The sequence below is a fragment of the Nicotiana tabacum genome, chromosome 3 (assembly GCF_000715075.1).
Source record: "Nicotiana tabacum cultivar K326 chromosome 3, ASM71507v2, whole genome shotgun sequence".
Classification (NCBI taxonomy): Eukaryota; Viridiplantae; Streptophyta; class Magnoliopsida; order Solanales; family Solanaceae; genus Nicotiana; species Nicotiana tabacum.
The window spans coordinates 69,590,652-69,734,830 of NC_134082.1; the positions used below are offsets into that span (position 1 = coordinate 69,590,652).

The 144,179-nt window shown below is 39.6% G+C and overlaps 1 protein-coding gene across 1 annotated transcript; it reads left to right on the plus strand.

Annotated features, from left to right (window-relative positions):
• Window positions 1-113,572: 113,572 nt before the first annotated feature.
• On the plus strand, window positions 113,573-116,118 carry LOC142161694 (pectin acetylesterase 1-like). The gene is made up of 3 exons (XM_075249524.1): window positions 113,573-114,098; window positions 114,200-114,282; window positions 114,625-116,118. Exons 1-3 carry the CDS (start codon window positions 113,933-113,935, stop codon window positions 114,661-114,663), a joined length of 288 nt encoding a protein of 95 aa, XP_075105625.1. The 5' UTR covers window positions 113,573-113,932; the 3' UTR covers window positions 114,664-116,118.
• Window positions 116,119-144,179: the final 28,061 nt, after the last annotated feature.

Consider the following 144,179-nt stretch of genomic DNA (forward strand, 5'->3'; position numbering starts at 1 on the left):
CACGTGGTGGATTGATATGAGGTCGATGGCCTGTTTGATTATGCCACGAGATGTCTTGTTATTACGCTTGGGCTGTAAGAGCCCCTATAGGAGTCTGTACACCCCTAATGAGCGCGAGTACCTAGTGTGAGATATGATATTGTCCGAAGGGCTATTGTTGTTTCATGTTATTGCCCGAGGGGCTAATACGATTGATTGTGAGGTAGCCCGAAGGGCTGGTTCTATTGGTATTTTGCCCGATGGGCAGTTATGGTACTTGCTTTACCCGAGGGGCTAATTTATGTTTCTATCCTCTTTCCTCATTGTTTTCATCACTCATTTGAACTACTGAAAGATGTTTTAAAAAAAGGGGTTTTCTGCTAAACTGAGACATTTTTACAAGTTTTACTATTTACTGCACTATTCTAGATTTATACTATTTTGTTGTAGCATTATGTTATGTTTTACATATTTTCTTACTTCTCAACTGCCTTTACTTTTATTACTTACTGAGTTGGCGTACTCACATTACTCCCTTCACCCTGTGTGTAGATCTAGGAATCTTGGGTCACGCTAGCGAGTGCTGATTTGCCTTCCAGCAGGCTTGATCAGAGTTAACTAGGTAGCTGCATGGTGTTCACAGCCCAGTGCTTCTCCTTCCTATCTTTATTTTCCTTTGTACTAGCTTTGTTTCAGACTATGTCATTTTTTTTGTAATTCTAGAAGTTGTAGTTGCTCATGACTGGTGACACCCCGATGTCGGGCTGTGTTTTGGTTTTCGCAATATTTTATCCTACTTTATACTATGGGATTTTAGCTTGTTAATGTATTAAAATTACTTATTATAATTGTTCGGTTGGTTTGGGATTTGTGTCGGCTGGCCTAGTTTCACGATAGGCGCCATCACGACCGGGTCCATTTTAGGGCCGTGATAGAAACATGATCTTGCAGCATGGGGAGACTCCTCTAGTGAGTCTGAAGATGAAACTGATGTAGGTGACAACTCCATAATGGCAGTTGAAAGTGAGGAAAATGAATATGATTCAATATTTGCTTTGATGGCCCAATCAGATGATGATGAAGACGATGACAACAGTGAGGTAAATTTTAGGGATGTTCAGAGAAATCTGAAATCCTACTCTCCTAAGAAACTCTTGTCTTTAGCTAGTGTACTCATTGATGCCTGTCATAGTATTGTGGAGGATAAGGATGCCTTGACCTTAGAGCTAGGAGAAGCTGAACAAACTAGAGATGATCTGATAGTATGTGTTGTTAATGTGAAGGAAACCATTTGTGAGTTGGAGAAAGAAAAATTTGTTTTAACCAAAAAAATTGCTAACATAGAACATGAAAGAGATGACTTAGTGGTTGTAGTTGTTGACCATAAGAAAACTATTAAAAATTTCAGAAAAGAAAGAGAAGCCTTGATGAATAGAGTGACTGAGATTGAGGAAGAAAGAGATGATCTCTTGGTAGTGATTACAAATCTAAGGGAAACAATAGAGAGACTAGGGACTGAGTCAAAACCTGAAAATTCTGGAAAAGGAAAAGATGTAGTAAGTGAGGAACACATTAGGCTTGAAAACGAGTTGAAGGTTGTGAGAACTAGTCTGTATGTTGAATCTGAGAAAAACAAGGATCTCTAGACTGAACCGGAAAGAATAAAAAATGATCTTGAAAAGTCCCTAAAGTGGGCTTGGTCCTCAGAAGCTATCATTGCCATGCACGTTAATAATGGTGGAAACAAGTAGGGAATAAGGTTCCAAAGGGAGAAAACTCCTTACAACCCCCATAACAAGTATATTACTGTGCCAGGCTGTGTACCCACTATGGTAACAATGGGCATTTCAAGGAAAATTGTCAATCCAGGGTCCAGTCCTTTCAGAAAAGCAAAGTGTTTGCTGAAAATGTAACTACTAAAAAGGGACCAGGTTCCACCCACAAAAAGCTCATATTACCTGCATGGACTAAGAGAGCTCTTATTCATCCTCTTGCCTTCTAAAAGGGACCCAAACTTGCTTGGGTTGCTAAAACTAACTCTTGATCTACTTGTGCAGGGAATAGTGAAAAAAAGCAGTCAACAATGGTTTATGGATTGTGGATGTACAAAGCACATGACTGGGAACGCCATGGACTTTCTTTCACTAAATCCCTGCAAGGAGGGAGTGTATCCTTTGGCAATGGGAAAAAGGGGTACATTCTTAGAGTTGGAAAAGTCGGGAAATCACTCACTCACTCTATTGAGAATGTGTACTATGTCAATGGTCTTAAGTATAGTCTCTTGAGTGTCTCTCAGATTTGTAATAAAGTAAACAATGTGGAGTTCTTGTCCAAGATATGTACAGTTACTAATCTGGTTACTGGTGAAGTCGTATTTGTGGCCAAGAGATACAAGAACATCTATGTTGCTGATTTCGAATCCATACAAAGTGGTGATCTAAGTTGTCTGAAAGCTGTTGATGATGATGCTGAACTCTTGCACAGAAGACTGGGGCACACAAGCTTTTCTCTTCTAAACAAATTAATTCAAAAGGACCTGGTCTGCCCATGTCAAAGTTCAAAGTACAGAAAATATATGATGCCTGTGCTAGAGGAAAGCATGTGAAGTACTCTTTTAAGTCTAAAAAAGATGTAAGTACCTCAAAACCACTCGATCTTCTGCATATGGATTTATGTGGCCCTATGAGAGTGCAAAGCAGGGGAGGAAAAAGATACATATTTGTTATAGTGGATGACTACTCCAGATTCACATGGACTCTATTTCTTAGAACTAAAGATGAAACCTTTGAGGTATTTGTGGATTTTGTGAAGCAAATCCAGGTGAAGATGGAGTCTAGAGTTGCATGTATTAGATCTGGTCATGGAACAGAATTTGACAATGCCAAATTTGATGAGTTCTACAATGAAAATGACATTACTTACAACTTCTCAGTTCTAAGAACCCCCCAGCAAAATGGAGTAGTGGAAAGAAATAATAGAACTCTTGAAGAAATGGCGAGAATAATTTTGATCAATAGTGGGATTGCAAAGAACTTTTGGGCTGGAGCAGTCAACACTGCCTGCTACTTGGTGAACAGGTGCATGATTAGATCTCTCCTGAACAAAACCCTCTATGAGTTGCTGAATGGAAGGAAACCTAAGGTGACTCACCTAAGAACATTTGGGTACAAATTCTATGTTCTCAGCAATGAAAAGGATCAACTTGGTAAATTTGATGCCAAGAGTGATGAAAGAATATTTTTGGGGTATTCTTCTTAAAGCAAAGCTTATAAGATATACAACAAGCGGACTCAATGTGTTAAGGAAAGTGTTCATGTTATCTTTGATGAGTCATATCCTTCCTGTGAGAAAAGTGCTAAAGATTATCAAGATGAAGAGCCCTTACTGGTTCCTGGTGAAGTCATTGACATGACAAATGGAAAGGCAGATATGATAAGCCAAGTGAAAGAGCCTAGTGGAGACAATGCTGCCTCTTCTTCAATAGAACCAGGTACCTCAATTACAACCACTGAAGCTGAAGAAAGAGTGGTTGATTCAGTACAAGGTACTCCACTAGTACCTGAGAGAAGAACACAAGAGAACCAGTTAGATATACCCACCTCCTCTACAAATGAACCTCAAATGTCTAACTGGAAACACAAAAGTTCTCATCCTCTTGACAACATAATCACTGCTCTAGATTCTGGAGTACAAACCAGGTCAAAAAGCTAGAAATTCACTTGTCTTCTCAACCTTTCTCTCCCAAATAGAACCCAAAAATATCAAGGAAGCCCTGAAAGATGCAGATTGGATTACAACCATGCAAGATGAGCTGCATTAGTTTGAAAGGAACAATGTCCGACACCTGGTACCTAGACCCTCAGATCAAACCATTATAGGAACCAAATGGGTATTCAGGAACAAGCTTGATGAACATGGAAACACCACAAGAAACAAGACCAGGCTAGTGGTTCAAGGCTACAATTAGGAGGAAGGGATTGATTATGATGAAACATTTGCTCCGGTCGCTTGCATGGAATCTTTTAGAATCCTAATTGCTTTTGCATCTCATATGGAATTCACCCTGTTCCAAATAGATGTCAAAAGTGCATTTCTGAATGGACTTCTTAATGAAGAAGTCTATGTGAAGCAACCTCCAGGGTTTGAATGTCATGAACACCCTGAATATGTGCTTAAACTGGACAAAGCATTGTATGGGTTGAAGCAGGCTCCTCGAGCTTGGTATGAAAGGCTGTCAAAGTTCCTCTTAGAAAATAGCTTTATAAGAGGGAAAATTGACAACACCTTGTTCCTAAAGAATTGGGGAAGGAACCTGCTCAATGTTCAGGTCTATGTTGATGATATCATTTTTGGGGCAACAACTGATTCTCTATGTGAATAATTTACAAAACTCATCAGAAGCGAGTTTGAAATGAGGGAGCTGAATTTCTTCTTAGGTATTCAAGTGAAGCAGTCCACAAAGGGTACATTTATTTGTCAGTAGAAATACATCAAGGAGCTCTTGAAGAGGTTTGATATGGAAGCATCAAAGGTGATAGACACTCCTATTGCTACGGCTACTCGACTGGACATGGATGAAACTGGATCTCCTGTGAATCAAACTATGTATAGAGGCATTATTGGGTCTCTTCTTTATCTCACTGCCAGCAGACCTGATATTGTCTTTAGTGTGAGGCTATGTCCAAGGTTTCAATCAAATCCCAAGGAATCTCATTTGAAGGCTGACCTGGTCCTGTATTACCCCTCAGGTGACAGTTTTAATCTCATTGGGTATGCTGATGCTGACTATACAGGTTATCTTGTGGACAGAAAAAGCACTTCTGGAATGGCTCACTTTTTAGGATCATGTCTCATCTCTTGGGGAACAAGGAAGCAAAACTCAGTAGCTCTTTCAATAGCTAAAGCAGAATATGTAGTTGTAGCATCCTGCTGTGCTCAACTCCTATGGATTAAGCAGCAACTGGAGGATTTTGGGGTGTTTACTGAGTCTGTGCCTCTTCCATGTGATAACACCAGTGCACTCAACATGGCCAAGAATCCAGTTCAACACAAAAGAACCAAACATATTGATGTGAGACATCATTTTTTGAGGGATAATGTAGAGAAAGGCTGATTTGTATGAAGTTCTGCAGCACAGAAGACCAAATTGTAGATATCTTCACCAAAGCATTGAGTATGGAACATTTAAAAGAAACAGGGTCAAGCTGGGGCTATAGAAGCCCAATTGAGAACCAGATTCCTCATCAATTGGCAATGAAAATCACCTTCAGGTAAAACTAGCTAAAGTGTTTTCTGGCCAAGTCTAACTTGCAGGTAAACACGTATGATGAATATAGAAGCTGTAGATGCATTGCATGGATGATAAAAGAGGAATGATATTTTCAATAACATGTCAAAAACCTAGTTCTTGTCCCAAAGGTTAGTAGTTCTGTGCATACACATCTTGAAAAGGTACAAATATCAACTGCCACGTCATCTACCTTTTCAAACCCTGCTATCACATCCCTTCACCTCAAATCGTTCCATCTCCCTCTGAAACGTTGCATTTCTCCAAGCACAACCGCCATTTCAGAACCGGTTCTTATCTCTCTTTTCATAATTATCCACTCTTTTTAAAACCCTTTTCCTTTCTTCACAAACCACAGTCCTCCATTAGAACTTCTCCAAAGAACTTTCTCTCTATCTCTTCAATGGCTGACACAAACTCCGAAATCCCTACCTTAGTTGTCTCTAATACTGAAAAACCTATTATTCATTCGTCCCCAATGAGTCTTCTGTAACCACTCCTATTCATATCTCTGAAATCACTCCTAACCAGATTCCCCGTCTCCCTCCAGTTCTAAGTTGACTATCCTAGAAGACCCAAAAATTGTTGACCCTTCTTCCCTCTCTTCTGAGTTTCACATTGATCAAAGAAAAAGTGGAGAACAGGGTAAAAGTCTTGAGGTCGTAGAGGTTTGTGCCATTATTGCTTCAGATTCCGTGGTGGCCATGGAGCCTATTGAGGAAGAAAATGTCGCGACCATCTTTCTGGTATCTGCTAATGGCGTATTACATGAGATAATCTCTCCGAGGAACGAGATACAGGGTAGGGGGGAAGAAGGAGCCATGGTGGCTATTGAGATATCTGTACTAGCAGAAACTACTGGTCCCTTTCGTGAGGAACCCGACTCCTCTCCGAGGAGACAGGTTAGGGCTTTCACTCCCAGGCCAGTTCTGCTCCTGCATTTGCTATTGCGCCCTTGGATATTCAAGTCCCTGAGTTGAGGTCTAGTGATGAGCAGGATCTAGATAACATTGCTCCTGATGCTTTCATAGTCAAGCGAAGGGTAGTGTCCACTCCCGAGTCTTCTACTAAGAGACCTACTACTAGGTTTCAAGCAAAGGTAGCCTATGACTCTGCCCTTCAAAAGAGCAGATGTTAGCCCAAGAATAGGTGAAGTTTTGAAGAATGACAAAAAGAACTCAGTCATGGACCAGGTCCACTTGTGAAGCACAGTCATGATCAACCTATACATGTGAGATGCACGTGAAGAAGATAAGTCCTACTGATCAAGCATCAATATCTCCTGATCTGATCGAAAAGGTTGCATATTGGATAAGGGGAGAAAGTCTCCTTATATGAAGAGAACACAATCTAGGATGAAGATAGTGTTAGAATTTGAGATCATCATGAACTCTTCTATGATAGGAGAGCAGCAATTGAGTTCCAATCAAACTCTGATTACTAACTTATTAAATGTCAGTGTTGTTCTCTTTTACAGGTAAGGCACATACGCAGAAATTAACTTAATTGAGAGCAAAGAGCAAGGCGATTTTGCAAGCAATTTATGTGTGATTTGAGTGTGCACTTCTAAAGCTACTTGAACGAGATAGAAGAACTAGTTCCATTGTCTCTATCTTTTATTCTAGTTCAATTGTAGTAGGTGGTTTAAAGTTGTACCTTTCAGCTTTTATAGAAGCAATCGTATTAGGTACCTAGAGTGTTCAAGTTATAGCTAACTTAAAGTTGTCGCAACAGTTGAGGTTGTGTGCCACAACGAGATTAGAGTTAATCCTTAGGTTTACAAAGAGTTTTTGTAAATGTTGTTTTGGCTCAGTGATTTTAGTAGAAGTTTGGGAAAATCTTACTGAGTAGTAGGTCGTGGTTTTTTCACCTTTTGAGCCAGGTGTTTTCCACGTAAAAATCTCTGTGTTCTTTATTTTCTGTATTTATTATTCTGCAAACAATAGTAGTTGGAACACCTAGAAGAACCAGGTTCTTCTATAGTTCAGTTAAGCAAAAATTGGGTACTACACAAATCACCCCCCCTTTTGTGTAGTATTGACGCTTAAAACATCAATTGTTATCAGAGCGGGTTATCCTTGAAGAGGCTAATACCTTAGGAAAAGATCGAAATAAGTGCACCACCTGGGAACTGGGAAGGGCAATCCACTGCTAGGCCTTCACTCTTTAATGGTCAGTACTATTCTTGGTGGAAGAACAATATGAGAGATCACATCATAGGAGAAGACTATGAACTCTGGGACATAGTCACATATGGTCCTCTGGCAACTACAAAGAAGAATGTTGAATGAGTGGATGTGCCAAAGACAAGAGCTGATTGCATTGCTGAAGACTTGAAGAAATGGGAGAAGAATGCCAAGGCCAAGAAATGGCTTGTGTGTGGACTAGGTCTAGACGAGTACAACAGGATTCAAAGCTGTACTACTACAAAAGAAAAATATGGGTACAAGTAGCTCATGAATGAACTCCTCAAGTAAAGAGATCAAGAGGAACACTACTATATTCTCAATATGTGAATTTCAGTATAAAGGAAGGAGAATCTATCCAGGAGATGTATACAAGGTTCACAATACTAACAAATGAACTTAAATCTCTTGGGAGAACTATCATTGAAGAAAACAAGGTTGAGAATTGACAAGGGTTTTACCAGTGACTTGGGAAAGCAGAATCACTACTATTCAGGAATCAAAGAATATTGCTACCCTCAAGCTAGATGAACTGATTGGAAACCTCACTGCCTATAAATTAAGAAGGCAAACCATGAAAATGGATGCACCCAAGAAGGAAAGAAGTCTGGCTCTCAGAATAGCTGAAGGTTCCGATCTGGAAGATGATGAAATGGCCATGATCACAAGAGATTTCAAAAATTACCTAATGAGAGGAAAGAGTTCTTCAAGAGGTACAACCTTCAACAAACCAAGGGTTCTTGAGAAACAGACCAACGAGGGTTGCTACAAATGTGGTAAGACTGACCACATGATCAAGAACTATCGTCAATGGGAAATTGAGTGGAAGAAGGAAGGGCAAAATGAAGGAACAGGAAGAAGGAACAGGTTCAACCAAAAAGGTACAAAGGATCAACAAAGGCTATGGTTGCTTCTTGGGGAGAAACATCAGATGAGGACTCAGAAGATGAAGCTAAAGATGAACAAGCACTTATGGCCATCGGAGAATCAGATGGTGAACAAAAGGTAAGTATCCTTCATCTCAAAGACAAGATTAAATTCCTGTCTAAAGAAAGGTTGTCTAAGCTATTACTAAACTTCATTGATGAGTCCGAGATAATTAACAATAAGAAGGAAGATCTGTCTAGGGAATGTGTTATCCTAAAAGCCAAGTGCAAAAATCTAGAGTCTAGGGCTAATGAGAGTGATAATAAAAATGCTGAGTTGAAGAACTAGGTTCTTGAACTTGACACTAGTGTCTTAGAACTTAAAACTAAAACTAGGAACAGGTAAGAAGAAAGCTGACCACACACATCTCACCCTAGAAGAAAACTTAGGAAAAATTAAGGATGAGTTGTACAAGAAGGATGAGCAGATAAAATCTTAAAACAAGATCTAGGGAAGGTAAAACATGAACTAGACAGAACTTGCAAATGGAACGAGGCTTCTGATGCTCTTTCCTGGCTACAAGAACATCACAGTAGCAATAAAAGAGGACTTGGATATGGGACTCAAGCACCTAAGTGGGATCCCAAAAACAAGTACCTCACTCTCCCTGAGAACAAAATCTGCACACACTGTGGCAAGACTGGCCATTACAAAAATTAATGTAATGCAAAAGAAAAAGCCAGTCAAAAGAAAAAAGCTTTTGTTCAAGAGAAAAATAGGTTGCTTGGGTAGGCTAAAAGGAATTTGATTCATCCCTTTGCCTATAGAAAGGGACCCAAACTAGTTTGGGTTCCTAAGACTAACCCTTGATTTCTTTTTGCAGGTCCAAGTGAAGGGAAGTTGCCAAATATGGTACATGGATAGTGGCTGCTCAAAACATATGACTGGAAGTAAGAACTAGTTCCTTCCACTTGAGGACTTAAAGGGAGGTAATGTCTCCTTTGGAAATGGGAAGAAAGGTGAGATTATTGGGATTGGAAAGGTAGGTAAGACAGAATCTCACTCCATTGAGAATGTCTACTTGATAGATGGCTTGAAATACAGCTTGATCAGTGTGTCACAACTGTGTGACAGAGGTAACCTTGTAGCATTCACCTCTACTAAATGCTTTGTGATTGACAAGATTGTTTTGCAAGGAAAAAGAGTTAACAATATTTACATTGTAGATTTGTCTACTCTTTCATAAAATGAACTCACCTGCCTAAGTGTGTTGGATAATGATCCCTCCTGTGGCACAAAAGATTTGGTCATGCTAGTCTGAATCAGCTAAACAAATTAGTCTTTAAGGACTTGGTGATAGGGTTGCCTAACATTAAGTTTAAGGAAGACAAAGTTTGTGAGGCCTGTGCAAGGGGGAAGCAGGTAAGATCATCCTTCGAAAGTAAGAAAATGGTAAACACAACCAAGACGTTGGAACTGGTCCATATGGATCTCTGTAGTCCAATAAGAACTATGAGCATAAGTGGAAAGAAATATGTAATGGTACTTGTTTATGATTATTCTAGATTTACCTGGGTACTATTTATAACATCTAAAGATGAAGCATTTGACATGTTTATTATTTTTGTTATAAAAACTCAGAAACAACTAGGTAATCAAATTGCATCCACTAGGTTTGATCATGGAACTGAATTTTAAAATGCTAAGTTTGCTGAATTCTGTGATGAGCATGGTATGGATCATAACTTCTCTGCCCCTAGGACTCCTCAACAAAATGGAGTAGTTGAAAGAAAGAACATGACTCTTGAAAACTTGGCTAGGACTATGCTTCTTTCTAGTAAACTACCCACAGCTTCTGGGCAGAGGCTGTAAACACTGCATGTTACATTATTAATAGATGCATGACTAGACTTCTTGTAGAGAAGACTCCCTATGAGTTACTTAAAAGGGAGAAAACCAAATATATCCCATCTTAGGTCATTTGGATGCAAGTGCTTTGTGCACAATAATGGAAAAGACTCTCTAGGTAAGTTTGATCCCAGAAGTGATGAGGAGTATTCTTGGGATATTCTTCACATAGCAAAGCATATAAAGTGTTCAATAAAAGAACATTGTGTGTAGAAGAAAGTGTGCATGTAGTGTTTGATGAGACTAACATTCTTTTTGAGAGACAGGAACATGAAGATGAAGCCATTGGATTGGTAAAGGATTTGACTGAAGTCTCAGCACAAGTTAAAGTGGCACCAAAAGAAGGAACAGGTGATGGAACATGTCCTTCCATTCTGGGCAACCTGACAGGGGGAATTGATCAAAGAGGAATTGAAACAAATCCTCTAAAAGAACCTATTCATAACCCTGTTCCTCATCAATAGAATATGGGATAAACATCTAGCAGACATCAGTTGGTTGTGAAACCTCACAAGTATCAAAGTTCTCATCCTATTGAGAACATAATCACTGATCCAACATCTGGAGTCAAAACTAGATAACAATTAAAGAATATGTGTGCTTTTGATGCTTTCTTATCTCTTATTGAACCTAAAAATGTTGTTGAGGCTTTGCATGATGCATATTGAGTGAATGCAATGCAAGATGAAGTCAATCAATTCGAGAGAAGTCAAGTTTGGCATCTAGTTCCAAGACCCAAGGACAAATCAGTTATTGGTACAAAATGGGTCTTCAGAAATAAACTTGATGAAGATGGAACAGTTACAAGAAATAAGGCAAGACTTGTGGTCCAAGGTTACATCCAAGAGGAGGTTATGGATTATGATGAGAGTTTTGCTCCAGTTGCAAGACTAGAGGCAATAAGACTCCTCATAGCCTTTGCTGCACACATGGAATTCACTCTCCATCAGATGGATGTCAAAAGTGCATTCCTGAATGGCTACCTGAAAGAAGAAGTGTTTGTGAAACAACCTCCAGGGTTTGAGAGAAAGGAATATCTTGAGCATGTGTACAAATTAGACAAGGCTCTCTATGGACTCAAACAGGCTCCTAGAGCATGGTATGAACGACTGTCCAAATTTCTGCTTGAACATGGCTACAAAAGAGGTAAAATTGACAGTACCCTATTCTTAAGGGAAAAAGGTAAGGATCTCCTTGTGATACAAATATATGTTGATGACATAATCTCTGGGGCAACCACTAATAAACTATGTAAGGATTTTGCCAAATTAATGGGGAGTGAGTTTGAAATGAGTATGATGGGTGATCTTAACTTTTTCTTAGGCTTACAGATCAAACAAAGCCCAAATGGAACCATGATCCATCAGCAAAAGTATGCAAAAGAGCCGATCAAAAAGTTTAAAATGGATGAATCAAAGGAAATAGACACCCTCATTGCAATTGCCACAAAATTAGACATAGATGAACCTGGTTCATCAGTTGATCAGAAGTTGTATAGGGGTATGATTGGTTCACTCTTGTATCTTACTGCTAGCAGACCTGACATAGTTTCAGTATAGGGCTTTGTGCTCGCTTTCAGGCCAATCCAAAAGAGTCTCACTTGACTGATGTCAAGAGGATACTAAGATATTTGAAAGGCACCACTGATCTATGTCTTTGGTATCCTAAAGGTAGTAATTTCAATTTAGTAGGATATGTTGATGTTGATTATGCAGGTTTCTTTGTGGATAGGAAAAGCACCTCAGGTATGGCTCACTTTCTTGGCTCATGTCTTGTATCCTGGGCCATTAAAAAGCAAAATTCAGTGGCATTATCCACTGATGAGGCTAAATATGTTGATGTTTCTTCTTGTTGTGCTCAATTGTTATGGATCAAACAACAGCTGGTAGATTTTGGCATTGAAGTTGGTTTCATTCCTATATTCTGTGATAACACTAGTGCTATAAGTATGACAAAGAACCATGTTCATCATAAGAGGACTAAGCACATAGATGTTAGACACCACTTCTTAAGAGATAACTATGAGAAAGGATTGATCTCCATAGAATTTTGTGCTACTGATAAACAAATTGCTGACATCTTCACTAAAACACTGAGTAGAGAAAACTTTGAGAGGAACATGTTGGAATTAGGGATGATTAAGATCACCTAATAAGTCCAGCTCATAATGCAATGAAAAAAAAATTGAAAAATGAAAAAAAAAATTGGCTAGGAATTCTGAACTTGTGCAATTATCTAGATTAATTCTTACTCAGCTTCATGCTTTAATTAGTAGACTCCTGTGACATGTGCTTATATGACTCACTGATCTCTTACAAAATATTCTCTATTATGGCATTTGAGGCATGTTCAAGAGACTTCTAAATGAAGAACCTGGTTCATCAGTATGTGTTCATATGAAAACTAAGGTATGTTTTCTATACTCTGCACAATTAGAAAGATTAGTAATTCAATTATGAACAGAAGTCCTATACTTGTTAAATTCCTAGAAAATTGTATCTGTTAGCATTGAACTAGTTCCGTTTGCCTAGAACTCTAAACCAAAAATTTTGCCTAAAATCTAGGGAAGATAAACTGATCATTCAAAATCTAGAATTTAGGTTGATTAGACCTCTATTTGACTACTGCAAAAGGCTGTCGTTACCTATTAAATATGTATTTCTCTTTAAATACACATTATTATATTCCAAACCGTCAAACTTTTTCTTCACTTTCACTTGTCTTCTTCTCCAAAACTCTAAATTCTCAAATTCTCTAAAGAAACCAACGATCATGACTAACCCACATGACAATCCTGGAACTCCTCCACCACCATCTCCCTCTAATTCATCCACACCTCCTCCACCCAGTACATCGCCAAAACCTAGACTGTGTAGGGTGAAAATGCTTGCTCGAAAGACTGCAGCGTCTGGGGCTCTGAGGAAGAAATTAAATGAAAAGTTGAAGGCAAACTAGGCCCAAAATTCTAGCTCCAGCTCTGATTCTGAATCATATCAATCCGCTATTGAGGGGGAAGGACCTGGGTCTTCTGACTCTGAAAAGACTCAAGAATCTCCATCTTTGAGAATCTAGAAACTAGGTTTATTCTGATTGGGTCTGTTAAGGATGTAGAAGTACTAGGGTCATAAAGAAGTGGAGGTAAAAAGTATTCTGAAAAAGAAAAAGAGAGAGGGTGCATGTTGTGATGAGAGGAGTAATGGGAAGGGAGCAGTTCTTGCTATCTGTGGGGTTGCACAAGAAAGGGTAGAAGAGAGTGGCATGAAGTCAGGAGGAAGTGGTTCTTGGGAAACTGTTGAGGGGTTGGTTCATCTGAGCACACAGAGAGATGAACTTGTTTCATCTACTAAAGAGACCTTAGTAGACCTACTAAAAAAGGTTGGGGCAAGCTATGACCCAAAGAAACACAGAACTCCCACACCAAAAGCCCCCAATGTTCCTAAGCCTTCTAAGAAAAGAAAAGCTTTATCCCCAACACCTACTGCCACTTCAATGTCAAGGGGTAGAGCAACAAGAAGTAGGGTGAAACAAAGTGAAGCTGATCTACAAAGGGCTTTAAAAGAGAGTAAGAAAAAGAAAATGGATAAAGGAAAGGGGAAGATTGCAGAATCCTCAGAGGCTGTTGAGGAAGAGGAGATGGAACTGGTCCATCAAGAAAGGGGTACATCAGTGGACGTTCCTACCCCAAATCCTAAAAAGCCCAAGACCTCCTCCAAGAAGTCTTCCTCTGTGTTTGAGGCTGTTGAACCTACACTAGCCAAGAGGACAAGATCTGAAGTGAAAAACAAACAATCAAAAATTTCTGATGATGATGACTGGAGTGGAGAAGAAGAAGAAAATGATTCTGAGAAGGAACATGATAAGCTTGCCATGTTTGGCAAAAGAAAGATTTTAAAGGGTAGACTGCTGAAAGACCTGGTGGAACCAGGAATGATAAGATTGGTGGATGTTTTAGCTGCTCAGGTATGGAAGGACATGGTCCTTCAGATGGATGGTAGGCTAGCTAGAAATGAGCTAATTGAATTTATGGCCAATGCTGCGGTTAAGGATGGCATTGTTAGTAGCCTGGTGAAAAGAGTCCAAGTGCAGTTTGATGCAAAGAAACAGGGAGAGATCCCGGACATACCCTTTGAAGGGTTTGATGACTATACAAGGCAAAGGTGGCCCTGCCTGGACTCCCTCCTTATTGCTATTGCAATCACCAGGAGGTTTTGTGATTCAGAAGAGATGAATGAAGCCAGGGCTGTGCAGAAAAGTGAAATGAGGCCTGAGCATAAGGTCTTGTTTGAATTTGTCAACAAGTGTTTATTGCCTAGGCAGGAGAGAAGGCACATTGCTAATTACATGGATCTAGTTCTTATGGAGTGCCTGGAGAGAGGAAAGCAAATCAATTGGCATGCCTTCATTATCAAGCTGCTAGACAGGGTCATAAACGCCTCCAAGGCTCATGCTACTCCCTATGGCTTTATTCTAACCACAGTTCTGGACAGACTCAATGTGCCTCTGAAGAAATGGGAAATGGCCTCGAGCAAGGATCATTTTGGCATCAATACTTTTCTCGCTTGTGACTATGCAGTCACTGCCATCCCAAATGAACCTGGTTCATCTCAGAAGGCACCCATCAACAGCAAAGTTAGGACTCTAGTTCAGGAATGTGCAACCAAGGATGCTGAAATAGCTAGGCTCAAGGCTTGTCTGATTGAAGTGGAAACTGAGAGGGATGGTCTTAGAACTGAGCTTGCCAAAGAAAAGGAGAAGAATGATGGAATTCTTCATAACATGCTGAGTCTTCTCCAAATACAAACCCAACCCTCTAGTTCCTCCAAGCCTTAGGACTCCTGAAATTGTTTAGTACCTCACTGACCCAGATTAGGGATGTTTCTATCTTTTGTTTTTTGCTCATGGTTTGAATGTTTTTCTTTCTTTTTGTGGATTGTTGGTGGTAACATATCTTTGTCAATGATAACTACTATTTTGCTCTTGTTCAATGATTAATATGTCCTTGATAGTTTAAATATGTTTGCTTGATTACTGATGATTGCACCATTATTGCACTTGTAGTTGCCCCAGTGACCATGAGTACTTATTAAAATCTGGGTATCACACTTTGTATGCAAATTTTCGATGATGCCAAAAGGGGGAAGAGACATTGTGCTTTACACATTCTGAACATAAGTGATATTTATAACCTAATTAACCTGGTCCTTGATGATAAGTGAATTTTCTAAGTTTAGTATTGATGGTTAAACTGAGTTCTTATAGGTTCAAATTAATAAAAAGCACAGAGTTTGTCATCATCAAAAAGGGGGAATTTGTTGGCCCAAGAACAGGTGAAGTTTTGAAGAATGACAAAAAGAACTCAGTCATGGACCAGGTCCATCTTGTGAAGCACAGTCATGATCAACCTATACATGTGAAATGCACGCGAAAGAGATAAGTCCTATTGATCAAGCAGCAATATCTCCTGATCTGATCGAAAAGGTTGCATATTGGATAAGGGGAGAAAGTCTCCTTATATGAAGAGAACACAATCTTGGATGAAGATAGTGTTAGAATTTGAGATCATCATGAACTCTTCTACGATAGGAGAGCAGCAATTGAGTTCCAATCAAACTCTGATTACTAACCTATTAAATGTTAGTGTTGTTCTCTTTTATAGGTAAGGCGCATACGCAGAAGTTAACTAAATTGAGAGCAAAGAGCAAGGTGATTTTTCAAGAAATTTATGTGTGATTTGAGTGTGCACTCCTGAAGCTACTTGAACGAGATAGAAGAACCAGTTCCATTGTGTCTATATTTTATTCTAGTTCAATTGTAGTAGGTGGTTTAAAGTTGTACCTTTCAGCTTTCATAGAAGCAATTGTATTAGGTACCTAGAGTGTTCAATTTATAGCTAACTTGAAGTTGTCGCAACAGTTGAGGCTGTGTGCCACAATGAATTAGAGTTAATCCTTAGGTTTACAAAGAGTTTTTGTAAATGCTGTTTTGGCACAGTGATTTTAGTGGAAGTTTGGGAAAATCCTACTGAGTAGTAGGTCATGATTTTTTCACCTTTTGAGCCAGGTGTTTTCCACGTAAAAATCTCTGTGTTCTTTATTTTCTGTATTTATTATTCCGCAAACAGTAGTAGTTGGAACACCTTGAAGAACCAGGTTTTTCTATAGTTCAGTTAAGCGAAAATTTGATACTACACAAATCACCCACCCTTGTGTAGTATTGACGCTTAAAACATTAGCAGAAAAAGCAGTAAGACGAAGAGGATGAGATTAGTGAAAAACATTGTTATAATATGTGTTAAGGTTGTTCCAGTGGTGGAGGTTGAGGAGGAAACAACTGAGGAACTTAGTTCCCTAGTGAGAAGGTCCCAGAAGAAGAAGGAATCTACTTCCATAGAGAATTTTACAACCCCCAGTTCAAAGTTGAAGAATGTTGTGAGTGAGCTCTCCGTTTTTGATGAGGATGTGATAGTCAAGTCTAAGGGAAAAGCAAAATCAAGTGGTGTGAAGTCTGGCAAACGAAAGTCTAAGACCGTTAAGGATCCTGGTTCTATGAAAAATCTAAGGAGTTAAACTAGTTCTACTTCAGAACGATTAAGGCACTAAAAGGTCCTACTGGGTCGCACTTTTGACCCAGCAATTTCTGATATGGGTGGCATGCGTCAAGTTCTTGCAATGGTTGAGTTTCAATGATGGGGGCATATGTTTCAAATGGATGCACCCAAAGTGTTTGAGGATGAGGTTCAAAGCTTTTATGCCAGCCTCTTTCCCGCTGATACCGACCATATTTGTGCCTTGGTGAATGAGGTGGACATTGTGTTTGACGTGAGTTTGCTTGGGGATATTCTAAGGTCCCTACGGATGGTGTGTCTAGTGTGAAAGATGCATGTCAGTATAATTTCTAGAATGTTGTGGTAAAGGATAATGTGAACCAAAAGGGGGACCAGATTCACAAGAAGGCAGTACTCCCCGTTTATCAATTGCTCTTCGAGTTGGTGAACAAAGTTCTGTTGCCTCGTGCTGAGAGGAGGTCCATGACTTCTAAGTCTGACCTGTTTCTAATGGACCAACTGGATGGCTTTAACCCTATCAATCTGCCTGTTATCATGATCGAACACATGCAATAGCAACTTTCAAGGATGGCAATCATGGTCTTCAATATGGGTTTCTGCTTACGCAAGTGTTTAAGTTTTTCAAAGTGCCACTGGGGCAAGGCAAGGTAGGAACCAAGAAGTAGACCTTCTCACAAACAACATTGGAAGAATGTGAGTGCATAGAGAAAAATAGGGGGGTTAGGTAGTACATCAACTATTTCACAACTCATTAATGCTCAAAATAGTGCAACTGAGGAGATGCGAAGTTTGAAGGCTAGTAATGTTATCCTGGAAGGTTAGGAGGCCCAAGGGGCTCCAGAGTCAAATGTGGAAGTGGATCGTTTGACATAAGAGAATGTTGATCTCAGGGCACAAGTGGAGAACCTAAAAGAAGAACTGCTCAATGAGAAAAAGTCGGACAATGCCTGAATAGACCTAGTTCTCCAAACTCTTGCTGCAGCTTCCAAGCCCTCTAGTCCTAGTGCCCCCTAAGTACCCCTTTCAGGGACCAGTTTCTGGATTGTCTTTTTATAGTTTTTATGACTTGGCAGATGTTTTTTTTGTTTCTTTTGTTTTGATGTGGTTGGGATGTATCAATACTGCTCCCATTTTCAATAGTTCAATTCTACCTTTGCTTTTTAGGCAAAGGCATATGTTTTATATGTAAAATCTATCCTCTTTTATTATCTCATTGCTTGTATTCTCTGTTTCTCTTCTCTATCATGTTGTGTGCACATATGTGGCATGAGTTAGCTAGGTTAGACTTCTTTATATTGTTTGCCTGCTTGTGTATTTTTAATGATGCAAAAAGGGGGAAGTATAATTGAAAACAGGGATCTGATTAAGAGGGAAACATAAAATTAGGGGGAACTTGTGAAGTTCTTGTTACTTCATCTGGTTATCTTTGCTCTAAATATATGTTATCAATGTCTAAGTTTGTCATCATCAAAAAGGGGGAAATTGATGGGTTTTCAATATCTTTGCCTTATGTTTTGATGATCTAACAAACTTACTGTCAAGAACCAGATAGGGAACCTGCCACACTTGGTACACATTACAAATGAACGAATTCCATCCGGGACTCCAGCTAATGTGAACTGCTGCTAGTGTAGAAAATGGAGAAACAAGACAAGGACCTGATCCCTTGTGTTTCCCGAACAACAGTACGAAAGTCAACAGTGCATAGCTGGAAAGTGACAGCCACAGAAACAGTGCACACAATGCAACAGTTTTGCAGTCACTTGCCTTTGACCTACCAAGTGCTTACATCATTCAAGTGATGTCATCAAGTGTATATTAACAAAAGCATTATAACAAAACATCACTTGAACACTTGAGAATTCACTTCAAGAATTCAATCCTTCTATAAACAGTGAACTCAATTCTCAAGAGCTTGAAGAACAAAGTTAAATGCTACTACGGACCAGTTCCTAAATCTAGTATTTTGTTGTCCTTAGTTGAGTTGTAAATTTGTGATTGTTCTTATTGTAATTCCTAAATTTTTTAGCTAGAAGCGTTGCTTAGGAACCCCTTTGTAAAACCATAAACTTGTTGAGTTTGTGTTGTGACTAGAGTTAGTCATAAGTTAAAGTCTTTGTAACTAGTGAGTGACAAAGTGGCTTGTGATAAGTGTATCACAAGTTAGTTGAGTTGAAGTCTTTGTAATAGAGTCATTACAAAGTGGCTTGTAATATAGTGTTTACAAGTTAGTGAAGTTTAAAACCTACAAGTATCGGTCGTGGTTTTTGTCCCCATGAGTGGGACTTTTCCTCGTAAAAATCCCATGTCTCATTTACTTACTATTTCATTAGTATTCCCAGTGGAAACTCATACAGGATCAGGTACTCTATAGTTTGGTGGACTCATATAAACTAACATAGTCTATGTATTTGTTCCTCCAATCCCAAGTTAAACTTGTTGAGTTTATTTAGGCATGGTGTCGCGCCCCCTTTTCTCACGAAAGTTCGGTTTTCGACACTTTGGGACAACTACTTTCCCTTTGGGAATTGGGTATGAGATTTGAACAGTCGCCACCTAACGGATTAAGGTGCATTAGGGAACCTAGAACAAATAACTTGTGTACTAGTTTATGTTACCAAAGATTGGGTAATGGCTCAAAATTACCTTGAGGGGAAGGTGTTAGGCACCCCTCGAGGTCCATAACGGTGGGTCTCAACCAAACTCAATTTAAGCGAATTAGTCTTATAAGCAGATAAACAAACAGACATTACTTTAAAAACAGGGAGTAAAGGGATCCTAAGTTTTTCTGCCTATAGGATCACTTCTGTGCAATACTCGGTAAACTTTCCTCAAATAGAAGTGTTACGGGTAACATTAGTGCATAGGTCATCATATCCATTACTATCCGATTACCCTCCCCTTAATAATTGTTACCTAAGCGTTCTAATAGCATCCAATACATGCCTTATGTTTGCATTACCCGTCCATTACCTGTGGCCCTGGAGGTGTTTAGGACCTCTATTTAAGGTGGTTCTAGATTCACCTATGGTATTTAAAAGGATAAAACTAAAGTCAAACAAAACAGGTAGGACTATCACATATGAAGCAGTTAAAGGGACTCACATTTTCCTCCACAAATAAGCAAACAATTGCACGCCTCAAACAAATAGTTTTAAACGATTTAAGTCCTATAGCAGGATATCTAGATGAGCATAAAATATGCAGCAGTTTCACTAAGGCTGGGCAATAAATACCTCATTGGTTTGCCTACTGATTTTATTACTTCCTAAATCTAGGCAGTTTATAAGCAGTCAAACAAACATAGTTTTTGGAAACTTTAGGGTTTTAATTATCCTACAGGCTTGCCTAGGCGATAACCGGCAGGATCCTATATGTATGATATCTAAACGTATTATAAACTGGTGACTAATTTAAACAGGCATATGTTATCCGTTTAGACCCTATAGACATGCTGCCTACGTGCTAAAAATGATCACAATCATTACAAAAATGATTTTACATTTTTATCTCTATGAGCATGATATCTAAGTGTTGGAACTGATTTTAAATCATGATTTCATATGGACAAGATATCTAAGTGAGCAGAATGTTATACTAGTTGTAGTTCCAAAAAAAAAGATCCTATATGCATAGGTTCTATTGCACATTGAGACTTGAGGATATGCATGAACATGAATTTTGTCGCAAATTTCATAAACGTCTTATAACAGAATTTCTAAGATGCAAAGTGGAAATTCAGGACAGATATAGAGACAATGCCTATAGGCATGGTATCTAATGCAAATAATCACAACAATCCAATAGGCATGATTTCTAATGCGTATAAATGATCACAACAGTCCTATAGGCATGATCTCTACGCGATCCCAACGAAGATATATGAGAATCCCTCCCATCTTTCACAAATACCCCAATATCTGTTTTTACAAAGATTGTTATTACAGACCAATGTAACAAATTACACAATGAAATAACCATTACACTATAAGGAGCCTTCATAGTCCCAATATCAACCTGGAACTAGGCCTTCAACATAGCACCCTTGAGCATAGTGGTAGCCCATCCACAACACGTAAAACTAGTTCCTGGTGTGTCAAAGTTCCCAAGGGCCTCATAGACCCCGGACAATGCTCACACCAGAATCAGATATTCAACACACAGTTCATAAAGGATTGGAAATCAACCCTAATGTGTCAGAGTTCAGAGGAGTCTCATGGACCCTAAACAGTGCTCACATTGGGGTGGCAAGACCCTAGTTAACTAAGAGTAGGAATTGAAAATAATATATGAAGATATGAGATAGTTTTTTTTATAGAAATATAGTTTGGAATTCAGAAGTGCATAGAAATAGATTACATGAACCACAAGCAACACACTTACCAAAATGAGTTCAGCCATGAGCTCCAATAATAAAACAACAGACATAACATAGTGACAATTAATTTTAACAAGGTTTCACATGGCCTTAATCCATTAGCTATTACTAGGTGAACATATAGGCATATATTAATCAGAGAACAACATGCTGGGATCAAGTTACTGATCAGACAATCATACAGAAAGGTAGCAAAGGTTGAGAGCAGAGAAATCATGAATTAATCAGGAGTTTGTTAAGGTGAAACACTTAAAACAGGACATGAAGCATGTTAGTTGAGAAACAAGTAGACAAGTGTCCTGGATCAACATGAACATGCTAAAGTGGAGTAACCATACTAACTTATTGGTCAGGACAAATTCACAGGAGTTTAAGCATGCAAGTTAACAGAAACATAGGGGCAAACAGAGGCATGTTGATACCTACAGCATATTGACTACATAGCACATTGAGTCGGACATGATAACAGAGATAGACATGTTGTTTAAAGGCAGTAAATAAGAAGCACATATGTCCTATTACATAGAAGTAGACATGCTGATTAAGATCATGAAGCGCATAGGTGTAATTACATAGCATGTTGAATGATAGCAGAAGTGGAGACATACCAGTTAAGAGATAGCAACAAGAAAGTTAAGCAAAAAGGATCCAAAGGTCTAACCATGGCTTTCAGTCGGCTGGACAGTGCCACAAACACAAGTAACAGGAAGATTTGCAATGGAGAGTGTGTATGAATAAGAGCAAGGATTTGTATGTGTTTCTGTGTTTCTTTATGTATGTGTTCATAGGTGTAAATTTCTGGGTGTGTTCATGTTCTAAAAGAAAATCGGAATGGGGTTTATATAGCACTTAGCAATGTAAACAAATAAGGTAAGAGAATTATAGTTCATAAATAAGATAAGCAAATATAATTAATCAGTGAATTGGGGCTAAACCCAAGCTAATTGATACAAACAGAATCCAGAAAAGTCACCTTAAAATAAAGAGAATCAGTTACCAGACCGGATTGAGATTCAGACAAGGTAAATAAATCAATTATTGACCATAATTTAGACCAATTAATCTAAATAAGGCAAGAAATACCAATTAAAAGTAATAAATAAGGAAAATAGGTAAAATCATCGGGAAGTAATGATTTTAACAGGAAAATATAATTCGAACCCTAAATAAAATCAGTCAATCTATTTTGATTGACAGAAATAAAAAATAATAGGAAGAAATTGAAGTAATCAGTGTAATAAGCAGAGAAACCTAGGGTTTAAAGCATATACACAAAAATTAATCAAACTAGTAAATATAATTAGATTCAAACACTTAGGAGTTTTAAAACCTTTTCGGAGAGAGCTTAAAACGAAACCCTAATTTCAGAAGACATTGGAATTGACTAGTAATAAGGAAAAATAGAAGGTTTTTCAAAGAGAAATACCAAATAACACTTAAAACGTTTCAGATCTACAAGGATCTGAATAGACCCAAGTAGCATAAGATTAAGGTTCTTGAAATATGGAACGAGGTGATGAAAAATCTAGTCTAGAGTCAGAGTTTCAAACCATAAGCACAAAGATAACAACACTCACAACCATAGTGATGAACACGAAGCAGGTTCATCGAGAAAGTGAAGAGTCTAGGTCGACTCTGAGTTGGATATCCTTGAGATCCCTTCAAAATACGAAATCGAACAACCAATAGAGGTAGGAGGCTAGATAAGGCAATAAATCACTAGACGACCCCATATCTGGTCAAGAATCGAAGGGGTTTGGGGGAATTTTTGAGTGACGGTGCTCTAGGGTTTGAGGATGTCTGAGAGAGAAGAGAGGAGGAGAGGATTCAGAGGCAGAACAAATAAGAGAGTGAGTAGGGTTTGGGGGGGTCGTTGGGTTAAAAAAGGAAAGGGGTAACGTGGACCGTTGATCTCAGAGATCAACGGCCACGATTAGAGAAGGTTCTGGGTTGGGTTAAAATATTTGGGTTATTGGGTTTGGGTTAGATTAGGGTATTGGACTGAGGTTTAATTGGGTTGAAGTCCGAAATTGATTAAGAAAAAGGGCTATTATTTAAATACCCAATCAACTTAATAAAACATTTTTATAAAATAATTTATAAATGATGAAAATATCATTTGTGCCTAAAAATAATTTAAAATAATTACATAGTATTATAAAAGTATAAAAGATTATTTTCTTGTGAAATAAGGTAATTATACACACATGGGGCCATTATTGCAAAGTTATTACAATTATAACCCTAACATGTACATATGGCCATTCCTAAAATAATTAAAACTCAGTATAAATATAAAATGATAAATTAAGCAATAAAATTATCATCAAACCTATTTGTGATGCAATTAGTAATTATTTATATAATAAAATACTAGAATAAACTAATTAAAAACCTTTTAAAATTACATAAAATTATGGAAAAATGTTGGTTGATGCTCATGCACTATTTTGAAAGTATATATGCATTTTAAAATATATGATGAAAAAATTGGGCATCAACTGCTGCCCCTCTTTACCCGGGAAGGATGAAAGAGTTTTCGGATAAAGGAATGATGACCGATTTTAACCGAATGGGATGTTTTGAAAAATATAGGCCGCAACCCAGTCTTTGAGCTGCCTACATAATCATGGTTTTACAAGAATCAGGCCATATGTAGTTCTGGACCCAACAATGAATGAAGCCGATGGAGTTGTTATAAGAATGATAGTAAGTTTCGGAAAGACTCCTTCTTTGGGGAGGATAGTATCAAATGGGTTTATGCTGAGTTATGAGTACGAGTCTAAAGTGTAACAGATGCATCATAGGGCAGATTTCTGAACGACCATTGAGTAAAGATGGGTAATTGATGGGGGTCAATTACGTTTGGAATAATGGTAAGGCACAAATGGAAATCGGAAGGGTATGAATGGAAATCGGAGCGAAGGTTGCTCCTGTTTGAAGAACGGTTACTTCTTCAATTACCAGCAAAACTTAAAACACAATGCATGCGAGTATATAGAGTATTGTGAGAATTTAAACATGATGCAAGTTCCCTTTGGACCATGAAAGGTTGTCTTTGGACAGTGAAGATGACGTCCTTAGACCATGATGTCCGGGGCCATGAATCATGAGATAAGAAATTCACATGCCATGAAATTATGTTCTTGGGCCATGAGAATGGTGCCTCTGAACCATGACGCCTTTGAATAATGATGCGAAGTATTGAGAGATCCTTAGGCCATGACATGGTGTCTTCAGGCTATGAGTATGATGCCTTCGGACTATGACGCCTTTGGACAAATTGGCTATACATCAGCCCATGAAATGTGGAGACGTGATACCAAAGGTGACAACAAGACAAAGCTTAGTCTTGTGCGGAGTTTTGGGGTAGAGCTTTTAGCTCCGAGGAAAGAAGATAATGTAAAGTTTAGAATAAAGCAACAATTATGTGGAGGGTGGCCAAGCTTAATCCACGAGAAAGCAGTGCTTAGCCTTATGCAAATAGGGAGGCAGAGCTTAGCCTCATGCGAGCTTTAAGACAGGGCTTAGTCTCATGTAGAGGAAAGGCAGTACTTAGCCTTATGCAAATAGGGAGGCAGAGCTTAGCCTCATGCAAGGTTTGAGATAGCCTAGTCTCATGCAAAGAGAAGGCAAGTCTAATATTTGAGACATGGCTTAGTCTCATGCAAAAATAAGGCAATGCTTAGCCTTATGCAGATGCGGAGGCATGGCTTAGCCTCATGCAAGATTGGAGACAGGGTTTAGTCTCATGCAAAGAGAAGACAATGCTTACCCTTATGCAAATAAGGGACGCACGACTTAGCCTCATGCAAGATTTGAGACAGGGCTTAGTCTCATGCAAATAGAAGGCAATTCTTAGCCTTATGCAAATATGGAGCCAGGTCTTAGCCTCATGCAAGGTCTGAGACATGTCTTAGTCTCATGCAAAGAGAAGGCAATGCTTAGCCTTATGCAAATGTGGAGGCAAGTCTTAGCCTCATGCAAGGTTTGAGGCAGGGCTTAGTCTCATGCAAAGAGAAGGCAATGCTTAGCCTTATGCAAATAGCCTCAAGCAGGGTTTGAGATAGGGCTTAGTCTCATGCAAAGAGAAGGCAATGTTTAGCCTTATGCAAATATAGAGGTAGGGCTTAGCCTCATGCAAGGTTTGAGACAAGGGTTAGTCTCATGCAAAGAGAAGGCAATGCTTAGCCTTACGCAAATGCGGAGGCAGGGCTTAGCCTCATGCAAGATTTGAGACAGGGCTTAGGCTCATGCAAAGAGAAAGCAATGCTTAGCCTTACGCAAATGCGGAGGCAGGGCTTAGCCTCATGCAAGATTTGAGACAGGGCTTAGTCTCATGCAAAGAGAAAGCAATGCTTAGCCTTATGCAAAAAAGGGAGGCAGGGCTTAGCCTCATGCAAGATTTGAGACAAGGCTTAGTCTCATGCAAAGAGAAGGCAATGCTTAACCATATATAGATGTGGAGGCAGGGCTTAACCTCATGGAAGATTGGAGACAGGGTTTAGTCTCATGCAAAGAGAAGGCAATGCTTAGCCTTATGCAGTAAACAAGTAACAAATAGGAGTAGAATATTTCTTAGATGGAGGTATATTTACATCTCGTGGCCTGATTGTTATGAGGATAGTTGATATGTATATTTGTGAATACTCTTGTTATGTTCACTGCGCCTGCATCCAAAGAAAAATCATAAGTTTTGTAAGGGGAGGTTGGTTCGTGCTTTTATCTGCTTGCTTTGCTTTGCTCTATTCTGAAGGCCCTGTTCGAGTTACCCTGAGTAACACCTGGCGGCCATAGAAATAAAGTTTTCGAAAATATGCACTTGTTGATGAAATAGAGTTATTTTAGAAGACATAGTTATATGTAATATCAAGTAAATTAGATGAACTAATGACTGTAATACTTTTTAGAGACATTGCAGCTTCCTTGCGATAGAATTTTGAGGGTCCTCCTCAAAATTCTGCCCTAGTTTGATCTTTTGGTCGTTCTGCGTGCAGCAAAGTTTGTTGGATCTGCTCCAAAATTTTGAGAATCCTTCTCATAATTCTGCCCTAGTTACTTAACTGATTTCTGACTTTCCGGCATATGATGGTGTCGGCTGGACTTGCTTCAGAATTTTGTGGGTCCTCCTCAAAATTCTACCTTAGTTTCTGGATCTGAGGGAAAATGAAGATTTTATTATGATATGATCGAACCCGAAGGGCTGCCTACATATCCCCTCTTAAACAAGAATCAGGTCAAGCGTAGTTCAGTTACATCATATGAAGGAATGTAAACCATCTAAATGTAGTATCTCTTGACTGCATCTGAATGGATAGGTTTTGGCCAAACTTCTCCGTCCATTTCTGCAAGTATGAGTGCTCCTTCTATTAGCACCTGGTGAACCATATAAGGGCCTTGCCAGTTGGGTGAAAATTTCCCTTTGGCTTCATCCTGATGCGAGAAGATCCGTTTCAACACCAGCTGCCCCGGTGCGAATTGTCTTGGTCTGACCCTTTTGTTAAAAGTTCTGGACATTCTGTTTTGAAAAGGCTGACCATGACATACTGCGTTCATTCTTTTTCCATATATGAGGGCCAGTTTCTCATATCGGCTCCTTATCTATTCTACATCACTGAGTTCGGCTTCATGTATGATCCTTAAAGAAGGAATTTCTACTTTGGCTGGAATGACAACTTTGGTACCATAAACCAGTAAATAGGGGGTTGCCTCAGTTGATGTGCGGACCATAGTGCGGTATCCCAATAGGGCAAAGGGTAACTTCTCGTGCCATTGTTTGTGATTTTCTACCATCATCCTTAGTATCTTCTTGATGTTCTTGTTGGCAGCTTCCATAGCTCCATTCATTTGAGGCATATATGCTGTAGAGTTCTTGTGCTTAATTTTGAAGGTTTCACACATGGCTTTTCTCAAATCATTGTTGAGGTTGGCGGCATTATCAGTGATAATGGACTCAGGAACCCCAAATAGGCAAATAATACGATCTTTGACAAAATCTATGATGACTTTCTCGGTTACAGCTTTGTAAGACGCAGATTTTACCCATTTTGTGAAATAGTCGATAGCCACTAAAATGAACCGGTTCCAATTAGAAGCGGTGGGCTCGATTGGACCGATGACATCCATCCCCCAAGCAGCAAAAGGCCAAGGTGCACTTGTTGCATTAAGCTCATTCGGTGGTACCTTTATCATATCTTCATGTACCTGGCATTGGTGGCATATCTGGATGTATCAGATGCAATCCGTTTCGATGGTCATCCAAAAATATCCAGCTCTGAGTATCTTCTTGGCTAGAACAAAACCGTTCATATGCAGTCCGCAAGTTCTGGCATGTATCTCCTCAAGCAATTTGGAAGCCTCTTTTGCATCAACACACCTTAACAACCCCAGATCAGGAGTTCTTCTATACAGGGTCCTCCCACTTTGAAAGAAGTGATTGGATAGCCTCCGTAGTGTGCGTTTTTTAGTATGGTTCGCCTGTTTCGGGTATTCATCTTTTGCCAAATGTTTCTTGATGTCGTGGAACCAAGGCTTTCCATCCATTTCTTCTTCAACATGAGCACAGTAAGCCGGTTGATTATGGATCCTCACTAGGATGGGATCGATGAAATTCTTATCTGGATGTTGTATCATTGATGACAGGGTGGCCAGTGCATCTGGGAACTCATTTTGAATTCTGGGTACATGTTTAAATTCTATATTTGTGAATCTTTTCATCAATTCCTGAATATGATACAAGTATGAAAGTATCTTGGTGTTCTTCGTAGCCCACTCTCCTTGAACCTGATGTACCAGAAGATCCGAATCACCAATTACCAACAACTCTTATATATTCATATCGATGGCCAAATTGAGCCCCATGATGCAAGCCTCATATTCTGCCATATTGTTGGTGCACGAAAACTTAAGCTTCGCAGATACTGGGTAATGTTGACCTATTTCTGATACCAAAACTACACAATGCCCACTCCTTTGAAGTTTGCAACCCCATCGAAGAACATTCCCCAACTGTTGTAGGCTTCAACAATGTCCTCTCCTACGAATGATACTTCTTCATTAGGAAAATATGTTTTCAATGGCTCGTATTCTCCTCCCACAGGATTTTTGGCGAGATGGTCTACCAATGCCAGTCCTTTGACTGCCTTCTAAGTTATATAGATGATGTCGAACTTTCTTAGCAATATCTACCATTTAGCTAACTTCCTAGTTGGCATGGGCTTCTGAAAGATGTACTTCAGAGGGTCCATCCTGGATATGAGGTGCATGGTATAAGCAAAGAAGTAATGCCTCAATTTCTGAGTTGTCCATGTCAAAGCACTTCAAGTGCATTCTAGTAGAGAGTATCGTGCTTCATAAGGCGTGAACTTCTTACTCAAGTAGTATATGGCTTGCTACTTTCTCCCAGTTGTGTCATGTTGTCCCAAAACACATCTGAAAGCTCCATCTAATTCGGATAGATAGAGTAGCATATGTCTCCCAGGTTCTGGCGGGACTAGGACTGGTGGTGTAGACAGGTAGTCCTTGATTTTGTCAAAAGCCTTCTGACAATCTTCGGTCCAATTGGTTTCAGCATCTTTCCTCAACATTTTGAAGATGGGTTCACATATTACCCTAGATTGTGCTATGAAGCAGCTAATGTAGTTGAGGCATCCTAGGAAGCTCATCATGTCTTTTTTGCTCTTTCTTGGATTTGATGATGACGTCGTCAACATACATCTCCATTTCCTTGTGTATCATATCATGGAAGATGGTTGTCATAGCTCTAATTTAAGTAGCCCTAGTATTCTTTAGACTGAATGACATCATTTTTATCAGTACACTCCCCACGGGGTAATGAAGGCTATTTTCTCTGCGTCTTCTTCATCCATCCAAATCTGGTGATAACCCGCGAAGAAATCTACAAAGGATTGTATTTCATGCTTGGCATAATTGTCGATCAGGATGTGTATATTTGGCAGTGAGAAATCATCTTTGGGACTTGCTCTATTTAAACCTCGATAGTCAACATATACCCTGACCTTCCCATCTTTCTTCGGAACCGGTACAATGTTGGCTAACTAGGTTGGATACTCATCTACCCTGAAGACTTTGGCTTTGATCTGCTTAGTGACTTCCTCCTTGATTTTCAAACTCATGTCTAGTTTGAACTTTCTGAATTTCTGCTTCACCGGCGGAACATTGGATTGCTAGGGAACTTATGAGCCACTATGGATGTGCTCAGACCAGTCATGTCATCATATGACCATGCAAATATATCCCCATATTCCTTCAAGAAATGAATGTACTCTTCCTTCTCTGATGGTGATAAGTGAATACTTATGCGGGTCTCCATGACGATTTCGGCATCTCCCGAATTGATTGCTTCGGTTTCATCCAGGTTGGACTTAGGTTTGTTCTCAAAGTTCTCAACCTCTCTGACAATTTCCTCAGGTATTTCATCTTCTTCTTCTGAGTCACTATCCTTATGTTGTGTTGTCTCATTACATGTCACAACCATCGATTTATCAAGAAAAGTAATAATAATGTTGTAGAAAGAAAATGTGAAAGAAAATAATTAATAATAAATAGCAATGCATTGATTAAATTTTGAAAATATCCAAAACAAGTACGGCTCAATGAATCGAGCAATTATTTCGAAACAAAATTCTTCTTTAAAACAAATTTACTGGAAATATCTTAAGTGCCTAGCATGGCAATAAAAACAAATCAAGCTAATTGCCAAGCTACCCAGGAACTTGGCGGGCTCGGGATGGTGTGGCGGTCCAATTCGTAATAACAACTCCCTTCTCCATAGTCTGAATGGCGAGGCCTTCTTCCTCCTCCTCAATTGTCACATTGCAATCCATATTTTTATCTTCCAGGAACAAGTTTCTCAACCCAGCCAAAGCTTCTTCCTCTGCAGATCCCCATATCGTATAGGCCTGGTGAAAAGTCTGACTTAGGTGTGGTACTGGCTGCTCAAGAGGGTAATAAGGACCACGCCATGGAGGCAACCAATCATCATACTCTTTCCAGGTGTATTGATATCCCAGCTCGAAAGTTGTGCCATGACATTTCAACTGTATCGGTTTGGTAATGCCCTGTAGATCTTTCCCAAGCCCTTTATCGTGTTCATACTCAGACCATGCCAGTATGCTTTCTATTTTGTTACTCCACCACTTGTCCTTCTCAATTGCATTGACATGTTCAATATGGTGATAAGTTTCTCCACCCAGCCTTCTTCTATTCTCGACAATCGGGATAGTTTGACTGGTGTAAATGGGGTTACTTCCATTTCCGTGAATGATTACTTCTTGATGGTTCCATTCGAAATTTACGACCTGGTGTAGCGTGGAAACCACGGCCCCAGCGGCATATATCCAAGATCGACCCAATAGAAGATTGTACGTAGTTGATATGTCTAGTACTTGGAACTCAACATCGAACAAATTTGGCCCCCTCTGCAAGCAAAGGTTAATCTCCCCAATCATGGTCCTTTGAGACCAATCAAAGGCTTTCACGTTCATACTACCTGCCTATATCTCGTGGAAATCTTTGCCTAATCTTTTTAGAGTAGTCAATGGACAAATGTTGAGGCTTGAACCCCCATCTATTAGGACCCTGGCAATAAATTTGTCTTCAAATTGTACCGTGATATGTAGTGCCCTGTTGTGTCTTAACCCTTCAAGCGGCAGTTCATCCTCATGGAAGGTGATCTTGTGACTCTCCAGTACTTGCCCTACCATGTTGGCCATTTCTCCACTGGTGATATTTTTGGGCATGTAATCTTCATTCATCACCTTCATCAAAGCATTCTTATGCGCTTCTAAATTCTGCAATGTGACAGGATGGATATCTGGGAGGGGGTTTTGTTTAAATGATAGATGACAGAATATTCCCTCGCCTGTACTTTCCTCCGAAGATAATCCAGTCTAGTTTCAATGACAGGTTTCTTGGTAGAAACCTCCTTTCTTGATCCTCCCAAATTTTCCGGTGTATAGATCCTTCCAGTTTTGGTCATTCCCTGTGCGGCGTCAGATTCTTCCATCTTTGCTTTTCCCTTTCGCCTAGCTTCGGCAATGTAATCCCAAGGTATGGCATTAGACTTGAAAGGAGGTGTGGTTTCTACTCTCACTATGAAAGGTGTGGCCACTTCTACCTCAAATGGAGCAGGTGTGGCTGCAGGTGGTACTACCTCTACCTCAAATGGAACCGATAAAGTTACCTCAACTTCAACTGATGGCTGTATTTGTACCACAATAGGACTGTGTGTGACTGCAGGTTTAAACTCATCACCTTCCCAAATAAGCCCAATTGACCCCTCATGATCCCATTCTCCATCCGTCTCTATCACACGTACCCCATCACCCCTGTGATCTAGAAGAGGATTGTTGCGGACGTTGGGTACAGCTTCCTTCGTATCTTATCTTTCAATGTCCGGAACTCATCAATGGTGTGCCCCTTCATACCGGAATGATATGCACATATTTTTGTTGGATTGACCCATTGAGTTGAATTCTCCATTGCCACAGCAGGAATAGGGGCGACACAACCAGCAACCTTCAATCTTTCATATAGCTAGTCGATGGGTTCAGCAATGGCGGTGTATTTTCTGAGTGGTTTGCAATCAAAGTTAAGTTGGGGTTTCTGGTAGTTTGGACAAGTTAGAGGTGAATGATAGTAGGCTGGCTGGGTGTTATAAGTGTGATAGGTAGTGGCGGGTTGGGAATATCTAGGAGGTGAGGGTTGGTATGTAAGTGGAGGTGTTTGGTATGTGAGTGAAGATTTTGGACCTTGGGCCACCATTACTGCCCCTACTTCTTTCTTCTTTGATATGCCCCCTGATTGTAATGCTTTGTTCGTGGCCTGCAGTGCCTCGAAATTTGTCACCATCCCACTTTTGATACCCTCTACAATCCTTTCTTCGAGTTTGATGATATCGGAGAACTTGTGATTCTCAATAACCATCAACCTTTTATAATATTGAGGGTCTTGTGCCCTAACAAAGAACTTGTTCATCTGTTCCTCGTCTAATGTTGGTCTGACCTAGGCTGCTTCCGACCTCCACCGAGTAGCATAATCGCGGAAAGTCTCAGTTGGCTTCTTCTTTAAATTATGGATATAGAATACATCCAGTGCATTTTCCATATTAAACCTGAACCGATCCATAAAGTATGATGCCATGCTTACCCAATTGGCCCATTTCTTAGGATTTTGGCTTATGTACCAGGACAGGGCATCTCTGATAAGACTTTTCATGAAGAGCTTCATTCAGATCCGTTCATCTTTTTCGACCCCTATGAGCTTGTCACAATAAGTCATCAAATGAACCTTGGGATCACTCGTTCCATCAAACATCTCAAACTTGGGAGGTTTGTAACCCTCCGGCAGTTCCACATCTGGTTGTATGCATAAATCCTTGTAGTTCAGACCTTCTATCCATTTACCTCCTTCAACACCCTGAACTCGACTTGTCAACTTCTTGAGCTCCTCGGCCATGTTCTTGATAAGCAGGTCTTTCTCAGCGGATTCGGGTGTATAGGAGATCGATTGAGTGGAATGAGGTACGGTTTCCACATATATGGGGTTGTTTTGGTGGTTGCTAGGGATTTGGGTGTAGTGGTGATCGTTAGTCGAGTTTTGAGGATCGAAAATAGGTTGTGGTGTGTTCTGAGGAGTGTGCTAGGTAGTGGTTTGTAGGTACTAGGTTGGTTGATGATGGTGTTGTGGATGAGTTGGTATCGGTAAAGGAATGGGGTTTTGAGGTGGTGTGGTGTACTGATGGGGTGCGGGAGGATTTGTGGACATTGGTTTGGCGTATTTTGAGGAGGTGCCGGGTTTTGAGCATTTTGTTGGGTAACATCTGGGACATTCAGAGTGAGGGAGAGGTTTGCCAAGTTACGGACCTGCTCAAGTTCTCCTTGTAACTCCAGTATCTTTTGTTCCAATTGCAAAACCAAGACATTTTGTGCCGGAGTACTCCGACCGTCTGATGTTTCTGCATTCTCAACATTTTCCTTTCGTATACCACTCAAGTCATCCATCTTAGCTTTTCTTTTGCTTTTCGGATTACTTAGAGGAGGAGGAGGTGGAGGGCCTCTAGATCTGGTGTGATATGCTGATGATGCCAGTATACGCAAACCAACCTTAGAGGATGGGAATAATAGAAATAAAGAAAAACAAAAGGTAAACAAGTTAGTAATGATTCTGAAATGTTTGTAGTATTTAAACACATATTGCGGGAATGTAAATTCGAATCCTAATTTGGGAGCCTTGTTGTGCCCGAGGTAAGCCTAGCGACATGTTGGTTTGGAGAATTTGAGTTCCAATAATTGCCTCATTTCATTAATGTAAAAATAGATGAACCCAAAATGACACTAAATAAGATAAGTCACTAATGGCACTTGGTCTTATTACATTTGAAAAAGCAAATAAACCTAATCTACTTGGTCCTAGAAGGACGTTCTCCAAGCTGGATGCTCTTGTCGTTCAGATCCCCCAGTTTGCGTAGGTTCAGCAGTAAGTATGCCCTTGCTAAATGTCCTCCTTCGCTTCCTTCAGCGTTCTGGAAATCGATGACTCTCTTCCTCATTTTTCCCTCCAATTCCATCAGATTGTACTCCTGATATTCCAACCGTTCGCTGGATTTAGCAGCCCTCTCTCTCTATTCATTGATTAGTTCCATATCGGTCTTGTGTCGCTCCAAGTTCTTGGCCTCGAACTCGTGAACTCTTTTGTGCAGTTTGTTATATTTCACCTATGCTTATGCAACTTCGTCTATGACCCTGCCTGTTTCCTGGACCAACCCTTGGCTCGAATATTCCCCCTAAGTTATCATCCAACCATGAGGGGTAGAAGTACACGTGACCGGCATGATACCGATCTAGATCGATGATATCCTTTTCCACAATATCTTCAAGTGCCACATCTGTTGTGCTTCACTTTTGTATGGAACGATGTCACCCTAAAAATCGGCTATGAAATGACTCATTTTAGCAACTCGCGGTATAACTTGCTTCCTGCCTGCCTATCTCATAACTTTGATGAGAGCATAAGGGTATATGCCCCTCAACTCGATCAGTACCAAGTATGGAACGTCCCTGGATCTGATGATGAACTCGTCAGTAGGGAACCACTCGAACATCCATTGAACCTGATCCTCGGTCAAATTGCTGAAAAATTGCGCCCATCCTATAGCATTTTCAGGTTGAGCAAACCTGTCTGGGATATAAGTCATCCTCTTAGGATGATGGAAGGCTATGTGGTCATTCTATAGGTTTTGTGGAAGCTCTTGACGGTATTTTCCCTTTTGGAGATGCTCTAACAACCAAACTTGTAACAGCAGATTGCAACCTTCAAAGTATTTGTACCCCTTCTGGCAACGCTCTAAGGCCTGGTATATATCTGCTATGATCATAGGGACAATGGTATATGTTTTCCCCTCGATTTTATCCATCATGGTTTTGGCCACCATGGCCAGTCTGGTGTGGATTCTATCCCCTTGGATCGGGAATACTAACAACAACATACCTAGTAAAATCCCACTAGTGGGTCTGGGGAGAGTAGAGTGTACGCAGACCTTACCCCTACCCCGAAAAGGGTAGAGAGGCTATTTCCAGGAGACTCTCAGCTCAACAAGAGAGACAATAATATCAGAAAAGAAACAAAAAAATGCATGTAACAACAAAAGATGCCAGAAAGAAAATAACAACAACGAATAAGGGAAAGGACAATAACAAAACACTATGCAACCAACCATGTGAACACAGCATAGACTGCTAACAAACCTAAACAAAACTCTATCAGTCTACCCGGTACAAATAAGGAAGAACTCTCGACTACCCCCTAGCCCACCACCCAAATGCTCGACCTCCACATGTTCCTATCAAGAGCCATGTCCTTGGAAATCTAAAGTCGCGCCATGTCCTGCCTGATCACATCGCTCCAATACATCTTTGGCCGCCCTCTTCCTCTTCCTATACCTGCCAAAATCAACGGCTCACACCTCCTAAACGGTGCATCTAGGCTTCTCCTCCGCACATGTCCGAACCATCTAAGTCACACTTCCCGCATCTTGTCGTCCATTGGATCCACGCCCACCCTCTCCCGAATATCTTAATTCCTAATCTTATTCATCCTAGTGCGCCCACATATCCATCTCAACATCCTCATTTCTCCTACTTTCATCTTCTGGATATGTGAATTCTTGACGGGCCAAAACTCAGCCCCATATGACATGTCTGGTCTAATCACCAATCTATAGAATTTACCTTTGAGTTTCGGTGGCACATTCTTGTCACATATGACTCCAGACGCTAACCTCCATTTCATCCACCCCACCCCAATATGGTGCGTAACATCCCCGTCGATCTCCCCATCTCTCTGGATAATTGACCCTAAGTACTTAAAACTTTCTCTCTTAACGATGACATGTGAGTCAAGCCTGACTTCCACATCCGCTTCCCCCCTCACGTCGCTGAACTTACATTCCACATATTCCGTCTTAGTCCTACTTAACTTGAAACCTTTAGACTCCAGGGCCTGCCTCCATACCCCCAGTCTCCCATTAACGCCACCTCAGGTCTCATCAATCAGAACTATATCATCAGTGAACAACATACACCATGGAACCTATCCTTGGATATGGTGTGTCAGTGCGTCCATCGCTAGAGCAAATAATAACGGGCTGAGCGTCGATCCTTGGTGTAACCCTATAACAATCGGGAAAGGCTCTAAGTCACCTCCCACTATCCTAACCCGAGTCATAACTCCATCATACATATCCTTTATCATCCTAGTGTAAGCCACCGACACATCTTTTACCTCCAGACACCTCCAAAGGACGTCTCTAGGGACCTTGTCATACACCTTCTTTAGATCAAGAAACACCATATGTAAATCCCTCTTCCTATCCCTATATAGTTCCACCAACCTCCTGATAAGGTGGATAGCTTCCGTGGTAGAATGACCCAGCATGAACCCAAACTGGTTTTCTGATATAGACACTGCCCTTCTTATCCTCCCTTCCACCACCCTCTCCCAAACTTTCATGGTTTGACTTAGTAACTTGATACCCCTATAGTTGTTACAATTCTGGATATCACTTTGGTTTTTGTACACCGAAACCATTGTACTCCACCGCCACTCATCAGACATCCTTTTTGTCCTGAAGATAACATTAAACAACCCAGTCAGCCACTCCAAGCCATCTCTACCTATATATCTCCAAAACTCTATAGGAATCTCATCTGGTCTGGTTGCTTTGCGCCGACTCATCTTACCCATCGCACCCACGACCTCCTCAACCTTAATGCGCCTACAATACCTAAAGTCTCGGTGACTCTCGAAATGCCCCAAATGCCCTAACATGATGTTTCCATTCCTCTCTTCGTTCATAAGTTTATGAAAATACGATTGCCATCTTTGCCTAATCTGGGTCTCTTCCATCAATACTCGATCGTCTTCATCTTTGATGCACCTCACTTGATCCAGGTCGCGATCCTTCTTCTCCCTCGCTTTGGCCAATCGAAATAATTTCTTTTCCCCACCTTTGCCCCCAAGTTTCTTATAAAGCCGACCAAAAGCACCAGTCTTAGCCTCTGTGACCACTAATTTTGCCTCCTTCCTAGCCTCCTTGTATCTTTCTCTGTTTGCTCTCCTCTGATCCTCGTCGGTGCTCTCTACTAACTTAATGTAAGTTGCTTTCTTGGCTTCCACTTTACCTTGGACCACGTCATTCCACCACCAGTCGCCTCGGTGCCCGCCAGAGTAACCTTTCAAAACTCCCAACACCTCTCTTGCTGCCTCCCTTATACAGTTTGCTGTCACCATCCACATAGTGCTAGCGTTCAGATTGGGAACATTAACATACCCAGAAAACAGACAATGAACAAAAAAACCCTGCAGTGAATCCAACCCAAAGAAGTGATGGAGAATTCGTCATCAAAGATATGATAAGATTTGTTGTGACTGTATCGTTCATAGAGGAAGTCGAATGGTATATAGGAATTTTTCAGGCACTCCAAGTCATCATTCTTCTTTAATACCATCATCTTCAGAAACCCCATAGTAGAGTAATTTTCCGGCACCAATAAACCAGGACTATCCCAAGGTAGCCTAGATCCTCCTATTTCTTCCAAGAGAGGGGTCATTTCTATGTTCCCAAAGCAAAACACAACTCTTTCTTTGTCCCAAAACATTGTGGTGGCTTCGATCAACATGTTGTTCGGCTGGAGGCCTAATAGAGAAGGCAAATTTCCCAAGACCCTTTTCACATGATTTTTATCACTTGGTGGAAGATCTTCCCACCAATATAGCAACAATAGTGATATGTACCATGCCAAACCTAGGGACGTCGTGCCTCATTTTCTGCAAAACAAATATGGTTTGGCCCTCTCCCCCTCTAGATCCGACTATTTATACAACAATGATTAGCATATTGGCACTTATTTCTCCAAAATTAATGCACAAAATTGTGGCTGCGTCCGTTGGGATTATGGAAAATCCGATGGACTTTTGGATGAGGCTTGTCTTAAAGGGTTATTATGTGGACAACATATTAACCCAACTAGGTTTGACCATGATGCATGTACAATTAATCAGAGTAAGGTTTCTAGAGAGGTCTAGACTTGTACCCTCAAGTGGACAACTTGAGGGGAAAGGCACGGAACCGTCGACTGCACCGCTGATCGACTAGTTTTACCACAAATATGCCTTTCCAAATTTAAAGGGTGATATATTGGAAAGGCGCAACACTCACCAAGTGTTGCTATAAGATTGATTATGCACGAGCGGAATATGATGTTGAGCATGATTTATGCAATAATAAATAGCATGTTGTCACGTATTTGCACGTTAAAAATGATAAATGCAGTATTTAATAATTGAAAGACGTTAAGAAAGAAAACAAGAAGACAAGTCAGTTTGTGTAGTAAAGAAAATGCTTGAGAATAGGCAATTAAATCCATATAAAGGGGGAAGGGAAAGGGTGCACATGTATTAACAGAATAAAACATGATTAAGACTAATTTACAAAAACAAGTTCGTTATGGTAAAAGCCTAAAATGTATCCCCAGCAGAGTTGCCATGCAATCGCACCTCCTTTTCTCGCGAAAGCCCGTGTTTCGACACTTTGGGACAACTCCTTTACTTTTGGGAATTGGGTATGAGATTTGAAAAGTTGCCACCTAACGGATTAAGGTGTGTTAGGGAACCTAGAACAAATAACTCATGTATTAGTTTACGTTACCAGAGATTAGGTAAGGGCTCAAAATTACCTTGAGGGGAAGGTGTTAGGCATCCCTCGAGGTCCACAACGGTGGGTCCCGGCCAAACTCAATTTAAGTGAATTAGTCTTATAAGCAAATAAACAAACAGGCATTACTATAAAAATAGGGAGTAAAGGGGTCCTAGGTTTTTAGCCTATAGGATCACTTCTGTACAATACTCGGTAAACTTTCCTCAAATAGAGGTGTTACGCGTAGCATTAGCGCACATGTCATCATATTCTTTATTACCAGATTATCCTCCCCTTAATTACTGTTACCTAAGCGTTCTAATAGCATCCAGTACGTGCCTTATGCGTGCATTACCCGTCCCTTACCTGTGGCCTTGGAGGTGTTTAGGACCTCTATTTAAGGTGGTTTTAGACTCACCTATTAAAAGGATTAAACTAGGCGTCAAACAAAATAGGTAGGACTATCATATAAGGAGAAGTTAAAGGGACTCACATTTTCCTCCACAAATAAGCAAACAATTGCATGCCTCAAACATACAGTTTTAAAAGATTTAAAGTCCTATAGCAGGATATCTAGATGCACACAAAATATGCAGTAGTTTCATTAAGGCGGGGCAGTAAATACCTCATCAGTTTGCCTACTGATTTTTTTACTTCCTGAATCTGGGCAGTTTATAAGCAGTCATACAAACACAGTTTTTGGCAATTTCAGGGTTTTAATTGTCCTACAGGCTTGCCTAGGTGATAACCGGCAGGATCCTATAGGTATGATATCTAAACGTAGTATAAACTAGTGACCAATTTAAACAGGCGGATTTTATCTGTTTAGACTCTATAAGCATGTTGTCTACGTGTTAAAAATGATCACAAGCATTACAGAACTGATTTTACATGTTTATCTCCATGATCATGATATCTAAGTGTTGGAACTGATTTTAAATCATGATTTCCTATGGACAGGATATCTAAGTGAGCAGAATGTTATACTAGTTGATAGTTCCCAAAAAAAGATCATATATGCATGGTTTCTATTGCACATTGAGACTTGAAGATATGCATGAACATGAATTTTGTCGCAAAAATGATAAACGTCTTATAACAGGATTTCTAAGATACAAAGTGGAAATTCAGGACAGATATAGAGACAAGGCCTATATGCATGGTTTCTAATAATCACAACAATCCTATAGGCATGATTTCTAACGCGTATAAATGATCACAATAGTCCTATAGGCATGATCTCTACCCGATCCCAACAAAGATATATGATAATCCCTCCCAGCTTTCACTAATACCCTAATATCTATTTTTACAAAGATTGTTATTATAGACCAATGTAACAAATTGCACAATGAAAGAACCATTATATTATAGGGAGCCTTCATAGGCCCAATATCAACCTGGAACCACGCCTTCAACATAGCACCTCTGAGCATAGTGGTAGCCCATCTACAACACGTAAAATTGGTTCCGGGTGTGTAAAAGTTCCCAAGGGCCTCAGGGACCCCGGGCAGTACTCACACCAGAATCAGATGTTCAACACACAGTTCTTAAAGGATTGAAAACCAGCCCCAATGTGTCAGAGTTCAGAGGAGTCTCATGGAACCTAAACAGTGTTCACATTGGGGTAGCAGGACCCTAGTTAACTAAGAGTAGGAGTTGAAAATAATATATGAAAATAGGAGATACTTTTTTTTAGAAAAATAGTTTGGATTTCAGAAGTGCATAGAATAGATTACAAGAACCACAAGCAGCACACAATTACCAGAAGGAGTTCAGCCATGAGCTCCAGCAATCAAACAACAGACATAATAGAGTGACAATTAATTTGAACAAGGTTTAACATAGCCTTAATCCATTAGATATTACTAGGTGAACATATAGGCATATATTAATCAAAGAACAACATGTTAGGATCAAGTTACTGATCAGATAATCATTCAGAAAGGTAGCAAAAGTTGAGAGCATAGAAATCATGAATTAATCAAGAGTTTGTTAAGGTAAAACACTTAAAACAGGACAGGAAGCATGCTAGTTGAGAAACAAGTAGACAAGTGTCCTAGATCAACAGGAACATGCTAAAGTGGAGTAACCATACTAACTTATTGGTCAGGACAAATTCACAGGAGTTTAAGCATGCTAGTTAACAGAAACATAGGGGCAAACAAAGGCATGTTGATACTTACAGTAGATTGACTACATAGCACATTGAGTAGGACATGATAACAGAAATAGACATGTTGTTTAAAGGAAGTAAATATGAAGCACATAAGTCCCATTACATAGAAACAGACATGCTGATTAAGATCATGAAGCACATAGGTCTAATTACATAGCATGTTGAATGATAGTAGAAGCAGAGATATACCAGTTAAGAGATAGTAACAAGAAAGTGAAGCAAATAGGATCCAAAGGTTTAGCCTTGGCTTTCAGCCTGATGGACAGCGCAAAACACACAAGTAGGAAGATTTGCAATAGAGAGTGTGTAAGAATAAGAGCAAGGATTTGTGTGTGTTTATGTGTTTCTTTATGTATGTGTTCGTAGGTGTAATTTTCTGAGTGCGTTCGTGTTCTAAAAGAAAATAAGAATGGGGTTTATATTACACTTAGCAAGGTAAACAAATAAGGCAAGAGAATTACAGTTCATAAGTAAGGTAAGCAAATATAATTAATCAGTGAATTAGGGCTAAACCCAAGCTAATTGATACAAACAGAATCCGAAAAAAGTCACCTTAAAATAAGGAGAATCAGTTACCAGCCCGGATTGAGATTCATACAAGGTAAATAAATCAATTATTGACCATAAATTAGACCAATTAATCTAAATAAGGCAAGTAATACCAATTAAATTTCATAAATAAGGAAAATACGTAAAATAACGAGGAAGTACTAATTTTAACAGGAAAATATAATCCAAACCCTATATAAAATAAGTCATTCTATTTTGATTGACAGAGATAAATAATAACATGAAGAAATTGAAGTAATCAGTGCAATAACTAGAGAAACCTAGGGTTTAAAGCATACACACAAAAAATAGTCAAACTACTAAAGATAATCAGATTCAAACACTTAGGAGTTTTAAAACCTTTTTGGAGAGAGATTAAAACAAAACCCTAATTTCATAAGACAGGAATCGACTAGTAATAAGGAAAAACAAAAGGTTTTTCAAAGAGAAATACCAAATAACACTTAAAGCGTTTCAGATCTACAAGGATCTGAACAGACCCAAGTAGCATAAGATTAGGGTTTTTGAAAAATGGAATGAGGTGATGAAAAATCTAGTCCAGAATAGGAGTTTCGAACCATAAGCACAAAGATAACAATACTCACAACCATAGTGATGAACACGAAGCAGGTTCATCGAGAAAGCGAAGAGTCTAGGTCGACTCTGAGTTAGATCTCCTTGAGATCCCTTCAAAATACAAAAATATCGAACAACCAGTAGAGGTAGGAGGATAGATAAGGCAATAAATCACCAGATGACCCCATATCTGGTCAAGAATCGAAGGGGTTTGGGGGAATTTTAGAGTGACGATGCTCTAGTGTTTGAGGGTGTCTGAGAGAGAAGAGAGGAGGAGAGGATTCAGAGGTGGCGCAAATGAGAGAGTGAGTAGGGTTTGGGGGAGTCGTTGGGTTAAAAAAAGGAAAGGGGTAATGTGGACCGTTGATCTCAGAGATCATCGACCAAAATTAGAGGAGGTTCTGGGTCGGGTTAAAATAATTGGGTTATTAGATTTGGGTTAGATTAGGGTATTGGGCTGATGTTTAATTGGGTTGGAGTCCAAAATTGATTAAGAAAATGGGCTATTATTTGAATACCCAATTAACTTAACAAAACAATTTTATAAAATAATTTATAAATGATGAAAATATCATTTGTTCCTAAAAATGATTTAAAATAATTACTTGGTATTATAAAAATATAAAAGGTTATTTTTTTGTGAAATAAGGTAATTATACACACATGGGGCTATTATTGCAAAGTTATTGCAATTATAACCCTAACATGTACATATGGTCATTCCTGAAATAATTAAAGCTCAGTATAAATATAAAATGATAAATTAAGCAATAAAAATATCATAAAACCTATTTGTGATGCAATTAGTAATTATTATATAAAATGCTACAATAAACTAATTAAAATCCTTTTAAAATTACAGAAAATTATGAAAAAATACTGGTTGATGCTCATGCACTATTTTGAAAGTATATTTTCATTTTAAAATATATGAGGGAAAAATTGGGTATCAACACATGGCCTTCTTCTACTACCGATTTCATGAGTTGTACGATTGTTCCTGAGCCGAATTCATCGTCATTAACCGATGACCCCAAGTTAGCTAGAGCATCAGCCTCGCTATTTGTCGCGCCCTGTTTTCTCGCAAAAGCGGGTTTCAACGTCGTGACAACTCCTTTTGGAATGGGAGATAGAATACTAAAAGAAGAAGAGTCGCCACCTAACGATTTTAAGGTGCGTTAGAGCACCTATTATGCGGATAACTCTGTTTGCCTAGTCAACGTCTCCAAAGATCGGGTAAGGGCTCAAATTACTTCAAAGAGAAGGTGTTAGGCACTCTTCGAGGTCCACAACTGTGGGTCCCAGGCGAGCTTAAGATTATGTGGATTACAATTAAGCTAGGTGATCAAATAAATAAAGGGAATTAAGAAGTCAAAGAATTTTATTACAATATGATTAGTACAGATGGGGGTACAACTATTTAGATCTAATAACAACATATAAAGAGAAGGGGGGTCCTTAGTTTTTTAACCTAAAGCATCACCCGTGCAACATAAATAATACTTCACAACTCCCTTAAGGTAGGGAGTTACTCATATTATTCAGCTAGCACAGACTATCATCTCCTGCTACCCGATTATTATGTTAAAGTTGTTTGCTTAAAGCAAGCTAATACAATTCTAAGTCGTGCTTTATGCGCGCACTACCCGTCCCATACCTATGGTCCAAGAGGTATTGGACCTCTATTTGGATGGTTCTAGATCTCACTTAGGCTGATCACAAAAGTCAAAACTAGGCGACATACAAAACACATTGGACGTCAAATACGGGCAGTTAAAGGCTCAAGTTTGCCTCCACACTTAGGCAACAAATGCGCGCAAGACAAGTTTTCATGTTTAGGCAATCAGAATTAAATATCTTAAGCCTTATAGATATGATTTCTACGTGACAAAGCATCAAAGCATACAAGCAATTTCAAAGGCCAATCGTTGTTTTTCTCTAAATTATTATACGATTTGCATGCTGATTTGAAATTGCAGATTTCCAGTATTTTAACCTACAGACATTGCGTTTAAGTGATTTACGCTCCAGGTGATAGTGAAATCCATTAGGAGAAACTCATAAACTCATGTATTTTTTTATAGTGGCCTAAGTGAATGATAAACAAAGTTGTGAGGTGTAGTATTAATAGTTATTAAGGCGAACAATGATATCCTATAGACAGGACTCTAACGATTAATACTTGGGACCTATTTTATTGTTATACTTAGTCCTATAGGTATGATTTCTAGTGAACAGTGCGATAGCAAGTGAAGTGATCAAAATCCCATAAGCATGATTTCTAGTAATCAGTACGATACAATAACAAATGAAGTGATCAAAATCCTATAGACATGATTTCTAATGAACATGTTGAGGCAAATTGAAAGATAATTCATTGACATTTGTTCCTGTAGGCAGGTTTTGTAGTAACACATAGCAGTAAGAACAATTGCAACATTTGAATTCATGTTTGCTAGCAAACAATGTGTATGTGTATGCTTCCCCTAATGAAATAATTTTTACAGTGCACATATAGATCAACGACACATATAGTAAGTGACTCAATGAGTCCTATAGGCATATTATCTATCCCTTTTCATGCAAATGTTAAGAATCTACACATTCTCCATTTTTTACTAACACACATTTTTCATTACAAATTATTACAGACCCAATAATAAAGGAACTACAAACGTGGTACAAATAATGATAGTAGACCCACATCAGGCCCAAAAGAAATACCTAGCACTATCTGGGCCTTCAATAATTCTCATGCAGCATACCCAGACTTCCAAAAAGGAGCCATATTCACCAACACAACCCATAATCCATAGAAGAGATCAAAGCCAAATCACACAACCATATTGCCAAGCATTGAAACACATAAACCCACCAGCGTATAATTGGAAGAAAAGGGTTGAGTGGGATAGTTCAAGTTTCAGGGAGTGACTAAAGACCTAAATCCAAGTGTGTCAGAGTTCACAAATGGACCCCGAACAGTGCTCACACTAGGGAGGTCAGTAGTAAGAGCCTTAGTAGCCTTGGCTTTCAGCCGGCCAAGAATGAGAAGTTCAGAATAGCATAAGTAATAGATGAGGGAGAGTGGACAACGGTTGAGGGACAGAAGTTGGGGGGATACACTTATAACCTAAAGTATACATAGCCAAATTGAGCATATAGAGCAGCTAATCAAGCAGGTTACATGACTTAGAAGCAGGTTCAACAGGATTTCAACACTTAGCAAAGTAACACATAACAACTACATATTAAAAGAGTTAGGGGAAAACAAGTTTGCAAGATTGACATAAGTTATCATGCACAGACACACAATACTAAAATAGTTGAAACCTAAGTGGTCCGAATTATGCTAAGTATACATCCTAGTGTCGTAAGATAGACATGTTAACTCTTATCAGGAAGCAAGACTGTATTAAGACATGATAGGGAGCACACATTATGACAAACCAAGTAATCACTAAAGGAACAAGGATTAGGTTAGCCAAAGACATACTGAGGGACATATTAGTAGGGAGACAAGATCATAATTGATAGAAAAGGTCTTAACACAAACTAAAACACATTACATATGCAAGACAAACATTGCAGAGACTCAGAGTAGTGTGAAATACTACGCTCATGCAAAATAGCACAAGTGGGTGTTCTGGCATTGACACGGTAGACTAATTAACTAGAGAAGATTCAAGTTATGTTAGAGATTAACCCTAGTATCATGAAGCAAAATAGTTCAGACATGGTAGGGAAAACAAGTTAAAGCAATTGTTAAGGTCTCAGTCAATCACTAATGAGGTATGTGATCAAGTGAGCATGCTGAGTGGCATGATAGTAGGGGAACAAGTCATAGTTAATAGTGAAGGTCTAACACATGTCATTACAAGTGTGAATCATTCATTATAGAGTTTCAGGACAAAGCAAGATTAATAGAGTCGTGCATAAAGGTAACCTAGAAACACATTAAGCCATGGAATTTAGAGGTGAGAACGTATGTAAATCAGAAACCCATAAGGATGAAATTGCAAAAGTCAAGTGACTTACCAGTTAAAAGAACAAAAATAATGAACAAAAGATCCACAAGAAACCAGAACCTCAATGCGTCAAAGTTCCCAAGAGCTTCAAAAGAACTCCGGGCAATGCTCGCACTAAGAGAAAGTTCAAACAATAAATCTCAGTGGCCTTGGCTTTCAGCCAGCCAAATAAAAATACAAAACAAGATAATGAAGGAACAACAGAACAAAACTCAAATTTTTAGTGAGATTATAGCGATTAAAGTCTGTTTCAAAGGGGAATGGGGAGGGGTTTATATAGTGATAGAAATCGAACAAGTAAACAAGGAAAACTATAAAATTAAACATAAATAATGAAGTATTAACATGCAGAATCAATTAAAATCGGATTAGGAAAAAATATTTAAACCCTAGTTGACAGAAATCGAAAATTAATCGGCAATCCTGGTTAATCGGACCCATATAGCCTTGATATAAATGTATCTAGAAAAAATATTGTCTAAACCCCAAAGATTAGAACCGATTCCCTTTGATGAGGAGATTTGTACTTGCAAAACATAGAGCAAGTACTATGTAATACTACAAAGAGGTAACCAGTGGAAAAGGAACATGGATATGGTAAGTAAATAACAGGTGAATCCCATGGCTAATGAGATTAGAAAGGGGGATTGGTGAAGGGGGGAGATTAGGGTTCTTTAGAGAGAGGTGAGATAGAGAGAGTTGAGAGGCAACGGGTAATGGGATAATGAGGTTAGGGTTTAGGTTGAATGGATTTAAAAGGGGAGGTGGCTTGTGAGCCGTTGATCTCTGAGATCAACAGCCAAGATTGAAGGAAGATGGGGCGGGTTATACAAAATAGGTCCCGATCGGGTCGTTTTAAAAATGGTGGTTTGGTTTTGGGCTTGGGGTAATTGGGCTAATTTTTGTCCGAAAATTGATTTAAAATTAGGCCAACCTTTAAACATACATAATTTAGCAAAAATAATTAGTAAATGAGTAAAAAATATTTTTTTGCACTACAATGATTAAAAATAATTATTTAACATTATAAAAATATAAAATACTATTTTGACACCAATAATGTAATAAAAAAGCGTTTGTATATGAATATAGGCTATTTCTTGTAAAATTGTGCAAATAGCTTAAAAATGCTAATGTAATTATATGAAATGAAGTAATATATTTAAAACATATATTATAGGTGCAAATAATAATTTTAGGTGACTAAGTCATCACAAAAATAATTTGAAGGAGTAATTAATAATTATTCAAGTAATTTAAATATAGGAAATCAATTTTAAAGCTCCACAATTATGAATAATTATAGAGAATGCTTGTATAGATTTGTAAACTAAATAATGATGCAAAAATGATGTTTTTAAAGTATATTTTTTTTTTGAGAAAAACATGAGGGCAAAATTGGGTATCAACAGCTGCCCCTCTTTACCCGGGAATGATGAAAGAGTTGTCGGGTAAAGAAAATAATGACCAATTTTGGCCGAATTGAGTGAGGAACGAGGTGATTTTTCTAAAAAAATGGAGGTCGAACCCTGGTTCTTGAGTTTCCTAAAAATCCCTAGTGTTACGAGAATCAGGTCGTGTGTAGTTCTAGATCCAACGGTGAACGAAATTAATGGAGTTGTTATAAGAATGGTCGTATGTTTTAGAAAGGGTTCTTTTGGGTAGGACAATATCAGATGAATTTTGGCAGGTCCATGAATGTGAATGTGAAACGTCACGGATGTATCACATGGCGAATATCTGAATGGTCATACAGTAAGAGGCAAGTACTTGATGATGGTCGGTTATATTTGAAACAATTGATGGATGTGAGCATTATGAACGGAAACTAGAGCGAAGATTGCTCCCGTTTGAAGAACGGTTACTTCCTGGATTAACTGAAAAACTTAAAACATGATCCATGCAAATATATATATATTATTGCGAGAATTTAAACATGATGCACATTCCCTATGGACCACGAAGGTTGTCTTTGGACGGTGAGGATGACATCCTTAGACCATGACGTCCTGGGCCATGAACCATGTGATAGGGGATTCGCATGCCATGAAATGATGTCCTCGGCCATGAGGATGGTTCCTCTGAACTATGACGCCTTTGAATAATGAAGTGAAATTTTGAGAGATCCTCAGACCATGGAATAGTGTCTTCCGGCTATGAGGATGATGCCTTCGGACTATGACACCTTTGGACAAAATTGCGATGTTTCTGCCCATGAAATGCAAAGATATGATACTTGGTCATGTGTGAAATGAAACAAGACAAGGCTTAGTCTTGTGTAAGATGAGGGCAGTGCTTAGCCCAGGTGAATAGAGAATAGTGCTAAGTCTTAGATAGTGTAATAGAGATAGTATTTAATCTAGAGGAAAAGGAAATGCTTAGCCTTATGCAATTCGGGAGGCATGCTTAGCCTCATGCAAAGAAGCGGAGACAATGATTGGTCTCGATGCAAGGAAAGGCAGTGCTTAGCCTTATGCAATTAGGGAGGCAATGCTTAGCCTCATGTAAAGAGGAGACATGCTTAGTCTTATGCAGGGAAATGCAGAGCATAGCCTTATGCAATTAGGGAGTCAATGCTTAGCCTCATGCAAAGAGGAGATAATGCTTAGTCTCATGCAATTAGGGAGGCAATACTTAGCCTCATGCAAAGAATAGGAGACAATGCTCAGTCTCTATACGAAGAAAGGCATTGCTTAGCCTTATGCAATTAGGGAGGCAATGCTTAGTCTCATGCAAAGAGGAGAAAATGTTTAGTCTCATGCAATTATGGAGGCAATATTTAGCCTCATGCAAAGAGGAGATAGTGCTTAGTCTAATGAAATTAGGGAGGCAGTGCTTAACCTCATGCAAGAAGAGGAGACAGTGCTTAGTCTTATGCAATTAGGGAGGCAATGATTAGCCTCATGCAAAGAGTAGGAGATAATGCTTAGTCCCATATGGGGACTGCTTAGCCTTATGTAATTAGGGAGGCAAAACTTAGCCTCATGCAAGGAAGGAGACAATAGGAAAGTAAAGTATTTCTTAGCTGAAGATATTTGCGCTAGATAATTTGTTGTCTTGAAGGTGTGACTTAATATATCTGCAGGTATCATTGTCTTATTCTGCCTCCATCCATAGAAAAATTGTGAGTTATGTGAGGGAAGGTTGGTTCGTGCTTTTGTCTTCTGTTTTGCACGTGCTCCTGCCTTGATATCTTGTTTGAGTTATCCTGGGTAACATTTGGCTGCCATAGAAATAAAGTTTTCGGCTAACAGGATTAGAAAGGGGATTGGTGAAGGGCGGCTATTAGGTTCTCAGAGAGAGGCGATACAGAGAGAGTTTAGAGGCAGCAGGTAATGGGATAATGGGGTTAGGATTTAGGTTTAATGGATTTAAAAGGGGAGGTGGCTTGTGAGACATTAATCTTTGAGATCGACGACCAAGATTGAAGGACGATGGGGCGGGTTATACAAAACGGGTCCCGACCGGGTCGTTTTAAAAAAGGTGGTTTGGTTTTGGGCTTGGGGTAATTGGGTTAATTTTGGTCCGAAAATTGATTTAAAGTTGGGCCAGCCTTTAAACATACATAATCTAGCAAAATAATTTATGAAAAATAATTAGTAAATGAGTAAAAAATATTTTTATGCATTAAATGATTAAAAATAATGATTTAGCACTATAAAAATTTAAATGCTATTTTTGACACCAATAATGTAAATAAAAAGCGTTTGTGTATGAATATAGGTTATTTCTTGCAAAATTGTGCAAATAGCTTAAGAAATGCTAATGTAATTATATGAAATGAAGTAAAATATTTGAAACATATGTTATAGGTACAAATAATAATTTTTGGTAACTAAGTCATCAAAAAAATAATTTGAATTAATAATTATTCAAGCAATTTAAATACAGGAAAATTAATTTTAAAGCTCTAAAATTATGGAAAATTATTGAGAATGCTTGTATAGATTTGTAAACTAAATAATGATGCAAAAATGATGTTTTGAAAGTATTTATATTTTTTGAGAAAAACACGATGGCAAAATTGGGTATCAACAACTGCAAAAGATAAGGCAAGTCAAAAGAACAAAGAATTTGTTTAAGGGAAGAATAGGCTACCAAGTTGGGCTAAAAAGAATTTGATACATCTTTTTGCCTATAGAAAGGGACCCAAACTAATTTGGGTTCCTAAGACTAACCGCTGCTTTCCTTTTGCTGGTCCAAGTGAAAGGGAGCAGCCAAATATGGTATATGGATAGTGGCTGCTCAAAGCACATGACAGGAAGCAAGAACCAGTTCCTTTCACTTGAGGCTCTTAAAGGAGGTAATGTCTCCTTTGGAAATGGAAAGAAAGGTGAGATCATTGGGGTTGAAAAGGTAGGTAAGACTGATTCTCACTCTAATGAGAACGTCTACTTGATAGATGGACTAAAGTACAATCTAATAAGTGTATCACAATTGCGCAATTGAGGTAACATGGTAGCCTTCACCTCTATAAAATGCTTTGTGATTAATCTTACCACTGACGTTTAAGCAATATCACGAACCTTCCGATCGGTCTAACACTTCTGTCTAGATTGTACTGTGCGAAGCCAATCCTAAATCAACTTAACCTTTTCCAAAGAATCCTGAACCAACTCAGTACCCAATAGTCCAGCCTCACCCGGCTCAAACCAACCAACCGGAGACCAGCACCGCTTCCCATACAAGGCCTCATATGGAAACATTTGAATACTCGACTGGTAGCTGTTGTTGTAGGCAAACTCTTCAAAGCAACAGAAATTGATCCCAAGCAACCCTAGAAATCTATGACACAAGCGCGTAGCATATCCTCCAATATATGAATGGTGCGCTCGGACTGTTCGTTCGTCTAAGGGTGGAATGATGTACTCAACTCAACCCATGTGCCTAACTCTCGCTGCACTGCTCTCCAAAATTGCGATGTGAAGTGCGTGCCCCAATTTGAAATAATGGACACTGGCACATCGTGAAGGCGAACAATCTCGCAGATATAGATCTCAGCCAACCGCTCCGAAGAATAGGTAGTCCCAATTGGAATGAAGTGCACGGACTTAGTCAACCGGTCCACACTCATCCAAATAACATCAAACTTCTTCAAAGTCCGTGGGAGCCCAACTATGAAGTCCATGGTGATATACTCCCATTTTCACTCAGGAATCTCAAGCCTTTAAAGAAGCCGCCCGACCTCTGATGCTCGTACTTCAACTGCTGACAATTCAAGCACTGAGCTACAAACTCCACTATGTCTTTCTTCATCCTCCTCCACCATAGGCCACAAGTCCTGGTACTTCTTTGCGGCATCCGGATGAATGGAATACCGCAAACTGTAGGCCTCTTCAAGAATCAACTCACGTAGCCCATCCACATTGGGCACACAAATCTAACCCTACATCCACAACACCCTATCATCCCCAATAGAAAACCGCCTTGGTATCACCGTGCTGAACCATGTCCTTAAGGACAAGCAAATGGGGATCTTCATGCTGACATTCTCTGATGTGATCATATAAGAAAGACCGAGAAACCATGCAAGCTAGAACCCGATTAGGATCCAAAATATCTAATCTTATAAACTGATTGGCCAAGTCCTGAACATCTGATGCAAGTGTCTCTCACCAATAGGAATGAATGCAAGGCAACGTTACTCATCGTCTTTCCACTCAAGGCATTGGCGACCACATTGGCCTTCACGAGATGATACAAAATGGTAATATCATAGCCTTATAGTAGCTCTAACCATATTCGCTGCCAAACATTTAGATCCTTTTATTTGAAAAAGTGCTAAAGACTTCGATGATCTGTAAATACCTCACAAGACACGCCATAGAGATAATGCCTCCAAATCTTCAATGCATGGATGGTGGTTGAACAGGGTAGTTCTTCTCATGAGGCTTCAACTTGCGTGAAACATAAACAATCACTCTACCCTCCTACATCAAGACACACCTAATACCAATCCGAGAAACATCACAATACATAGGATAAGAACCCAATACTGAAAGCAAAAATAGAACTGGAGTTGTGGTCAAGGCAATCTTGAGCTTCTGAAAGCTCTCTTCACACTCATCTGACCACCTGAATGGCGCACCTTTCTGGGTCAACCTTTTCAAAGGTGCCGTAATGGACGAGAAACCCTTCATGAAGCGACGATAATATCCGACTAAGACGAGAAAAATCCAAATCTCAGTAGTTGAGGTAGAAGGTCTGGGCCAACTCTAAACTGCCTCAATCTTCTTCGGATCCACCTTGATCCCCTCACCAAACATCATGTGCCCCAAGAATTCCACCAAACTAAGCTAAAACTCACACTTGGAGGACTTGGTATAAAGCTTCTCCTCCCTCAACATTTGTAGTGCAATCCTCAAATGTTGTGCATGCTCCTCTTGGCTACGTGAGTACACCAAAATATCATCAATTAATACTATGAAAAACTTCAAGATATGGTTGGGATACACTATTTATCAGATGCATGAATGTTTCTAGGGCATTTCTCAGCCTGAAAGACATCACAAGGAACTTATAGTGACCATAGCGGGTCCTGAATGGTCTCTTCAGAATATCCGAGTTCCGAATCTTCAACTGGTGGTACCTTGAACTCAAATCAACTTAGAGAACACTCTCACTCCCTGAAGCTGGTCAAATAAGTCATCAACGCACGACAAAGGAGACTTGTTCTTAATTGTAACTTTGTTCAACTATCTATAGTCAATGCACGTCCGCATAGTATCATCCTTCTTCCTCACAAATAGAATCGATCACCCCAAGGCAGCACACTAGGCCTAATGAACCCCTTATCAAGAAGCTCTTGAAGTTGCTCTTTCAAATCCTTCAAATCTACTGGTGCCATACGATATAGAAGTATAGAGATGGGCTGAGTTCCTGACACCAAATAAATATCAAAATCCTTGTCGGGTGGCATGCCTGACAGGTTTTCTGGAAACACATCCAGAAAGTCTCACACTACCAGGATAGAATCAATGGTAGAAGTTTTAGCACCAACATTCCTCACAAAGGCCAAATATGATAAACACCCCTTCCAACCCATCTGTTGGGACTTCATATATGAAATCACCCTACTCAGAACATAGTCTAGAGAACCTCTCCACTCGATCCTAGTTAACATCGGCATCGCCAACATCACTGTCTTAGCATGACAATCTAGAATAGCATGACATGGGGACAATCAATCTATGCCTTGAATCACGTCAAAATCAACCATTATAAGCAATAAGAGATCAACTCTAGACTCCAATCCCCCAATGGTCACCACACATGACTGATACACACGGTCCACAATTATATAATCGTCTACCGGCGCAGATATAAAATAGGCAAAACTAAGGACTCACGGAGCATATCCAAGTAACGAGCAAAATATTATAATACATATGAATAAGTGGAACCAGGGTAAAATAATATGGAAGCAGGGAAAGCATAGTATCGAGCCTGACCGCCACCTGATCAGCCTCCCCATCTAGGGCGACCTCTAGTTGCTTGAGACACATCCCGAGCTGGTTGAGCAGGTGGTGAAGTAATTGGTATGGAAATTGTAACTTGACCCCTCTACTGAACTGGACCTCCAAAACGACGGGGAAACTTTCTCCACACATGTCCAAACTACACGCAGTCGAAGCAACTCCGATCGCAGATGGTGGTGGAGACTAAATCGAACCTTGAGAACTAGAATAACTACTAGAAGAACTTGGCACAGATGAACCCTAAATTGATGGAGCACGAGAACTCTAAGCTGGGAGGGCACTAAGAGATGACTGACTCGGACGACCACTATATGAACCATGGCTAGCGGATGCACCACAATAAACCGGATGAGCTATGTGATCGAGCCTATAAGGATGACCCCTACTGTGGTGTAACTGCCCTCCAGAAGAAACACCGTTGAAACCACCTAAACCACGAGGCCTCTTGGTCTCCCTCTCGTAACGCTCCTGACTACGAACCTACTCTACCGCTTAATTCTCAGTCACCTAAACTTGGTCCTTGGTATTCAAAAACGTCCTCGATGTTTAGAGGCAATAACTATAGAGAAACATACACTTTGTACTCATTGGGATGACCGTCCGAGGAAATACAATTAGTACTAGATTTTCCCGAATCAGCATTTCAACTATTACTAGAACAGACATAAAAAATGAGAATGAATGTCCTTATTTTATTTTATTTGCGAGAGTCCTTAATGAATATAAAAAATAAACTGTAGATAAAATTATCAATAAAATGGTCACATCCAATAAAGTAAAATTTAAAAAGCCTTTAAGTGAAGACATCATCTTTTTTAAGCATCCAATAAATAAGGCATGCAAGTTTGATAATAGCCCACTCTAGTAAGAACATTTGTTCTATTTTCTAGCACTTTTTTCTTGCACTATGCTTCCTTGTTTATAAGCTAAACCATATATTTAATGTCTTATCTTGTTAGCAGTTAATCTTTATTTGGCTAAATGAGCTCAGTTTCTTCCTCCTACTAATAAAGTTAACCATTATTAACCAAATTAATGTTTCCACCAAATACCCAAAAATGATTAATACCTCCTTCAGAAATTAAGTGGAGGAACACAAATGAATCAGAAGTCTTAAAAATATCATTTTCCCTTCGATTTCGAGTAGAGAAAAATAAATGAAATAAAATGTAGCATGAGCATTTCCTTTCAAAGTATCACGACCCAAATCTCAACATGTTGTGATGGCACCTATCACAGTACTAGGCAAGCCAACAATCACAAAATAACTACTCATTTTAATTTAAAATCATGACATATTGAGTTTAATAGTAAAAATCTCATAAATAACCAAAAGTCATAACTACGACTCAAATAGAAAATCTCCAAAAATTCGGGTGTCATCGAGTACTTGAGCTACTAAATATCAACATAGTCAACACTTCTAGTACAACTGTCCGGAATGATAAAATAGTGTTAAATACACTGAAAAGGAGAGCCGAGGTCTACGAATACTAAAGTAGCTACCTAACAAAACTCCAAGCAGGAAATGCTCCAAGTCTAGCAACCACCATGCCTAGAAGAAGTTGGATGTACAAATGAAGCGTAGAGTGTAGTATGAGTACAACCTACTGATGTACTCAATAAGTAATAGGATTAACCTTGGGCTAAAAGTAGTGACGAGCTCAGATAGGTACAGTCCAAATCCAGATAATAATGGTACATATATGACAGGAAAATTGGCACAGAGAAAAATCTCATAATCAGTTGTACACAGTACAGAAAAGTAGACATGCTTTCAAGTTCAACAGTTTCGATTTAATACTGATAAAATATGTCAAGTATAGCTAACATGAGGAATATTATATCTCTATGTCTACATATGTTACATGCAATGCAACACAATGATAAACTTATATACTCTTGCTCTCGAAGTATTCAACCTCATTCAGCACTCTCAGTCACTTTGCACTCCCAATCACTAAACACTCTCAATCACTCGACACTCCCACTCGAAACTCGCACTCAACACCCAATGGCACCTGCGCTCACTGCTGGTATGTCAGAATACGGAGGGGAGGATCCTGCCCAAGCGCTAATATAAGCCAATATAGCATGCTACAATGTGAGACCCAATCCTATCATGAATCTGTAAAGCCTATTGCACCGTGCAGCCTGATCCCATAAATATCACTCACAATCATGCCTTCGGCCTCACTCAGTCATCAACCTCTACAGTCTCTCGGGCTCACAAATCTTATGCCAATCAGCCCAAACAATGATGCATGATGTAACAATAAATGATAACTGAGACTGAGATATGATATGCAAATAATGAATGTGACTGAGTACCTAACTACAATTTAAGCAAATAATACAGCAGAAACGACCTCTGTGGGTCCCAACACTATCAACATATAACCTAAACATGATATCTAATATGGATCACAACTCAATTCCTCTAACACATGGAGATTACATGAATAACAACAAGATTGGGTAACTACACAATTCCACAGAATCAACCGAGTCACAATTACTACGGTGCACGCCCACACGCTCGTCACCTAGCATGTGCATCACCTCAACACTAACCACATAATATGTAGTTCAGGGATTCATACCCTTAGTATCAAGTTAGAAGTGTTACTTACCTCAAACCATATAAACCTCTACTCCAACGAGCCCTTGCCTCGAGAGTTGGCCTCCGAACGACTTGAATCTAACCACAAACAACTTAATACAATCAATACAAGCTATAGGAATCGATTACATACAATAAATCTAAGTTTTCTTAACCAAAGTCAAAAATTCAACCTAAAAGGTCGACCTCGGGCCCGCATATCAAAATCCAACAAAAGTAACAAAATTCGATAATCATTCAACAATGATTCCAACCATACAATAATTACTCAAATCCGATCTCAACTCGACCTTTAAATCCTAAAATTATAGTCTATGAAGTTTCATAATGTTTTTCTAATTTTTCCAACCAAAATATTAATTAAATGATAAAAATAATGATAGATTCATGTATAACAACCAAAATCGAGTTAGCATCACTTACCCCAATCAACTCCTTGAAAATTCTTTTAAGAATCGCCTAAATTCGAGGTCTGTAGCTCAAAATATGAAAAGTGCGTTCAAACCCTTGATTTTGAAATTAATAGTTGCTGCCCAGGTGCCCTTCTTCGCGAACGCGGAAAGTGCCTCGCGTCCACGAAGCACAAATCCTATACTTCCAAAAGTTCCTCTTACACGAAAGTGACTGCCCAGTCGCAAATGCAATGACCAAACGACCCCAAGCTCAGCGAACACAATCCTCTAGCATGAATACGCAGGCTAATTCACGAAGTCCCCCCAGCATGCCTCTCTTCTTCGCGAATGCGGCTCCTTGCTCGCGATCGCGATGGATAACCTCACCAAGCCTTCGTGAACACATCCCCCTCTACACGAACGTGAAAGGCAAAAACCTTCTGCCACATACTCTCACTACGCGAATGTGACCCCTACGTCACGAACGCGAATAAGCCCACCAAATATCATATCAGCTACTCAAACATGAAGAACATTGCCCGAATCTCATCTGAAACACCCCCTGGGCCCCCCGAGACGCCATCCAAAAATACCGACACATCCTAAAACATTATACGAACATATTCAAACTCTTAAATCACATTAAATAACATTAAAAATACAAATCGCTCCCCGATTCAAGTCTAATGAACTATTGAATTTTCAAGTTCTAAAACCAATGCCGATACACACAAAATCAACTCCAATTGACTTGAAATTTTGCACACAAGTCACAAATGATACAACTGACCTATTCAAACTTTTAGAACAAAAATCTGATCCCACTAACAACAAAGTCAACTCTCAGTCAAACTTTTCAACTCTCCAAACTTCAACTTTTCAAACTTTCACCAATTCAAGCCGAATTCATCTACAAACCTCAAAATTAATATTCGGACACACTCGTAAGTCCAAAATTACCATACGGAGCTATTAGAACCATTAAAACTCTATTCTGGAGCCATTTACATATAAGTTAAAATGTGATGACCCAAAAGGTCATCACTGGTATTGCAAGTAAATTCTGTGTTCTAAGGCCTTAAAAATCTCTTTTTCTCTCATCTCAATTTGCGTGCATAGTCCAGACACATTTCCGGAAAGCTTTGATGTGAAAACTAAGTGAAATAAGGAAATTGGCTTTTAAAATTGAATAAGGTTGACTTTGGTCAACATTTTTGGTAAACCGACCTGTACCCGTGATCTGACGGTCTCGTAGGGTCCGTAGTAAAATATGGAACTTGGGCGTATGCTCGGAATCGAATTCCAAGGTCCCAAGCCCGAGAAATGAATTTTTAAAGAAAAATATTTAGAAGTGAATTGATGCGTTTTCTTGATGGTATCCGGCCCGTATCTTGGTTATGGAGCCCGGTACAAGTTTGAAATAATAATTAAGAGAATCTATAAAATTTGATAAAGATCAAAGTTGGTTTGGTATAAAAGGGACCTGTAGTTGAGAAGATAGTAATTTTGATGTTCTTGAGTGATTTCATGAATTTGAGGTTTAATTCATAGTTGTTGATGCTATTTTGATGATTTGATTGCACGAGCAAGCCTGTATGATGTTTTTGGACTTGCGTGCATATTTGGTTTGGAACCCCGAGGGATCGGGTGCGTTTTGGATAGGCCACAGAGTGAAATAGGACTTAAGAAAACTGTTGGTGTGTTGCAGGTTTGCAGGCTTCGCAATTGCGAGCTTGCTTTTGCGACTAACCATCGCATTTGCGATGACTGGGCAGGGGGGATGAACTTCACAATTGCGAAGCTGCAGTCGCAAAAGCGACTCCAACAATGTTCGCATTTGCGAATAGTCGTTCGCATTTGCGAGGGTAGCAGGGCATGCCTTCCTTCGCAATTGCGAAGCCTTGGCCGCAATTGCAAGTTCGCATTTGCGAACATATCTTCGCAAACGCGATATCTGCGCCTGTGTAAATCATAACTTAGCCGAAAATTCTTCATTTTTCAAACTCCCTCAAACCCTAAGCTCTCTTGGACGATTTTCCAAAGAAAAGTTCTTCTCCAAATCGATTGTAAGTCATTTCTTACTCATTTTCTTTAATCTATAACATCTTTTCACATGATTTCAACTCAAAATCAAGGGTTTTCATGGGAAAATTGGGTGTTTTGGGTAGAACTTAGGATTTTCAATTTTTTGGGATTTGGACCTCGATTTGAGGTCCGATTTCAAAATAAATTATATATTTGAGTTCTTGGGTGAATGGGTAATCGGGTTTCGGTTCGAACCTCGGGTTTTGACCATGTGGGCCTTGGGTCGATTTTTTTGACTTTTTGGGGAAATATTGGAAAACCTATTTTCATGCATTAGAATTGATTCATTTAGCATTTATTGATATCGCTAAGTATATTATGGCTAGATACAAGCAAATTGGTGGTGGAAACAAGAGGTAAACCGATAGTTGAGGCTTGAATTGTGTTCGTGTCATTAAGGTAAGTGTTTAGTCTAACCTTAGCTTGAGGGATTAGGAGTTGAGTCTTATTTGCTATGTGTTAATTGTTGAATATGACGTATAGGCGTGGTGACGAGTATCTATATGTCGGTGTCAAGCATGCACATAAGTCTTATACTATGATTAATGTGACTCCATTTCGTATTGTCCGTGCTTTATATGAGGATTTCTATTGTTGAACAAGGCTTGTAAAAGTATTATTGGTAATTGAATATTGTAGAGTGTTGGCTCAAGTTGAGAATTGAGTTGTGAAGTAAATGTGGATAAGAGAAGAGGTTTATGATATTGTCTCCCTTGACGGGATGTTATTACTTTTGATATTATCTCCCTTGTCGGGATGTCATTACTCATGATATTGTTTCTCTTACCGGGATATTGTTGTTATCCTATTGTTCCCTTGCCGGGATTTTATTGTGATATTATTGATTCCCTTGCCCAAATTACTTTGTGATTGTTGCTTGGGTGAGGAAGAGTGTAAAGCACGAAGGGTGATGTCGTGTATGATTTTGAGAGTGTTAATGCATGAAGGATGATGTCGTGCCAATATTGTAAGGTAAAAGCACGAAGGGTGATGCCGTGCCACACGATGTACAATGTCATGCCATGATATGAGTGATAACGCACGAAGGATAATTTTGTGCCATGATTATGTGATGTAAAAGCACGAATGGTGATGCCGTGCCGATTATATTGATTTTTATGGTGAGGACGAGAGTAAAAGCACAAAGGGTGATGTCCTGCACCTATCTTCGATTTTCGATTCTTGTTGATAATTGAATGATGGTGTTCTTTACATTTATCTATTGGTTTTTTGTTGTTACTTATTGTTCCCCACAGCATGTTTCCCCCTCCTATCCTTAACTGTAAATTTCTGCCTTTATTTCTCTGTTGTATATGATTTAACTACACAAGTTTATTTGGTACTCTTGTCCTAGCCTCGTCACTACTTCACTGAGGTTAGGCTCGACACTTACCAACACATGAGTTCGGTTGTGCTGATACTACACTCTGCATTGTGTGCAGATCCCGATGTTGGAGCTTTTGGACCACAGTGAATTTGCTGCCTTCAGTCCATCAGGAGACCCGAGATAGTCCTGTAGGCGTCCGCAGGCTTTGGCGTCCCCTTCCTAGCTAGTTTTTCTTCTGTTCTTTACTATTTCAGAGACAGACATGTATCTATTTTGTTCGGACCCTATTTGTAGTATTCTTAGATAGTATGTGAAATTGTGACATCAGTTCTGGGTAGTTTATGTTATGAATTGGTATCGATATTATTATTAAATTGTTACATTTCATTCTTCCGCTTCATTATTTCCGCTGTTTATATACTGTTAATTCACAACTGTTAAAGGATTAAAAATGGAAAATGTAAAATATTTTGAATGACTAGCTTGCCTAGCTTTCACTAGTAGGCGCCATCACGACTCCTGAGGGTGGGAAATCAGGGTCATGACAAGTTGGTATTAGAGCTCTAGGTTACTTAAGTCTCACAACTCATGGACAAGCTTAGTAGAGTCTGAGGGATCAGCACGAAGACGTCTATATTTATCCCCAGAGGCTACAGAGTTTTGAAAAAATTCACCTCTATTCTTCTCTATCATGCGATTTTGTTATTTCATTGCTAAATTGAACCATCTACTCTTGTTCTTTCACGAATGGCGATGTCACGTACCGCTTCTTCAGCCAAGCGGTAGCTCATACTGGTGATGGATCAACTACATCTTCAGATGCCTTGAGGAGGTTGGATGGGTTCACCAAGCTCTTCACTAATACTTTTGGTGGTACATCTTCTGGGGATCCCTAGGATTATTTGGACAGCTGTCATGAGGTTTTTCAGAACATGGGGATAGTAGAGACCAATGGGGTCGACTTTGCTGCTTTTCGTTTGTCTGGATCCGCCAAGACTTGGTGGAGAGATTATTGGTTGGCTAGACCAGTTGGGTCACAAGCTTTGACTTAGGATTAGTTTTCTCAGCTATTTCTGGAGATGTTTCTTCCTATCACTCATAGGTAGAACTATCGGAGGCAGTTTGAGCATCTCCAGTAGGGTTCTAACTGTCACTCAGTACGAGACCAGATTTATTGACTTGGCCCGTCATGCTCTTTTTATACTTTCCACATAGAGAGAGAGAGAGAGTGAGGAGGTTCATTGAGGGACTCGTTCAACCTATTCGATTGCAGATGGCTAAGGATACGGGGAGCGAGATTTCTGTTTAGGATGCGGCCAATGTGGCCAGAAGAGTTGACATGGTTCTATCACAGGGGAGTGGTCAGGGGTTTGACAAGAGGCCTCATCTTTCGGGCACGTTCAATGGTGCCTCATCTGCAGGCAGGGATTCTTTTGGTAGGGGCCATTTTCCAGGACGTTTCATTCAGCACTTCAGGCTTCTCACGGTGCTCCAGGTGGTCGTGGTTCGCATATGCAATATTCAGATCAGTTGCCCTATAGTTCACCTCCAGCACTTATCAGTACACCTCTGCTCCGAAGTTTTCAGAGTGGTCATTCTGGCCGTCAGGGTTAGTAGTCTCAACAGCCGAGGGCTTGTTATACTTGTGGCGATACGAGGCATATTGCTAGATTTTACCCTCGAGCACCGAGCATCTCTCAACACCAGGGTTCCCGTGCCATGGTTCAGGCACCGAGTGTTCCACCGCCCACTTAGCTAGCTAGAGGTGGAGGTAGAGGTATTAGAGATGGAGGTCAGGCCGCTAGAGGTGGAGACTAGCCAGCTAGAGGCCGTCCCAAAGATGTAGTTCAGAGTGGTGGGGCCTAGCCCCGATGTTATGCTCTTCCAGCCAGGCCTGAGGCTGAGACTTTCGATGCAGTTATCACAGGTACTGTTCTGGTTTGTAGTAGAGATGCTTCAGTTCTATTTGATCTAGGATCTACATACTCCTATGTGTCATCTTATTTTGTACCGTATCTGGTCATGCCTAGTGATTCTTTGAGTTCTCCTGTATATGTGTCTACACCGGTGGGTGATTCTATTGTGGTAGATCGTGTCCATCGTTCATGTATAGTTGTGATTGGGGGTCAACTCGAGTAGATTTGTTACTTTTGGATATGGTTGATTTTGATGTCATATTGGGGATGGACTGGTTATCACCTTACCATGCTATCTTGGACTATCATGCGAAGACTATAACCTTAGCCTTCCCGGGTATACCTCGTTTAGAGTGGAGAGGGACTCATGGTCATTCTACCCGTAGTGTTATCTCATATATGAAGGTTCGGCGTGTGGTCGAGAAGGGGTGTTTGGCCTATTTGGCATATGTTCGTTATTCTAGTGTTGAGGTCCCTTCTATGGATTATGTGCCTATTGTTCGTGAGTTTCCTGAGGTATTTCCTTCAGACCTGTCGTGTATGCCACCCGATAGGGATATTAACTTCTGCATTGATTTGACTCCAGGCACTCAGCCCATTTCTATTCCGCCATATCGTATGGCCCCGACTGAGTTGAAAGAATTGAAGGAACAGTTGCAGGACTTGCTTCATAAGGGCTTTATTAGACCTAGTGTCTCGCCCTGGGGTGCGCTAGTGTTGTTTGTTAAGAAGAAGGACGGATCGATGAGGATGTGTATAGATTATCGGCAGTTGAACAAGGTTAAAATCAAGAATAAGTATCCATTGCCGAGGATTGATGATTTGTTTGATCAACTTCAAGGTGCCAAAGTGTTTTTGAATATTGACTTTATATCTGGCTACCATCCGTTGAGGATTAGGGCATCTGATGTCCCTAAGACAGCTTTCCGCACTCGGAAGGGGCATTATGAGTTCTTGGTGATGTCATTTGGGTTGACAAATGCCCCAACAACTTTTATGGATTTGATGAACCGAGTGTTCAAGCCTTACTTGGATTCGTTCGTGATAGTCTTCATTGATGATATTTTGATTTATTCCCGCAGTTGGGAGGAGCATGAGAAGCATTTGAGAGTTGTTCTTCATACTTTGAGAGATAGTCAGTTATATGCTATGTTTTTGAAGTGTGAGTTCTGATTGAGTTCGGTTGCATTCTTGGGTCACGTTGTTTCAGTAGAGGGTATTCAGCTGGATCCGAAGAAGATAGAGGCAGTCAAGAATTTCCTAGACCCGCATTAGCTACAGAGATCCAGAGTTTTTTGGGTTTGGCAGGCTATTACCGTCGGTTTGTGGAGGGGTTTTCATCTATTGCAGCCCCGATGACCAGGTTGACCCAGAAGGGGACCTAGTTTAGGTGGTCGGACGAGTATGAGGCGAGCTTTCAGAAGCTCAAGACAACTTTGACTACGGCACCGGTGTTGGTTTTGCCCACAGGTTCAGAGCCATATACAGTTTATTGTGACGCATCTCATATTGGACTTGGTGCGATGCTGATGCAGGATGGCAAGGTCATTGGTTATGCTTCACGACAATTGAAGATTCATGAGAAGAATTATCCAGTTCATGATTTGGAGATAGCAGCCATTGTTCATGGGTTGAAGATTTGGAGGCAATATCCATGTGGCGTGTCATGTGAGGTGTTCACGGATCACAAGAGTCTACAGTATTTCTTCAAGCATAAGGAGCTAAATTTGAGGCAGAGAAAGTGGTTGGAGCTATTGAAAGACTATGATATCACTATCTTATATCATCCAAGAAAGGCCAATGTGGTGGCTGATACTTTGAGTAGAAAGTCAGCCAGTATGGGCAGTCTTGCGTATATTCCGGTTGGTGAGAGACCGCTTGCTTTGGATGTTCAGGCTTTGGCCAATCAGTTCGTGAGGTTGGATGTTTCTGAGCCCAGCCGTGTGTTAGCTTGCACAGTCACTCGTTCTTCATTATTTGAGAGTATTCGAGATCGGTAGTATGATGATCCTCATTGCTAGTCCTTAGAGATACAGTGCGGCACGGAGGTGCCAAGTAGGTTACAGTTGGAGATGATGGAGTTTTGAGGATACAGGGTCGTATTTGTGTGCCTAATGTGTATGGACTTCGAGAGTTGATTTTAGAAGAGGCCCATAGTTCCCAGTACTCTATTCATCGGGGCGCCACTAAGATGTATCAGGATTTGCGACAGCATTATTGGTGGTGGAGGATGAATAAGGATATTGTTGCATATGTGGCTCGGTATTTGAATTGTCAGCAGGTAAAGTACGAGCATCAAAGACCTGGTGGTTTGTTCCAGAAGATTGAGATTTCTGAGTGGAAGTGGGAGTGTATCACTATGGACTTTGTTGTTTGACTCCCACGGACTCAGGGGAAGTTCGATGTAGTTTGGGTTATTGTTGATAGGCTGACCAAATCAGCACATTTCATTCTGGTGGCAGTTTCCTATTCTTTCGAGAGGTTAGCAGAGATCTATATCCGGGAGATTGTTCGTCTTCATAAGGTTCCCGTGTCTATCATTTCAGACCGAGGTATGCAGTTTACCTCACATTTCTGGAGGGCAGTTCAGCGTGAGTTGGGCACACAGGTTGAGTTGAGCACAACGTTTCATCCTCAGACGGATGGGCAGTCCGAGCGTACTATTCAAATTTTGGAGGATATGCTCCAAGCTAGTGTAATTGACTTTGGAAGCTCGTGGGATCAGTTCTTGCCTTTAGCGGAGTTTTCCTACAGCAATAGCTACTAGTCAAGCATCCATATGGCTCCTTATGAGGCTTTATATGGTAGGCGGTGTCAGTCGTCGGTTGGATGGTTTGAGCTGGGACAGACTCGGTGGTTGGGTACGGATCTAGTACAAGATGCCTTGGACAAGGTCAGGATCATTCAGGACAGGCTTCGTACAGCTCAGTCCAGGTAAAAGACTTATGTCGACCGTAAGGTTTGTGATGCGGAATTCATGGTCGGCGAGCGGGTGTTGCTTCGGGTGTCGCCTATGAAGGGCATGATGAGATTCGGGAAGAGGGGAAAGCTAAGCCCTAGATTCATTGGCCTGTTTGAGATTCTTGATCGAGTGGGAGAGGTGGCTTACATACTTGCATTGCCGCTGTGTTTATCAGCAGTTCATCCAGTGTTTCATGTGTCCATGCTTCAGAAGTATCACGTCGATCCATCCCACGTGTTAGACTTCAGCACTGTCCAGTTGGACAAGGATTTGTCCTATGAGGAGGAGTCGGTAGCTATTCTAGACCGACAAGTTTGTCAGTTGAGATCGAAGAGTTTTCCCTTCTGTTCGTGTTCAGTGGAGAGGTCAGCCTATTGAGTCAGTGACCTGGGAGTCTGAGTCCGAAATGCGGAGCCGATATCCCCATCTTTTCTCCGACTCAGGTACTTTTCTTATGTTCGTTCAAAGACGAATGCTTGTTTTAGAGGTGGAGAATGTGATGACGTTGCAAGTAAATTCTGTGTTCTAAGGTCTAAAAAACCTCTTTTTGTCTCACCTCAATTTACGTGCGTAGTCCAGGCGCATTTCTGGAAAGCTTTGATGTGAAATAAGGAAATTTCCTTTTAAAATTGAACAAAGTTGACTTTGATCAACATTTTTTGTAAACGGACCCAGACCCATGATCCGACGGTCTCGTAGGGTCCGTAGTAAAATATGGGACTTGGGCATATGCCCGGAATCGAATTTCGAGGTCCCAAGCCCGAGAAATAAATTTTTAAAGAAAAGTGCTTTCTGGAAAATATAAAGGTCTTTAGAAGTGAATTGATGCATTTTCTTGATTGTATCGGGCCCGCATCTTGGTTCCGGAGCCCGATACAAGTTTGAAATAATAAGATGATTCTGTAATATTTGGTAAAGATCGGAGTTGGTTTGGTATAAAATGGACCTATAGTTGAGAAAATAGTAATTTTGATGTTTTTGAGTGATTTCATGAATTTGACGTTTAATTCATAGTTGTTGATGCTATTTTGATGATCTGATCGCACGAGCAAGCTCGTATGATATTTTTGGACTTGCGTGCATGTTTGGATTGGAGCCCCGAGGGCTCGGGTGAGTTTTGGATAGGCCACGGAGTGAAATTAAACTTAGGAAAACTGCTGGTGTGTTGCAGGTCTGCAGGCTTCGCAATTGCAAGCTCGCATTTGCGACTAACAATCGCAGTTGCGATGACTGGGCAAGGGGGATGACCTTCGCATTTGCGAAGCTCCAGTCGCAAAAGCGACTCCAATAGTGTTCGCATTTGCGAACAGTCATTCGCATTTGCGAGGGTAGCACGGCATGCCTTCCTTCGCAATTGCGAAACCTTGGCCACAATTGCGAGTTCGCATTTTCGAACATATCATCGCAAATGTGATATCTATGCCTATGTAAATCATAACTTAGCCAAAAATTCTTCATTTTTAAAACTCACTCAAACCCTAAGCTCTCTTGGGAGATTTTCCAAAGAAAATTTCTTCTCCAAATTGATTGTAATTCATTTCTAACTCATTTTCTTTAATCTATAATATCTTTTCACATGATTTCAACTCAAAATCAAGGGTTTTCATGGGGGAAATTGAGTGTTTTGGGTAGAACATAGGATTTTTAATTTTTAGGGATTTGGACCTAGATTTGAGGTCCGATTTAAAAAAAAATTATATATTTGAGTTCTTGGGTGAAAGGGTAATCGGGTTTTGGTTCGAATCTTCTTTTTCTTTTCTGAACTTGTTTGATTGACAAGCTTTGCCTAAATGTATTCCCTGTGATTCAAACTTGTTGTTCTCTCTGTTTGTTTCTCATAAGTCTCTGAAAGAGACTACTGAGCCTGTTCTATTTGTTGTTTTCTCATCTATGCATCTGATTCGAGTCAGAAACCCTAGTATTTGGGGTTTTTTGGCAAGCTTGACTTTGTGTTTGGATTAGGGTTCCATTCAGAACCCTGACTCTCTTTCAGACTCATTCTGAGTCTGTGAACCTAACCTTCTTGGGTACTCTGATTTCTTGCTAGTTTTACACCGACTCTCTCTTGTCTCACATATCTGTATGCTTTTTATATGACAAATTATCTTCTTTCAAAAGTCCTTTTGCCAGCTTGTGATTGATTCCGAGTTCCTTTTTTAAAAGGTTTGATTGTATGTTGTTGATTTTCTTTAAATTAAACCCTTCTCACCTTTTTCTGGTTGGATTCATTCACACTAAGATTCGAATCCTAATTTTACTGGCTGGTTGATTGATTGTCTTTCCTTGTTTGACCTAAACCGTGTACTACTAAATTATTTCCTTAAATAGGTTTCTGTGTATTTTCCCCTGTTATATTGCCTCAGAAAAGATTGTTTAAAACAAATCCTTTCCTTATTTATTTTGCCCGTTTGAATCAAATCCCTTAACCAAAGGGAAACAGCTTGTGATTGATTTCAAAACTATTCTTTTACCTTTTTTTTACTCACCTTCTGCACTATAAAAGGGACTGCTCTTTTGCACTAAAGCAAGGGTTTTCACATGCTTTCATAGAATTTTCTGCTCAAAAACACAGGCTTTTACACATTCGAATTCTGAGTTCTTTCACAAAAAAAAATTCTACTCTCTTCTTCTACTTTGTGCTTTCTGAAACAATTTTGAGCTCTCTCTCTAAAACTCTCAAGTGTTCTGCTGAACTTAAGTATGCTCTTGTTGTGTTTGCTTGCCGTGATTTCTCTATTGTTCTGCTTGTTCTTACTTTGCAACTGGTACGTCATTCTTAGTTGAATAATGCTTCTTCATTATGTGTTTACTTCCTAGTCTGTTATGTTCTTCTTTACTATGTTTCTGCAACTGTGTTGTGCTTTTCTTATCTGAACTCCCTTTCCCTTTTCCCCTTTGTATGTGAGTATAGTTCAAGCCATAACAGCACTTTGATATTGCTATCTATGACTCTAAACTGGGTTCTTTGAACCTCCTAAGTCAATCAATTCCCACTCCCTTCTCCCCTTTATGTGCTTGAGCCTGGACCTGAGTCTGGTGGTGTCCTAATCACCATCCAGACCTAGGTTTGACCCTCAAGGGTCTGCTCCTAACTTGTTTGACCAAACAAATGGTCAGGGGTGTGCCAGTCTGCACCTGTGGCTGGGTATGACCACCATTTGTTATGGCTCCCCAATTCCTTTTCACTTTGCACTTACTCCTAGCTCTAAGTTCTGCCCTCTCTTGCAAGCCATGCTTTGGGACCCTTGAGCTCCCACTGAACTTGGATGCCTGAGGGCTCCTGAGTGCAAGTAATGCCGGGAATCCTTGAGATTCCTTGGAACTTTGAAACACTTTGGATAAAGAGAAGTCTTTGGAAATCCGGAATTGGTTAATCACTTGTTATTGTACATTAAGATTGAATTAGGCTGCTCGGATCTAGCTATTAGTTTTTAATGTATTTATTTTCTTTCTTTTGGTCTGATTTGTATAAAGAATTTGGGGAATATAGTATAAAGAATTTTTGTTTCTACCCTTACTGATTTGTATAAAGAATTTGGGGAATATAGTAAAAGGGTGTGGGAGGGGTTTTACATTCTTGCATCAGTAAGGGTAGAAACCATGCTTTAGGATTTTAATTTTTTTAGAAATCCTGCCTATAGGATTGTTCAATGTTTCTGATTCCACATCACTTAGAGACCATGCCTATAGGGTCAACGCTTCATTGTGCTACAAATCACATAGAAATCATGCCTATAGGACTTAACGTTCATGTAATCAATGCATATAGAGATCATGCCTATAAGGAATGCATATGCATTAGGCAAACTGTAGGGTTAATTAACACATTCATCTTTTACAAGTTCAATAATAGGTTTTAAAAATCAAAATAGATATCATGCCTATAGGATTTGCAGAAAACTCGTCTGATTCGCTTAAAGTAATAATGATCTATTAACTGGTCCTTAACGTCTTAATACAACAACGATTTCAGAAGTTTTAATTTTTTGACAAAAACTCTCTTGACTCAGTATGTTTTTAAATCCCTCAAATCGGCATCTTTTTCTGAAATAGTTTCTTTCTAAACATTCTTCCTAAACGTTTTACTCAGACCCTGTAATTGTCTTTTAAAACAATTGCAACTTACCCTTTCCTTAGATATTTCTATCTCTGAAACTCTTTCACAACCATTTCTGTGTTTTATTTTTACTGCAATCTATACTTTCTTTTCAAAATTCCTCTGCATTAGACTACTTTTTCCTGAAACCAGTACCTTTTAAATCACTCGCTCAAAATACCTTAATTTCTAACAGTTGGATCCAAGTTTCCTAATGCAGACTTTCTATCTAAACATATGGGTTGAACCAGTCCGTTCGCTATTTAAGTTTAATTTAAAGACCAAATCAGTATGTACCAAGACATGCTAAATTAAGTGTTTGTTTGATTAAGGGGTTTACTTGAGCCTTACCTATTTGTTTTGTTCATCCTTATATTTGTTACTTGTTTTGTATGTCGCAATTAGAATTTTAACCTCTGAACTCCATATATGCCTATATCCCTTTCCTTTCCCTTTAGGATTAGAAGTCCTGATACCCCGGGACTGATAGGTTGGGACGGGTACTAGCATGCAATAAGTAAACGAGACTGATCACGTATAAATAGGTTTAGGAAAATAGTAGATGAAACATGCTTAGGGTTCAAACAAAGTCCAGTAAAGGTAAGCAAGGAGCAAAAGCTCAGTAAAAATACAGTAGAGGAACATACGAGATAGATATGTAAAGCATGCTTATAGAACCCAGTAGAGGGAAGAACAGAACACAAAAATAGAAGAACATGCATCGTATGGCAAACATAATAACACAAGAGAAAAACTCATAAGAACGTGGTACAAATAGATTCACGCAAAGAAAAGAAGAAGAAGAAGAGTCAGAAGTTATTTTGAGATTTTTTTGAAAATCCTAAATTGAAAGCGAACTAATTTTGAAAAGAAAATTGGGGAAAAGCTTTAAAACGTTGAATATAGCACGGATTCACCACAGACCTAAGTAAATAAAAGAGGAAGGAACCTCGAATAGCTTTAGGGTTTCTCTGAAACCCTAGAAATGAGAAGGCTTGGAAAAGGTCCGGTCTTGAGTTAGAGATGGCCATGGCTAGGCTTCTAAAGCTCGAATACGTCGGAGCAAGGCCAGAGAGGCCATAGAACCACAGATCTGAGAAGATCTGAACGAACGCCGTTGAGGTCAAACCTCGAAATCTCGAACACCCATGGCTTAGGTGTGAAGGAAGGTGAGCACAGGTCGTCCACGGCCTGAAAAGCCATGGACTCCGGCGAGATAATGGTCGGAGAAGACGAGGGAGGCGATTAGGGTTTCGAGTGCTTGAGAGCATTTTGAGAGAGAAAAGGTTTCAGAGGCGGCTCTCTAAGAGAAATGAGGGTTAGGGTTTGGGGGTTGGTAGAATTAAAAAGGAAAGGGTCGTTTGTGGTCGTTGATCAAAATGATCAACGACCTAGATTAAAAGGATTTCCGGGCGGGTTGGATTAAACGGGTCAAGGGGCTAGGTTTAAATGAATTGGGTTGGTCCAATTGAGTTCGAAATTGGGCTGATTTCAGGCTGAAATTGAAATGGAATTTGGGTTATAATTGAAATGAATTGAGGCTACAATTGAAATAGCCAATTTTTCCTTTTATTATTTTATAAAAATAGTAAAAATGTTTTAAAAGTAAATTAAAGGCACTGAGTCAACTAATAATATATAAATATTAATTCAAAAATATTGGGATCAATTTTGTAATTATAAAATGCTATTAAATCTTAAAGAGGCTAGTATTGCAATTATATGCAATTTGGCTTTAAAAATACCAAACGAATTTGTAAAGAATATGCAAAAATCATGCTGGATATGTTTTGGTGTAAATATGAGAATAAAATAAATGTTTCTCCAAAATGGCAAGCTTTGGGAACAATTATTAGATTTTATGGTGTAAAAATAGGCCATAAATTGGTTTAAAAATCATTAAAATGCCAAAACCTTTTGGTGTGCTTATATATGCACATATATGTTATTTTGGAAGTTTTTTGGGTATAAAAATATATAGGAAAAAATTGGATATCAACAGTTGGTCTATCTCATAATTCAGAGAGGAAGTCAAGAATCAAGCCTCCTCTGGTTGTACTTTTTAACTTTTTCTGATGTGATTTTGTTCATTTTGGCTTGTAATAATTTGTAATAAATACTTGGGGCTGGTTATGATTGCTATATTTCCGCATATTCAAATACAAGTAGAATTTATGCCTATAGGACTGCTATATTTCTGCATATTCAAATACATGTAGAAATTATGCCTATAGGACTGCTATATTTCTGCATATTCAAATACATATAGAAATCATGCCTATAGGATGTTCTAAATTCTGCATATTCAAATACATATAGAAATCATGCCTATAGGTCTAGTCTAATTCTGCATATTCAAACTTCATATAGAAATCATGCCTATAGGGTACTTTCAACTTCTGCATATTCAAACTACATATAGATACCATGTCTATAAGGCTTCTGCATTTCGACACCACGTCTATGAGGTTTTAAAATCAACAATGTATAGAAAGCATGCCTATAGGAGTTTCTAATTGAATCTGATCTGCTTCACTCAATGTCAGATCTAAAAATCAGTAATTATCAGTTGCAAAACTTGTAATCAATTCATTTAAATTCGGCCTCTCTTTTAATAATCTAAGTCCTTAACTAGTTTAACAAGTATGCATATAGGATTGCAAACAGTTCATTTTTGAGTTTCTACTGTCTCATCACCGTCTGAATTCAGTAGATATCATGCCTATAGGATCCCGTCTAAACACTTAGACAAGCCTTAGGGTAATAACTATAAACTAAATCTGCTTCTGTTAATTATTACAACCAACAGGCAGGCCTGATTCAGACTTCTTATCTGAGTTATGCAATAGACTAAAACTGCCTCAACAATCTCACCTCCCTCGTCTTTAATGCTTTAAAATCAGACCTAAGCAGTATGTGTAAGACATGCTACTTTATGTGTTTGTTTGAGGAGGTATAATTGAGCCTATATGCTTATGTGTTTTCCCTTTTTATATGCAATATGTGTTTTTGTATGTCGCCTTTGAATTTTTACCTTTGAAACTACAAATAAGCCTAATATTCCTCCTTTTAGGATTAGTAGTCCTAAGTGCCTCCGGGACTGATAGGCTTGGGATGGGTAATAGCATGTAATAAGTAATCGAGACCATTCCGCAGTTTAAATACCTTAACAGGGTGGGAAGGGTAGATATGGATATGATGACCACGCGATAATGTCACGTGTAGCCCCTTACTGACGAGTGATTACCGGATATTGTGTGGAGTGATCCATATTTTTAATAAACCTAGGAAGGACACCCCCTCCTCCATTTATTCTTTATTTCTTTCTTTTAGCATTTCAACTCCTTCTTTTGAAAATCAACTTTTCTAACCATTCTTTTTTGTTCATTTTCAAACCCTTATGTGAAACCCCCTCCTATTTGAGCATTATTTGTCTATATGTTAATTGCACCTCAATTCACAATAATTGTCTGGCCTGGAACACACTAGTGGATTTTGAGGGGTGCCTAACACCTTCCCCTTAGAATAATTTCAAGCCCTTACCCTATCTCTAGTTATTCAAATCGAACTCTTTTGGTGTCCTAATGCACCTTAAATCATTAGGTGGCGACTCTTCAAATGCAAACCCAGTTCTCAAAAGGAACGAGTTGTCCCTCCAAATGTCATAAACCCGATTCCGCGAGGAAAAAGGGGGCGCGACAGCATGGCAGCTCTGCTGGGGATCTTTAGGCTTTTACCATTTCAGACTACTATTGTAAATTTATGCTTCTTTACGCACAACTATTTGTTTATTTCTTTTAAGCATTCAATTTCCTCTTCGATTACAAAACTGACTTGTCTTTTTATTTCTTTCCTTTACTGCTTTCCTTCATTACCATTTTAAATTATGAAATTGTTATATTTACTGCTTTCTTAAACGTGCAAATATGTGACTACATGCCTTTAATTGTTGCATAATCATGCTCAACATCATATTCCACTCGTGCCAAACAAATACCATAGCAACGCTTATAATGAGTGGTTGCGCTCTTCCGATATTATCACCCCTAAATCCGAAAAAGGCATATTTGCGGTAAAACGAGTCGATTAACGGTGTAGTCAACGGTTCCGCGCCTTTCCCCTTTGCGTTGTCCGCTCAAGGGTACCAGTCTAAAACCCCATAGAAACCTTACTATGTTTAAAACTGTGCATACATCACGGTCAAACCTAGCCGAGTCAGTTATGTTGTTCGCATAATGACTTTTTAAGATAGGCTTGTCCAAAGTCCACTGGGTTTCCCTAAACCCAAACGGACATCACTACGTTCTGTGCATTTATTTGGAGAACTAAATGCTTTTTGCCGATTGTTGTTATTAAATAGTCGAGTCTGCTGGGGGTAATGGTCTTAACCCTTTTGTTTTGCAGAAAATGAAGAACGATGTCCCCAGCTTCGGTATGGTTAACACACCCTCACTCTTGCTAGACTGGTGGAAGAGTCTTCCATTGAATGACCAAATCAATGAGTGGAAGGAGAGGGCCGCCAAAGCCAGCGAAAAGTTGGAATATCTGGAATACAGTATGCTGGAGTTGGAAGGAAAAGTGAGGAAGAGAGTCACCGACTACCAAAACACTGAGGGAAACGAAGGAGAACACCTGGCAAAGGCATTTTTACTGGTGAACCTACGAAAACTGGAGGATTTGATTAACGAGAGCATTCAACCTGAGGAAGGTCCTTCTAGGACCAAATAAATAGAAGTTTTCTTTTGATTTATGAAATGTAATAAGGCCGATGGCCACTACTGACATTTTATTTCCTGTTATTTAGTGTCAATTTGGGATTCATCTACTTTTTATCAATAAAATGAGGTATTTAGCATTTTAAGTTCTCCAAATCAATTTGTCTCTAGGCCTACCTCGGGTACAAAGAGGTCCCCAAATTAGGACACAATTTACATTCTTGCACTATGTGTTTAAATATCGCAACATTTTCTTATAATCCACATTAACTTGTTACCTTTTTGTTTTTTCTTTTGTTTTATTATTCCCCTCCCCAAAGGTTAGTTCGTGCACTCTGGCAAAATCATCTTATTCCACGAGATCCAGGGTCCCTCCACCCACTCCTCCTCTTACTCCTGTCAAAAACAAGAACAAAAGGAAGATGGAAGATTCGAACAATGCCAGAAAGGAGAACTCAAATGAACGGGTAGAAGTCACTCATGGTCATGGTACTCAGGTTTCCAAAGAAAATGCATCCCAACTCAAACAAAAACTGCTGAAATTTCAAGAAGAACTTGGTCAGGTTCGGAATCTGACAAACCTGTCATTTTCCCTCACCGCTCTAGATGTCAATTTCCCCAATGCTCAGAACCCTACACTTCCACAAAATATCCCGAAGCCACAGAACCATTCCGCTCCTCACCACCACTGCAACACCTGTCATACTTCCAACAATACCTCACTATTCATCCCCGAACCCCAAAACTCTACAAATGACCACTTCCACACCCATCATAACACCCCCATCTATGTGGAGTCCATGCCACACTCCACCCAACCCATTTCAAGCACACCTGAGTCTGATGATAAAGACTTGCTCATCAGGAACCTGGCTGAAGAACATAAGAAATTGACTAAATGGATTCAAGGTGTTAAAGGAAGCAAGGGAATTGAGGGGTTGAACTATGAGAATCTTTGCATACAACCCAATGTCGAACTGCCCGAGGGGTACAAACCTCCTAAATTCGAGATGTTAGATGGTACAGGGGATCCAAGAGTACATTTGAGAACATACTGTGACAAACTGGTTAGAGTAGGGAAAGACGAGAGAATCCGCATAAAGCTTTTCATGAGGAGTCTGAAAGGAGATGCTCTATCTTGGTACATTAGACAAGATCCGAAGAAGTGGCCAAGTTGGGTAGGCATGGCGTCCGATTTTATGGATAGGTTCAGGTTCAACACGGAGAATGCGTCGGATGTGTTCTACCTTCAGAATCTAAAGAAGAAACCTACAGAAACATTCCGCGAGTATTATACTTGCTAGAGGTTTAAAGCTACTAAGGTCAGACCTGCCATAGAAGAGGAACAGATGAACAAATTCTTTGTCCAGGCTCAGGACCCGCAATATTATGAAAGGCTGATGATGATTGAGAGCCACAAATTTCTTACATTATCAAGCTAGGTGAAAGGATTGAAGAAGGTATCAAAAGTAGTATGGTTACGAACCTCGAGGCCTTGCAAGCAACAAATAAGGCCTTATAGTCCGACGGTGTGTCCAATAAAAAGGACGTAGGAGCCGTAATGGTGGGACAGAGAACCAAATCTCCCATCAAATACCAGACCTAACCAATGCCTCCACTCACATATCAGCCTACTCCAAACTACCAAACACCCTCACCCTCTTACCAAACTCCACCACCCACTTATCAATCATCTCCACCACCCATATATCAACCTACTTCACCCAGATATTCCCAACCCGCACATGTTTACCAAGCCTACAATGCTCAACCATCCTACCATCAATCACCTCCTACACGCCAAAACTTTCTTAGACCTCGACCAAATTTTGACCGCAGGCCTCCTAAACAGTATACATCCATTGCCGAACCCATTGACCAGCTGTACGAGAGACTAAAAGCTGCTGGTTATATCACCCCCATCCCTACTATAACTCCTGAGAACCCTTCGTAGTGGGTTAATCCAAACAAATCCTGTGCATACCAATCCGACATGAAAGGACACACCATCAACGAATGTCGTTCTCTGAAGGATAAGATCCAGGCTCTGATTGACAACAAAATTATTGTGGCAAAGAAACCTTCTTCGAATGTCCGCAACAACCCTCTGCCAGACCATAAGGGTGGGGGCGTTCACATGATTGAAATTGAGGATGATTGGGATCCCGAGGGGTCTATCGGGTTGATCGTAGAAGGTGATGACCCAAAGAAGCCAGTAGTTACTCTTAATCCAATCATGGTCCAGATTCAGACCTCGGGGAACACCGAGGTAAATATGTCTGTGCCACTTAAGTTTGAAACAACGTCATCTGCAAAGACACAAGCGCCAATTGAGGTCGAATTCGTATCTCTAACAAATGCACCTACACCATTCGAAGTTGCAGTTTTACCACCCAAGGGACATGCTTCGTTCGGGGTAAAGATATCCACGCCAATCCTAGTGGCGATGTCGACCGTGGCACCATTCCACACAAAGGCTATATCATGGGACTATACAGCTGAGGCAAGGAGGAAAGGCAAGGTTAGGTTCGAGGAAACTATTGCTGCACAAGGTATGACAAGAACTGGTACGGTCTATACCCCGGAACACCTAGACGAGTCAAGCAAGCAGGCCTCCAATCGATCGCCCATCATTGAGATGGGTCCAGACGATCTTTGGAGAAAGATACAGGCCAAGGAATACTCGGTCATCAATCAATTGAACAAAACACCGGCGTAGATCTCCATACTTGCTTTGCTACAAAATTTTGAGGCGCACAAGAATGCTCTGTTGAGGGTTCTAAGTGAAGAATACGTGCCAAGCAACATTACTGGTGGAGAAATGGCTAACATGGTCGGACAAATATTGGAAAGTTACAAAATTACTTTTCATGAGGATGAGCTACCACCTGAAGGGTTGGGTCACGACAAGGCACTGTACATCACTGTGCAATGCGAGGACTACTTTATCACCAGGATCTTGGTCGACGGGGGTTCTAGTCTCAACATTTGTCCACTGGTAACACTCAAAAAGTTGGGTAAGGGACTGCACGAGATAAAGGACAGAGCTATCAACGTGAAAGCTTTCGATGGTTCCCAAAGGTCCACCACTGGGGAGAGTAGTCTATGTTTGCAAATGGGGCCAACTTGGTTCGATGTTGATTTCCAAGTGATAGACGTACTAGCATCTTACAATCTACTATTGGGACGACCATGGATTCATGCTGCTGGGGCCTTAGCATCAACACTGCATCAGGCGGTAAAGTTTGAATGGAATCACCAGGAGGTGATCATTCATGGCTATGGTAGCAACCCTATATACAGTCGCCAGACCATTCCATCAATCAAAGGGAGAAAGAAGCTAGGTGGAGAGACTTACCATCACATTGAATGGGTGAATGTTGTTGACAAAGACAAATGGTGGGATAACAAGAGTGAGAGTATATTGAATTGGAGTGGGTACGAACCTGGCAAGGGGCTTGGCAAGAACCTCCAAGGAATCACTAAGCCCATAAAACTAAAGAAACATGGCACCACTTCCCGTCTGGGATATGAGTACACTTGGGAAGAATTTAACAACTGGACGCCACCATGGCATGGTCCTTACTATGTTGGAGCAGCCAATACCACATTTTGAGCAGACTTTCCAATTGGCCGATGTTATCTATGGGTCAGAAGAAGAGGAAGCACTGGCAGCTGTGAAAAACTTGTTCTTAGAGGATAATGACATGGATTGTTATGTTGTTCTTGAGGAGGAGGGGGAGAAAGGCCCTTCTATACAGGCCGTAAGAAGAGGAGCACACCTTAATAACTTGACCATCAGGACAACCAGGGCTCGACGAGCCTCGGGGTAGCAAGGCTAAAACAAGCACCGTTTTGATTTACTAAAAGATTTTTTATTTTTCGCATGTTTTCAATTCCTGCAATAAGATCTCCAATGTTCAAAACAATTATTATGCAATTTATCAAAGCATTTTGACTTTTCTTATAAATCGACACTTATTACTATTATTTTCTCTCATTACTTTACTTGTACAATATTACTATTACTTATCTTGATGAACCAATGACTGTGACATGCAACGAGACAACGCAACAAACGGACATAGATTCAGAGGAAGATGACACACTAGAAAAGATTGTTAAGGAAGTTGAGAATTTTGAGAACAGGTCTAAGTCCAACCTGGATGAAACAGAAGTTGTTAACATGGGAGATGTAGAAAACATCAAAGAAACACGAATCAACGTCTACTTATCACCGTCAGAAAAGAAGGAATACACGGAATTTCCAAGGGAATATGAGGACATATTCGCTTGGTCGTATGATGACATGACTGGCCTGAGTACGTCTATTGTAGCTCATAAGCTTCCAACTGATCCAACATGCCCATCGGTAAAGTAAAAGTTCAGGAAATTTAAGCCTGATATAAGTCTGAAAATCAAGGAAGAAGTCACCAAGCAGGTCAAAGTTAAGGTTCTCAGGGTAGTGGAATATCCAACATGGTTAGCCAATGTCGTGCCAGTACCAAAGAAGGACGGGAAGGTTAGAGTCTGTGTCGACTACCGGGATCTCAACTGGGCCAGTCCGAAAGATGACTTCCCCTTGCTAAACATACACATCCTAATTGACAATTGCGCCAAGCATGAGTTGCAATCATTTGAATTTTTTTTTGTTGGGTATCATTAGATCTGGATGGATGAAGAAGATGCTGAGAGAACAACGTTAATTACGCTGTGGGGAATGTACTGTTACAAGATGATGCCATTTGGGTTAAAGAATGCGGGGGCCACCTACATGAGGGCCATGACTACCATTTTCCATGATATGATACACAAGCATATAAAGGTGTACGTAGATGATGTTATTGTCAAGTCCAAGAAATCCACTGATCACATGGAAGATTTGAGGAAAATTTTCAACAGACTGCAAAGGTACAACCTGAAACTGAATCCCACAAAATGTACATTCGGCGTTCCTACCGGAAAACTACTTGGGTTTATTGTGAGTCGCCGAGGAAGAAAACTAGATCCATCAAAGGTCAAAGCTATTCAAGAATAGCCACCGCCAAAGAACAAGAAGGGCGTGATGAGTTTCTTGGGGAGACTCAATTACATCAATCGGTTCATAGCACAATCTATAGTTATCTGTGAGCCGATCTTTAAGATGTTGAAGAAGGACGCTGCTACCAAATGGACTAATGACTGCCAAAAATCTTTCGACCGAATCAAGGAGTACCTATTAACACCACCGGTTTTGGTCCCGCCCAAGCCAGGTAGACCTCTATTACTCTACCTTGCAGTATTGGATGAAGCGTTTGGTTGTGTTCTGGGACAGCATGATGAAACAGGGAGGAAAGAGTAGGCCATTTAATACCTTAGTAAGAAGTTCACCCCGTACGAGGCCCTATATTCTCTATTAGAGCGCACCTATTGTGCTTTGACTGGGGTAGCTTAGAAGCTGAGGCACTACTTCTGTGCTTACACTACATATCTCATATCAAGGATGGATCCTTTGAAGTATATCTTTTAGAAGCCCATGCCCACTGGCAAGCTAGCCAAGTGGCAAATCCTATTGTGTGAATTTGTCATTGTCTACATGACTCAGAAGGCAATCAAGGGATAGGCACTAGCAGATCACCTTGCTGAAAATCCCGTGGATGGAGAGTACGAACCCCTAAAAACGTACTTTCCCAATGAAGAGGTATCGTTCATAAGAGAAGACATTGCAAAATCCTATGATGGTTGGAGAATGTTTTTCGATGGAGCAGCAAATTTCAAAGGAGTTGGCATAGGAGCAGTCCTAGTATCGGAAATCGGTCAGCATTACCCGGTGTCTGCCAAACTCAGATTCTCGTGCACCAACAACATGGCCGAATACGAAGCTTGCATCTTAGGGCTCAAGATGGCCATCGACATGAACATTCATGAATTGTTAGTGATTGGAGATTCAGACTTGCTTATACATCAGCTCCGAGAAGAGTGGGCAACCAAGAACTCCAAGATACTCCCATATTTGCAACATGTACAGGAATTGAGAAAGAGGTTCACAAAGACGGAATTCCAACATGTTCCTAGAGTCTATAATGAATTCGCTGATGCATTGGCTACCCTATCATCCATGATACAACATCCAGACAAGAACTTCATTGATCCCATTCAAGTAAATATCCATGATCAACCAGCTTATTGTTCCCATGTTGAAGAAGAAGCAGACGGGAAGCCTTGGTTTCATGATATCAAGGAATATTTGGCAAAAGGTGAATACCCAGAACTTGTAAATCCTACTCAGAAACGCACACTTCGGAGGTTGTCCAATAATTTCTTTCATAGTGGAGGAATCCTATATAGGAGGACTCTTGATTTGGGATTACTAAGGTGTGTCAACGCAAAGGAAGCATCGAAGCTACTAGAGGAAATTCACGCTGGGACCTGCGGTCCACATATGAATGGCTTTGTCATAGCAAAGAAGATACTCCGAGCTGGTCACTTTTGGATGACTATGGAGACGGACTGCATCCAGTATGTCCGGAAATGCCACCGCTGCCAGATACATGCAGACATGATAAAGGTACCTCCGAATGAGCTTAATGCAACAAGCTCGCCATGGTCGTTCACCGCCTGGGGAATGGATATTATTGGACCAATGGAGCCTGCCGCTTCCAATGGGCACAAATTCATCCTGGTAGCGATCGACTATTTCACCAAATGGGTCGAAGCGGCATCTTACAGAGCAGTAACTAAGAAAGTCATAGCAGACTTTGTCCGTGACCGCATTGTTTGTCGATTTTGAATTCCAGAGTCAATCATCACTGATAGTGGCTCCAACCTCAATAGTGACTTGATGAAAGCTATGTGTGAAACCTTCAAAATCAGACACAAGAATTCCACAACCTATAGGCCACAGATGAATGGAGATATAGAGGCCACCATCAAGAATATCAAGAAGATACTAAGGAAAATGATATAGAAGCATAAGCAGTGGCACGAAAAGTTATCATTTGCTCTACTGGGGTATCACACCACAATCCGCATATCAATTGGGGCAACCCTCTATATGCTGGTTTATGGTACAGAAGCCGTCATTCCCACCGAGGTGGAAATTCCTTCATTAAGAATCATACAGGAAGCAGAGCTAGACGATGTAGAATGGGTGAAGAATTGTTACGAGCAGCTAGCTCTTATAAATATAAAGAGAATGAATGCAGTTTGCCTTGGTCAGCTTTATCAGAACAGGATGTCCAGAGCCTTCAACAAAAGAGTCAAGCCGAGACAGTTCACATCGGGGCAGTTGGTGTTAAAGAAAATTCTCTCGTATCAAGATGAAGCCAAAGGGAAGTTCTCTCCCAACTGGCAAGGTCCGTACATGGTTCACCGGGTTCTAACAGGAGGAGCCCTCATACTAGTAGAAATGGATGGAGATGTCTGGCCAAAGCCAATCAACTCAGATACGGTCAAGCGTTACTCTATATAGTCTTTATGCTCTCCTATATGATGTATTTGTACTACGCCTGACTTGATTCCCATTTAATAGGGGATACGTAGGCAGCCCTGGGTTCAGTCATAATTCAATAAAATTTTCATTCCCCCCCCCCAATTGGAAACTGGGGCAGAATTTTGAGGAGGACCCTCAAAATTCCGGAGTAATTTCAGCCAATCGTCGCGAACAACAATCAGAAACATCAACCCATTAAACTGGGGCAAAATTTTAAGGAGGACCCTCAAAATTCTGTAGCAAGAAAGATTGCAATGTCTTGAACTACGTCACAGTCGTCGGTTCATCTAAAAACTATCTTAATTATATACCTATGTCATATCTTTTACAAATTCGTGCATGTTTATTACTAAAATTGCTTTATGTAGCAACCTACCCCAATAATACATACAGTATCACCAGATCAAAGCCGAGCAAGTCAAGTAGAGCCAGCGAGAATACGAACTAACCTTCTCCCCTTTGCAAAATTCATGATTTATCTTTGGATGCAGACACTTGGATTACGAAAGCATCAGCCATGCTATACACTCCCGAGACAAACACTATTCAGGAATACAATTCTCAGAACTATTGTACTTACCAACATTTGCTATCCACGCACGCTGGCGATGTTCCGTGTGGCACAATGTCCCCAACAGTCACAATAACGCAATCTGCTATCAGCTAAGAAAGCTTTATTACCATTTGCTATTTTTACTTTTGCATAAGGCTACCATTCTGCCTTTCGAGACTAAGCGCTGTCTCCATCTGCATTTTCTGCATTGCATAAGGCTACCATTCTTCCTTCCGAGACTAAGCTCTGTCTCCATCTACATTCTTGCATTGCATGAGGCTACTATTCTGCCTTTTGAGACTAAGCTCTGTCTCCATCTGCATTCTTGCATTGCATAACGCTACCATTCTACCTTCCGAGATTAAGCTCTACCTCTATCTGCACTTTTGCATTGCATGAGGCTACCATTCTGCCTTCCGAAACTAAGCTCTGTCTCCATCTGCATTTCTATATTGCATAAGGATACCATTCTGCATTCCGAGACTAAGCTCTGTCTCCATCTGCATTCTTTCATTGCATAAGGCTACCATTCTGCCTTCCGAGGTTAAGCTCTACCTCCATATGCATTCTTGCATTGCATAAGGCTACCATTCTGCCTTCCGAGGTTAAGCTCTACCTCCATCTGCACTCTTGCATTTCATAATGCTACCATTATGCCTTCCGAGGTTAAGCTCTACCTCCATACCGCATTTGCATGGCTGAAAGACCACCACCTCTACATTTGCATGGCCGAAAGATCGCCGCCTTATTTACATTTGCATGGCTGAAAGATCGCCGCCTTATTTACACTTGCATGGCTGATAGATCGCCGACTAATGCATTTCATGGGCTGAATGATAGCCACCTACTACTCCAGTTCAACAGCCCCATCAAATTTCAACCATTCACTCCGTCCTAAATACTACATCCGTGCTTGAAAGTCTCCATCGGCATGCTCCGCCGATGGATCTTGAACTACATATGGCCTGATTCCTGTAAAACCAGGGATATGTAGGCAGCTCGAAAGCCAGAGCACGGCCTAAGCCTCCTCGAAACATTTTGTTCGGTCAAAATTGGCCATCATATCTTTACCCGACAACTCTTTCATCCTTCCCGGGTAAAGAGGGGCAGCTGTTGACACCCCATTTTTTCTTGTATATTTTAATATGCAAAATACTTTCAAAATAGAACATGTATGCATATATAAGTATGTCCAAACATTTTATTATTATTCCTTAATTTTTAAATCAATTTATTGCCCTATTTTATCAAGAAAAACCCAATAATTATCTCTAAAATTATCATTTTTGATGATTCATTGGATTCTCATATTTATACTAAAATATAGCTACCATAATTTTTGCATATTTTTACAAATTTATTTAGTATTTTTAAAACTAAATTGCATATAATTGCAATATTGGCCTCTTTTAAGATTTAATTGTAATTATATCTATAAATTTGACTCCATTATTTTTCATTTGATAATTATGTATTTTCAATCATTTTAGTACTTTTAATTTATTTCCAGAAATTATTTTACTATTTGTTATAAAATAAATAAGGAAAAATGACTATTTAAATGTTAGCCCATTTGCATTTCAATTTTAGCCAGATATGAACCTCTAATTAGACCCAACTAAGGCCCAATTACCCTGACCCAAGTCCTAATCTACCCTACCCACGACCTTTTTAAATAACCTGCCCGGATCCCCTTTTTGTCCCAGCCGTTGATCGCTTAGATCAACGGCTCACATTTGCCCCTTCCTTTTTTAACCCGAACTAACCCCTAAACCTAATCATTTCTCATCTATGGCCACCCTTGAATTACCCCTTCTCCCAATTCTCTCTCAAACTCCTCTCAGACCCTAGCCACCTCCCTCCGCTTCCACCCTAAAATCGCCAGAATCCATGGCTTCCAAAGCCATTAAAGGCCCGTACCTTCCTCCTACAACTCCTACATGCTCGACTATTATGGTCTCAAGACCAGACCTTGAAGAAATTTGGTCCAGACCTTGGTTTATTTCAGTGCCATACTATCTCCGGTCATCTTCAACCTTGCTCCGGCCAGCCATGGTTATTCAAGCCTGATCTTGACTTCTCCTGCTTAGATCAATGACTTTCCAAGCCTTTCTCACCTTCTGGGTTCTTCTGGAACCCTAACCTTCGAGGTTAGATCCGTTGTAGATCTGTGTAGATCTGTGTTTTCTATAAGCTTTTAAACGTTTCTCAAAGTTTCTTTTAAAACTCTACTTTTGAAACCTCTTTACCTTTTCCGATTTAGGGTTTTTGTTAAATTATTTTGAAGCATTTCTGATTTTTAACATTTTCTACTGTGTTCTTTATGTTGTTATTCTACTATAGTGCACATGTTAAAAGTCTTAGTGCCATTTAAGGTTTCTGAATATATTTTCATGTTAGTATTTGTTCGATTGCTTGTTTTTCATCTCTATGACTCGATTGATGGTAAAACCCTACAACTTTGGGTTCATTCGAGTCCGGAGACTATTTGCTATGTGATTTGCTGGTTCCTCATCTCTGAACTTGTTTGGTTTCAAAACCCTAATTTTTGGACCTATTCGAGTTTCTGAAGTTGTTTCATCTATTACTCGACTGTGTTTCGAAATCTTTGTTTCAACTTGTATTGCTTTATGTGATCATTGGAACTGGACTACAGTTTTCAGAAAGGCTTTCTACTTGACCTTTTGCATGCTTAAGATACTCTCCCCTTTCTCTATTACTAATGTTGGTGAAATTGACCTATGTGACTGTTATGCGATTATTCTTTTTGCCATGAGTTCAGCCTCGCATGCCTAATGTTTATGCACTCTTTTATATGTTAAATTTCCCTCTCAAAATAACCATTAATTGTGGACTGATTTCAAACCTCTTTGTGTAATTCTGATTGCACTCTTGTAATTGATACTTTCCTTGTTGTATTGATTTCCCTGTCACTTGGCCCTATTTGAATACTTTACTTTGAACTTTCGACCCCTACCTTTTCTACTCAATTTGAGTAATCCCCTTACCTTGATTACATTTGCATTGGATTCTTACAAACCTTTCCTTGATTAGAGTCTAACGAACCTAGCCTCTATTACCTACTGTGTACTTGAGATACTTCCTTATTGGTCATATTCAGCCTTATGTGATTTCTTTCCTTATTTAGCAATTGCATGTTACCGTTTGATTTTAACTCCTTAATTAAAGGAAATCCTTCATACTGATTTAATTTTTAATTGGTACATAGTTCCATAATTACTGCTAAACAATGATTCTTGCCTTATTTTCTACCTATTTTCAAACTATAAATACCTTGCTCTTTCATTAACACAGACACACGGACACTAAGTTTTCTGAACTCACACTCACACTCAAAAAACATTCTCTCTTGTTACTAGTATTATGGCCTGCCTTCAAAGTTCTGCTACCTGCTTTTACTGTATTTTGCTTCTTTGAACTGGTATGTTCTGGTTAAATTTTCAGTCTCACAACAATGTGTTTACTTAATGCTTTTACCCTCTTGTCTGCCTATTGATGGTGTTCAGTTCAATACTTATTTTAGCTTGCTATAGTTTCCTTTATGCCTGTTCTAAATTTATTATGAATCACAAACCCCCAACCCCAATGTGTTTGATGATATGGTTTGTTTGAGGCATGACAGTACTGAATATTATTGTCCATGACTCAAGCTTGATCCCTGGGATCCTAACCTCTATGATTCTCTGCTGCTATATGTTCTGGTAGGCTTGTAGGCATGCCAGCATCTCCATTGCTGTGCATGCCCAAAGCTGACCCCCCTTTGCAACTTCCCAACCCCCTGAACCCTTTTGTGTAAATTTATCAACTTGCTTGTGGCTGTTTCCCTCTCCTTTATCCCCTTAGAACTCTGTTTCTGCACTTTCACACTCTCTTAGACTTTAAGTTTTTCCCCCCTTTTGTGAGCCTTGCTTTGGGACCCATTGAGCTCCCTATAAACTTGGACACTTGAGGGCTGGCCCTTCCACACCGCACTTGTCCCCATTCTGATGATACAATTTGGGTGTGAGCACTGCCCGGAGTCCCATTGAGGCTCTTAGGGAACTCTGACACACTCAAATTGAGAAAGGCTTTGGATCAATGGTCTTTTGAGCTGGTCTAGCTCATAACTCAGAGAGGAAGTCAAGAATCAGGCCTCCTCTGGTTGTGCTTTTTTTACTTTTTCTAATGTGATTTTGTTCATTTTGGCTTGTAATAATTTGTAATAAATACTTGGGGCTGGTTAGTGAAAAGGGTGGGTAACTATGTATGCAAAAGGGGTAGAAATTATGCCTATAGGACCGCTATATGTCTACATATTCAAATACATGTAGAAATTATGCCTATAGGATTGCTATATTTCAGCATATTCAAATACATATAGAAATCTTGCCTATAAGAATGTTCAAAATTCTACATATTCAAATACATATAGAAATCATGCCTATAGGTCTAGTCTAATTCTGCATATTCAAACTTCATATAGAAATCATACCTATAGGGTACTTTTAACTTCTGCATATTCAAATTACATATAGATACCATGTCTATAAGGCTTCTGCATTTCGGCACCACGTCTATGAGGTTTTAAAATCAATAATGTGTAGAAAGCATGCCTATAGGAGTTTCTAATTGAATCTGATCTGCTTCACTTAATGTCAAATCTAAAAATCAGTAATCATCAGTTGCAGAACTTGTAATCAATTCGTTTAAATTTTGCCTCTCTTTTAATAATCTGAGTCCTTAACTAGTTTAACAAGTATGCATATAAGATTGCAAACAGTTCATTTTTGAGTTTCTACTATCTCATCACCTTCTGAATTCAGTAGATATCATGCCTATAGGACCCCGTCTAAACACTTAGGCAAGCCTTAGGGTAATAACTAAAAACTGAATCTGCCTCTGTTAATTATTACAACCAGCAGGAAGGTCTGATTCAGACTTCTTATCTGAGTTATGCAATAGACTAAAACTGCCTCAACAATCTCATCTCCCTCGTCTTTAATGCTTTAAAATCAAACCTAAGCAGTATGTGTAAGACATGCTACTTTATGTGTTTGTTTGAGGAGGTATAATTGAGCCTATATGCTTATGTATTTTCCCTTTTTATATGCAATATGTGTTTTTGTATGTCGCCTTAGAATTTTTACCTTTGAAACTACAAATAAGCCTAATATCCCACTTTTTAGGATTATTAGTCCTAAGTGCCTCCGGGACTGATATGATTGGGACGGGTAATTGTATGCAATAAGTAATCAAGACCATTCTGCACCTTAAATACCTTAACGGGGTGGGAAGGGTAGATATGGATACGATGACCACGCGATAATGTCATGTGTAGCCCCTCACTGAGGAGTGATTACCGGACATTGTGTGGGGTGATCCATATTTTTAATAAACCTAGGACCCCCCTCCATTTATTCTTTATTTCTTTCTTTTAGCATTTCAACTCCTTCTTTTAAAAATCAACTTTTCTAACCGTTCTTTTTTGTTCATTTTTAGACCCTTCTATGAAACCCCTCATATTTGAGCCTTATTTGTCTATATGTTAATTGCACCTCAATTCACAATAATTGTCTGGCCGGGAACCACACAAGTGGATTCTGAGGGGTGCCTAACACCTTCCCCTTAGAATAATTTCAAGCCCTTACCCTATCTCTGGTTATTCAAATCGAACTCTTTTGGTGTCCTAATGCACCTTAAATCATTAGGTGGCGACTTTTCAAATGCAAACCCAGTTCCCAAAAGGAACGAGTTGTCCCTTCAAATGTCATAAACCCAATTCCGCAAGGAAAAAGGGGGCGCGACACCAGGGGCTTTGACCTTTGGAAGAGGTGAAGTAGGCAAAGGCAGACGAACATGATGCTTGGTCCCTTCTGTCCGATGCCGAGGATAGAGAGAAAGAGGTCGACGGGCCATAGTCCCCGAGGGGGACATAGATTAGGCTTTCCCTTTCTGTATAGTGCTTTCAGAGAACTTTGTAAATAAAGCTTGTATTCTCTCGCATACATGTATAAAACGAAGCCTCGTGGTTTTGTTTTTCATGCATTTCCTTTTTCCTTGATATTTGTTAGTCATTAGCCGGATACATTAGTCTTTGGCTTAAAAGGAATCCTTAGATTCGTAGCATGGCCCCGGGGCTCATTGGGCTGGCCCGTAGGCTCTTACATGCTTTGGTCGGTACGACCTTTTAGTATAAGCCGGCGTTTGAGCTCTTACGCTTTTGCCCTTAGGCATATTTAGTTAACTGTTTTGGGTTCAATCTCCGAGTCGGGTTTCGACTCGAGCTCATTTGCCCCTCAAGTTTTTGAATTTAAAACTGGTCCTTAGGCTCTTACGCGTTTTGGTCGGTATGACCTTTTATATGGGCTGGCGGCAGTGGCTCTGACGCATTGGGTCGGTACGACCTTTTATTAGGGTTGGTGACAGTGGCTCTTACGCATTGAGTCGGTATGACCTCTAGCAGGTTTTATTTTTCCCTCGTTAAGGACTTTTGAAGTTGTGTTTGCCCAACTCTTCGAAGGTTTGATAAAAACCTCGATTGTGAGCCGTTATATGGCAATGATTGAGCACTTTGGGAGGTTTGGCTCAGTGGCTGAGTATCTCGAAGGCAATAGTTTGAGCTAACATGGTCGAAGCTCTTTATCCTGATGTCGAGGGTGGCCTGTTTAACCGGTTCTTCTCAAAGTATATTCAAAGTAATTGAAGGCCTGTGATTTTATAGCGACGGTCGGGCATCCTTGAGTCGTATTAGTTTAGCTAGTATAGCCTTGTGACTGTAGTCATTATGTTTGGATGGAGCATTTAAGTTCCCGAGTGAGGTAGTTTCGGCATCTATATCGAGGGTATGCCTTTTTAGGGGTCTTACAAGTTCGATATATAGCCTTAACTTTAAGATCGGGATTATGCCTTTCGTAATGTCTTACAAAATTTACATGCCTTTGAGGTCTTACAGTTTTTTTAACTTGGTACAAGTATGGTTCATGCCTTGCTCGAGGTCTTACAGATATTGTTCACTTGGTAGAAGTGTGGTTCATGCGTTGCTTGAGGTCTTACAGTTATTGTTGTTACCTTAGGTAGGTCTTACGAGACCGAGGCTGCCCACATGTGGTCTTATGGCCTTGGGTTTTGATAAGCCGATGGGGGTGGCGATTGGCGGCAGTCCCCGAGTAATCGAAAGCTTCTTGGCTCGGAAGCCGTTATTTGTAAACTTGGTACTGCCTCACTAAGGCTTACGATTTCAGAGTTTTCGAACCAAAGGTCATGTGGTCTTGAGTTCTTGACGCCAGTCCCCGAGTGTTCGGGACATTTTTGGCTTTAGGCTCGTTTTGTGATCTTTCTGTTACCTCATCGGGGGCTTACGAGTTTGAAGCTCCGACACTGGGGTCACACGGCTTCGAGTTTTGATAAGTCGATGGAGGTGACTATTAGCGGCAGTCCCCGAGTCATCAAAAATTCCCTAGCTCGGGAGCCGTTTCTTGTAAACTTGGTGTTGCCTCATCAAGGGCTTATAAGGTTGGAGTTTCCGACCCGGAGATTATATTAGCGCTAGTCCCGGAGTGTTCTGGACGTTTTTGGCTCTGGAGCCATTTTTGCAAAAATAGCAGACTCTTTTGAAGTGTAAAATGCTTTGATGGAAAGTATTCTTCGATTACTTGGTACAAGTATACATGTTTTCACTGTAAGGGGCCCGGTTGTTCTATACGGGCATAGTTCATTCGACCGTTTGGCTCGGTACATCATTTTCCTATCGAGACCCCATTTAGCGCATCTTGGCTTCTCCGAGTAAGTGACCTTCCAGGGGGATGCCCCCTATTATTGGAGGTTGATTGCAAAAGAAACCTTGAATACTTGTTGAGTCTCCCTTAGGTAGCATATAGATGTTTCCTCGTTAAAAACCTTGCCGGTAAAACGCTTCTTGGGATAAAAACCCGGTCGAAGGAAAAGAGTGCAACATATGCTTTTGGGACCTAAGGCCTTCGAGTTGGAAAGAGCTTCGACTGTTTCGATCGGATACTTGCGTTCAGGTTAGTATAAAATGTAACTGAAAAAGGGGGATGACCATACCCTAGCGCTGACGGCACTTCGGACCTCGATGTGATTCAACCGTTTGTTACGAAGGCTCGATACAGTCCTTCATTTTATTTAGTCGGGCGTAGCCGAGAATGTATCTTGTTATCGCTATCTTACTATTTTCTTATACTTTGGCTCCTTCAATAGTGGAGGTATTGGTATTGGTGCCACATCGTGCACCGCGAACATTTCTCTTACTGCGTGTTGTTCCCCGTAGATGATTTTTATCCCATCCTTTGTCGAGAATTTCATCATTTTATGGAGGGTGGATGGTAATGCTCTCATGTAGTGTATCCATGGACTTCCAAGCAAGGCATTGTATCTCATGTCTTTTTCGATGACATGGAATTTGGCATTTTGGGTTGTGCCGGCCACGTTGACTAGGACGGTGATTTCCCCTTTTGTTGTTTTGCTCGCCATGTTGAATCCATTGAGGAATCGAGAGGCATGCGTGATTTGGTTAAGCAATTCGAGCTGCTCTACCACCCTTGACCTGATAATATTGTCCGAGCTACCTGGATCCACAAGTACACCTTTAATTTAAAATGTAATTAAAAGGAAAGAGATTACCAGTGCGTCGTTGTGTGTCTGCGACAGGGTCTCGATGTCCTCATCTCTGAATGTGAGAGCATCCTTGGGTATGTAACCCCGATTTCACTTTTCTATGGTGATGGATATTTTTGTTCTTCTAATCATGGGTTCTAGTGGAGCATCGATGCCTCCCAAGATCATATGGATGATATGTTGCAGCTCATTTGTTTCATTCTTCTTGGTCGTCTCTCTTTCCCAGAACTGATTTTTGGCTTAGTTGCTGATGAATTCTCGGAGGTGACCTTTGCTGAGTAGTCGTGCTACTTCTTCCCGGAGTTGATGGCAATCCTCGGTCCTATGGCCATGTGTGTTGTGAAATTCACACACCAAGTTATGGTTCCTTTGTGAAGGATCTGATTGTACAGTCCTTGGCCACCTGGTGTCTCTCATTTTACTGACGGCGAATACGATGTCCGAAACATCAACATTGAAGTTGTATTCCAATAAGAGGGGTGCCTCCGTCGGACCTATATGCCTATCGAATCCAGCTCTGTTAGCAAGTCCCTGAGGATTCTAGCCTCGGTCCATCTTTCGGTCATTGCGGGGTATGTTGCGACTTGGGGAGTTTCTTCTATCTTCAATGTATGGTTGGTATATTTCCTTGTTTGTCTTTGGCTACTTTGCTGGAAGCCTTCTAGGATATACCGAGCCCGAGGGGGCTCTTAGTTGGTCGTCTTCGACCCTGATCTTTGACTGGTATCAGTTGTGGACGTCCGACTAGGTCATGATGGGGTACACGACTAGGTTCTGCTTCAGTTGCTTTGAAGCTACCGAGCTTTGCTCGTTCAAACCTTGGGTGAAGGCCTACACCGCCTAGTCGTTGGAGACTGGTGGTAGTTCCATTCATTCCATTTGTAATCGAGATACAAACTCTCACAGTATCTTGTTCTCCCTTTGCTTGATTTTGAAGACGTCGGATTTCTTTATAGCTACCTTGATGGAACCGGCATGTGCCTTTATGAAAGAATCTGCTAGCATGGCAAATGAATCTATAGAGTTAGGAGCTAGGTTGTGATACCATATCATGTCCCCTTTCGATAGTGTTTCCCGGAACTTCTTTAGCAGGACGGACTCGATCTCGTCTTCCCTTAGGTCGTTGCCCTTCACAACACAAGTGTAGGCAGTGACGTGATCGTTAGGGTCTGAAGTTCCGTTGTGCTTCGGAAGCTCAGGCATTCTGAACTTCTTTGGAATGGGTTTTGGGGCCGCTTCCTGCGGGAACGACTTTTGCACAAACTTCTTCTAGTCTATACCTTTTAGAATCGGGGGTGCATTCGGAATTTGATCGACCCTGGAGTTGTTGGTCTCTACCTTCTTGTTGTTGGCTTCTATCTTCTTCTCGCCCGACTCAATCCTCTTTGTGAGGTCCTCGAGCATCTTTACGATGGCGGGGTTGGCTACTGACCCGTTGTTGCTTGATCTCTCTAGTACCTGCTCAGCTAGGGGAGTCGTCCCTGGTGCTACCGTGCTAGGAGTTTTCTAGTGACTTTGCATCTGAGCAATCGCAAGTTGTTGTGCCTGTAACATTTCAAAAATAACATGATGGCTAACCTCCCATTCTTCCCTAGTAGGGGTTTTCTGAGCTTCTTATTGGTCTCCTTGGTGCATGCTCCTATTAGTGCGAGAAGCTTATATCAATGTGCTGGGCATCAGCTAAGACTGCATCCATGGGGATCGGCTCTAGCGCACCTTCAGGTTTAGTGGTGGTGCGACAATACCTAGAACGGCTACACCATTCTCTCCGTGGTTCTCAAGACCTTTCTTTTCACATCCATTTACTGAGTTAGACATTTTGACCTGAAATCGAAGATCTTGGACAAGAAAAAGTGTTAAATATAACTTGCATTATGTAGTAAAACCAACAAGAAAATAATCAGTATTATTTTTAGCCCCATGGTGGGCACCAAACTGTTTACCTTGAAAATGGTAATTACAATTAAATTTATTTGTGGTTCTAAAAATACGTGATCTATTTTATGCTAGTTGTTTTGCAATTGATGCTATGTGAAAGACTTAGAAACAAGATAAGAGCTTGAGAGCAAGGTGATAATCAAACCGAGTGGTTAATAATCGGGGTCTCGGGGTCGGGTCTGATGCTCGGCTTGGAGCTATTGAGGGAGGATTAACAGTTAGGATAGAATCAATGGCGGCTCTTTATGGCCAATAATAAGCGATAAATGAAGAACAATAAATGAACACAATGAATATAAGCAGTAAATGCAAGTAATGAGATCAGGAGAATATGTTAGAGAGCAGAGAGAATGTTCTTGAGTATTTAATATTGAGCAATATATGTCTACAAAATGATAAGGAACCTCTTTATATATGAGGGGAATCCTAGTATGGTACAAATGCATTTATTACAAAGATATGGGGCTGGTACAACTGTTGAATGCTTTGATTCGGGTCTGAACTAGCCCTCTAGACTTTGACAGCTCTAGCTACGCTCCTTGGGAACTTCCCACTTTTCCACCGTAACCATCGATCTATGCCACCCCAAAGTCGGATGTCAATGGCCCCTCGGGTTTGAATCTCGACCAAAACCTCGAGCCTTTGGAGACGTGCTTACGAGTCATCGTAATGATCGAATATTGGACCCTCCAATTTTACCGGATACAGAATTCTTGCTCTTTCGATATTTCCATCACGATGGTAGTCATGCCTTATCAAGCGGTTGACATGACAAAATAAGGTGTCTAAAGGTCGCGTCCACATAGACCTTAAAAGCCTTTGAATTAATTATAGCGGTTGGCTGTCCTTTGGTCCGCCCCAATGTGCATGTTAGACCTCTATAAATACTTCTTCTTTCGCTCCTTATTTTCCACTGCACCACCAAGCCTTCAAAAGAGTTATTCTCACATCTCTCTAGTGCTCTCTTCTGAAACGCAATTTTCATTTCTCCTCTGAAATCTTTTAAGAATGGCAAAAACTTCCACCTCTATCCCTCAGAAAGATGTGGCCTCCTCTTCCTCTCACTCATCTAAAGGCAAAGCAACAATGCCCTCTCGCATTGCAGAATGCATTCCAGGGGCCTTTGAAATGTACTCCGATTTCAAGACCGAAAAACCATATTCAAAGTCCGGACGATGCGATCTTATGTCCCAATATATTAGATCAATAACAGACGTCAAAGGGTGAAGACTGACTGCCGCTGGGGAGAGGCGGTGCTTGTGGAGATTCCTTCTCGGGAGGAGGATATAACAACATACAAGGCCAACTTTCTCAGTGTATATACTTATCCAATTACCCTTGGTCCGGTGGAGCCATCCTTGCCTTCGATGGACCCCGTGATCCTCAACTTCTGCAAACGATATCAAGTAACCCTTGGACAAATTCACCCTTCATTTTGGTGCATTGTTTACATGACCAGGTATTATGTGAACATGATTAAGGGGATGCCCTTCACCCTCGATCACCTAGTCAGAATGTATAGTCCCCGACTCTTCCATGGGGGCCCGATTAAGCTCCACTGTTGGGACTCGAGAGCCCTATTTGCTTGCACCGATAAAGTTAGGAATAAAGGGTGGATGAGCCGTTTTGTCCGAGTTGGGACTTCGGACCTGATTCAAGTGGAGAGGATGCCGTTCCATGAAATGTGGAACATGAAACATAAGTAGATATGTTAATTAAATGTTCCCTTGCTTCTTTTTGGATACATCTCCCTATGCACTGACTTCCTCTACTGATGCAGCCATTGCAGATTACCCCAGTGTGGTTAAGGACCTCTCGGGCTGGGTCAACCAACTGGATTCGATTTGCCCATACGTTGAGCGCGCGTGGCGTGATATGTCCCAGACTTGATGGGAAGCCAAGGACCATGGAGAGCCTTCACTTCTGTTGTAATTGCATTTCACAAAAGAACTATTACTGATAGCACCCTCATTCCCTGCGCGTATATTTTGCATTTGTGTAGGTCTAGCGAAGGTCCCCTTGATAAGGGAAGCACTGCTTGGTGAAGCAGATACCCCGAAACCCGAAGAAGAGAGGAAAAGGCGAAGGGGGTCGCCAACTCATTCTCTGAAACCCAAAAAAGCCAAAGTGGACGAACCTAAGGCTGACTCAGCAACCTTAATTCTAGAAGTTCCAGGGAGTCGCCGAGCTGAAGGAGAGAAGGAAAATGATTCCTCGAAGCACCCGCGGGGGGAGAAAGCCTGACCTCCCCGCATACTATAGATTCGATGGCTTTTAAATCGGAACTTGATTCCGTTGTTGTCCTACCTCGGATTGAAGAGGCCTTCGAGGGTGCATTGGGTGATATCCCCGAGTTACTTGTTGGCAAAAGCTCTCCTCGAGTTGAGGTGCATTCTTTAGGTGGTCCGGGGGAGCTTGGTTCCGAATCTCTCCTGAAACAAGAGACGACCTCGATTGATTCAGTCGTGATCATTGGAGTGAGCGATTCCCCTTCGAGATCGGCTTTTCCCCCAAGGGAGATGCAGGACGCCCAAAATAAAGAGTCTTCCAATACGGGGGCACCTCTTGGAGATAATAATGTGCTTGAAAGGCTTTTTGTTGTGTCCGAGGAAAAGCCTGAGCTTGACGTCTTGCTTATTTTCAATGAGATCGACAAGCTCTGTGAGCAGGTAATCTTTACCTAAAATTCTGCTTGGTGTCCTGAATTTTGTCTTGCTAACCTCGTTTCCTTCATGGTTTCAGGCCAAGGTGCTTTACAATCAGACCTTCGCCAGGTTTCAAACGGAGCTGACTCGCTACGAGGGTGAGCACAAAAAGCTCACTTTGGAAGCTGATGAGCGCAGAGAACTTTCTACTAAGAGGGAGGAGGAGCTCTATAGCCTTCGGGATTGTTTGGAGGTGGCGTACCAAGACAAGACTCATATCACTGAGCAGGTTATATAGTTCTTGCTTGTTTTTTGTCTACACGTTTACCCGACTTCAGTCCTTTAACATCTTTAGGTCGATCTTTGCAGCTTGAGAAGAAAGATGCCCTAATGAAGGAGGAACTCCGAACCAGGGACTCTGAAATTCTTGAACTCAAACGACACGTGAGTGAGATAGTCTCTAAGAGAGATACCCTTCAGAGGGAGGTGGCCTCAGTCGGGCATCAACTTGATGATGCAAGGGCGGAGAGTAACAAGTACAAGGATCTTCATACTAGGTTGATTGTTGTGTTATCCAAGGTTAGAGCTGAAGCCAAGGAGTTCGTATCCTCGTACAAAGATGATGATGCTACTGCAAATGCTCAGGCCAGGAAAGTGTCCGAAAAGGCCGAGCTGCGATTGACCCGAGCTGTAAAACATGCCTGTTTAGAATCTCGGAGACAGGCTCTCAAGGATGTATATGCGGGGGGCATCAATTTGTATGCCGATATAGAGAGGGTGAAGATCCTAGAAGAGGAGGCCTTAGCTCTGTTTTCCTCTGAAGACAAGTCGAGCAAGGACTCGGGAAGCGATGAAGATGGAGGCGAGATCCCCGTAGGGGAAGAGGCCACTGAAAACCAGGGATTTATGGCCAGCACTGTTGTGAGAACAATTTTCAAGGGAGCCGTCGAAGTCATAGCCCCAGTGATAGATTAGGGTTTTACTTGCCTTTTTTGCCCTTGCAAGGGTTTCAGACATAGGCCTTGTAGATGCACCTTTGTGAACCTTCCAACATATATGTAAAGGCTTTTTCATCCTTTTTCGCTTTTCCTTTGCTTTAAATTTTGACGTTCATCAATGATTAGCCAAATGAATTGGGCTTCGAGGAAAAACCCTTAGGTTTAGGACCTGGCCCTGAGGCTTGTTGGTTAACTATTTTGGGCTTAGTCTTCGAGTCGGTTTTTGACTCAAGCTCATTGACCCTTAAGTTTTCAAAATATAAGCGGGCTCTTAGGCTCTTACGCATTAGGTCGGTATGACCTTTAGTTTTAAGCTGGCGACAGTGGCTCTTATGCATTGGGTCGGCACGACCTTTAATTTTCAGTTGGCGGCAGTGGCTCTTACGCATTTGCCCTTAGGCGTTTTTCAGTTAACTGTTTCAGGCTCAGTCTCCGAGTCAGATTTCGACTCGGCCTCATTGACCCTTAAGGTTTTAAGCTGGATCTTAGGCTCTTACGCGTCGGGTCTGTACGACCTCTTAATATAGGCTGGCGACAGTGGGTCTTACGCGTTGGGTTGGTACGACTACTTAATATTGGCTTTATTTTTTCCTCGCTAAAGACTTTTTGAAGTTTTGTGTTCGCCCACCTCTTCGACAGCTCGATAAGAACCTCGATTATGAGCCGTTATGTAGCGATGAATGGGCACCTCAGGAGGTTTTGCTCGATGGCTGAAATTGTTTTGAAGCCTGTTGTTTGGAGTTGATATGATCGAAGCTCTTTTGCTTATGCCTAGGGTAGCCTGATTAACCGGTTCTTTTCGAAGTATTTTCGAAGTAATTTGAAGGCCTGTGATTTTATAGCGATGATCAGGAATCCCCGAGTCGCGTGAGTTTGGCCGGAGCCTTGTGACCGTAGTCATTGCGTTTGGTCGTAGCCTTCTAGTCCCCGAGTGAAGTAGTTTCGGTGTTTATATCGAGGGTATTCCTTTTTAGGGGTCTTACAAGTTCGAATCTATAGACTTAACTTTAAGATCGAGTTTTATGCCTTTTGTAAGGTCTTATAATTTTTAACATGCCTTACTTGAGGTCTTATAGTTTTGGTTACTTGGTACAAGCTTAACTATGCCTTTCTTGAGGTCTTACAGTTTTGGTGTTGCCTTATAAAGGTCTTACACTATTGGTAATGCCTCATGGAGGTCTTACACTTTTTAGTATTGCCACGTGGAGGGATTTCAGGCTCGAGGTTGCCCGCTTAGGGTCTTATAGCCTTGATACTGATTGGTCGATGGGATGACAGTCAATGACAATCCCCGAGACGTCGAAAGTTTTTTTTTGTGCTTTGGAGCCGTTCTTTGTACTCTTGGTGTTGCCTCATAGCGAGCTTACGAGTTAGAAATTTCCGATCTGGAGGTCATGTGACTTCGAGTTTCTGATGTCAGTCCCCGAGTGTTCGGGAGATTTTTTGGCTCTAGAGCCGTCTCTCATAAAGGTAGCATACTTCTTTGATTACTTGCTATAAATATACATGTTTTTTCCATCAAGGGCTCAATTATTCTATGCGGACATGGTTCCTTCAAGCGTTTGTCCCTATACATCATTTTCCTATCGAGACCTCTTTTGGCTTATCTCGACTTCTTCGAGACGGTGATCTTCCAGAGGGATGCTCCCCACTGTTTGAGGTTGATTGAAGAGAAGCCTTGAATACTTGTTAAGTTCTCCTTTGGTCGCATATAGATGTTGCCTCATTAAAAACCTTACCGATAAAACCCTTCCTTGGGATAAAATCCAATCGAAGGAAAAGAGTGCAACGTTTGCTTTAAAACCCGAGGTCTTTGAGCCGGGAGATGTCTCGGTGACTTCCATCAGACATCTTAGCAGTAGTAATGTTTGAGCGTTGATATGTTACAATTGCTTGGAAACTGTTCACCTTTCATGGTACCGAGCTTCTAGGACCCTTTGCCGATTACTCTGAGGACACGGTACGGTCCTTCCTAGTTTTGGCCTAGCTTTCCTTCATTAGGATTTTGAGTGTTTAGGGTGACTTTCCTCAAGACTAAGTCCCCGACTACGAAATGTTGGAGATTTGTTCTCCTGTTATAGTACCTTTCGATCCTTTGTTTTTGGGAAGCAATTCGGACCAGCGAAGCTTCTCGCTTTTCATCCAATAGTTGCCGCAGTCGTGGCCTCGTTGTTTGAGCTCTCGATGGTGTGTCTGAATCTAGCGCTTGGTTCTCCAACCTCCACCGGTATCAAAGCCTCGGTACCATATACCAGAGAGAAAGTTGTTTCTCCTGTGCTTGATTTTGGAGTTGTTCGGTATGCCCATAGCACCTCGGGTAATATTTCTCTCCACTTTCCCTTACCACTTTCCATCTTCTTTTGTAAGTTTTGAATGGTGGCTTGTTTGTAGATTCGGTCTGACCATTTGCACATGGGTGGTAGGGTGTCGACAGGATTCTCTTGATTTTGTGATCCTCGAGGAACTATGTTAATTTGCTTCCGATGAACTACTTCCTGTTATCGCATGTTATCTCGGAAGGAATCCCGAATCGGCACATGATGTGGTCCAAAATGAAGTTAATGACTTCTTTTACTCTTATCTTTTCGAAGGCCTGCGCTTCCACCCATTTTGAGAAGTAGTCAGTCATAAATAAAATAAATCTAGCTTTACCTAGTGTCGTTGGTAGAGATTCGACGTCCATCCCCCACTTCATGAACGGCTATGATGACAAGACTGAATGTAGCTATTTACCGGTTTGGTGAATCATTGGTGCAAATATGTGGAATTTGTTGCATTTATTTACAAACTCTTTGGAGTCCTTTTTCCATGTTGTCCCAATAGTAACTTGTTCTGATCAACTTTCGGACTAAGGAATCGGCACCGGAGTGATTTCCGTAGGTGCCTCCATGGATTTCTCGGAGCACATAATCTGTATCCCCCGGTTCCAGACATACTTCTAAGGGCCCATCAAAGGTTCTTTTGTACAGAGTTCTGTTTTCGTCGAGCGAGAATCGGGCTGCTTTGGTTCGCAGGGCCCTCGACTCTTTTGGGTTCGCGGGTAGTTTCCCACTTTCCAAATAATCGATATATTTAATTCTCCAATCCTATGTTAGGCTAGTGTAGTTGATCTTGGCATGACCTTCCTCGATGATTGATTTGGATAGCTGAACAACAGCCCTGAGGAGTAAGTTATCTTCTTCGGCAGATGACCCAGGTTTACAAGGGCATCGGCCTCTGCTCTCGAGGTACATGGACCAGAGTCCATTCCTTGAAGTGGTGCAATGTGACTTGAATTTTGTCTAAGTATCTTTGCATCCTGTCTTCTAGAACCTCGAAGCTCCTATTTACCTGATTTACCACCAGGAGGGAATCACATATTGCTTCGATGACTTTAGCTCCTAGACCTTTGGCCAATTCCAGACCTGCAATCATAGCCTTATATTCGGCTTCGTTGTTAGTCAACCTAGCAGTTTTTATAGATTTCCTAATTATGCCGCCCGTAGGTGGCCTCAGAACTATGCCGAGCCTGGATCCTCTCACGTTCGAGGCACCGTCAGTAGACAGGGTCCACACCCCGAAAGATGTGCCTGTTTAGGACTTAATAGTCGTTCGAGGTTGATACTCGATATCATATCCCCCGAGTTCGATGGCCCATTCGGCCAATCGGCCTGATAATTCAGGCTTATGCAATATGCTTCGAAGAGGATATGTTGTTAAAACACAAATACAATGGCATTTAAAGTAAGGTTTCAGTTTTCGTGATGCGCTTATTAATGCAAGAGCTAATTTTTCTAGGTGCTGATACCTAGTTTTGGCATCTCCTACGGTCCGACTTACATAATAAACAGGGAATTGTGTACCTTGTTCTTCTCGAACTAGCACACCACTTACCGCTATCTCGGATACGGCCAGGTATAAATATAGTGTCTCATCCTTCTTTGGAGTGTGGAGTAAAGGTGGGTTGTTCAGATATCGCTTCACCTCTTCTAAGGCACATTGGCATTCCAGAGTCCATTTGAAGTTATTTTTCTTTTTGAGCAAGGAGAAGAAATGATGACTCCTGTCTGATGACCTCGATATGAATCGGCCCAAGGCTGCTATCCGCCCGATCATTAGTTGCATGACCTTCACATTGTTCACCACCGTGATTTCTTCGATGGCCTTAATTTTGTCGGGGTTGATCTCGATTCTCCTGTTTGACACCATGAAGCCTAAGAATTTTCCTGAACCTACTCCGAAGGCACATTTCTCAGAATTGAGTTTCATGTTGTAGCTTCTGAGGATGTCGAATGTCTCTTGTAAATGAGTCAAATGGTCCTCTATGCGTAGAGATTTAACTAGCATGTCATCAATATAAACTTCAATGGATTTGCCTATTTGATGTTCGAACATTTTATTAACTAGGCGCTGGTACGTGGCTCTTGTATTTTTCAACCTGAAGGGCATTACATTGTAACAATATACCATACTTCGTGATGAACGAATTCTTTTCCCTATCTCTAGGGTTCATCTGGATTTGATTATACCCCGAGTAGGTGTCGATAAAGGTGAGGGTCTCGTGACTGGTCGTGGCATCGATCAAGCAGTCGATGTTAGGCAATGGGAATGAATCCTTGGGGCATGCTTTATTTAAGTTTTTGTAATCTACGCACATTCTTAACTTATTTCCCTTTTTGGGAATCACCACCACCACATTGGCTAGCCATTAGAGATATTTTACTTCCCTAATAGACCCTATTTTTAGGAGTTTTGTTACCTCGTCCTTGATGAATGCGTGTTTTATTTCGGACTGGGGTCTCCTTTTTTTGTTTCACCGGTTTGAATCTAGGGTCGACACTTAGCCGATGGGTGGTTATTTTTGGTGGGATTCATATCATATCTAAATGGGTCCAGGCAAAGCAACTGATGTTATTAATAAGAAATTGAATGAGTTTTTTCCTGAGTTCGGGGGTTAGTCACGTTCCCAGGTATACCTTCCAATCTATGAGATGGTCGATCAAAACAGATTGCTCTAGTTCTTCAATAGTCGACTTTGTTGCATCCGAATCTTTGGGGGCAACAAAGGTTCGGGCAGCAAGGAAATCGTCTTCATCATCCTCGGGGCTCTGTTTGCCTCGTGGCTCTTCCGAGGTAGAGTGTACAGAATTTGATGCCTCCCAGTGGACCGCAAACATTTCCTTGTTGCATGTTGTTCTCCATATACTATCTTTTTGCCATCCTTTGTCGGAAACTTCATCATCTGATACAGAGTTGACGGTACTTCTCTCATGTTGTGTATCCACAACGTACCAAGCAATGCATTGTACCTCATGTCACCTCCAATGATATGGAATTTGGTGTCCTGAACTGCACAGGACATGTTGACCAGGAGGGTGATCTCCCTCTTTGTTGCTTTGCCTGCCATGTTGAAGCCGTTGAGGACTCAGGAGGTAGGTACGATCTGATCGAGCAACCCAAGTTGTTCTACCACCTTCGATCTGATTACATTGGCCGAGCTACCTGGATCCACGAGTACACGTTTAATTTGAATGTTATTCAAGAGAAATGAAATTATCAATGCGTCGTTTTGTGGTTAATTCAAGGTTTAAAATCTTCATCACTGAATGCAAGGATGTCTTCAGAAATGCAGCTCCGAATTAACCCTTCCATTGCAGCGGACACTTTTACCCGTTTGATCACGGGTCCTTGGGGAATGTCGCCCCCCCCCATGATCATATGAATGATGTGCTGAGGTTTTCCTGCTCCGTTTCTCCTGTCTACCTCTCTTTCTTCCTAGGTGGGATTTTTCTGAGTTTCTTGTTGATTTTCTTGGCGTGTACTCCCATTAATGTGGGAGCTGACATCAATGCATTGGGAGTTACGTAAGACATACCCATAGAGATCGGTTCTGGTGTGCTTTTAGGGTTTTGTGATGGTACACAAATACCTGGAACAGATACACTATTCTCCCCATGGTCCTTAAGACCATTGTTTTCATGTGCGTTTGTTGAGTTAGACATTTTGACCTGAAATCAAAGATTCTTGGACAAGAAAAAGTATGAAGAGTAACTTGCGTTATGCAGTAAACCAGCAAGAAAACAACTACTATTATTTTTAGCCCCATGGTGGGCGCCAAACTGTTTACCTTGAAAATGATAATTACAATTAAATTTGATTTTGTGGTTCTAAATATACGTGATTTATTTTTATGCTAGTTGTTAGGAAATAGATGCTAAGTGTGAGACTAGAAAATGAGATAAGAACTTGAAAGCAGTATGTTTAAGCAAACCGAGTGATCGAGAATCGGGGCCTCGAGCCAGACTATACGTGGCCTCGAGGTCGAGCTAGGTACCAAGCTGTGGATAGCCGATGAAGGGCTAACAGTTTTAAGAGCTTTGATAAAGGCTCTTTATGATCAATAATGAGCAATTAATGAAGAGCAATTAATGAAATACAATAAATGTAAGCAATAGAATAGAAGGAGAATGTGTTTAAGTTAGAGAGCAGAGAATGTTCTCGTATTTGTATTGAATGTTGTATGTGGTGTTGTGTATGTCCGTGCAAAAAATAACAAATGTCCCCTTTATATAGGAGGAAAATCCCAACATAGTACATGTGCATTTATTACAAAGAAATGTAGCTGGTACAACTACCTAGCAATCTAGTACAGACTGGTACTATTCTTGTAGGTGTTGTCAGGTTTGACCACGTCCCTAGGAAACTTCCCATTTATCCATGATGACCATCGATTTATGCTGCCCCGAGGTCGAGCATAAAGAACCCTTGAGGTCGAAACCTCGAACTGTGCCCCTGGGCCTTTGAGCTGAAGCTATGGAGAGAAGTAATGATCGTAAAATCGGGATCTCCAATTTTATCCGTGTACATAGACATACCAACCCAGACTCTCGCTGACTTGTAAAACCCTATGGTAAGTGCATATAAACTTCATCATGTAAGTCACCTTGCAGATATGCATTTATTCATCTAGCTAGTGGACTGACCAATTGTGCATTGCTACCAATAAAAGTACAGTTCTCACAGTGGTGATCTTCACTATAGGGGAGAAGGTCTCATTATAATCAAGACCCTCTCTTTTATTGTAGCCTTTGGCTACCAACCGAGCTTTGAATCCCTCCGCATCACTATTGGCCTTGAGTTTGACTTTGTATACCCATTTGCAACCTATTGATGTCTTCCCTTGTGGAAAGGAACCCGTTCCCAAGTCTTGTTGTCTTGCAAAGCTTGACTTTCTGTGTTCATAGCCTCAACCCATCTTGCATCCTTAGAATCTTCCTGAAAGATTATGGGTTCAACAACAGAAGAGAAAACACCCAAGTATGCCTGGTAAGAAGGAGATAGATTATCATAGGAGACATAATTGTGGATGGAATATAAAACAATGTTAACTAATTTCCTTATAGTGACATAATCTTTCAGCCAGATAGGTTCCTTAGATTCCCTATGTGATCTTCTTAGGGAATTAGGATATGTCTCTACAATATAAGGAGCAGGGAAGAATGTGATAGCCTCTGAATCACTTATTATAGGAGAGGTGCTTCCAGTGGTAGTATAAGGCTGGTTTCAGCAGGTGAATCATTTGCAATGTTGTCCGAATCATGTAAGTGCTCAATACCAGGAATAATGTCATCTGCATTTTCATCTGCCACATACAGCTGCTCAGTTGCAGCAATAGGGACATCTATATATGCACCTTCAAAACCAAAATAATCATCAGTAGTATTGGGAAAATAAGGATTGATTTGTTTCCTAAGTCATCATTTATAGTTTGAAAGGGAAACACAGATTTCCTCAACACTACATCTCTGTTGACAAAGAACTTGTGTCTATCTAAATCATAGAGGATGTATCCCTTAGTGATACCAGAATATCCCATAAAAACTAACCTGGTAGCTTTACTGGCAAACTTATCAATCATGGATAGGGCACTTGCAAAACATAAGCATCCTAGTGTTTTCAGATGAGAAATGGAAGACTTCCTGCTAAAGAACAATTCATATGGTGACTTACCATCAAGAGCCTGCGATGGTAGCCTGTTAATAACATATGTTGCATCCAGGACACAGTGTCCCCAGAATTCCATTCGGATATGGCCTTGAAACTTGAAAGCTCTTACAACTTCAAGTAGGTATTTGTATTTTCTCTCAGCTACACCATTTTGCTATAGTGTATAAACACAAGTTTTTTGAAGAACTATTCCCATAGACTTACATAGGTCTTTCATTGTTGAATTTACAAACTCTCCACCATTGTCAGACCTAATTGTCTGTACTATTCCATTGAATTGTGTTTGGATCACCTTAAGAAATGACTTAAAAATAATCATAACATCACTTTTAAATTGCAAGAGAATGATCCAGGTCACACGAGAGTAATCATCTACAATTTTGTAAGGAGGAATTTATTACCATCAAATGTTGGTGTACTGCAAGGTCCTCATACATCTAAGTGAAACAATTAAAAAATTCTAGTGGTTTTAGTACTGCTTAATGAAAAAGGCTATCTCACATGTCTAGCCATTGGACATACATCATAACTATCTATTACAGATTTGCAATCCTCCAATTTATATCCCAGAAGTTCCTTCAGAGATCCTCTAGATGCGTGTCCTAACCTTTTGTGCCACAGAAATATGTCGTCCTTTGTTTTTTGTACACTTAGTCTTTTGACTATTGGTGGTGTATTATTTCCATCCTTAAGAGAAGCCTTTGGGACTAGCAAGTAATGTCCATCTTTCTCTATACCAATCCCCCTCACCTTCCCATTTGAGAGGTCCTGGAATAGGCAAAATCAGGGTAAAAGGAGATAAAGCAATGTAAATCTCTTGTTATCTTTGATACTAAAAGTAGGTTGTATGCAAACTCAGGAACATACAATACATCTTTTATTTCCCCTGTTTCTATGATTTTTCAATTACCAACATGTGACACAATTGTACAATCTCCATTAGGATAGTGAACTCTTTTGTCTCTAGTAGGGCTAATGTCCTTAACATCTGTTAACATTCCTAAATCAGCTACCATATGGTTGGTTGCTATCGACTATCCAATTTCCCTTTGCTATCTTAGCCATAAAGGAACAAGTTGTACCTGCCATGTTAGCCATTGATTCCTTTGGAGGATCTTTGTTGAGTAGCTTCATGAACTGATCATAATGATCTGCTATGAGTTAAGGTACTCTTTGCCAGTTTCCTTCCTTTATTGCCTATGATATTTCTCCTTTTTTATCATTAACACCTGCAAAATTTGTGTTAAGATTCTCAACCTGAACATTATATGTTGTGTTTGTGTTTCGTTTCTTCTTGTTCTTGAAGTCCTGAGGGTAACAAATTATCTTGTAGCATCCCTCTTTTGCATGGCCTTTCGTGTGACAGAAATCACATTGTACATTCCAGTTTCTCTTTGATTTCTGATAGGTCTGGTAATTTCCTACTTTACCTTTTAGCAAAGCAGCCAAGTCAATCCCTTCACCAACAACAGAGGCATTAGTTATTGACCTCTGACCTTCCCTTTCAATAAGCATTGCATATTCTTTGTTGATGCTTGGTGTTGGATTGGTCATAAGAATTTGGCTACGAAAATGCTCATAGTTGTCATTTAAGCCCATTAGAAACTTTGATACCTTTTGCATTACAGTGTTTTGATGAAGTTCTTTGATCTAGCAAAGTCACATGGAGGAGGAACTATGATGTCAAACTCATCCCACAAATTTTTGAGTTTAGAGAAGTAAACTGAAACACTGTCTATTCCCTGAGTTATTGTTGCTATAGCTTTTTGTAGTTGATACGCTTGTGATGTATTCACTTTATCAAATCGTTCTCTCAGATCCTCCCACACTTTTCTCGCATATCCTGCATATAATATTCTAGCAATCAATTCCTTCGATACTGAGCTCATAATCTACCCTAAGACAATAGCATTGCATCTACCCATTGATGACCTGGTTCCGTATCAAAATCCCCCTTTTTTAGATTATCGTCGACTAACCCTAGCTTGTTCTTTCCTAATAGCTGGATCTCTATCGCACGACTCTAGGTGGAATAGTTTTCTGAACCAATCAATTGAATTGAGATGATCGGAGCTATGGTGGTGTCCGATGGATGAAGAAATAGTGGGTGATTATGGTCAAGATCAGTTTTCTCTACCATTATTAATCCTTATACACAGACTGCAATTCGAAGGTTGACATTGATATGAATTGAACAGGATCAACGAATTCAACTCACAATCGCAATTCTACCGCTCTGATACCATGAAGAAGTTCGAGTGAGTCAACAATGGAATCCCTAATCTGATAATACCATAATAGAGTTGATAGAGAAGAGAAGAAGCAGAGTGCTGTATTGAAATGAAAAAATGAAAAACTAAACTATTACATTGAGCTAACTACCTATATATAGAAAAATCATTTCCACTAACTTCCTAACAAAATCCCACGTGTATACATACATACTACTAACAAGCTGAAGTAATAATATCCTACTGTTGTACACTAATACTTCATGTAATTCCTAATTCATTAGTTTCAACTGATGGATCAAAAGCTGAACCTCATTTTTGAACTATTCTCGACCACCTCGCCACCACCACCGGCGATCAACATGAACCGTATGTCACTTCTCCGCCATAGAAATGCCGCCAACGAGTTCTGTTGTGGTATTATTGCCTACCCATTTAGCTTCTCTGCGTGTTTTTCAATTTCTCAAATAACAATGCACCTATGTGTGTAGATAGAAGGAGATGAAGATATTAGATCAGCAATAGTTGAATTTTACAAGAGCCTTTTTTCTCAAGATATTAACACCATTGATTTAAGCATTTTAGATCCGATTCCTAAACTAATTGATAATGTTGATAATAAGGCTCTTATGGTTGTCCCTACTATTCAGAAAGTTAAAGATGTTGCTTTGGCTCAAGAAATAATCTATGATATCAAAAAACCAAATAGAGAAGGGAATGTGATCATGAAAATTGACATGAATAAAGAATATGATAGAATGTCTTCGCATTTCATGTGTTCTATCATGAAAAAGATGAGATTTAGTGAAGAATGGATTTATATTGTATGGAATTTGATTTCTAACATGTGTTATACTACCACTTTATTTTGAACATGGATGATGAAAAGTCTCACGTTGCCAACCAATGTACTTGGTCATATTCAGGGCTGAATCTACGTGTCGCTGGGGGTAATGGACTTAGCACCATGATTTTATAAATAAAATGATATTTTACCTCAGACAAAAACCCAAAAACAATTTAAACCTTCACCAGAAATATTTGTACTCTTTGTAGTGTCAACTATGTAAGAGCTGCATTTCTCCTAGTATTTGCTGTTTGGTTTGTCTTTTAGGGCATGAGGCAAGCTGACTATTGAACCATTCTTGGCCTCTATCATGTATTTAGCTAAATTCTTCTATTCTTTCTATTAACTTGGCAGTGTTGATAACTTTGGTGCTGTTATATTGCTCGAGTTGACATTATATCAATGTTCCACAAAATTCTAATAGATTTTACAACTTGAAAAGTACAAGAGAATTTAAATGGAATTTCAAAGGACTATTCTACTTCCAATTTCTAACTAGTATCCTAGTTATCTTGATATTGGATCTTGCTCATCCAACTGCCGAGGTCAAACTTAAGAAATTTCCATCCCCAAGCTGAACAAAAAGATAAAATAGATAGTACATGGTCCCTGCCCAGTAGTTTACATCTTACTTTGCTTCATTATTTCATACTAGATGCACGCCAGGTGTATATTTGGAGAGCATCTGCATCACTGCATGTATTCTAATGTCCAGCTATTTGTTTGATTGGCCGATAGCATAATCCTCTACATGTTGCTATAACCTCCATTTTACTCATTTCTAGCATGTTTCTTTCAGCTTAAAACTTGGTGACCAAATTGTCCTGTTTTTTGTGCTCTATCTATTTGTCTCCCTCCATTAGTCTCTTTGCTGATTATTAAACTGTCACCAGAGAAATGATTTAGTATTACCCTCTGAGGAATTGAAGATAGGAAAGTGGAATGTGTACAGGTTAGAACAGTTAGTTAAATCTCTTCTATGTACTCTGACTAAGCTTTAATTCTTTTAACTGCAGATCTGCTCGCTCTTCATTGAAGCTTGTTAGTAGATTTGCAGATCATCCTGAAATTGATACCTTACATGACAATTTTGTGTGAGCAACCAACCTTGACTGATTGACTCCTCATTTTCCTTTTTATCAGTTATTATCAAGAAAATTTCACCAAGTTTTTTATTTTGTTTTGATTTGTTTGCCTGGTTAGGCGCTCGGCTGACATTGGTTCCGCACTAGTTTGTCGTCAGATATATACCATAGGAAGCCTACTTTATCAGCTTTTAAAATCATTTTGGGACTCTTTTAGTTTACTTTTTTGAAGGAAATGAAATTTTTCTGCTCTTATACTGATCATTTAACTTGTTAATTTGCTTTGCTCCTCGACAGGGATCCTGTGTTGGTTTATATTTCATCAACCGACTTGATAAGGTATGTTCACTGAGTTTGACAATGTCAAGTTTGATGAATTCTGTGCTAAAAATGGTATACGTCATGCTGTTTCTGCTCCTAGAACACCTTAACAAAATGGTGTTATAGAAAAGAAAAATATGACTCTTAAAGATATAGCTAGGATAATGTTGATTGATAGTGGTGTACCAAAGAGCTTCTGAGATGAAGTAGTAAACACAACCTGTTATTTGGTTAACAAATGCATGATTAGGTCCCCTGCTTGACAAGACTACTTATGAACTGCTAGATGGGAGAAAACCAAAGCTGACTTATCTAAGAGCGTTTAGATGCAAATTTTTTGTTCTCAATAATCATAAGGACATTGGGAAAATTTGATACTAAAAGAGATGAAGGAATCTTTCTTGGTTACTCTTCTCAAAGCAAAGCATACACCGTCTATAACAAAAGGACTCAATGTCTAGAGGAAAGTATATATGTGATCTTTGATGAATCTCACCACTAAAGTGGGAAAGATTCACATGACAATAATGATCAAAATAGAGACTTCTCAAAGGTCCTTGGAGAGGCTATAGATATGGTAAATAGGAAAGCAGATCTAATAAGTCAAGTCAAGGTGATTAGTGAAGAAGATATATCATAACTTCTAGCTGATTTGTAGGAACCTAGTCCCTGCATCATAGCAACTGAAGCTGGCAATAGAGTTGTTGATGTTGTACTAGGTACTCTTGATGCAGAGCAAGAAAGTGTCATTCATACTTCCATTGATGCCAACGATGGGCCACACATGGAGGAACCTGGTACCTCACGTCCTAAAATCCAGGTGTCTAACTGGAAGCACAAGAGATCACATCCTCTTTAAAATGTGATCACGCCTTTGGACTCCTGTATTCAGACTAGATCCAAGGCAAGAAACATGTTTGCTTTCTCATACTTCTTGTCACAAATTGAGCCAAACAATATCAAGGAAGCATTGAAAGATGTTGATTAGATTGATGCTATGCAAGAAGAGCTCCTTCAATTTGAAAGGAGAAAAGTGTGGCATGTGGTTCCTCAGCCCTCAGATAGAACAATGATTGTAACTAGATGGGTGTTTAGAATCAAGCTTGATTAGTTTGGCAATACAACAAGAAATAAAGTTAGGCTGGTGGTCTAAGGTCATAATCAAGAAGAAGGAATTGACTACGATTAAACTTTCGCTCCTGTTGCCAGAATAGAAGCCATTAGAATTCTTATTGCTTTTGCATCTCATATGAAATTGAAATTGTTCCAAATGGATATTAATAGTGCATTTCTGAATGAATACTTGAAGGAGGAAGTTTTTGTTAAGCAACAACTTGAATTTAAATGTCATGAACATTCTGAACATGTCTTTAAGCTTGACAAAGATTTATATGGATTTAAACAGCCCCCTCGTGCATGGTACTAGAGATTGTCCAGGTTCTTTATGGGGAATGGCTTCACTAGAGGGAAAATTGACAACACCTTGTTTCTGAAGAAACGAGGGAGGCACTTGTTAATTATGCAAGTCTATATTGATTACATCATTTTTGGTGCAACAAATGATTCCCTTTGTGAGGAGTTTGCAAAGCTCATGGGAAGTGAATTTGAGATGAGCATGATGTGGGAACTATACTTCTTCCTTGGGTTACAAGTAAAGCAAATCTCTAAAGGAACTATGATAAGTTAGCAGAAGTACATCAAGGAGCTGCTGAAAATATTTGAAATGGAAAGCTCAAAACCATCGCTACTCCTATTGCTACTACCACTCGTCTAGACATGGACGAACCTAGTTTTCTGGTAAAAGAAACTATGTATAGGGGTATTACTAGATTACTTCTGTACCTGACCGCCAGCAGACCTAACATTGTGTTTAATGTTGGGTTATGTACTAGATTTCAATCAAGTCCAAAAGAATCTCATTAGAAGGCTGCCAAGAGAATTTTGAGATATCTCAAGGGAATGCAGGACCTGGTCCTCTATTATCCCTCAGGAGAAAATTTTGATTTAATTTGGTATGCTGATGTTGATTATGCTGGATATCTAGTCGATAGAAATAGTACATCTGGAATGACACACTTTATGGGGTCATGCTTGATTTCATGGGGTACAAAAAATAAAACTCTATGGCCTCTTTACTGCAGAAGCTGAATATGTGGCAGCTGCTTCCTGTTGTGCCCAACTGCTATGGAACAAGCAACAACTAGAGGATTTTGGTATGTTTTCTTAATCTATGCCATTATTGTGTGATAACAAAAGTTCTCTATGTTAGGTTTTAGTTTTAATGATGAAAAATAATATAAGTGTTTTTAGTGTAGGGACTCAAGGTAATCAACCAAGATCGAAGTGCAACAATCAAAATCAAAGGGAGAAATCAATCAAAGATTGATTGAAGTACTCAAAAGGAAAAGAAGCACTGAGAATCTGGCAAGAAAATCATATCAGAGATTGCTTGAAGAGTTAAAAAGGAAAAGAAGCATTGAAGATGGAAGGACCTAGGTTTAAGGAGAAAATCCAGCGCTACCAAGACTCAAAGATGAAAAGCTGTCAAAGTCCACACATCAAGGAAGAGTAACGGGAATTACCCTTATTCTTGGAAAGAATTAATTTCTTTATAAGGATCAATCTATTAGGTTGGCAAATCTATTCAGTAACGGTCTCCTACAAAGTATTTATATGCAACCTTAGGTCTTAGAGAAATATACTTTGATCGAACCAATTACCCTTTCTTTGTTCTACTGCAAACAAACATTGTAGGTCTTCTAGATCTGTTGTGTAACAAGTTAGAGAAAAAAGAGAGAAAAATGTCAGTGAGGCATTGTATCAAGAAAAAAGAAGTGACATAGAAACTGAGTTATTGGTGTAAACTTCACCATTCACTTTGTACTTAAGAAACTCAATCATTGAAACAGAACTCCCTTGCAACCCAAGGGGACTGGACAGGGATTCACATTGAATTCGAACCAGTATAAAAACTCCGTTGACTTTAATTCCTACACTTTACTTTTGCATTTTAATTATGCGCTTCTTAGTATCTCGCTATTACATCTTGTCGACTATGAAAAACTATTCAACTTATAATAATTAATTTTAAAATAAGCAATTCACCCCCCCTCTTTTGTACTTTCACTATCAACATGGAAAAGAAACCGGTTCAGCATTCGAGGACAAAGTACATTAATGTGCGACATTATTTCTTGAGGGACAATGTTGAAAAAGGACTCATATGTATAATGTTTTGTAAAACAAAGGACCAGGTAATAGATATCTTTACCAAAGCACTGAGCAGAGAGCATTCTGAAAGAAATCGCCTGGAGTTAGGGTTGAACAAGTTGAACTGGGAACCCAGTCCCTCAATGATTGGCTATGAAAGGATGGTAAGGTGAATTGCTAAAAAGTGTTTTCTGACAACTTTTAACTCAATTCTATACCGTTAGAAATAGACACGCATGGAAAATTCAGAACAAAAAAGTGCCAAATGACATTGCAGTTAATTGAAAGTTGATGCTCATAGTTTCAAAAATTATAAAGCAACCTGGTTCTTATGATTGAGGTTAGGAGTTCCTCTTACACTTATATGCATTTTAAACAGCTAGAGTACAACGTCATTTATTACTTCCGCCTCTTTTGATGACTTTTGAAATAAAACGTTGCACTCGTAACAAACCGATCCGACTAGCCATCTCTTCTCTCACACCCAATAGTGACCAATCCCTCTTTTTACTCTAAATATCCCTAAAAATTTATTACTTCTCCCTTTTTTTTTTGCTAAAAGAGAGAAGGTCAAACCAGAACAGACTTCCTCCACTTCTCGCTTTCTTCAAACTACAGAAGAAATCATGGAAAGAGACAAAGGGGTAGAAGTATCTAGTCAGCGTGTTGAGGAAGAGCGACTGGATAGAATGTCTGTTCCTGGTGTGGTTGAGCGTGTCCATGCATCTGGCATTTCTGATACTCCAAGTGTTGAAGGGGTTGATCTGAACATCTCATCAAAATCAGGTAATATTCCATCCTCTCCTACTACAATATCTTTGGGTAATGAGGGTGATACAGACGAAAGTGATGGACTTAAAAAAGGCTCTACTTCTCTTTAAAAGAAGCTTGTTGTTGTTGTGGAGAAGTTGGCTGGGGATTCTTTGGCTGATGGTGTAGGTGTATAGACTTAGGAACCATATTTTAAGCCTAAGACATCCTGGAACCTACCCGAAGCTCACCCGAGCCCTCGGAACTCCAAACCAAGTGTGCATACTAACTCAAAGACATCATATGGACCTACTCATGCGATCACATCATCAAAATAACATGTAAAATCATGAATTAAACCTCAAAACTCAACATTTTCATCAATAACTCTCAAAGTTCATAACTCTTCAACCGGAAGTCCAACCCACGTCAAATAAACTCCATTTTTCGCCAAATTTCACAGTTATCTTTCAAATACTATAACAAGTTTGTATCGGGTTTCGGAACCAAAATACGAGCCCGATAACAATGGTTTCAACATTAATTCTTTTCTTTATTTCTTAGATAATTCAGTAAAATAATTTCTTTCAAAAATTGATTTCTAAGGCTTGGGACCTCGAAATTCATTTCCGGACATACGCCTAAGTCCCATATTTTACTGTGGACCTCCCGGGATGGTCGGGACACAGATCCGGGTCCGTTTGCTCAAAATATTGGCCAAAGTCAACCATAATCAAATTTTAACTCTAGAATTTCTATTTCTCATATTTTCACATAGAAGGCTTTCTGAATATAGGTCCGGACCATGCACGCAAATCAAGGTGAGGTAAAAGGAAGATTTTTAGGCCTCGAAACACTGAATTTACTTGCAACACAAGTGGACCTTTTGGGTCATCACAACGCAAGATTGAATAAATAAATTAATATTAGAAAATAATAAGAATACTTTAAGTTTCAAACTACAACGTTCATGTAACACCTCACAACTGTAGAACTAATAAACTTTTAGATTAAAGGAAGAGAAGAGAAGAAAACTAGTTGGAAGCCTCCTCCAAGTGTGGTCTCCATTCCTTCACGTGAATTCTCCTTTGAAGTGTGTTCGATTTACTCCAAAGGTTTAGGACCCCTTTTATATGAATTGAGACCGTGTAAGACCGAAATAACCTTGTCCCAAAAGGTTAAACCATCGACAACTTTGAATGCCCTAGTCTTAAGTTCCTATCAACCATTTCCTAACAAGGCGAAATAGAAAAAAAAAATCCCGCAATGCAGGGTCGAGGACAGCGCCTCGCGCTGAAACCAGAAACGTTAACTACCTAACTTTGCATTCATCTAGTTGCAGGCCTTTTTATCTGAATTGTATATCTTTTTTTTTATTGTCTTCCAACCCAAGGGTGTCCCCCTTTCTCTCCTTTTTTATTCGTTTGTTTTTCTTCTTTTTTTCTTTTGCGTTTTATTTTAAAAAAAAAAAAAACTCAAATCTCTTTATCTTTACACTGCTTTATTCCTACACAATATAATATTAAACATAAAGTAATATAATTAAAACTCAAAAAATATTAAAAATATTAAAATATGAAATAACAATGGTTAAATATATAATTTTTGGCCAAATATCAATGGTGCAAAGGTTCAAGTTGTGAATAACCCCCCTACAAAAATCAACTTGTGTCAGCACATGCTCTTTCCACATGATTTATCCATGCTGCACGACACACTCCTCGCTCCCACGTTCTCTCTTCTATGGATGTAACTAAAATGAATAAACAAAAAAAAATTATCACTCAATATATTCACATTTAGTTTCACACTTGCACAGCCATTTCAAGACTCACGGATATTTGCAAGCAGAGAAGCTCCAATCACAAGTCCTTCACTGGAGAAGCTTCAGTGAAAATATATTCTTATTAATATTGATTTCTTATCCTTAGTCGTTGTGTTTCTACAGGATATTGATGGCAACAAGATCTGTTCAACTTGTCTGCTTACTTATTTGCTCTCTGGCTATCATCAAAATTGCATCTGCAAAAGTAAATGAATCATTTAAACAAGAGAAAGGCATAGATCATGCATACTTTGTTGAGAAAACAATTGTTCAGAATGCTTTGTCAAAAGGAGCAGGTTAATTACACTACTTATTATATGCAGAAATTAATAACTTAAATTAGACAAATAAATGCATGTAGTAGCATAAGAGTTATATTAATCCTTTTCACTTGCAGTGTGCTTGGACGGATCACCTCCAGCATACCATCTTGACCGAGGATTTGGATATGGAGTCAGAAACTGGATTATTCTACTCTCAGTAAGTTCAACATAGCACAAGTTTGATTCTACCGTTTTATATATAGACATATGGCTGTTATTTTTTTCCCAGAAATTACTTATGACATGGATAGTACAAATAATTTATACTATCAGGATAATTTAAAATGTCATAATAGGTTGTTTGCTTTATTTTCAGGTTACTAAATACTCTTGCTATGAGCAGTTAACTTAAGTTATCCTTTAGGACCTAGTATTGCAAATTTTATAGAAGTTAAAACTCTTTTTCTTCACAATATTGAGAAAAGTTTTGATCTCTAATTATTATAAAGACATGATTTTTGAATCTTTTTAAATATTCGAAATATTTTACTTTGTTTAGAGGGAGGAGCGTGGTGCAGAAACATCACAGACTGCCTGAACTGTGGGGTCCAGCCCACATTTTAAGGAAGTTGTTTTCTTCCTTTCTTCTTCATTTTTCGAAGTTGGCAGAAGCAGCCCACGTTTCTCATTTTTCTGTCAAAAATGACAGGCTGCAGAAGTTGAAAGGTCAAGGTTGGTAGGCATATTCTGCCTATAAAATGAGATCTTCGGCTCTCATTCTTTTATCACAATCTCAGAGGAAAATATATCTGAGAGCTAGAAAGAAAGAGTGAGGTTTCACAGACAGGGTATAAAAAAATAGTCTGTGAAGAAAATAGAGAGTGTGAGCAATATTGTAGTGAGGTGAAATATCAAAAGAGGGTTATTTCTTTTGAGTATTGTAGTATTTTACTCGGGCCTACAAAGTGTAAATTCCTTACTATAGTGATATCAGTTGCTCCTCTCGGGGTCGTGGTTTTCCCCTTATTCAGAAGGGTTTTCTACGTAAAAATCTTGGTGTCATTGTTACTCTTTTATTCTTGTTAATTACCGTATCTCGGTGCTACATTATTATTCCGCTTTTATTACCGTGAATATTATTTTGGTAGGGGGTTTATTCCCAACAACTGGTATCAGAGCACAGGTTTTGCTCGTTCACTAAAACACTATTCACTGTCGGTAGTACTATACTTGGTGAAAAATAAAAATGTTCGGAGTAAAGTACGAGGTAGAAAAATTCAACGGAGATAACGATTTCTCAACATGGCAAAAAAGGATGAGAGATCTGCTCATCCAACAAGGATTACACAAGGTTCTAGATGCTGATTCCAAAAAGCCTGATACTATGAAAGCTGAGGATTGGGCTGATTTGGATGAAAGAGCTGCTAGTGCAATCAGGTTGCACTTATCAGATGATGTGGTAAATAACATCATTGATGAAGACACTGCGCGTGGAATTTGGACAAGGTTGGAAAGCCTATACATGTCCAAAACGCTGACAAATAAATTGTACCTGAAGAAGCAGTTATACGCCCTACACATGAGTGAAGGTACGAATTTTTGTCACATTTAAATGTGTTTAATGGACTAATCACACAGCTTGCCAACCTCCGAGTGAAAATCGAGGAAGAAGATAAAGCCATCTTGCTATTGAACTCGTTGCCATCTTCGTACGATAATTTGGCAACAACCATCTTGCACGGTAAGACTACTATTGAGTTGAAAGATGTCACATCGACTCTTCTACTCAATGAGAAGATGAGAAAGAAGCATGAAAATCAAGGACATGCTCTCATCACAGAAGGTAGAGGCAGGAGTTATCAAAGGAGTTCGAACAACTATGGTAGATCCGGAGCTCGTGGGAAGTCAAAGAGCCGATCCAAATCAAGAGCCAGAAATTGCTACAACTGTGATCAACCAGGTCACTTCAAAAGAGATTGCCCAAATCCAAGGAAGGGCAAAGGTGAAACCAGTGGCCAGAAAAATAACGACAACACAGCTGCCATGGTGCAAAATAATGATAATGTTGTCCTTTTTATAAATGAGGAAGAGGAATGCATGCACCTGTTAGGTCCAGAGTCAGAATGGGTGGTTGACACAGCGGCATCTCACCATGCCACACCGGTAAGAGATCTTTTTTGCAGATATGTAGTAGGTGATTTCGGCACAGTGAAAATGGGTAACACAAGTTACTCAAAGATTGCGGGGATTGGTGACATTTGTATCAAGACAAATGTCGGATGCACATTGGTTCTAAAGGATGTGCGGCATGTACCTGATTTGCGGATGAACTTGATCTCGGGAATTGCTTTAGACCGAGATGGATACGAGAGCTATTTTGCAAATCAAAAGTGGAGACTCACTAAGGGATCATTGGTGATTGCAAAGGGAGTTGCTCGTGGCACGTTGTACAGGACAAATGCAGAAATATGCCAAGGTGAATTGAACGCGGCACAAGATGAGATTTCTGCAGATTTGTGGCACAAAAGAATGGGTCATATGAGCGAGAAGGGATTGCAGATTCTTGCCAAGAAATCACTCATTTCTTGTGCCAAAGGTACAACGGTAAAACCTTGTGACTACTGTTTATTTGGTAAGCAGCATAGAGTCGCATTTCAGACATCGTCTGAAAGAAAATTAAATATACTTGATTTAGTATATTCTGATGTTTGCGGCCCAATGGAAATTGAATCAATGGGCGATAACAAATGTATTGTTACTTTCATTGATGATGCTTCACGAAAATTATGGGTTTATATTTTGAAAACCAAAGATCAGGTGTTTCAAGTTTTCTAGAAGTTTCATGCTCTAGTAGAAAGGAAGACGGGTCGAAAGCTAAAGCGTCTCTGAAGTGACAATGGAGGTGAGTACACTTCAAGGGAATTTGAAGAGTATTGTTCAAGTCATGAGATCAGACATGAAAAGACAGTTCCTAGAACCCCACAACACAATGGCGTAGCCGAGAGGATGAACCGCACCATTGTGGAGAAGGTGAGAAGCATTCTCAGAATGGCTAAACTGCCTAAGTCATTCTGGGGTGAAGCAGTTCAGACAGCCTGTTACCTGATCAATAGGAGCCCATCAGTTTCGTTGGCGTTTGACATCCCAGAGAGAGTTTGGACCAACAAGGAGGTGTCCTACTCGCATCTGAAGGTGTTCGGTTGCAGAGCTTTTGCACATGTACCAAAAGAGCAAAGAACAAAGCTGGATGATAAATTTGTTCCCTGCATATTTATCGGATATGGAGATGAAGAGTTCGGGTACAGACTGTGGGATCCTGTAAAGAAGAAGGTCATCAGAAGCAGAGATGTAGTCTTCCAAGAAAGTAAAGTTGGAACTGCTGCTGATATGTCAGAAAAGGCGAAGAATGGTATAATTCCTAACCTTGTTACTATTCCTTCTACTTCTAACAATCCCACAAGTGCAGAAAGTACGACCGACGAGGTTGCCGAGCAGGGGGAGTAACCTGGTGAGGTTATTGAGCAGGGGGAGCAACTTGATGAAGGTGTCGAGGAAGTGGAGCACCCCACTCAGGGAGAAGAACAACCTAAACCTCTGAGGAGATCAGAGAGGCCAAGGGTAGAGTCATGCAGGTACCCTTCCACAGAATATGTCCTCATCAGTGATGAGGGGGAGCCAGAAAGTCTTAAGGAGGTGCTGTCCCATCCAGAAAAGAACCAGTGGATGAAAGCTATGCAAGAAGAGATGGAATCTCTACAGAAAAATGGCACATACAAGCTGGTTGAACTTCCAAAGGGTAAAAGACCACTCAAATACAAATGGGTCTTTAAACTCAAGAAAGATGGAAATGGCAAGCTGGTCAGATACAAAGCTCGATTGGTGGTTAAAGGCTTCGAACAAAAGAAAGGTATTGATTTTGACGAAATTTTCTCACCTTTTGTCAAAATGACTTCTATTCGAACAATTTTGAGCTTAGCAGCTAGCCTAGATCTTGAAGTGGAGCAGTTGGATGTGAAAACTGCATTTCTTCATGGAGATTTGGAAGATGAGATTTATATGGAGCAGCCAGAAGGATTTGAAGTAGCTGGAAAGAAACACATGGTGTGCAAATTGAATAAGAGTCGTTATGGATTGAAGCAGGCACCAAGGCAGTGGTACATGAAGTTTGACTCATTCATGAAAAGTCAAACATACCTAAAGACCTATTCTGATCCATGTGTATGCTTCAAAAGATTTTCTGAGAATAACTTTATTATATTGTTGTTGTATGTGGATGACATGTTAATTGTAGGAAAAGACAAGGGGCTGATAGCAAAGTTGAAGGGAGATTTGTCCAAGTCATTTTATATGAAGGACTTGAGCCCAATACAACAAATTCTAGGGATGAAGATAGTTCGAGAGAGAACAAGTAGAAAGTTGTGGCTATCTCAGGAGAAGTACATTGAACGTGTACTAGAACGCTTCAACATGAAGAATGCTAAGCCAGTCAGCACACCTCTTGCTGGTTATCTAAAGTTGAATAAGAAGATGTGTCCTACAACAGTGGAGGAGAAAGGGAACATGGCTAAAGTTCCTTATTCTTCAGCAGTCGGAAGCTTAATGTATGCAATGGTATGAACTAGACCTGATATTGCTCACGCAGTTGGTGTTGTCAGCAGATTTCTTGAAAATCCTGGAAAGGAACATTGGGAAGCAGTCAAGTGGATACTCAGGTACCTGAGAGGTACCACGGGAGATTTTTTGTGCTTTGGAGGATCTGATCCAATCTTGAAGGGCGATACAGATGCTGATATGGCAGGTGACATTGATAATAGAAAATCCACTACTGGATATTTGTTTACATTTTCAGGGGGGGCTATATCATGGCAGTCGAGGTTGCAGAAGTGTGTTGCACTCTCTACAACTGAAGCGGAGTATATTGCCGCTACAGAAACTGGCAAGGAGATGATACGACTCAAACGGTTCCTTCAAGAGCATGGATTGCATCAGAAGGAGTATGTCGTCTATTGTGACAGTCAAAGCGCAATAGACCTTAGCAAGAACTCTATGTACTATGCAAGGACCAAACACATAGATGTGAGATATCATTGGATTCGTGAGCAGGTGGAGAACGAATCTTTACAGGTCAAAAAGATTCATACAAGTGAGAATCCTTCCGATATGCTGACCAAAGTGGTACCAAGAGACAAGTTTAAGCTATGCAAAGAACTTGTCCGCATACACTCAAACTAGAAACTGCGAAGTTACCTCCTTCGGGTGAATGGGACTGGAGGGGGAGATCTGTGGGGTCCAGCCCACATTTTAAGGAAGTTGTTTTCTTCCTTTCTTCTTCATTTTTCAAAGTTGGCAAAAGCAGGCAACCCACGTTTCTCATTTTTCTGTCAAAAATGACAGGCTGCAGAAGTTGAAAGGTCAAGGTTGGTAGGCATATTTTGCCTATAAAATGAGAGCTTCGGCTCTCATTCTTTTATCACAATCTCAGAGGAAAATATATTTGAGAGCTAGAAAGAAAGAGTGAGGTTTCACAGACAGGGTATAAGAAAATAGTCTGTGAAGAAAATAGAGAGTGTGAGCAATATTGTAGTGAGGTGAAATATCAAAAGAGGGTTATTTCTTTTGAGTATTGTAGTATTTTACTCGGGCCTACAAAGTGTAAATTCTTTACTATAGTGATATCAGTTGCTCCTCTCGGGGTCGTGGTTTTTCCCTTATTCAGAAGGGTTTTCCACGTAAAAATCTTGGGGTCATTGTTACTTTTTTATTCTTGTTAATTACCGTATCTCGGTGCTACATTATTATTCCGCTTTTATTACCGTGAATATTATTTTGGTAGGGGGTTTATTCCCAACATGAACCGTTCCAAGACCGATTTGGGTTCTTCAAAACTTATGACGCCATTTATATTTCTAGGCATTTTCAGCAAGAGCAAAAGTGAAAATCCAGGTTCTCTTGAATTAGGATACCCAACATCTTGTTTTGAATTATAAACAAAAAATTATTTCTTGACACAACTTGATGAAATGAAAATAATAAAAAGTTTGACTGACAAAGTTGGCTTATTAGATGTTTCAGTGGTGCAAATTGATCTGTCCAATTTTTTGATCATACAGTTATTTATCGTAAAACATGCAGAATTTTACAATTGGAACAAAGTCTTTGTAAGATACTGTGATGGTGGAGGGTTCACTGGAGATATCGAAAGCATTGATCCCCTATATTCTCTTTTAAGTTTCTGTTTTAAAATCTATCTATGTTCATCTATATTAAAAGTGGAAAGCCATTAAGTTAAATTTTAAATTATCTAAATAACCTTCTTATCACCCATATATCCTATTTCATTTGTTTAATTTAAATGACACACTTTCCTTATTAGTCCGTTTAAAAAAATTGATACATTTGTATATTTGGGAATAATTTAACTTTAAATTTTTAATTTTATCTACTTTACCCTTAATAAGAATCTTTTATAGCCACAAAAATATCATGAACTCATAAAGCTTTTGCCCCTTAAGTTTTTAAGACCACATATTTCAAAAGTTTTCTCTTTTTTTTTCTCAATCAAACTATATCATCTAAATTGAAATCGATGAAGTAGTTAATATTAAAAATATTAACGCCCAACTCCTAAGAGAAGACAACGCTTGAGACGCTACAACAGCCCCCAACGTAAATGACTTGACGACGGATTGAAATGGTGGCTTTTTTTCTTGCACTTTCACGTGTAATTCCTATTTTACAGTATGCTAAATTCCTGTTTTACTGAGTATGTTGTGTTCTCTCCGAGTCGGGAATGAATTATCAGCATTAATGGTTGAAGTACACTATAATGAGAAATTTATTACAGATTTTCCTTTTGGTGTCATTGTTTGACCAAAAAAGTGTTAAACTTTTTAGTTAAACTAGTGAATGATGAATTAAAGGGCGAGTCTTAGTTGAGCTTAATAAATTCTAGGCCAAATATAACAAGATACTCGAGAGATGCGGTGCTTAAGGGCATTAAATAACGGATTTAACTCAATGATTGACAATGAATATAATAGCATGAATATGTAATAAATGTGGATAATGGCAATATGTGTAATAAGAAAGGATCCACCACCCAATTATTGTATGATTGAAACGTTCCTTTCCTCTGTCAACGACGTGAAAATGTGAGAAGTGAAGATGAATATGGAATCCTTGGATCTTGTGAACAAAGATTGAACAACGAGTGCTTGAATAAGTTAATCAGTGAACAAGACAACTTTTGTATATTCTCTTTTGTCAACCTTTACAATGTGCTCTTATCAAAAAGTGAAGATCCCTTTTTGTTCTCTATCTCTTCCTATTTATGAGGGATATTTCCCAAAAATCCTAAAAAGTACAACATAAAGAATATCCAAAGAAATATTCTTTATGTCTACCTCTCAACCTATGCTACTATTATTTCTTCATCCCGGCTACCCATTTGTGGCACCAGCCTTTTTGAGAACAACCTTCATCAGTCGTTATACCATGGTCAACCTCGTCCTTTGTCATATTTATTTGTTACCGTCGAGTCACCAAATTTGGACCTATACAGCCACTAATCACTATTTGTATGGGAAGAAGTTATCATGCTTAAAAGTTCTTTCATATAAATTGTTTTTGCCATCGAATTCATCACAAGGCTAAGACAAGGGTTTGGATTACTAAGAAAGGGGAAGAAATGGACAAGTATAATATGCACATGTAGTTTGAAACAGTAGGAGTAATACATGACTATACTAATTATACTATATTATTAGTAGAGTCAAGCTGTCTCATCTAAATGGAAATAGACAGAGTATTATTTTTAAAAAGAGAAAAATAGGCCAGTCCTCTTCTTGCGGTGTCTCCTCCAAATCACTCCCGAATCTTTCCGAAGTCAAACCAATCTACCCCGCAATTCACAAAACAACAGATATCCATACGGAAATATCAAATAGGGAAACGGAGTTCAAATACAAAAAATGATCGGTCGCATCGTTACATCTTCATTGTGCACGATATGGTTCTTAAGCTTGTGTTTCAAGGTGTCAAAACACATTTCACTATGCTTCAGGTATTTACACTTTAGTGACAAAGAAACATTTTTAGGTTCAAACACGACGATTAAAAATCTAACGCCTGCCCCAACGAATACAGACATCTTTGTTATAGTATTAGGTTTTAGCAAGTTGCATGTACTTGCACCTATAGGAGAGAAAATTAAGAATTATTATTGAGTAAGTGGATTGAAAGTTGTGGCTTTTCTCCGAGTCGTAAGTTCCTTGCTGTACGTAATTATTCACTACAATCACTTTGTAAGTTTTTGGTAGTATCGGACAGGCAAAGCAATTTTATCTGTGTTTGGCTTTCTCTCTCTCCTTTTTGTGGTTTTTTTTAGATGAAGGTATCTGGATATTAGAAATTTCATATAATTGATCTGTGGTAATTCGTAATTAGAGCCAAATTTTCAAAACGCACTCTTGGTAAGTGTTTACATTTTCTTTAATTTGACATCGAGTTTCTTAAAGAAAAAATACACTTTTCTCATTCTTTTAATCCAATTTTATATTGTTGGGCTATAGTTTTTAAATATTTTAATTTATGTGTATCTTTTTATGATTCAGTTGTTATGTTATTTGTTAAATTTTGGCATTCCTTTTGTTTTAATACTATTTATATAAGTGGATTCTCTAAAGTGATAATTTAAATATTAAATGAATGTGTTTACGCTTTCTCTTCTTCCATGAATTATTCCTCCATAGTGTTGGCTTATTTCGACTTGAATTGTTGACGTGGTTTGATAACCTTTATGAATCGATCATCTTATGTCGGACTAGAATGAAAATGAAATTGATTTTGAATAGTGCGCTTGTATTTGGAACATGTAGAAGAACTGTCAGGACAAAATAAATGTGTGAAATGTATTGCTACTTCTACAGTTTGAATTTGTGTCACTTTTATATGTAAAATATTTTCTCAAGGTGTGACGTTGCTTAGTACTTCTAATTTATTAAAGTGATATGCGCATTTTGGTGAAGAAAAGCACATTAATGGGAAAATAAAACTTAGAATATGTGAAGTTCAAAATAAAGCCAAAATAACAATTGAATAGATAAAAATATGTATTAAGAAATTACAAAATAGGTAAAATATTCAAATTTTTTTAGTGTTAGTACATAGACTATTGATTGTTTGTCGTATACTATATGACTCGAGATATACGTGAAACACGCGTGTCAAGAAGCTAGTTTACACATATTTATATTGAGTTTGAGACATTTCTTTATTGGTGAAAACAACATGGAACTCTACTCACTTCCTTTATTGTTTAGGCTACCAATCTTCATTTCAGAGGTGCAAGGATATTTGATGCAGTAATTGAGGATTTGTTAGCAAGAGGATTAAAGGATGCAAAGAATGTATGTAAATCTAAATTATAACTAAAATTTTATTTTCAGTATATTAGGTTTCATATTGAGATTATGCAATATTATTTAGTAATCGATTCATCTCACATACTAAGAGAGATTAATAATACAGGTCATTCTTTCCGGTGGTTCTGCTAATGGATATCCAACGGTGTTATACTGTCATCGCTTTCACAATTTATTGCATAAAGCACATAGAGTGAAATGTTTGGTTGATGCCGGTTACTTTATATATATATATAAGGATTTTAAATTTCCCATATAGCAAATGACCGTAAATGCTATATATATAACGTTGAGCATCTTATTTTTAATAGGAAAAATCCATGTCTAGCAAATGTGTTTGAGTCACTCTTTAGAGATGTGGTTAATTTACATGTATATTAATCCTATCTCTTCTTATTTATTTTTGTTTTTACCAATACATATCTGTTGATTTAAGGTTAGATCTGATATTTAAACCTATTTACTTGAGTTGCAGGGATCTATCAAAGTGTTACCAAAATCATGCACTTCAAAAATGAAACCAGAATTGGTACGTCTTGCTTCCTAGCTTGATTCAATTGTTATTTTGCGTCCTCTTTTGCCCTTGGAATAATTATACAAATTACCAATACACTGCAGTGTTTCTTCCCAGAAAACATACAACAAGATATCAAGACGCCTTTTTTTTTACCGTGATGTCAGCATTTGATAGTTATCAGATATGTTAGACAGTCATGCATTTGTTTCCAGTTAGTAGTTACTTTTTCCTCCACCATGTTTGGTTTGAAGGTCACTGCAATGATTTGAAAATGTGCACATACTAGGTGTAAGTTTAATCTTGAATTAAGCTGTTCTCGAATTACTCATAGGCCACCTAATTTAATAGAATATATGGTAAGTTATTTAAACTAGTTTGGATTTACATTATATGCTAATATTTTTTTACACTAGAGTACTTTTTGGAAAAATTGACCAAATACAATTTGTTTATTAGATACAGAAAGAAATACTTCTAAAAAATTGATCAAATCCAACCGCTTCTATCGAAAATTACTTAGGTGAAATACTATTTCTACTTCTCAAAATAAATAGTTTTTAGAAGTTTGACCCAATATGCTCTCAGTATATTTAAGCTGTAGTTTTTCCAGGTTATAATTTATCTCACTTGTAGAAGGTGACTAAGGCTTCTTTTAAAGTATCAATGGATATTAAACTCAACTATTTAGTTATGTGCTACCCTTCCTTTTTCCATTTAAAGTTTCTAAATGAAATGTTTTTCAGGTGGACAGTATTATAGGCTCAAATATAGGCGAATGCATTCGAGCCCGAAACTGCACTGAAAGTCAGAACAATGACTTCAAAGGTCTGTACATGTACTTGGGTAAAATATACAGTTATAATTCTAGTTCTTTTGTTATTCAACGGACCTGCAGGGTCGAAGTTTCACTACTACTGAAACGTAAATATTCGTTTATGAGTTAGTGAATATGACAAACATTTTTCAACGGAAATTTTCATAAAACAACGGAAATTTAAATAGGAAGGGTAAGAGCATTCTTCACGTTTAATTTTATCAAGTAGAAATATATAAAGGGAGATGCAATTGAAACATATATACCCTAAAAATCATAATTTATTTAAGGAAAAAGACATAAGTTCCTCCTAAACTTGTCTTAAAAGCCATTTACATATCTAAAAGTACAAGGGGATGAATTCTAATCCTTTTTGATTTCTGTGTCCTTTAGTCAACTACTTTACCAATATAGTTGACTATGGTACTAATATTAACTATTAGTGTGTTGCAGAATGATAAATTGCAAAAAAGAATTAAAAAAATGTAAAAAAAATTGAACGATAATATTTTATATTAGTTTGGATTCAATATGAATCGTAGTCCAGCCCTTGGGTTGGATGAGGTTCTCTATGATGGCTCCTTATCAAACTTTGTTACAAGAGGGTTTTGTGACTTCTTTGCACGTCACTATCTTGTTCTCTAAGATTTTGATACAATGTTTCCCCTCTCTTTCTATCTCTCTTTACACAGTAAATCAATGAAATTACAATGCTTGCTAAGAGTAGAACAAAGAGCTTGATATTAGTTAGATGAAAGTATATCTTGTCATGGAGTACTTCATCTTTTTAAATACACAGAAGGAGGCCGTTGGAGTTATAAATATTCAGCAGATAATTTCCTTAATCTACTGCTGACAGAGAGATGACAACCAAGAGATTTGGTCTTTGAAAGATATTCCAAAAATAAAGTTGAAGCCTTCCAAGATGCTGCTTAATTTTCACATATATGCTTCCTTTCTGGATTGCTTTGAATTAGGTCATTCTTAGTAAATAAACTCCATCAATTGCTTGATTTGTGCTGGCGGGATTTCTTATTGAATGATTGATTCTTCTTACCATGTAAGCCGCTATCTTTCAGCTCTTGATTGATTCTTCGGATTCTTCTTTCCTTGTTAAGTTGCTAACTTCCAGCTTTTGATTGACTCTCTTTCCTTATGATCCACTGTCTTACTTTTCCTCGTGCGACAGACATTCTTTTTTTTCCTTTTTCTTTTTGCACAAGTGAATTGTCCTTCATCAATATGATCCTGCAATTTTACAAGTGATGTCATTATTAAAACAAGGCTAACAATCTCCCTCCTTTTGATGATAATAATTTGAACATTAATTAAGGATGATCAACTTACGATACTTCCCTGACATGAGCGTGTGGATCTTTTCCCCTTGAGTATGTGCTCCCCCTGAATTGATGTTCCTCCTGATATAATTCCTCACCCTCTTTTGCATCAACAAAAATAAAAGTACAGAAGAGATAATAATATATGCATATAAGTAGCTAACTTAACCATGGAAGCACCCGACTTAAGTAATTATCTAAGATCAGAAAAAACATAAGTCTAAGCACCATGTAGTCGACTAAGCTACTGAGTGTTCAGAACATCCACAAAACATACCAAAAAATATAAATTGTTAAAACAACCATACAAAATCAACAAAGGAAGTAAGTAAGGTGTATTAGATGGCGTCTTTCAGCCTGATGATAGTTTGCTGTCATGATGATTGAGATTCCATCAATCAATACAGTCATGCACTTCCCTGAATGCACCAACTGGCTCCTGTGCCATTCGTTCCAACTTGACTCGAATTTTTGAGGTATCAGATTTGGCTTCCTTTTATATTTCCCTGATGTCTTCCACCATTGTCTGGTAGCAGCAAGAAGTTCCTTGACAGTTTTAAATTTTTTATCTCTCCACCAATCTTGCGGAGAGTTCTGGATCAAATGAGTGAGAGGTTGAAGCTTTTGCCTTGGAGTGGGTTGTTATGGTCTTGCCTTCGGTCTCATGCTTCTTCACCTATATTCCTTCCTGTAGATATGTACCCCATGTTAACAAAGTCTATAGAGTTATAACACTTAGGCACGAGAAGGAACGGAAGGTTTGAGAGAGATTTTGATGTGCTTCCAATAGACGGGTGATGATCATGTTGTATGGGAGACTAGTTGGGTCATCAGCACTTTCGAGCATAACGTAAATCACCTAGGACAAGAGTTTGACCCTGTCTTTAGCGAGTAAGAAGTAGGCTAGGAATATATCTGGCTGAGACAGAGTAGAAAAGGAAGCTCTTTTAGGAAGAATAGTGGTAGCAACAATTCTGGTTTCAAAATTGATATTGTTTGGCCTAGTTGATTTGGGAGAGGGTCAGTGGATGCTTTAGCAATGTATTTCTTTGCTTGTTCAATCGAAACTTCAAGATCATCTAGCTAAGAGTTCTTAAACAGAGTGGCGTATCCGGAGCACTTGCAATTGAAGATGGAATCAAAACTAGAGAAATCAAGAACAATGTATTTACCAAGAACCAGGGATTCAATTTTATCAAGTTTTGGGATCGAATATTGGTATAGAACATTCGAACAAAAGTTTAAAAACTCTGGGAGGGGCTTGAGTAAGTATGTTTTTCCATATTTAAAATTCGAAAAAATCGTTTACCTTGCAATTTTTGCTTTCCATGTCTTCAAGATCGATGATTTTTCCATGTACAATAGGTTTCTCCTTCAACGCAATGTTCTTGTCTCAATTCGGGGTGTCCCAGAAGTTGATGTCAGAATCATACGGGCCATCTAGGTCAAATTTAACCTTTTTTGGAGAGATGGACTCAAGGTCTTCCATTGGTCGTTTCAGGGCTTTTCTTTCTCGACTTCGAACATCGTCGGAGGGTTTAACCGTAGAGGAGACAAATTCCTTAGACTGGAGATAGTCAAGATCAAGAAGTTTGTGGTTTTGAGGGGTTGATTTTGCCTTATTCCGCGAGCTTTTGCACATATATGGGGCAGAGTTCTTGGAATTTTTGGCCATAATTTTTGAGGATTTTATGAGAGACAAAGGAATAGTCATGAGAGAAGTGAGTGTGACGGAGAAAAATAAGAGTAATTATAGATACTGACAGGAGAGCTAAATGAAGGTTAGAAGAGAGACTAATTAGAAGTGTCAATGAAAAGACACGTCCGAACAGACGTGTCTTGAAGAAATGAAAGGGTGCAAAAAGGAGGGAAAGTAATTAATGAAGTGTTGAGGCAAATTTTTTAAGTCAGGAAAGGGAATATATGCAATCATAGAAATAATGCAATAGAATATATTATGCCCCAAATAAGTGAGAAATTAATGAGAATTAGAAATAATACCGAGAGCACTTCTTAGTGTACCAAACCTTTCTTCAAGCAAGGGTTTGGTTAAAATATCTGCCAACTGATCCAACATTCCAATAAATAAAATTTTAATTTCTCCTTTTATCATATGATCTTCAATAAAATAATGCTTAATATCTATATATTTTGTCCAACACTGATGCACAAGATTTTTTGATAAACAGATAGCACTAGAATTATCACAAAAAATTTGATTTGGTTTAAAAAGAATATCATAATCATTAAGTTGATGTGACATCCATAGTAGTTGGGCGCAACATTGTACTATAGAATTATATTTTGCTTCTATTGTAGATAATGCTACAGAACTCTAATTTCGCTATTCCAAGAAATTATAAATTTTTCAATGAGTTGGCATGTTCCACTAGTATTTTTTCTGTCATCCTGGTCACCTCCAAGATCTGCATCTAGAAAACCTTCTAATTTGAAATTGTTTGAACGAGGATACCTTAATTCACATGATGTGGTTCCAACAAGATAACGAGTCTTTTGACTGCAATCAAATGAGATTCTTTGGGAACTAACTGGAACCCAGCACATTTGCATGCGCTAAACATGATATCTAGTCGAGCAGCGGCTAAGTAGAGTAAAGAACCAATCATTCCACGATACTTGGTTTCATCCATGGTTTTTCATCCTTTATCCTTATCTAAGGACCATGATGGACTCATTGGTATTTCGATTGATTTTGCATTTCCATTCCAAATTTCTTGATGAGTTTCTTGGTATATTTTGTTTGGAATATGAATATACCTTCCTCTAATTGATGAATTTGAAGTCCAAGGAAGAAAGCAAGTTCTCCCATCAAACTCAATTTGAATTTGTTTTGCATAAAGTTTGAGAAGTCCTTGCATAAATCAGGGTTAGCGCTTCCAAAAATAATACCATCAACACAAATTTTAATAATAATGTTACTAAATGAGGATCGCTTGATATAATTACATGATATACCACATAACTCAGATACTCATAGTAATACCTTCTGACCAGAATAGCTGCTCATTACTATACCTGATACCAGCAACATACCTCATATCATATAAAACCTTGTTCTAAACCTTCGTACACTGCTAATGATGAAAGAAACATGTAAAAACTCATCTCACCCGTCAGATGAACTAGTTTTGGAGCTCTCTCGCATGTCGAGAACCATAATCAAATTCTAAGCTGACTAGTGACCTTACTTTTCCAAACATACCTTAACCAAATATAATGGCACAAATTTCAAGTCCAAAAATCTCATTTCACCCAATGCAAGCTATTCGACTAACAGGCCACACCAATGATACCTGGAGCCACATACGATGCAATATGCGTGCCCTTAAGCAACGACTCAAATATAACAAATGATGGAAGGAGAACGAAATAAGAGAACTATCCGACAAGTACAACAGGTACAACCCCAATGACACCATACTATGAATCCATCCCACAAGGGAGAAGCAAAACAAATGAAATAACCATAAAGAATCTCATCCTAACATCACCTCGTTGCTGCATACAGTCTGATCCACACTTAACGATCCACATAGAACACCAATCGAGCTATAATGTTTACAATCAACAACTAAATATGTATCAACAGTAAACACACGAAGCGTATGACAATAACCATAAAGAAATAGATAGCACCACATACAACAAACAGGAAAAATACGACAAAGTGCAATAAGCAACTCAACATCTTAAGAGCCAGCTCACTCAAACTTCGCCACAAGGCTCGAGCAACACCACATTATCTAAGTAAATATCAACAACCTCACAACCCATCGTAGCATAAGAGAGTAATACATGAAGCACAGTAGGACATGAATAATATCAACTCTAGTTGATGACATACCCATAACAATAGTTGTGCTGAGTAAATAAACCTAATCCGATGTAGAATACAAATTCTAATTAGGCCTCCAAATGGGCCCCTAAACCAATTCTGATCCTCCCGAAATAGGTAAATAACCTTCCAAATATCCACAGTAAACTATCCATAACACGTACCATCAGCTGTCTAACTCTGGTCATATCTTCGTAGTCCACAACCAAGGAATAGTCTACCTCTGAGAATTCCAGTCTCCAAATCCTAAGAATACAAAGATCTTCGTATCCGATTCTAACTCAACCACTCAGTTGGCTGACATATCCCTCATACACAATTATTTCACAAGAAACACTCCCATGAATCATCCCCACCACGTAACAAAATCTGAATGTTAGCAATGAACAACCAAGCGATTATCGTAATACTAGTCAAGCATCCACAAGTAAAAATATAATGCGCCTTCTGAAATGCGAATCCTTCTTAGGTGATACGAAATAGTGGTAGCATTCTTCTAAACATCTGAAACCGTCCATGTTTTCTAGAACTCATGGCCTTACCTTCGAAATCGAATCGCAACCTTATACATGCAATATCAATCCCACATGGTGCACCGTATCTATTAAGCCATCATAAGAAAAGTACGAGAATTTCATTATCAACTCTGAATCACAAGCATGATAGACACTCCATCAACCATAAACCTTCCACTTGACCCCGTGAAGGAGAAAAATCACAATACACAACAAACTCTCCATGCTTGTAGAAGACATCTATCTCAAGTCATGGTCGAAGCTATTGAAAACTCTTCGAGACCCATTAGCACAAAACCAAGCCATTGGAACTGAATCCCTCTAACTTCAACCGAGTCACGTAAATCGCCTAACCCAACATTATTACTAGAAAACACATGTAAAGCTTGCTTCACCGAAAGAATCAATTACTTTCATTATTACGTTGATCCAAACCACTACTAAGCTGACCTATTTCTTTGAGTTCCTCTCGACTTGCCTTCAAGTTAACACTTCTCCTTTTCAGTACACTACGATCCTTAGCCCAAAGCTCACCCCAAGGGATCCTGGCATGAAATCACGTCATCTTAAGACCCATAAATCCCTATTTCCCTCTAAGTCACCCAATAGTACCGCAACCGAGATACATACTATGGACAGACCTTCTATGAGTTTGAAGTAGTTTCTTTAACCTCTCTAATGCTAAAATGTAGAATTAATAATGATAAAGAAATACCGCAAATCTTGACACCATGCAATGCAAATCTTAGAACATAGCCACTTAAAAATTTTGGAAATCCTCAAATACCACTTATAAATCGTGAACTCATTAGAACCTTCTCGAGAGTCATCCACTCTGCTCAAGTCTTCTATGCACCGCCAATACGAACCGAATGACTTGTGATCCATTAGCACAACATCTAAAGAAGTAACCCCATGTATAAGAAACCGAGTAAATCCCTTCGCCTTTCACACTATATCCGCCACGAATAACAAACACGAATCATTCCAAGATACCCACATGCCCATGAAATATAATACCTCATGCACCTAGCATTTCCCTCCCCCCACTCCCCACATTAACCTCGAAGTCAGCTCCCTTCAAGTCTTAACTAATCCATAAGTATGCCTCAATTCATAACTAATATAACACATGGCCACACGATCTAATCATCGATAGCAGGCTCCCCCACTTTGCTCGAAGCCATAGAACACAACATCTGACAACCCAAAATACCCTTACTCCATATCTACCATGATCTTACACTATAATTCAACTAAATCCTTCATGAGCTCATATAGCCCTAATCATAAGATAACTCAAATCATTTGCTAAGCGCATGTCCAACATCGTGACAATCGTGCGAACTCCTTCAAGAAATCTTAACTCTAAGTGTAGCACATACACATCCCACTAGGTAGAAAGAAAAATCTTCACAGAAACATTGCCAGGATTACACATCCGTAGACCACCCCATAGAAGATAACTCACCTGCTTAGTCTCAAACTGGCACCTCTCGATAACCCTATCATAGTCACAACAACTATGTAGTTACTTAATCCTCCCAAGGCTGAACTCATCAATAAGACACAAGAATTTACTTCATTCCACAAATGAGTAACTAAAAGATCTCTAATAGACTCATAACTCAAGATTGTATAACACTTCAAGATAGAAATCGAGCATCCATAGTCCTTTCGCATCCTAAGTAAAATCTTCTCACACATCTAGACCACCTAAGCATAGTCCTCAGTCACATAACACTTATCATATAGCTATGCAACCACTCACTGAGCCATCAATCCCACTCTTAAGGATACTACCGGACATATAAGTCCAAAAACACATGTTTACATAACAAACCGTTGAGCCTAGGCTGCAAACTGAACCTGGCCTCAAGTCTCTAGTTTGGCCTATCTCCTTAACACAAAGAACACATCTCGCACCACATCTATGACATCACGAGACATCGATGCACAATTGATATTGGGTGCTCAACAAAACATACGAGTGGATGGAAAGAATCAAAGAAATATGCTTCAAGCTGAATCAATACCGCATGATAAGGAAAGAAAGATGGGAAGTTTTTCTTAGATTTCCTATAGCCTTTTGAAGATAAGTATGGACGTCATCGTACCGTTCCGCAAGACTCTATTAGCCACTTGCTCATGACTTGTAGAAACTATGAACCTAAAGATTTGTTACCAACTTGTCACAATCCAAAATCCACCTAGTTGTGCTAGAACCTAACCCAACCCGCTAGGTAAGCCAAACAATAGTCAACACAACACTAATGAAAGTAATAAGAAATCAATACGTGAAATAACTAAATTTATATATAATAACCCAAGGATTGGTAGTACAAGTCATGAACTACTAAGATTTAGATTTACAAAGTTGGTATGAAAGTAATTACAATATCTTTTTGAAATGTACACAAACAGAGTAAGAATCTAAAACTACCAGGTATGGTTGGTAGCTATATCCCAAAAGCAGGTACATCTTCAATGCCAGCCCCATCATCCATAGCATTTCAGCTGCAAGCGTCATCATGCAAGGTGCAGAAGCATAGTGTGAGTACAACTGACCTATTGAAGTGACATGCTAAGGTGTATACATGTGCGAAGTGTGCTACCAAAGCTTCGATTACGCGACGACGCCACAAAATAGCAATTAACATGTTTGAATGGGAGATTTTCCTAAACATGATCTCTAACGTAATTCAAGTAGCACATAAAGGTTTACAAACACATGAAGCATGATATCATGAAGCTTAACACTCAATTCAAGGAATAACATAGCCTAACCACTACCTTGAGCATGGATAAAACTCGGTGCACGCACACATGCTTATCCCTTACATGTGCGTCAGCCTTGGCACGTAGCCATTATCAACAATTCAAGTAACTACTACCTCAAACCAAATTTAGGTAAGATATTTACCTTAAACAAGCTAAATCAATACTTTATAAATGCCTTCCCACGTGTATCGACCTCCGAATGGCCTGAATCTAGCCAAAAAATAACACAAAACTATCAGATAATACCATAGGAAACAACCCCAAATAATAAAGCTTTGTTCATTATATAAATATTCAAAGTCAACCAAAAAGTTAACCTAGTACCGTATCTTGTAACCCGACCAAACTCACAAATCTCGGTTACTCATTCTAATATGGGTCCAAATATACGAGTTTCCTCCTAATTCGACCTCAAATTGACCCCCAAATCTCCAATTTTCATTCTCCAAAACCATAGCAAAATCCTCCAAATTTCTCTTTCAAATCACATAATCTATCTATATAATATCAAAATCGAGCCCTATTGCCTTGTATGAAAACCTCTTCAAATATCGCCTCTCTCCAAGTCTAAGGCTCAAAATATGAAATAATGAGTCAGAATCCCAAAATTGCATCACTTATACTTCTGTCTAGTGGTACTCTTCGCAAAAACTACCACTGCCTCGCGTTTGCGAAGTAAGAAAATCCAACTGCCCAAAATAACTCTTCACGTTCTTGGTCAACCCCTCGCAAATGCGATGTACACATTGCCTCCTCCTTTACAAATGCCAACTTTCCCAATTCCCATCTCTCTTAGAGAACGTGACCCGCAAGGTGCGAATGCGAAAAAGAAAAACTGTAGCTCAAATAACTCTTTGCGAATGCGATAGCCCTGTCTTGAACGTGATAAGGACCTGACACTAGTGAAATTTTCTACAATATAAGAATGCTCTGGGTGGTCCAAAAACCCATTCGAGCCCCCTGAACCCCCTGGAACACTGTCCAATCACACCAATGAGTCCTAATACCTTCCGCAAACCTATCCAAAGGCTCGGAACATTGAAATAAATATAAAAACCACGAATCGATGATCAAAATACAAGTTAAGCTTCTCTTGCGTTCATTAACTTCTAAACTTCGAACCAAGCGTTAAATTCAAGCCTAAACAATCGGAATTAATCCTAAACTTTGCACACGTGTTTCAAATGATAAAATGAATCTATTTCAACTTTCAAAAATAATATCCAAATTCGATGAAATCAAATTCAACCCACGGTGAAACTTACGAACTTTCCAAGCCTTTAAATTGCTAACTTTTGATATTTATGGAAAAATCAACCTAGGATCCTTCAAATCCAAATCCAGACATACGCCTAAGTCCAAAATTACCATACGAACATATTGAAACCATCAATATATAAATCTAAGTTCGTTTACATAAAAGTCAAACCTTGATCAACTCTTGCCATTGAAGCTTCCAATAATAAAACTAAATGTTCCAATTCACTCCAAAACCTTCCCGAAACTAAACCAACCATCCCCACAAGTCACATAACAACAATTACATATAAAGAAAGAATCAATAGGAGACCAGAGCTAAATATACAAAATGACCGATCAGATCGTTACATTATTTTTATATAATTTATTTTCTTCATTTACACAACAACAACAACGGCCCAGTATAATCCCATTAATGGGGTATAGGGAGGGTAATGTGTATGCAGACTTTACCCCTACCCCGAGGGGTAGGAAGGCTGTTCCAGGAGACCTTCGGCTCAAAAAGACGACAAGAGACGATATATTAGTACCATCAATAGAGTAATAATAAAATAACAGCAATATAGAAAATACGAAATAGATGGAAAGTACAATAATAACTAGTAGATAAAGCCATGCATTAGTAGATAACCACTAGCATCCTAAAACTAAATCCTAACTGTCTAGTCCTACTTGGGTGCGCTGTAAAAATATTCGCAACTTCCTCATAACCTACAACCTTAATGCTCGACCTCCACAATACCCTGTCAAGGGTCATATCCTCAGTAATCCTAAGTCGCGTCATGTCCTGCCTGATCACCTCTCCCTAATACTTATTGGGCCGCCCCTACCTCTCCTTGTGCCCACCACAGCCAGTCGATCACACCTCATCACTGGTGCATCAGTGCTCCTCCTCTAAATGTGCTCGAATCACATGAGTCTTGCTTCCCGCATCTTGTCCTCCATGGGGGCCACGCCTACCTTCTCTCGAATATCTTCATTCCTAATCCTATCCATCTTAGTATGCCCGCACATCCACCTTAATATCCTCATCTCTGCTACTTTCATCTTCTGGATGTGTGAGTTCTTAACCGGCTAACACTCAATCCCGTACAACATGGCAGACCTAACCACTGCTCTATAAAACTTACCTTTTCGCAATAGTGGCAGTTTCTTATCACACAAAACTCCTGACGTTAATCTCCACTTCATCCTCCCCACCCCTATACGATATGTGACATCCTCATCGATCTCCCCAATCCCCTGAATAACCGACCCAAGGTACTTGAAACTACCCCTCTTAGGAGTGACTTGAGAGTTAAGCCTCATGTCCACTCCCACTTCTGTCGGCTCGTCGCATAACTTGTGTGAGCACGTGATTTTTGCCCTATATATCAATTACTCCCATAACTCCAAAACAAAATAATTTCTTTCAGTGTTTGCAATTTTGTGGATTTTCGTGGCATTTTCTGTTAATTGTTTGCATTTTTGTTTGTGCATTTTAATTAGTGAAAAATACAAAAATTGCGTTGCATGTGCATTTAGGAGTTAATTTTCATTTTAAGAATTATTTAGTAATTAAATTGTTTTATAAAAAGGGAAAATCACAAAAATAGTTTAATTTGCACCTTTGGATTTTTTACTTTGATTTTGAGTAGTTTTTCTTTTAGTTTGTTTTTAATTAAATGTGATAATTTTTATTAGTATTTTTCAGGTTAATTGGATTTAATTTAGGTTTTAATTTTAATAATGAAAAAAGAAGAAGAAAAAGAAAAGAATTTTGAAGAAAATGAATTAATGAGAAAAGGAAAGAATTGAGAGGAGCTGATTTTGGGCCACTTATGTTAATTCTTTCCAGGCCCAATGTGAAACCCGTCCAAACCACCCGAAACCCGGCACAAACCCGCGCCCTAACCCGGTCCGGTTTCCCCTTCACCAGAAACGACATCGTTTTGCTATCCTTTGATCTCGACCGTCGAGGTTAGTTGATCTAATGGTCCAGAACTAACCTCATCATGATATATAAGTGTCCAAACAGCCCCCTACCCCCTCTCATCTCCTTCACCAGACCTTATTGCCTCCGCCGGAACCGCCTATCGGAAATTGTCTCCGCCGCCGGCGGTACTCCAATCGACCCCAAATTAACGCCATAGACTCCCCTCCTTCTCCTCTTCCCAAATCTCCAAAACCCCTCCCTCGAATCCTAACAGAACTCTTCGAATCTTGAATCGAAGAGGAAGACCAAAACTCCAACTCACCCAATCGTCCCCAAAATAACACCCCTGAACCCTCGTCTCACCCTCATTCCAGAAATCCACCCCGTTGCCCTCGAATATTTGTAAAGCTCCTCGAATCTGGATTTGAATGAACAACCCTAAAGGTCCAGAGGTTAGAATCAGCGAGGTTTAGAAGATTTTAGGCCTAAATCGATGTTACTTGTGTGTTCTTGATATTAAGAACATATGAATAATTTCGGATTGGGCCGGAATCGATGAGTTGAAGGCTGTCCCTTAGGACCTTTTGTCCGGGTCCTCTTTGGTATGTTTCTTTTCTTCTCCTCAGTTCTTTTCCTCCTCTACTTCTTCATTTCTTCTATTATTTGTTGTCCCGATTAGGTCTTTTGTGTTCGTTTATGAGTTGTTTATTATGCATGTTATTTTAAAAATGCTAGGTCACTTAGCTTGATTAGTTAGGGTAATTTTATCTGGTAATCCCTTTAATCTTAGTCTAGTGCTTGATTCCTGTTGTTCAGACTCGTCTCTGTTATGAGCATTTGTTTCAGTCAATTCGAATTGGGTTGGGTTTGGGTTTATGCCTCTAATCTTTTGATTTACTAGTTTGGGTCGAACCTGAATAAATTCAATTCCTTCAGGAAATAACAGGGTCATTAAGGGGTAATTCGGGTAGTCTAGGCTTGGGAATCTTGTATAACAAAACTAGGAAGCTTCCAAAAAGTTGGGGTGGGGGCTATTTTGAAATTCTGAGGTTTACACTAGGGATTTCTAAGCTAAAATGAAAATTTCAGAAAGTTTTAAAGGCAATTTTGAACTCTTTGAGACTGCCCTAGTAGCTTGCCTATAAAGGCATTGTTACTTAGAGCTAAAGTCAGATTTTGAAGGTTGGAAATCTAAAAATACAGAAGCTGCAAAAATTTTACTACTTTAATAGACTTCAAGAGCTAAAATTTCTGAGAGAAAAAGGCAAAGGGCTGAAAATTTTAGAATAACACTGTTTCATTGATTTCTTTGGTGATTTTTGAGGTTTTCTTGGTGCTAAGTCAATTTTCTAATCAGCTGGTTTTAAGATGGGTTAAAGTCGAGTTGTCTTGAGGTCTGTTGGTCCATCGAGTGACTGAAGTTAGTGTTTGGATTATTGTATCTTATCTGCTGGTTCAAACTTGGCTCATAGCTGGTTTTCTTTGGTTATTTCTGGGCTAACTCCATTGATGTTGTTGTTCTGCTGCTGAACCATCAATTTCTATTTTTTTTAAAATCCAGGCACCCCTTGGAACTATATACAACATGTGCAATGCAAACTTGTGTTTGAGTGTGAAATACCATGGATGCAAGTTATCTTTTGAGCTTACTCTTCTATTTCATTCATTTCTGTAATGTCCTGAATACAATCTTATATTCTGCCTAGTAGAGAAGCCCTTCCTCCCCTCTCTTATGTTGTTAATGTCTTGCAAAATCTGTGTGTGTGCTCGTTAATTTAATTAAGGGAAGGTACAAGCATGGGGATGGTTTAAGTTGAGTTGAAGTTCAATCATATAGCTTGCAGGTTATTGAATCTTTGTTTTGACAAGTGAGCCATGGAATTACCATAATAAAAGTTTAGGCTCACGCTAAGCATGTTTGTTTCATATCTGTCAAGGATCAATGTCATTTTGGGGATGGTTTGAATTTATTTGATTAACATGGCTGTGCAAGAAAGCAGAATTGTCTAATGAGGTTCAGCATGATTACAAGATGATTATAGTTTCCGAGTTTTTTTTATGTTATTTGTTCTGTCCTTCTGAAACGATTAAGTTCAGAAGCTAAATGGATGTCATAGTCATTTTGAATCAGATTTAGTCTATTTTATTTTGTTTGGGGTCAATTTGGAACCATCTAGTCCCTTGCTTGTGCGCTAGTTATGTGGCTATAGGGACTCAATCTTGAGTCCCTGTTTGCCGTGCAAAATTGGGCCCAGCTCAAGTCCTTTAGAAATCAGGGAATTGGTAGCCCTTGCATCATGGTATTGGGCTCTCTTTGAGCCCAGATTTAAGATGGGGACTAGACCCACATCAACACTGCAAATAATTCTAATATTCTGCATGTCCAGAGACTCGATCCTTCGCCTATTTTCTTGTGTTCGCGATCTGGGCCTCTACTGGGCCAATTGCTCATGTAGAACCATCATAAGCGATCTGCCTTTTAATAGGGCCCGACACGGATTTAGGCCCCTTCAACGTCAATAATATTTAGTTCGAATTCATTATCAATTCATTGGTTACTAGAACTCAGTTTGAACATTTAATTGAAAGTAGAAAAATAGGAATCCTCTTAGCCTTGTTAAGTAATCAACTAAGCCCATTTATTAGATTGGAGGTGAGCCATTTTAGACAACGCCAATAACTTATGGCCCCCGAGCTTGATTTAAGTTCTTCTTTTTAATTCGGAATTGAGGTGCACCATGCCAAACAAAGACGACAATTGCATGGCCCTCGTTTAATTATTGCTTTAATCCTTAGAATTTGAGGCGTGCCATTTAGTGAATTTCCCATGGCCCTCGCAACGTTCGAAACGTGTAGCTGCTTTAGGTGCGTCATTAAATAATATTACCTTCCTAAATTCAGGTGTGCATTTCATGTGACCAAAATCAAAATCTTACGACATTAAATAAAATGCGTTTCGGACTGCGGGTGCATTTCATGTGGCGCGGTCCAAAGACATGTTTTAGACGACGTTGAAATCTTTCCTCAAAATAATTAAAAGCGGTCAAAGGCTAAAATCTGCACATAGGTTCGTAATTGTTTAAAATCAGATAATTAAGCCGAATATAACAGTTGAGCGACCGTGCTAGAACTACGGAACTCGGGAATGCCTAACACCTTCTCCCGGGTTAACAAAATTCCTTACTCGGATTTCTGGTTCGCGGAATGTTGAACAGAGTTAACCCTTTCCTCGATTCGGGATTCACCCGGTGACTTGGGATACCATAAATTTCCCAAGTGGCTACTCTAAATCTTTTAACAATAAATCCCATTTCGATTGTCACTTAAAGTGGAAAAACTCCCTTATATACCCCTTCCCGGGGGGTGTAGGTAAAAAAGAGGGGCGACAGCTCTAGCGACTCTGCTGGGGACCGAACCTAGAATCTCTGGTTCAGGGTTCAGGAATTCGAGCTTAGAATAATTATTATAGTTGGCTTTATCCATTATCTGAATTTGTTACATGATTTGGGCCTAATGTGCTAATTGATTGCTTTTACCGCTTTGATATTCCGTGAACTGTATATAAACTGTTGCGAATTCCTTCTTCTCTTTGAGTTTTCTAAATCATGAAGAAGTGTGCACTTCGTGTGACTTCTTTTCTGTTAGAGTCATATTCCAAATTTAGAACGAGGTTCGGACAAGTTGCAAAGCCGGTGAAGCTTCTGTATTCCCGGTACGCTGCCCCCCTCGGCTCGAGCTGTCCGCTCGGGTAAGCCAGGTCTAGAACAAATAAACTCAGGTTTTTAAACCTAGTATAACAATACCTCATGCCGGATCCCTAGTAGGAACGTTTGTTTGCATCATGTGCATTTTGACTTTGGAGACTCAACACAGGGGTTGGGTCTGTCTGGGACAGGTGCACCCGAAATAAAAAAGACCATCCTGATGCATCTTACTTGCTACTTGTGCATTTATTTGCTTCAGATTTGCATGCTGACCGGCTTTTGAATAAAAGGGAGAGAATTTGGGAAAAGAAAACAGTAGAGTGAGGTAATTACCTGCGGTGAAAACCAACGTCCCTAAAAGTATACTGAAACTCTGCTGAAATTTTGAAAAAAAGAGAGGAATTTTGTGAAAAATAGGAATTTTTTTTGTGTTTTGGGAAAAGAAAAAAAGAAGTTGGGTTTATTTTCTTAAATTTTTTTTTCCGAACTACGCCAGTTTGATTCTCACAGGGTGTGAGATACGTAGGCAACCCCCATCGGGTCCAACTTTCTTTTTGCAAAAATAAAACAAAAGAACAAAAATTGTACCTTAATTTGAAAATAATTAGGGTGATGCCATTCTTGTCAGAAATAGCCAAATGTCCCTAAAAGGGCGCCGGAAGGCTGTCTTTGCAAGAACATCCACTTTTAGTCACTTTTAAAAGGGTTTGACTGGGTAGCTAACACTTCCTTAAAATCTTCGTTTCGAAGTGCGGAAAGGCCGTATTGGCAAAGCCGGATATTTGTGTGAAAATTTTGGAAAAAAGATGGTCATTTTTCTTGGGTCAAAACGAGTCGTAGTTTCCTTTTAATTAAAATCACCTTAATAAATGTGCAGGAGGAGCACAATTTAAAATGAACCTTTCTCGGTCCGTGAAGAGATCCCTTTGGAGTTACATATGTGGTGGCATGATTTTGGGGAAGATAGCAGAAAGGCCGTGACAAAAGCATTGGGCGGTCTTATCGGGCTCTTGAAGGTTAAGCCAAGAAAAGACGTGATTGATGCCTTGATACCATTCTGGGACCCAACACATAATGTATTTTACTTTGCCGATTTTGAGTTAACTCCTACACTAGAAGAGATAGCAGGTTATGCCGATTTTGAAGGGAATCTTAGAAGTCAATACCCGGTGGCACCAAGAACAATAACCCCTCATAAATTTTTGGACTTGTTAAGCATCAGTCGTGACATTCGAGATAGAAATTTGGCCAAAGGATTCTGTACCTTCTACTTTCTATATCAACGTTACGGGAATCCCCGTGGATTTGAAACACCAGATACCGGTCTTACTCACGCGGGAAACCAAAACAACTGGGAAGCTCGGAGAGGATTAGATTTCATAGCGGCGTTCCTGGGTGTTTTGGTTTGCCCTAGAAAAGACAGAAACATAGAGTTGGGACTTGTAAGGATAACCGACTTTATGATGAAAAAGGAAAATGGGACTATAGTGTCGTTGATCTTGGCAGAAATTTACCGAGCTCTGACCCTCTTTCGGGAAGGGGGAAAGTTCTTTGAAGGGTACAATATGCTGTTACAATTATGGATGGAGGAACACATTTGCCACCGTCCTGGATACTTGAATTGTGGTATGACTGGCCTCGAGTGCATTGAAAAACAAGAAAAACGGGTAGAGGGTTATGAGTTCCCGGACAGTACGGAAGCATGGCATATTCATTTGAGATATTTGACTGCAAATAAGATCGAATGGACATTCGGGTGGCTCTCGGTCGATGAGGTAATCTACATGTCGGCTGAGGAATGCTTTCTGCTGTTAATGGGTCTTCGGAGTATCCAGCCTTATGCTCCGCACAGAGTTCTACGTCAGTTAGGCTGATACCAGACCGTCCCACACGATGAAGATTTGAGTCCGCAGGCCATTGAGTTAGAGCCAAAAGCTTCCTTCCCAGAAGAAAGAGTGCGTCAGATTTGGCATCAGTGCATATTCTTAGGGCCTAATACTCAAGTATGAGATCTATCTAGAGGCGAGGTAGAGCCTAATTATACTGCTTGGTATGGCAAAAGGTATCGGGTTCAACATTAGCCCGAAAGGCCCGCAAAAAGACCCTACGTCCAACAGTTCACTGACGGAGCACAAGTGCAATGGGACTTGTTGGCCAAAGAAAACGAGTACAGGGCTACCATAAGCAAATTGGAGAAACAAGTCAGGGACCTTCAATTTGAAAATAGCTTGCAAGCCGCGGCGGACAAAGGAGAAAAGAAAAAGCTAGCCATAGAAAATGAGGCCCTTTGAGCCCAGATTCAGAAAATGAAAATAGCGGCAGAAAACCCAGCCCGAAGTGCCAAAGATGAGAAACTCATAACTAACTTGAGGCAGAAAGTGAGTGACTATAGTTTTGATTTGAACAAAGCAGAAGGTGAACTAGCCAAGGCTCGAAAACAGTTGGCTAAAAATGCAGATGAACGAGTACGTCTGGTTAAGCAGTTGAAAGAAAAGTACGATGATGAGGTCGCGGGATTAAAGAAAAAGGCCATCGCCACGGAAAACAAAATGATCAAACAGGCGAAAGACTTCAAGGTTGAAAGAGAACATTGTTATACGGCATTGGCACAATTAAAAATAGATCTGCAACAACTTCAGGAGCAAAATCAAGTGGCCGAGCAAACTTTGGGGGCTAGGGCCCAGCATATTGGGCATTTGTTACAATAAAAAGGCGTCATAAGAGAGAGAATTAGAAACATCGCCGATTACATCATTATGAAGTGACAAATCTGTGAGGATATGACTCGCACTACCTTCTTCGCAGAAGTGATGACATTCATTAAGCAGATAATGAATGACTTGGACCGACTTCAAAGGGATCTTCCATATAGGCCAGCGGCGAGACCGAATGATGTCCCGCAAGCACCAGGAGCATTGATGTATTCATGATTTTTCATTTGAGTATGTATTTCCTTTCCGTTAGAGTCTGTCAGTTGTGTTGAGTTTGTATTTTCTTTTGCTAGAATCTGTCAATTGTGTTTGAGTCGGTATTTTCTTTTGTCGGAGTATGATAGTTTGTTTTGGAGTCTGTATTTCATCTTTTCATCAGCGTCTGTTAGTTTCTTTTGGAATTTGTTAGTGTTGAGTCTTTGTAATCAAAGCATTTACTTTTATGAAATTGAAAATCCCAAAAAATTGTTTTTTACTTTCGTACTTATCTCCCAAAACTACGCTCGGTCTGATTCATGCGGGGTCATGATACGTAGGCAATCTCCGTAGGATTCGACCATAACCAAAAGAAAAAAAAAAGAGGAAAAACAAGAGAGAAAAGAAAGAAAAGAGAGGAAAAATAAGAGAAAGAAGCAATGGCAGAACAAGAGGGAAATGAGAGGATAAAAACAAAGAAGAGCAAAGGCCAGAATGAAAAAAAAGAGAGAAAAGAAGAAAAGAAAGAAAAGGCGGGATGATGCAAGCAGCCGATCAAATGCATGATAGAAACGGTTAACTGCTTAGGTGCATTCATTCCCCAAATGTGCGATTACCAATTTGTTAAAGCCCTAACCACTAACAAGGTTGTTGTTGATGTATTGAGTCCAGGCAGGTGGTTAGTTGATTGGCATTCTGGAAACTTACTCATACAACACCCGATCAAAATACAGGCTGAATATGGCCAACCAAGAACCGGAGACAAGTATTGTTGACCCGTCAAAAGAGGTGGAAGAACTGGATGTTAATGCAATGAAGGAAGAGATGTATAAGTTAAAGCAGCAGATGGCTGAAATGTACCAAGCCTGGGAAAAGGGGCATCCACCACCGGTTTATCCCGCCAACCCTGCTTATATCTCACCATCAGCCCAACCTCCAGAGCCTCCCACTGTGAACTCATCTCCAGCATTTCCCCTCTACCAACAATGTTATGGCGCCACTTCCCATACTTCTCAAAATCCACCACCCAAACAAGTCCCATACCCTCCCCCACCAATTACACCTGTTTTTGTGGCACCTCCACCTG

Excerpts from the sequence above, each read along its gene's own strand:
- LOC142161694 (XM_075249524.1), top strand. The coding sequence starts at position 113,933 with ATGGCAACAAGATCTGTTCAACTTGTCTGCTTACTTATTTGCTCTCTG. Across the intron at positions 114,099-114,199 it reads TGCTTTGTCAAAAGGAGCAG|TGTGCTTGGACGGATCACCT; the intron begins GTTAATTACACT and ends TTTCACTTGCAG. Across the intron at positions 114,283-114,624 it reads ACTGGATTATTCTACTCTCA|AGGGAGGAGCGTGGTGCAGA; the intron begins GTAAGTTCAACA and ends TACTTTGTTTAG.